The 142,884-nt window shown below is 32.8% G+C and overlaps 16 protein-coding genes across 27 annotated transcripts; 8 read left to right on the forward strand and 8 right to left on the reverse strand.

The window, feature by feature from the left end:
* The first annotated feature begins 208 nt into the window (after positions 1–208).
* LOC130826108 (bZIP transcription factor 17-like) lies at positions 209–3,827 on the forward strand. Its single transcript, XM_057691647.1, has 2 exons — positions 209–2,016; positions 3,068–3,827. Exons 1-2 carry the CDS (start codon positions 330–332, stop codon positions 3,514–3,516), a joined length of 2,136 nt encoding a protein of 711 aa, XP_057547630.1. The 5' UTR covers positions 209–329; the 3' UTR covers positions 3,517–3,827.
* Positions 3,828–3,980: 153 nt separating this feature from the next.
* On the reverse strand, positions 3,981–5,891 carry LOC130826109 (pentatricopeptide repeat-containing protein At1g09220, mitochondrial). The gene has a single exon (XM_057691648.1). It carries the CDS (start codon positions 5,689–5,691, stop codon positions 4,210–4,212), a length of 1,482 nt encoding a protein of 493 aa, XP_057547631.1. The 5' UTR covers positions 5,692–5,891; the 3' UTR covers positions 3,981–4,209.
* An 8,150-nt stretch (positions 5,892–14,041) lies between these two features.
* Positions 14,042–17,962, forward strand: LOC130826110 (WAT1-related protein At5g07050-like). The gene is made up of 7 exons (XM_057691649.1): positions 14,042–14,365; positions 15,009–15,071; positions 15,169–15,285; positions 15,826–16,081; positions 16,302–16,460; positions 16,585–16,736; positions 17,252–17,962. The coding sequence occupies exons 1-7, from the start codon at positions 14,163–14,165 to the stop codon at positions 17,547–17,549; spliced, it is 1,248 nt and encodes a 415-aa protein (XP_057547632.1). The 5' UTR covers positions 14,042–14,162; the 3' UTR covers positions 17,550–17,962.
* On the reverse strand, positions 16,616–22,713 carry LOC130826112 (uncharacterized). 3 transcript variants are annotated; one of them, XM_057691652.1, is made up of 4 exons: positions 22,136–22,698; positions 19,648–19,877; positions 18,620–18,898; positions 16,616–16,754 (listed from the first exon to the last, which is right to left on the reverse strand). In XM_057691652.1, exons 1-3 carry the CDS (start codon positions 22,521–22,523, stop codon positions 18,620–18,622), a joined length of 897 nt encoding a protein of 298 aa, XP_057547635.1. In that variant the 5' UTR covers positions 22,524–22,698; the 3' UTR covers positions 16,616–16,754. The 3 variants fall into 3 exon arrangements, with proteins under 3 accessions (XP_057547635.1, XP_057547636.1, XP_057547634.1); XM_057691653.1 differs by lacking the exon at positions 16,616–16,754 and adding an exon at positions 17,712–17,838 and having other exon boundaries at positions 22,136–22,699; XM_057691651.1 differs by lacking the exon at positions 16,616–16,754 and having other exon boundaries at positions 18,370–18,898; positions 22,136–22,713.
* A 922-nt stretch (positions 22,714–23,635) lies between these two features.
* On the reverse strand, positions 23,636–25,503 carry LOC130826111 (lichenase-like). The gene is made up of 2 exons (XM_057691650.1): positions 25,407–25,503; positions 23,636–24,953 (listed from the first exon to the last, which is right to left on the reverse strand). Exons 1-2 carry the CDS (start codon positions 25,459–25,461, stop codon positions 24,013–24,015), a joined length of 996 nt encoding a protein of 331 aa, XP_057547633.1. The 5' UTR covers positions 25,462–25,503; the 3' UTR covers positions 23,636–24,012.
* Positions 25,504–26,993: 1,490 nt separating this feature from the next.
* Positions 26,994–41,530, reverse strand: LOC130826114 (DNA repair protein recA homolog 2, mitochondrial). 2 transcript variants are annotated; one of them, XM_057691654.1, is made up of 8 exons: positions 41,320–41,530; positions 38,445–38,508; positions 31,366–31,673; positions 31,076–31,163; positions 29,253–29,425; positions 28,924–29,070; positions 28,407–28,541; positions 26,994–27,714 (listed from the first exon to the last, which is right to left on the reverse strand). In XM_057691654.1, the coding sequence occupies exons 1-8, from the start codon at positions 41,413–41,415 to the stop codon at positions 27,412–27,414; spliced, it is 1,314 nt and encodes a 437-aa protein (XP_057547637.1). In that variant the 5' UTR covers positions 41,416–41,530; the 3' UTR covers positions 26,994–27,411. The 2 variants fall into 2 exon arrangements, with proteins under 2 accessions (XP_057547637.1, XP_057547638.1); XM_057691655.1 differs by having other exon boundaries at positions 38,440–38,508; positions 41,320–41,404.
* A 5,905-nt stretch (positions 41,531–47,435) lies between these two features.
* LOC130825903 (uncharacterized) lies at positions 47,436–47,977 on the forward strand. The gene is made up of 2 exons (XM_057691363.1): positions 47,436–47,735; positions 47,816–47,977. The coding sequence occupies exons 1-2, from the start codon at positions 47,475–47,477 to the stop codon at positions 47,975–47,977; spliced, it is 423 nt and encodes a 140-aa protein (XP_057547346.1). The 5' UTR covers positions 47,436–47,474.
* Positions 47,978–51,632: 3,655 nt separating this feature from the next.
* LOC130826115 (protein FATTY ACID EXPORT 1, chloroplastic-like) lies at positions 51,633–56,734 on the forward strand. The gene is made up of 6 exons (XM_057691657.1): positions 51,633–51,880; positions 53,012–53,258; positions 53,620–53,787; positions 55,881–55,927; positions 56,011–56,051; positions 56,127–56,734. The coding sequence occupies exons 1-6, from the start codon at positions 51,779–51,781 to the stop codon at positions 56,218–56,220; spliced, it is 699 nt and encodes a 232-aa protein (XP_057547640.1). The 5' UTR covers positions 51,633–51,778; the 3' UTR covers positions 56,221–56,734.
* Positions 56,735–68,941: 12,207 nt separating this feature from the next.
* Positions 68,942–85,784, reverse strand: LOC130826117 (uncharacterized). Of its 9 annotated transcripts, none has more exons than XR_009047019.1 (5): positions 85,617–85,784; positions 82,005–82,064; positions 80,080–80,520; positions 73,384–73,500; positions 68,942–70,699 (listed from the first exon to the last, which is right to left on the reverse strand). XR_009047019.1 is itself a non-coding variant. In XM_057691659.1 (3 exons), the coding sequence occupies exons 2-3, from the start codon at positions 82,033–82,035 to the stop codon at positions 80,138–80,140; spliced, it is 414 nt and encodes a 137-aa protein (XP_057547642.1). In that variant the 5' UTR covers positions 82,036–82,064; positions 85,617–85,782; the 3' UTR covers positions 80,079–80,137. The 9 variants fall into 9 exon arrangements, 2 of the variants coding, with proteins under 2 accessions (XP_057547642.1, XP_057547643.1); XR_009047018.1 differs by lacking the exon at positions 73,384–73,500 and adding an exon at positions 74,713–74,851 and having other exon boundaries at positions 85,617–85,783; XR_009047016.1 differs by lacking the exon at positions 73,384–73,500 and having other exon boundaries at positions 68,955–69,508; positions 70,534–70,699; positions 80,085–80,520.
* On the forward strand, positions 76,858–79,881 carry LOC130826116 (cytokinin dehydrogenase 1-like). The gene is made up of 5 exons (XM_057691658.1): positions 76,858–78,235; positions 78,393–78,520; positions 78,604–78,861; positions 78,958–79,220; positions 79,342–79,881. Exons 1-5 carry the CDS (start codon positions 77,581–77,583, stop codon positions 79,661–79,663), a joined length of 1,626 nt encoding a protein of 541 aa, XP_057547641.1. The 5' UTR covers positions 76,858–77,580; the 3' UTR covers positions 79,664–79,881.
* Positions 85,785–87,592: 1,808 nt separating the features above from the next.
* On the forward strand, positions 87,593–93,812 carry LOC130826118 (eukaryotic translation initiation factor 3 subunit E-like). The gene is made up of 8 exons (XM_057691661.1): positions 87,593–87,954; positions 88,053–88,207; positions 90,839–91,066; positions 91,165–91,286; positions 91,583–91,802; positions 92,664–92,806; positions 93,135–93,272; positions 93,384–93,812. Exons 1-8 carry the CDS (start codon positions 87,747–87,749, stop codon positions 93,481–93,483), a joined length of 1,314 nt encoding a protein of 437 aa, XP_057547644.1. The 5' UTR covers positions 87,593–87,746; the 3' UTR covers positions 93,484–93,812.
* Positions 93,813–95,803: 1,991 nt separating this feature from the next.
* Positions 95,804–99,917, forward strand: LOC130826120 (calcium-binding protein CBP-like). Its single transcript, XM_057691664.1, has 5 exons — positions 95,804–96,285; positions 96,803–96,849; positions 98,392–98,576; positions 99,452–99,470; positions 99,648–99,917. Exons 1-5 carry the CDS (start codon positions 95,844–95,846, stop codon positions 99,744–99,746), a joined length of 792 nt encoding a protein of 263 aa, XP_057547647.1. The 5' UTR covers positions 95,804–95,843; the 3' UTR covers positions 99,747–99,917.
* A 124-nt stretch (positions 99,918–100,041) lies between these two features.
* LOC130826119 (xylan glycosyltransferase MUCI21-like) lies at positions 100,042–103,767 on the reverse strand. The gene is made up of 3 exons (XM_057691663.1): positions 103,264–103,767; positions 102,269–102,328; positions 100,042–101,608 (listed from the first exon to the last, which is right to left on the reverse strand). The coding sequence occupies exons 1-3, from the start codon at positions 103,493–103,495 to the stop codon at positions 100,419–100,421; spliced, it is 1,482 nt and encodes a 493-aa protein (XP_057547646.1). The 5' UTR covers positions 103,496–103,767; the 3' UTR covers positions 100,042–100,418.
* Positions 103,768–106,518: 2,751 nt separating this feature from the next.
* LOC130826121 (calcium-binding protein CBP-like) lies at positions 106,519–110,598 on the reverse strand. The gene is made up of 5 exons (XM_057691665.1): positions 109,992–110,598; positions 108,450–108,496; positions 108,162–108,337; positions 108,029–108,047; positions 106,519–106,743 (listed from the first exon to the last, which is right to left on the reverse strand). Exons 1-5 carry the CDS (start codon positions 110,464–110,466, stop codon positions 106,639–106,641), a joined length of 822 nt encoding a protein of 273 aa, XP_057547648.1. The 5' UTR covers positions 110,467–110,598; the 3' UTR covers positions 106,519–106,638.
* Positions 110,599–124,446: 13,848 nt separating this feature from the next.
* LOC130826122 (phosphomannomutase) lies at positions 124,447–130,757 on the forward strand. Its single transcript, XM_057691666.1, has 12 exons — positions 124,447–124,729; positions 126,055–126,139; positions 126,349–126,393; positions 126,499–126,565; positions 127,127–127,203; positions 127,796–127,831; positions 128,112–128,167; positions 128,246–128,345; positions 128,449–128,544; positions 128,772–128,861; positions 130,009–130,060; positions 130,502–130,757. The coding sequence occupies exons 2-12, from the start codon at positions 126,074–126,076 to the stop codon at positions 130,561–130,563; spliced, it is 747 nt and encodes a 248-aa protein (XP_057547649.1). The 5' UTR covers positions 124,447–124,729; positions 126,055–126,073; the 3' UTR covers positions 130,564–130,757.
* Positions 130,758–136,435: 5,678 nt separating this feature from the next.
* On the reverse strand, positions 136,436–140,395 carry LOC130826123 (BTB/POZ domain and ankyrin repeat-containing protein NOOT1-like). Its single transcript, XM_057691667.1, has 2 exons — positions 139,732–140,395; positions 136,436–137,563 (listed from the first exon to the last, which is right to left on the reverse strand). Exons 1-2 carry the CDS (start codon positions 140,206–140,208, stop codon positions 136,538–136,540), a joined length of 1,503 nt encoding a protein of 500 aa, XP_057547650.1. The 5' UTR covers positions 140,209–140,395; the 3' UTR covers positions 136,436–136,537.
* Positions 140,396–142,884: the final 2,489 nt, after the last annotated feature.

Consider the following 142,884-nt stretch of genomic DNA (forward strand, 5'->3'; position numbering starts at 1 on the left):
CATTTATTTTTTTTTTAAATAAAATATTCTAATATGAATAAAAATATAGAATTTGAGAATTGAGACAAAGAAAATCGTACATTATTTTTCTATGTGAAAACGTTTTAAAAAAATTATAACAATTTTATGGAGACAGATAATATAGAGTGCTCCAAATGTGTGGGAGTGAGTAACTGAAGCGCGTAGAAGAATAGGACAAGTATATAACAAACAACCATCCACTTGTCTCACATTTTCTTATTCTTCGTTATAAACCTCTTTATTAAAACCACTAATATTTTTTTATACTTTTTTCCCCTCAAGCTCAACAACTCTCATCAAATTCATCAATGGCGGAAAACCCGATTTCATTCGACCCGACCCATCATCCATTTCCGCTTCCCACACCTCCTATCGACGATGCAAATTTCTTCTCTACTGATTTCTTGCCCTTCAATGGCGAAGATTATCCCTTTGACGTTGACGTTGACGTTGACGTGGACTCTGACTTTAATCTCGATGATCTCACATTCGTCGATGGTTTTCTGTTGGATCATCCATCTTTAGAAAATTCTAATTCGGGTCTTTATGATGGTTCGGAGATTCGCCATTCCGGTGAATTTGATGGTAATCATAACCCTAACCCTAACCGTAGCCCTAGGGTTTATGAATGTTCGTCGCCTGAGGCTAATCAAGGTGCAATTTCATCCGAGGAGTCTAATTATGGGGCAAAATTGAGTTGTCCTTCACCGGATTCTGGTAATTCAGGAGTTTCTCAGAATTTTCGTGGTGATTCAGGTAATTCTAGTGATCGTGACGTTTCTTCGAATTCATTTGCTTTTGGTACTAATGCTAAATTATCTCAGATTAAAGTGGAAGATATAGTTGGAAAGAGTAATGATAGTAATAATAAAAGTAACTGTTTGATTTCTAAGAGGAAGAAAGAACATGAACATGAAAATGAACAAACTGAAGATGGTAGAATTAATAAGTTTAGGAAATCATCATCGTCAGTGGTGGAAAATGGTAGTATCGATGCAGGTAGTAACGATAATGATGATAAGAGGAAAGCTAGGTTAATGAGGAATAGGGAAAGTGCACAGCTTTCTAGGCAGAGGAAAAAACAGTATGTTGAAGAACTTGAGGATAAGGTTAGATCAATGAATTCGATGCTTACGGAATTGAATGGGAAGATTTCTTATATAATGGCGGAAAATGCGAGTTTGAGACAGCAATTGGCTGGTGGTGGTGGGGTCCCGACCCCTCCACCACCTCCCGGGATGTATCCTATGGCTCCGATGCCATATCCATGGATGCCTTATGCGCCTTATATGGTTAAGCCGCAAGGATCTCATGTTCCGTTGGTTCCTATACCTAGGTTGACTAAACCACAGCAGCCTGCCCCGGCTCCTAAGGTTAATAGAAAATCAGAAGGTAAGAAGGGTGAAGGGAAGACGAAGAAGGTTGCGAGTGTTAGCTTTTTAGGGTTGTTGTTTTTCATGTTGCTCTTTGGAGGGCTTGTGCCATTGGTTAATGTTAAGTATGGTGGGGTTGGAAATGGGTTTGATCATGTGCAAAAAGGGGGTGTGTTTATGGTTGATAAGCATGAGGAGGTTTCAGAGGGTAGAGTTAGTAGTAGTCATGGGAGAATACTTCAGCAGTCGAATAGCTCAGATTGTTATGGAATAAATGGGAATTCGAGCGAGCAGCTGGTAGCATCATTGTATGTTCCAAGGAACGATAAATTGGTGAAGATTGATGGGAACTTGATCATTCATTCGGTTCTTGCTAGTGAGAAAGCTATGGCGTCTCGTACAGCTGAGGAAAATAAGCCTAGTGAAGAAACAAGCTTGGCTATTCATGGTGGTTATCCACCTTATCCTACTCCTGGACCTGGGAGCGATAAATGGAGACACCCTCATCTAGATAGAAATCAAAATGGAAGGCAAAGGGCTCTTGGCGCAGGTTCTTCTAATGAGTTTTCACCAGCTGGATCTGATGGCAAGCTTCAACAATGGTTCCGTGAGGGACTTGCAGGTAATGAGATCAAATTTATGTTTTTAAAATTTTGTTCTGCAATTTATTTGTTCTGGATGAATCTGCTAAGATGAGATCAAATTTGTGTTTTTAAGGTTTGGTAAATGTCAATTCTGATCTTCTGAAATCCAAGAGCCCATCTCCTGGAAAAATAGAAAATATACGCCTTTATTATGTGTATGGGTCACTGAAAAGAATTTGTTCAGTTTAGTCTATAGCATATTTTGTCTGTTTTAGCCTTTGCAGGAGTTCCCCCTGTAACACACCGGCCAAGACCCAACCCAAGACTGGATAGTAAACACACAATAATGGACAATTCGAGTCTGCTCAATGACTCCCAAAAGACAATTCCTTATTATTCAAATATTCAAAAGCTATCTAAACATTTCAAGGCTGGCTCTATATATATAGCCTTAGCCCAACGGCAAATACTAAAAATAACAACTATTGTTACTAACAAAACCGAAAGACCAACTAATAGTAAAATGTCGATAATGCCGTTGGACCCTTTGACCCAATTCATCACACCCCCACCTTTGATCGACAATTTATGTCAGTGGTGATTGATGTTGTGATATTTTTGAACATGAGTATTTTATGTGCATACTTATGTAGACGCCCTGGTTTAGTTGCTAGCCACTTTCTCCTTTATGTGGGATGCCATTATTCGATGTAAGCATAGGCGATTGTTTTTTAGTTCTGTCTCAATAGCAGTCTCTAGTGGTGTTCTGTTGATGGGTGCAAGCTAGAGTCTTTTATATAGTCTTTGTGAACGGCAGGAAGCTTCTTGTCCAATCGTAGTAAAGAGTACGACTACTAATCAATGCATTGTATGCAATGCAACCCAGTAAAGCTGGTGGTCCTATACGCTCCGAGTAGCAGGGCTTCATAGGCTGTGTATCATGTTTCATAGTGCATCATCTATAGCATTACATTTTTCCTTGGTTTTATATGCACAAATTTGAAAGATCAACTCCATCAAGTCTTATTAGTTTCTGCCTCGTCTTATATGATGCTAACAAAGCTGCTGTCACATTTTACCCGTACGCAGGGCCTATGTTGAGTTCTGGCATGTGCACTGAAGTCTTCCAATTTAACGCCTCGCCCACCCCTGGAGCAATAGTTCCAGCTACATTCGTTGCTAATATCGCGTCGGAGCACCTTAAGAACTCTACTCGCACTAATAAAACCAGGAACAGAAGGATTCTCCATGATCATGTTATTCCTCTTGATGCCCATAAGCTAAACGCTTCTGAAGAGCATGTGGCGCACGGAGAGAATGCTGGACTTCAGGGAAACAAATCCAGTTCGTCAATGGTTGTGTCTGTTCTTGTTGATCCCAGGGAAGCTGGTGCTGGCGATGGTGATGGAGAAGGTGTGATTAGATCAAAGACCATGTCTCGGATCTTTGTTGTGGTTCTCATCGACAGCGTCAAGTACGTGACGTACTCATGTATGCTTCCATTCATGAGTTCGAGCAATCATGTGGTGACAACTTGAGCATGTTTGTCGATATAATAAGACCAGTGATAGAACTGACATAATCCATCTCCTCCACAGTTTTGTACAGTACCAATAGTTATGACCTTCTAAACTCTGTAGACTCTTAATTAGCTGGTCTTCCTGTTGCTAAGAAACCTCTGTAAAACGGGTTTTTTTATCTTCATGTTGAGATCTTGGTTACATGGTGTGCTAACATGTATCGTTTGGCCTACCTTGACGTTGAGAATGTTGTGTAGTTGGACAGAATGGGATCTAATGGCTAATCGAGGTTTTGGCCTTTTGCAATGTAAAAGTTTTATTCCTTGTGATTTCTGTAGTAATATTTTTAGCACATTTATATTGATCTTTTAAATTTATGAGGAACCCACCAGCTTAGTATGCGATAAACCTTGGGGCCTATCATTGCGCATTCGCTTGTTTAGCGCTTAGCTTCCACATCCGTGAATCAAATCGTTTACGTATCAATGATCATCGTACTGACAATTCTACGCGAAGGCAAGTTTCGCCGTTTACCTATCGTAAGACGATTTAAATATCATTTACTCTTTGGTGCCTCAAAGAGATGCCAAAATTTACATTTAGGCATGCTTTGCTGCCATGTTGATAACTACGGCACAACAAACTGCAACTGTACGTTAAAATGAACTCACCATCATACCAATATATCCCGCTCATAAAAGCTAAGAAACCTTAAACTGAACTATGGCCCGGACTTTTCAGAACTTGCAGTCTATCCATCAATGCTCGTATATTCTCTGCTTCATCGAACTTTTCTCGACCAGTCAATATATTCGACATCAAAACATAGTCTCCTCCATATTCCCGTTCCATCTCCTGTATCTTACTTGATACACGCTCAGCAATCTCGATATCGCCATGGAAGTTGCAAGCACCCAAGAGTGTTCTCCATATTATGACATTACTAATCTTATTAGGAATTCGGCAAGCAATTTCTTCTGCTTCTTTTAATTTGCCTGCTCTTCCCAACATATCAATCACAGATCCATAATGTTTTACATCTAATTCAATAAACCCACAATCCATGATCTTTCGGAAAAGTTGTAGCCCTTCTTCTACCAATCCACCGTGACTGTAAGCACTCAGAACACTCAAGAAAGTAACTCGGTTCGGACTAATGCCTGAATTCTCCATTCTTTCGAGGAACTCTCCGGCTTCTTTTGCCATGCCATGCATAGCAAAACCAGTGATAATCGATGTCCAAGACACAACATTTCTTCTGCTCGCAAACATCTCAAATATCTTCAATGCACTACTTATGCACCCACATTTAGCATAAGTATCAATAAGACAGTTTGTGAACTGACCACCATTTGAACTATACCCACATTTTTCCCCAAAGGCATGAATTGATTGACAAGTTTTTAGATCTCCAAGTTCAGAAATAGCAGTAGAAAGGGCTAAAAGAGTTACTTCAGTAGGCATAATGCCTCCAACTATCATCATCTCCTGAAACAATGAAAGAGCTCCAACATAATCCTTCGTTCGGGTAAACCCATTGATCATACCAGTCCAAGAAACAATATTCTTTCTAGGCATTTCCCTAAACAAAGCAAGAGCAGCCTCAAGGTGTCCCCATTTAACTAACCCAGTAATCATCACATTCCAAGTAACCAAATTTCTCTCAGGCATTCCATCAAACACCTTATATGCATCACTCAACAACCCAAAATCTATATAAATATTCAACAAAGAAGTTTGCACATAAACATGAGACTCAAAACCCAATTTGACAACAAGACCGTGGAATTGAAAACCCATAAATTGATTACTCAAATTAGCGCATGATTTTATTAAAAAAGAGTAAGTGAAACTATCAAAGTAAGAGCACAATGTGGTTGAGTTCTGGGCTTGTTTGTAAAGAGAAAAAGCTTCTAATGGGAATTCCCCAATTGTATAACATCTCAAAAGGGTATTGAACAGAAATATGATATGGGATTTCGACAAATTATTCAATAAACCATTGGTTGTTAATTGAGAATGGATTTGCTTGGTAATAATGCGAGATGAAGGAAAATTGTTTAGAAGAGAAAGAAATTGGTTATGGTTATGATTTTCAAAAGAATGGTTATATGATGAAAAAGAAGCAATGAATTTGGAGAATAATGAAATCTGGGAAGAACAGTTGAAGCAATGTCTTTGTAACCACCGCATGTATTGGAGATTGGAAAATGTATGCTACAATCTTCAAGATTTTTGAAATTTTGTTCACTACTCGCCATGGGCAATTTTCATGGAAGAGAGGGAGTATATCATTTTTTGTGTCTAAGCACAAATTCAATATTAATATATGGGGTTTAATCAATAATCATTGTTGACTACGCAAAATCGAGACTAAATTCATTTGCGGTCGTTTCAATTGGTAACATATTTGTCAAAACATTTGAATAGAATAATAATTTTTCAAATTCTAGCGTTCTTTCTCTTATAAATCTGAATATATAAACTTTGACTACTCAAATAACCTAAAACTTTAAAAATTAATGGCTTGAAGTCCTAAACTCTTAATATTAATAAATATAAAATTAGAAAAAATTAATGCTCAAACTTGAGACTTGAGAATAATATGCAATTAACAACCAACAACAATAATAGTATGAACATACAAAAAGCCTATCCTCAAACAATAATACTTATCAATAATATGTTGTTCAACAATTACATCAATAATTAAAAGTTTAAAACAGGAAGAAATTAATGATTTTTCTTTCCATCATGTTTATCTACTTTATATCATTAGTATTTTGAATACACTAATTAGTCACAAAAAATTTTACAATTTTAAATATAGAATAAATCACTTTATTTTTTTTAAATTTGCTCATTTTAACTTATTTTATGCGAGAGTTTTTTAAGTTAAATGAAGTAAACTTTATAGATGTATGAAGCAAACTCTATAGATGTAACAAGGAAAATGGACATTCATCATGATGTTCTATACACTATTGCTCACAATATCATGGGGTCTAATCCATCTATATGCATAGCTATATTTGGTAGTATCACATTTATAATAGGAAATGACACCAATCAAATAACTTGCCTCCTTGTCCCCCCTTTTAAGATCTTAGAATGTGGTTATTGGCCCCTAAAGTAATGGAGATCATTAGGAGATCTTATAATAAGGGCAAGTTCATAATCTCTAAGTCTAGGGATATAGTACTAAATCTCTTTTATCAGAGCAAAGTTAGCAAGTAGATCATATACTCCGATCCATGTCATCGTAGGACATTACATTGGATCCTTACCACTTGTTGATTATTGATATTCTATGGTGCGGCTGATAATATTAAGGTAATTTATATAGAAAATCAATCTGATAAAATTATGATTATGTTTGTCGTATTCTAATTATTTTATTTATTTTTTCTTCTCCGATTTCATTCTTATCCATTATCAGTTGGAATATTGCAATAAGCGGTAATTTAAAATTATTTTCCAACAATTGTTGGAAAGAAGCTCTAAAGTGGATTCATTATAAGCACATGTTGAAGGATACATGTTCACAAAAATCACCTCAAAAAGTCTGCTTACTAATGTCTTACATAATTAATTGGATGTCTTTCTCTAAATCTATTTTCTCCTTATTTTTGATTAGTCAAAGATAGTATTTTTTTTGTCAAACAATATATTCCGGAGAAAATCAAATTATTATCGTTAAAGTGAAAAAAAAATTTTAATCATCAAACAAACTCATATAATTGTTGGCAATTATGTTAGGAACACTAATAATAATATTGACTAAAGGGTTTAATTTGTTGTAGTCCATAGAACAAAAATCAATTAAATTGTTATTAGTTGCTTTTTTGTTGCCATAACTTGATGAAGCTATAGTTATGAAATGTCTAATGTACGTCCACTTTGTAAAACTTGTCATGTAACTTTGCTTTCTCAATCTCTTTAAAATCATGAGCTTTTCATGATAGAGAATGAAAGCAAATTTTATGCCACAAATATATTAAATATTTAACTGATTATAATTCAAGTTGTTATTGTTTGATTAAATAACGAAATACTCGCTCCACACCAATATAAATGTCCTATTTGCTTCGGCACAGATATTAAGAATGGTGTGGGGTCCATTAAAAAGGTGGTAGTTGGGTAAGTAGTGAAGGGTAATTAGTGAAGGGTAACTAGTGAAGGGTAGTTGGGTAAGTAAGGTATATGAGGGTATATTCGTAATTACTTGTGTGAACTAAGAATATTTAGGTAAAAAAAGATTGACAAAAATAGAAATGTGACAATTGATATGGTTTTGCCAAATAAGAAAATGTGAGAATTATATTGGTGTGGAGGGATTATAATCTTTTATTGATCAAGAAAGGATATCTAAGATACACAAGAATCTTATGCGTATTGTGTATTTATTCAACAATAATTCTATTTAGAAATTAGGGTATGTTAGGATCTTGATTCTTCGGTATAATTTAGTCGACAATAAGATGCAAAAGTATCTTAGAGTCAGCAACTCAGTATCCCGCACAACGACACAAGTCACGACCGGAAGAAAATGGTAGGGGCAAATTAGACCCGTGCCCCCTTCATTGAGTGGAAAAAAATGGGGACACTCCAAATATTTCCAAAGAATAAGTTCCTGCAAAATATCACTTCAAAATTAGAATTCATCCAATGGAATCCTTATACTATTATGGTCCAACATCATCTGAACTTTTTCAGCTTGACCAAAATATTTGGGATTGGAAGAACAAACTCCATTCGTCCATTTCTTCCTTTATATTTTGTAAAGCCAAAAAGCAAAGAAGTGCACGAGTAAAGAGTAAAAAGTGTACCTCATCTTTACCCCAAGTGATTGATTATGCATTAAAAAAAATTTGCGAATTAGTATAGAGTAGACCACAGCGGAGAATTCAGAAAACTAGTATAAAATGATATGAATATTTATCTCTACAATCTACATGAATACTAAATCAATCTAGTTTTCATTTTTTTGTGTTATATAATGCACAATTCAATATTAATAAGGGTTTTAATCAGATTTTGAGTCGAATATTAAAGGGGGCCAAATTTATTATGTAAATAAAAAAACAAGGGGGTTGTAGTTCAACTCATAACCTCTTGTTAAACAATTATATTCTTAACTACTAAATCACATTCTTTTATCGTAAACTATACACAATATTTTAGTTTTATACAAAAAATTTTCAAGAAAACTGGGTGCCTTCCGACTCGTAAGAAGATTTGTCTTTGGTTTTAATCAGCTATTAAGTAAGTAATGACACGTATAATAATAATTAGACAGACTCAAACCTAAATTTTGATTTACTTAGGGTGATGCATGCATGATAATACTCCAGGAATAGTGTTGAGTAAGCAATGATAGCATGAAGCAACAATTAGTGATATGCAACTCTGATTGGATTATGTTTTGTCGTCATTTTTATCAATAAATCAAAAGCTTTTGTTTTCAAATAGGACCTAAAGTGATGAGTTAGTGTGTTTTTAGTGTAAACAAATTGTAGTTAGTGCCTAATGAAAACATCATTTGCATGACATTATCTGTGTATAAGTAACTCTTATCTAAACTTTTACTTATATGTTCGTAAAAACAAATATATTGCATGATTTTGATGCAATTTTGATAGTGGTAGTAAATATCATCTGATCTGTAATTTTACTAAAATAAGATAAGAAAAGCGTTCGTATATATGAATAAATGATCTATTTAAATTACAATAGTCCATTATAATTCACAACGGTGAATCCGAGAAAACTAATACTCCACATGCTTAGCTAAAAACCCACGTTTATATGTGTGGTGAACCAATTTGACTAATATTAGTAGAGTATTTAATCAAATGACCCCTGTTATGGCTTACGCAAACCCAAGCTATGACCTTGACAAGTTCAAATCTTAATGTTAAAAGTATATAATATATCTTGGTCCTCAACCATCAGCTTAAGTTTTTGGTTGAGTTGGTTTCTTGACATGATATCAGACCCCAATGTGTCACGGGTTCAAATGTCAACTACATCCCATTTAAAGTGGAATTAGTGTCATGTTTGAAAAGGGCTTGTGCTGTATCCACGCTTCCAGCCCAATAAACTCTTGTGTGAAGGAACGTGTTAGTATATATAATACTATTTTGCGCCTTAACTTAACCATGCATCAGCATAACAGAATTATAAAGTTTGGATTGTATTGAGGATGGACACAGGAGCACACTCTAAGTGATAAGAAAAAAGAAATGGTTTTTTAAGATAAAGTAATAAAATAGTAGGTAAATGATTGTTAGAAAAAGTTTCAATTATACAAGTCTTAGATTGATGAATCTTTGACCAAAAGCTTTAAGGATGAGATCAATGTCGCTAAATGAGCTTTTTCATCTTAGCTAGAGACCTCAATAATGGAGAACGATTTAGGTTCCAGCGTAAATATGAAAACTACTGAACTTCTAATAAAGATTACTTTCTGGGTTCAGAAAATGACCATTGGGAGTTTTTGTGTTAGATATTTTTTTTTTTTAAGTTTTAACAATAGTTGGAGTCCAAGTTTCATATTCCTATAGGAAGACGATTTAATAAATTATTTATATTTTTTAAGGAAATTTTAATTGGTGATCCTAAGTTTTTGGCTTTTTTATAAATATTTGTTTAAATTTACCTGGTGACCTTAAACTTCAAACTTTTCCATCTAGTTAGATAAAATATTAAATTTTTGGTTAAATTAAGTATTTATTTCGATTGACTTTCGGAATATGTGGTCAATTAGGGTGATTACGACGTTTGTTTTTTGAAAAAATATCATTACGTTGGGTAAAAATAGCGTAAAATTAACAAAAACTTCCCTTTTTTCTACCACGTGGAAAAATTGGAAGGTCAAGAGCACCATGTGGATTAAAAAAAAAGATTTGTCTATCACGTGGAAAAGCCAAAAGTTCGGGGTTATCATATGAAATTTCTTTTTTTTTTATGTGAATATAAAGATGATTGTTATGACATAAATTGTTGTATGAATTAGTCTCTTCGAGAGACATACCTCGTACGTAAATTAAATAGCCATTTAATATATATTATAAGAATATAGACTTTTTATTCAAATTCGTCTTACCAACAGACAATATCTAAAAAAAATAGTTGTTTTTATAATGAAGGGTTAGAATAGAGGCGGGAGAGTCAAAATTTATGGTGAGGAGATTAATGTTTAATGATTTTCATATTAACATCACAAAAAAAAAATTTAAGCGGAGAGGGAGCAAAAATTGCAAGGAGTTTAGGATATTTAACCAACTCTAGCTATTATGCTACTTGATACTGATCAATATATATTGCCACTCAAAACATAATTTAATTTGTAGACCAGATACACTATATTTTATAATTTTATTATATATAATCAAAAGTTCTATAATTTTTTATTATATATAACTAAAAATAATAACGATTAAATTAGTACATAAATAACATGAAAAAGTAAAATGTAGCAAAATCTCAAAAACAAAGGAATTATAAATTAGGTCAAGATAAACGATAATTAAAACCGACTCCAATCTTTTATAATTAAGGATGTAGAAATAATCAAGTCATTCTTTATAGAAAAGTTTATGAAAAAGAAAACTCATCTTTTAAATAACTTTAATTAACACTAAAAAAAAGTGAAAACCTCAATTTACGTGTTTAATTAGCCATTTATATTTGCCTTTTGGCAATTTATAATCAATCTAGTATCGTTAATCGTTAATTAATCATGCATGAAATATGAATCAAAATCATTCAAGATGAGGTGTATGACTTATTTCGTGTAAAAATTGTTTAATGGGAGTATGAATTATTTATCATGTGATTCTTTATAACTTATAATTTGATGATCTTGAATTTTTTTGTACTATTTGTGTTTAAAAAAAATAAGTAACAAAATACCGTGAGATATTTAGCCGTAAAACATATTTTTAGTTGAATGGATACATTGACATGATTTATTTTTGATATGGGGTAACAGTTATTGTACAATTATAGTTAGATATTTAGCCGTTTAATTACCAATGTAGTTGTTATAATATAGTTTGTTAAGGAAAAATATAGAACAAATTCCATAGTGTTAGATTTTAATTTTGAAATAATATGTTTTAAATACAGCAACATATATACTACTCAAAAATGAATCGATTCAAAACGTGGATTGGACTCAAACTTAAAAGCAGTTGGTTGGATAGGACTGCTACAGTTACTTAAAACGTAGGTATACTTGGTAGGAGAAGGTCGACTTTATCCATGACATAAGCTTGCCAAAAAAAGAGGTGCAATTTGAAACTATGTTTTTTGGACATATTTCTTTATTGCATTTATAATTTCGCATTATTCGGTATGTTCATTAAACAAATTTTTATTAATTATTTTGGATATTCTATTTATTGCTTTCATATGAAATTTTTTTTATTTTTATCACAAATTTTGAACAAAATAACCATATTCTTCTTTATTTTAATATTTTAATAATATTTATGGTCCCCACATATATTTCATTAACTTCATTTTAACTTTTTTATATGCATTATGGTCTCTATATGTTTCCCAATACCTATATAAAAATATTTTTTTTATTATCCACTAACTTTCTTTTAATAATTTTTAATGTTCATTGTTCCCACTTTTCTTTCATCAAACTTATTATTCAATAAAATAACGTATCCATTATCTTAAATATTCTATTTTTTTTAATTTTTGTAAATATTTCCTGTGGGAACCTATTAAGAAACTGAGGAAGTATTTTTTTATATTCATTCTTCTTTATGTCTGCTCTCTGCTGGTGCTCCCAAGTCACAATGGTGTTTTGTTTAATGATTTTATTCATAAATGACATTGCATTTATATTGTTTAATGAGTCTTCAACTATTAAAATATTAAAATCTTCAACATTTAAACAAGAAGCCTCAAAATGATGTGATGTGTTGGTCTTCAATCGCCCCTTTTTTCTCTCCACCATAATCTTTTAACATTATTGTGTTTGTTAACAAATGTTATACTTCTTATTAGGAGATCAAAATACACATTATTTTGAGTTTTCATGGATAAATATCGGAGATTTTAATATTAGTGGTTAACAATTTATTAAAAAAATCCAATGTCATTATGAATAAGGTTATAGGTCCAAACCAACATAAAATTACAAGAGTTATCATAAGAATATAAAATCTTTATCTACAATTTAAAAATTTTAAATCTAGAAAACGATAAGATTTAGTCTATCATCTCAAAAAAAAAAGATATTAGTCCATTCCTTTGAGTTTGTCCTTTTTTTAATGAGTATTCGGTCAAATGAGAGAAAACACCGAGGGATGGTGGGATTAATAAACATTAGTTGGTGGTGATGATATTAGACACAACTAGAGGTGTTCATTTTAACCATCAGATTGATTTTGGGTCAGAAGTTTCATGTCGGTTCAAAATCGAGTCTTGTGTCCAGATTTGTTATTACATCATTCTAAATCCATTTTTAAGTCGATCAAATTAGATTCAATTATAAAATTAAATAAATATCAGATCATCAAATCTATTTTAAACATCTCTAAACATAACTAAAATTTACTAAAAATAAAACCCGTAGAATATTCAATTAGATCCTCAATTGGGCCTTCTTTCATTTAAGTGGTGAGAGGGGGAGAATCTTACGAATTTGGTTCATTATTTTTTTAAAAAAAAATTAGTACTTTCTTTTTTACTCGTACTAAACACATTTTTACGCACTCTGATGAGTTTCTCGAATCATTATATCAAGAATTATACAAAATTAAAATTACAAAAGTTTGATATTAAAGACAAATAAACATCATTATAAACTCATGACCTAATAACTACAAGAAAATCATATGTGCTAAAATGGAGAGAGCTTGACAAATAGTTTTTTTTCATTGACTTTTAGCTTTTAGATTTTTTATTGGTCAAACAACTAAAATAGTATTGGATAAATAGCTGAAAAGCTAGTGTTTATACCAAAACCAAAAAGCTATTTATAGTAGCTTTTTTCAATGGCTTTTGGATCTGATATACTTTTCTCTAATAAACAGTTAATAATAAATAAATTTACTAAATATTTTCTCAAAACTAATTTAAACAACTAGTTTATCAACCAATACTTTTAATAGTCAAACTAACCAATAACTTCAACTAATAGCCATTTTCACCCTATCTGTCAAATTATAAATGATGTTTCTTATTGAAGCATACTTGTATTCAATATTTATATTTTTATACGAAATAATTTCAAAAGAGTTTTTATATTAAATCTTTTACAAAATCATCATACACTTGTATTATTAATAATCATCTTATATAATAACAATTTTGATTCCACAATATCACCATTTTAAAGGCAGATTTTTTTTAAAAAAATAGTGTTATTTTTAACGTAAGTTGGGCCACTTTATGGTAATGAAATACTTGTATGATGTAACTACACTATGTCACTATATACAATAGTCTTACAATAAGTGCAAAAGCTTAAGTGGCGACATATTTTCCTATATATACCATGCCATTTTCCATCTTCTTCCTTAAGAAAACACAATTTTTTGTACTAAATTCTAGTGTGTTTTTTTTTTTTTTTTTTCAAAAATAGATACTCTTATACATTTATCCTACAAAACTAAGACAAAAAGAACAAGAAGAAAATGGAGAATAAAGGAATAGAAAGCAATAGTTTGTTAGAGAAAAGCAAGCCATACATAGCTATGATTTGCTTACAATTTGGGTATGCTGGGATGAACATTGTCACTAAGGTTTCCCTCAATGGTGGAATGAGCCACTATGTCCTTGTCGTTTATCGCCACACCTTCGCAACTCTAGTCATTGCTCCTTTTGCCCTTCTTGAGAGGTAAACAATCACGATTTTGCTCTATCGTCTCTCCCTCTTTACGCTTTTGTTATTGATAATGAGATTTTCTCTTATATCATGTCATTATCGATAACTAATCTTCAAATCAATGATTTTCTTTTCAGCAACCTTCCTCTTGAGAAGTATTCAATTACGATTTTCCTTTATACTCTCTCAGTTCAAATGATTTTAAAACCAATAATTAGATTTTCTCATATAATATGTCACTATCGATAACAAATTCATAACGACAAAGATAGAAGATATCTACTTTTGTTCCTTGGTTTCTTATTCCCTTCTTAGGAGGTATACAACCAAGATTTTGCTCTATACTCTTTATGATTTTGTTACCGAAAATGATCTTTTCTCACTATCGAAAACAAATTCATAACGATAGAGATAATAAATCTCGACTTTCTAAAAAAAATCTTCAAATCAATGATTTTTTTTTGGTTCCTTATCCCTTCTTGAAAGGTATACAACCAAGATTATTCTCTATACTCTATGATTTTGTTAACGAAAATGAGATTTTCTCTTATAACTATCGATAGCAAATTCATAACGATCATAATGATATAGATAATAGAACTCAACTTTTGTGTACGCTACAACAAATCTTCAAATTAATGGTTTGTTTATGCAGGGGAATTAGGCCAAAGATGACATTTCCAATATTCTTACAAATTTTTGTGTTGGGTCTTCTTGGGTAAATTTCTCATCATTAAATATTAATTTAGTTGATTTAAACCATGAATTTTTTTTAATATATGTCTAATTTTTTGTATTTTTTATTTCAATTATAGACCAGTAATTGAGAACAATTTATACTATATGGGATTGAAATACACATCTACAACCTTCTCATGTGCCATGAGCAACATGCTTCCTGCCATGATATTCATCATAGCCTTCATATGCAGGTATTAAGTGTGATCATTCCATAAAAAACTAGTTTAATTTATAGTAAGGCTTTAAATATAATTAATAGACCTACTTTAATTAGCTATAACTTTTAATTAGATATTCTCCTCATCATTTATTTTATTGGTTAAATAAAGTACTCCTACTAACTATAAGTATATGCAATAAGATCTAATTGTAACAAAATCTCAAGTTGGTGAATTTAATTCATATACTATTCGATTAAATTTACTATATTTTTGCTATATTTTTGCGATAAAATATTTTTACATGAAAATAAAATATTGCAAACTCGATAGAACAAAAGGAGCTGGTATTGCGAAGGATGTTAATAAACTACTCTCTCCGTTCATTTTCGTTTGTCCACTTTACTTTTTGAACGCATTTCAAAACAAATTTTGAATTTCAATATCTCTAAGTACGCATCATAAAAGAATTGCAAACAACATATACTAAGGAACTTTACATGGTGACGGATCTAATTTAAAGTTACTAATTAAGTTGTGTTTTTATGATGCAATGAAAATGGCTATAATTAGGACGGAGAAGGTGGACTTGAAAAGGCTGAGATGCATAGCCAATGTGGTGGGAACTATAATAACAATTGTTGGTGCTATGTTGATGACATTGTACAGAGGTCATGTCATCTACTTGTTTCGGTCTGCTCATATTCGTCCTCCTCATATCTCTACAGCGATTGCTGGAGTTGCACCCGCTGTAAATAGAGACTGGATTATGGGTTCTATTCTTCTGGTTTTAGCTACCTTGGCTTGGGCTGCTTTTTTCATTCTTCGGGTATTTTTTCTTTTTACAGTTTAAGATAAAATTCAAATATTAGTTTGGCAAAAATATTATGGATTGTTTATGCAAATTAACCTTTTGTTTTACAATTATAAAGGTTAATTTGAGACTGTAATTTCCAATAATAATTGGTCCATTCATATTTTAAAGAATTATTTTTGACAAACTTTATTTAATTAAATATTAAATATTATTGGGATTTGTTTGAATGTAGGCAATAACATTGAGGAAATACAAAGCACAACTTTCACTAGCAACATTAGTATGCTTTTTGGGTACCTTGCAATCAATTGTTGTCACCTTTGTTATGGAGCACAATCCCTCTGCATGGACTATTGGTTGGGACATGAATCTTCTAGCTGCTGCTTATGCTGTAACTACTTTCTATCCTTATTTCATTTTTTTTTATTTCCAAAAAATGACTTACTATTAAAAAAATATAAATAATATTGAGCAATATTTTAAACGAATTTTTTATGAATTTTGGAATATTACAGGGCGTAATAACATCTGGAATTGCATATTACGTACAAGGTGTGGTCATGGAGAAAAAAGGAGCCGTTTTTGTCACTGCCTTTAGCCCTTTTATGATGATCATTGTGGCTTTTATGGGTTCTTATATCCTCGCGGAGAAGATTTATGCCGGAGGGTAATACACTTCTCTTCCCTACGGAAAAAATGACCAACGAATATTTAAAGGTTTAGTAAAAAGAGTAATGAATGATTTATATCTTGAAATATAAAAACGATTTCTTATATACAATTATTAATTAGTTATGACATGGTTAAAATAGATCATGATTGTGTGAATAGTTTGTACATAACATAACTCTCATACCTAAGATATTCACATTTCTTATTTAAAAAACTCGTGTAATATAATATATACTAGTTTATTATTTTAATAGTTCAACCATCAATTTAAAAAGATTAAGTGATTATATTACATATACAAATAAAATAGGACATATGCTGAAATTAGTCATGGCACTACCTACCAGGCTACCCTAAAGTTGTGTATACTTTAACCGAAAGTACCTTTAATACTTTGTGATCTTCAATAGTCCATTTGTATGTATATTCTTTGTAACAATATGTAATTATTAATTACATAAATCCCTAACTTTATATTATGTTTCTATATTGATTTTTAATCAATTGCAGTGTTCTCGGGGCTGTATTGATAGTGATAGGATTATATACTGTACTATGGGGCAAGTACAAGGAGTACAAGGAAATTGAAGCTCAAGAGATAATTCCTGAAACCATCAAGTGTGTTGAAAACGCGAATTTTAAAACGAGAATGAGTACCATCTTGGAGGACTTTGACTTAGACGATGTCGAATGGCAAAGAAATGTTGGACCTAGCCACACACTTCCTACCATGATCATAAGCTCTCCGATGTCACGACTTCCCATGCTAGCCATGGAAGCACCAAAGAAGACAAGTAACTTAGGGTAATTATTAATAGTAGTAGAATATTCCTTCCGTTTTATTGAGTTTGCTATAAATAGTGATATTTTTTTTGTAATATATGATAATTGGTAGCAAATTCAAACAAACAGACGAAAGTATAAGATCAAGTAAATATAAGATGGTTTCTTGGTAATTTGATCTTACCTTTGATTCCAAGCCACCACCCCTCGGTGTTTGGAGATATTAACATAATTCCAAACTTTTTTCTTTGGCTTTTTTGGTTCCATACTTTGTAATGAGTTGGATTATAATGATTTATTTTTCTTTCATGAATCTGCTAAATAAATGAATGAAAAATCAAGGAAAAAATGAGTATATTTTGCACTTTTGTGGTTTTTCTAATGAGTTCCTAATATGTAATTTTTTTTATCACTAATTATAAATGAATTTTTTGTCAATTATTATCTCTATAAGTTTTTCTTTATAATGAAAAGATGGAAGCAATTCCTGCATGCATCTGGATAAATTAAAGTTACTAAAGCTTAGCTGATTTCTTGGTATGATTCCACTATCTTTATTTTGCTTTAATTACATTGATTGTTGTTTTCTAAAAAGATTTCTAAGAATCAATCGGAATTTGAATTTAAGAATCAAACAGAATCAACATATGTTGGTTTTTAGCAGGAATATGTACTCCACTTTGTTCAGACTTTCTTATAAACATTGCTAGCCAGCTTGGCTTATAATTCATTGACAATTAATTAGGGGTATATAAAAAATAAACAAATCAGCTTGATCTATAATAATAGAAATGCTACATAGTCAAAGGGACAAATTAAAATGGAAAGTACGGTAACTTCTTAGGGAGAGGAGTAAAAATGAGCTATCTTTTCATATATAAATGTTAATCACACTAACAATTGACATCAGATTATAAGTATAACCAAAGGAAGTTTATGCCAAGAGTAACGTATGTTACAACTGAACAAGTGGTTTATATTTCATTTCAAGAACGATATTTTTTCTACAAATTGACTGCTTATAATATTTGTAACCAGTAATTATGAGCCTAGCAAGTAGATAATATAGGAAAGTATTAAATTTTCCAGACGTACCTAGAGGGACGAGAAAATAGGGACACCCGGTAGAGTGGCGCCAGCATCGACAATGAACATGTTTCCAGTTACGTACTCTGACGAGTCAAGAATCAAGTACCGAACTACAGAAGTTAACGCGGGATCAGATGTGCCAAATGTTCTCAGAGGAACGGTTTTCAGGGCGACCTTGTTAAGCCAGTTCTTCTCCATAAGATTTTCAGTGATCTCTGACTTGAACAATCCAGGTGATATTGAATTAACTCGAATCTTATAGACCCCCAATTCCAGAGCCATCATCTGCGACATCACATATTATTAGATAACAGACTCTTGCAGTAACTTCCTCCCAAAACATCAAAGAAAAAAATAAAAATAAAATCGTTTATCAAGTTCCTAGTTCCTACAAATTACAAATGCTGGCTAACTACGGTCGTGTACAAGTAAATTGCTCATGGCACAATGCTGTAAAGTTTCATCGGAAAGGGGTTGCACAATGAAGCAATTGTTTCATTTAAGCTGTGACTGTTTGCCATAGTATGCTTCTACATACAAGTAAATTGTTCTACAAGTGAGGTGTGGAGTAATGGAGCCACTTATTAAAATTAGAGGTCTTTTGATTCCACTTAAAACTCAAAACTTTGATATTTTCCTTTAATTAATTTGAGATATTTGTATATTTTCTTACAAATTTTACTAATAAATCCCACTAAATTTTTTTAATTGCATTTTGACCTTACTAAATATATTTCATAGATCCACCACTGTCCTGCGGTCTAGGCGTTGATTCTTACAGTCACACTGAGGGATTTTCCCTTCAAGTTTCTGATGCATTTGCCATTCAACATAGTAGAAAATCTCATTTCATGTAGTTGAAAGTATAATTTTCTGGGGATATCTCATCCCTATTGTTGTACCTTTTTTGCTCCATTAATATAAATTTTCTCATCAAAGAAAAAGTAGTTGGAATGATAATGGCAAAATAGTAGGAAAGACATTTGTTTAATACTTGGAAAAGTGGCCCATGTTAAATAGCAATAGAGCAATACCTTCGTCAATGTATTTAGGGCAACCTTTGATGCAGTATAAGCTGCAGAGCCAGGCAGATGGCCTCTGTGAAGACCAGCAATTGAAGATATATTGATAATTGATCCTCCAATTTTAGCATCTCGCATGCGAATGCATACTGACTTCGAAACCAACCATGCTCCAGTCAAGTTAGTTTTCATAGTATTATCCCATTCCTCCTCACTAATATCTAAGGCAGACCTCACATTACCTGCAATATGAAAAGAAAATTTGAAGATACGACCTAGTGAAACTGCAAAAGAATTCTTCACATACTCTACATGTTAGAAATGATCATCAAGATCCCAATTTTTTGTATAGATTTTCTCCTTTCGAAAAAATGTAATATAAATTTATTGGCTGGGGGAGGAAGGGAGAAGACCAACTTGTACAACCCCTCAGCACCACCTACGGGCTGCGGCCCTCTAAATGCTTTGCCTTTGGCAATATAGCTCATAAAAGAGAGGAACTAAACATATCCCATGTTTCTAGAAAAGAAGCGGTGATATCTTTTATGTATGGACTATGGACCTGCGGTGTTAATTCATACAGTGGTGGTAATATATACTCATAGTTGTAATAAAAACCTTAAGTGCTTGTGGTAATTTAGCAGGACAGTTCTCTTTTGGAGCAACTAATCAGTGGTGTAGCAGATACTCTTTAAGTCCTAATGTTATAGGAATTAGAGATGGCTGACGCAAACATTTTAGAAACTCTTGACCAACCCCAGAACTAAATGAAAATTTTTAGGTATTTTCATTTAGAAAAAGGTCTTGTTTCGTGTCCAAAAAAACTCCTGAACATCTTGACACATGTGCTCCCTAAGTGCTTTATTTATCTTTGGCTGTATAGATCAGAAACAACCAACAAAAGGATCCAAATAATACAACCCTCTCTCACATACTAAGAAGCTTCAGAAAAACAGGAAGGTCAAAAATAATGACTTCAAAGCGAGGAACTAAAAAACATCAAACGACTTCAATCCAATGTTATTTAGTACAGTTGTGATAGTTTGTGTCTATGGACTATGGACGTGTCATGGCATCTCATATGGTTGCGGTAAAATATACTCATAGTTGTACTAAAACCTCAAGTGGCTGTGGTAACTTAGCAAGATAATTCTCTTTGTGAACAACTAATATAATCACTGCCATAGTGCCATACAATATAATCCTAAGTCCTAATGTTAGAAGAATTGAAGATTAATGCCTTATCACTGAAAATCTGTCGATCAACCTCCAAAACTAGATCAAGTTTCTAGGTATATTCATCCAAAAAGGTTGTTTCATGCCCAAGAAAAGTGTTAAATATCTCAAAACTGGAGAATCATTACTCTAAGAAGAACCTCAAAAACCTTTATCATTGATAAGCCTTCAGCACCAAGAAAATGAAACAAAAAACACCTAATCTCAAACTGTTACCCTTTACTTACTTCTACACTCCTATCAAATTCCTCCCCTCCAAACATTCTTGTTCCTACCCCAAACAAGCATAATATTCCACTAACTTCAACTTACAAAATACACAAATCTGGGCCACTAATAATAAACATATACTTCTCTATTTATATACTCCCTTAGTTTCCTATGGCACCTAAATGAAAGCCAACAACATTGAAATAATGGAATATTGTTGATCCCTAGTGATCTCACGAGTCTTATCCTCTTTCTCAACAAATTTAATCCACAACAAAAAATCACGGCATGATACTTATACTGTTAACAGGAATATGCAACAAGGATAAGTGCATATCAACAAATTTTACTTTTTAATATTTTGTAAGAAAATATATACTCCCTTTGTTCATTTTATTCTTTTTGTTCACTTTTTTTGGCAAATCTCAATGCAAACATAAAATCGAATAATTTGAATTGTGAGCTTTAAAAATATAAAAAAGTTGATATTTCGAAATTATATTTTGAGACAAATCAATCAAGATCTCATATAAATATGTTTTTCATATCGATTGGGGAGAGCTCGTAGTCAAAATTTGACACCAAAATTCAAAAATCTATTAATAAGAACAAAAAAACAAAAAAGAGTATACCACAAAATCTCAAAACATTAATAAATAATCAAATAAAGATAAGATTCTTATATAATTTACCTAGCATATCAGCAAATTTTTATTTAAATATTTTTTAAGTAAACATATATACCACAAAAATCACAAATATTAATAGTCAATCAATCTAAGATAAGATAAACTTTTTAAATAATCTACGTCGCAGATAAAATAAATTCGGAGTATCTTTTTATTTTTTAGAATAAAATACTTCGACCGCAAAAGTTCAAATATAAAAATCAATCAATCAAGGATTAGATAAATTCCTCGCATGAATATACGCTGATGCATCCAAGAAAAGGTCATACATTATAATTTATAGATACAAATAATCAACAATAAAATTCAAATACAAACAATAAAAATCACAAATTATAATAGAGAGAAAAGATAAAGAAGACAACCTCGAATACCAGCATTATTAACAAGAGCATGAATACAACCAAAAACCTCCCAAACTTTCTGAACTGAGGCATCAATAGTTTTTCCATCAGCAGCAACATCCAATTCAACAGCCACTGCTCTCAAATTACCATTACTATCACCATAAGATGAAGATGACAAAGAATTAATATGATCGCAAAGAGATTTAAGGCGATCTTTACGGCGAGCAGCAGCGATGATTTTACAACCGGATTTCGCAAGATCAAGACAAAATTCTCTACCTAAACCTGATGATGCACCTGTTACCATCACAACCTTTCCTTGTAATTCTGGAATCTGGCTCCGCCATTGTTGAGAGCTTGAGTTTTCATTAAGGTTAGGGTTAGGTTGAGGTTGATTTTCCGCCATTTTTTGGGTGTTCGGTGAATCAGGGATTTTGGAATTGTGAATGTTTTAGATAGAAAAATCTGGGGAGTGAATGAACTAAAATTGTTGACTTAAGTCATTAATGCTAAATTGCTTATAACTGTGCTATAGCTTAGAATATTTTTATTCGGTTTACAAACCTACCAACTAAATATATTTATTTATTTAACCTTTTTTCTTACAAGTAGGCTAGAACAAAATCCTCAAAAAAAAAAAAAATCCTCAAAATAAAAAAGGCTAGAATAAAATCCATGATCTTAATACCTAATTCTCACCTAAATAATTATAATCCAAAATTCTCAATTGAGATAATTTTGACTATTTTTATTAGAATGACCCGATGTATATTTAGTGTCTTAAATAATTATTTTTCATATCTTATAATAATCACTTATAATTTTAAAATAATCACTTTCATTTTAAAGTAACCAAAATATGAAATCATCTCATTACATGACGGTTTCATAAAAGACTTGCTTATGAGTACTACTCTTATAATTAGTGAGCATAATAATTTTTACAGCTACTCTTGTGAGAGATTGTCTCTTAAAGAGACGACCTTAAAACAAGAAGCCTACATTTTTATTTTTTCTATAATTTGTATTAACTAGACTATTTTACCCATAATCTAATGTATCTCTTAAAAAGACCGTCTCTCGCAATAATTTATATAATTTTGAAGAGTCAATGGTCAATCGGTAAATATTAATTACTATTTTTCAAAGACCATTGAGGCATTGACTCAAAACATTCAAGCAAAACTTCAGTGAAGTTTCTGGGTACGAAGAGAACAATTTCTTAGAGTTTTCATGCAAATACTCCATCTGTTTATGTTTTATTTATTATTTCTTTAAAAAAATATTTTTATTTATATTACAAATTTTAAATTTAATTAATATTATATATCCTTATTTTAATATTTTAATAATACTTATAGTTCTTGCAATTGACAATAATAATTTCACATGAAAGGAAAGGGTGACTAAAAAACAAACGTTTTTCATGTATCTTTTTCTTCACTTATGTGCACGTTGCGAGATATGAAGGTAAATCTTATGTGCTCCACAATCAAACCATTCTTTTTTTAATATACAATCAATCCATTTTTATTCATCACTTAATAAACAGGGGCAGATTTAGAACAAAATAAAATAATATCGATAATACTTTTTAAAATGTGCTATAGAAGGGTTGAATTCATCCAAATCAATACATTCACATAGCTAAACTTCTACCAACTAACCAGCACATACATTAATATTTCTAGGTATATGATTTTATACATAAGGTGAATGTTGTCAATTGACATCATTAAATATGACCCTGCTAGTAAAAACACTTAGCTAAACTTTTATATATCATTCTAAATTTCCAACAGGGTACATGAAAAACATATTTGCTCTATTTCTCCACAAAAAACAATCAACAAAATATCTACATGTATGTATAGATTTTTTATACACATTTTCAATTAAGAGTTGAATCCTCCAACAAGCTCAAACTTCAATTCTTTGTTAGGTGTAAACAAACCAAAATGTCTCTCAATCTCAGGTGCTTCTTGAACATCCTCATCAAACATGGTAAACAAGTAAGTCTCAATAGGCTTATTAGGCCTTTTTGGACACCCTTTGTTGACATTTTGAATCAAATTAGTTATGTAAGTCTTTTGATTCTCGACACTAGCATCGACTCCACCAGCTGACGGCCAACCAGTTTCTGCGACAATAATATCAAACGATTTATAACCGCCCTTTTCTAAGGCCGAATACATGTCATCCATCAGGCGACATAATAGATTTTCATCGGTTCCCTTAAAGAGTGCTGAGTTGAGTGATAACATGTTGGGGTTAAGGATACGACCATAGTAAGGGTATAAATCGACTAGGATGGGTGAATTGTTGTCCGATAAGAGTTTTAGGATGGGATCGATGAATTCTTGTGTCTCAAACACAAAAGATACATTTGATGGTGGATCATTGTATGGATTCTTAAGGGTTGAGACGTCAAATGAGCTAGTGAGCTTAATGTGGTTCATCCCTTCTTTCGATAGCGCCTTTTGAAAGTTGTTTAAAGTGTCTAAGAGGAAGTAGGATAGACCGTTGTTATCATTGTTCGCAGAAATTGCATCCCCGACAACAAGGTACTTGATTTTGAGATCGGGAAAGTAAGCCTTAATGTTAGTTCGCACCCACGATTCAGCACTTGTAGGATCAAGTGAAAGGGGAATGATTTCAGCATTTGGTACACCAAGCATAACTTCAATGTCTTTTCCCTTAAGGGCTCTCATAGTCTCTTGGTTTGGTTCATAGAGTCGAATTCGAGGAATTTTGTGTTTTTCGATTAGAGCTATAGCTTCTGATGGGGATGCTTCATTCTTTCCAGGTTTGTAGCAAACTCCAACATTGTGAGCCTCTGCAATTTTCAATAAAATAAATAAACACATGAATACTTTTTTCCAAATACAAATTAATACATGTCAAAATGGTTCAAATGGGTCTTTCAAATCGGATTTAAGTTGGGTCATTTGAACTGGGATCATTTTAGGTGATCACCTAGTCGTTTAAATTTTCAAATTGAGTTAGTTTTAATTTCGAATCAAACTTTTTTATGTGCATTGATTTTTATAAGTTTGTGTTCAAGCGTGAGGAATCTAGGTGGGCCTAGGCTATAGCCCGTGTCATTTGACAAAAAAATATTAATAATGAACTGCATCACATATCACATAAGAATCACAATCGAGTTGGTTGAGCATATATTTGACCGATCCTATACTAGTATCCTGCATTCACCACTGTTAATGAGTCGGATAATAGAATTTAAATCATATTTGCTTGGTACTTTATCAATAGCAATAATGAACCTAACCTGATTGTAGCAGATCAAGAACTAAAAGAAGGCCAAGGACAAAGAAAGGACTCATGGTTGTTGATCGCTAATTGTGGGTAGAAAAACTTGTGTTTATTATTCTTTTACCATCAATATGTAATGGCAAAAGATTGGTTGAATTAAATAGACAAAAATTTATCATTAACAGATAACGAATGATCATAATTTGTTGCTATTTTTAGCTATATCAACAGCAAGACACCCATAATCTACCAGAAATAACACCAAAATGTAGGGTTATCATTGATACAGGTCTAAAAAGATCAATACCCGCTCTTCAATTTTATCCAATTTCCATAATCTTTAAACATTAATTCTTCTTTCTGCCAGAATTTTAGGTGATAGATGGAAAATAGTTTTCCTTTTGTTTAAATACGTAATATCCATGTGATGCACAATTCTATAATAAATTTTTTGCAAATTTAATTTAATATAAAGTTTAAAAAATAATTTATCACATTACCATTATATTGTACATCACTTTTTCAATTTGAACGCATTAATGGTAAAATATTTTATTTATATTGTATATAATTGTGAAAATTTACATCATTTGATATATATCAAGACAAATCATTTTAACTTTGATACAATATTGAATATAAGTATATTAATTTCAAAATAAGCAAATAGTTGATACCTAATAATACAACAATATTTTATCATAAATAAAAGGAAATGACATAGTTTTGTAATAGACTATTAATATTAAGGTGCCTTTTTAACATATAACTCAATAAATATTAATATTATTGGAAAAACTAAATATCTCAAAACTTTATGTTCAATAAAATTAAATGCTTTAAATATATAATCAAAAGTACCATTCACCAAAGCTTCAAAAGGATGATTTTACTGGATGGTATCTTTGAATTTTAGTCGTTGAATGTTCAACTTATATATTATTATAGTGGATTACCATCAGGTCAACCTATAAATATAAACAAAACTAAGGTAGAATAGTCAAATTGTTTTCAACTAACCTTTTATATATCGAGAAAATGTAATGAGGTGGATTATTCAAAGGTCAAATTCAATTATTAACAAAATAAGTTGGAAAATGATTATAAATAAATGTAGGACAGGGTCATAGAATTATTAATATGTTTATCATATTATATTAATGTTTGCATTGTAAATCAAAGATAGTAAACATTTATGTATATCTTCCAATGATTTATTTAATAATAAGTGTAGAGCATAATAATAAATGTACCTCTTTCAATAATAATAATTAGTAGAATCAATACTTCATTAAATATACATTAGAATTAAGATTCCAATCAAAATTCCAATTCCAATTACTTTTATATTTAGATTAGTAGGATGACATCATTATCTTATTTTGAAGGGAAAATTTTCTTCTACAAAGTGATACATCATCACTTTTGAAGTATGATACGGTAAGCGACTTTTACTTTAGTAATATATATATATATATATATATATATATATATATATATATATATATATATATATATATATATATATATATATATATATATATATATATATATTCTTTGATTTGATTGTCTCATCATTATTTTTAATTAACTTTGAATGTCATAAGCGAACGGAACTGAACTAAATTGAAAAAATACCACATGGTTGTTACAAACCAAATAGCTATGAGGATACTAAACTACAAATGCTCAAAATGTACAACTCTCAAAAAGGTATTAAAGAAACAAAGGTTTTTTTTTGTTTTGATGATTACAGGGCAGACTAAGAAAAAGGGGGCTAGTTGAGAATCGAGAAAAGAGCTCAACCTAACAGAGCACACCATATACACAAAATTTGTCGACCCCTTTTGTTTCCAGCAAGAAACAGCTTCGATACCGACAGTAGGGATGCTCTTGTACGTACATGTATATGTATACTTGTGGATCCAACTGCCTGCTCCCCGTAGATCTCATCGCAGATGTTAAGCAAAGAAGAGCACGCACATCACAGGATAAAAACCTAGGAGCAGTACTAATAATCACTAATCACGATTCTTTCTCGGTAATCTGTCAAATAACCGGTGTCTCAACTCCTTAAGTAAATTTCCAAAAACTGCCTCATTTTCTTCCAAATATCGTTTAGCAGACTGCTCACTGTTAAAGATTTCACCCTCAATGTAGTAACTGTTTCCTTCCTTTAAAACAAGTCCATGCTCAAGAGCCAATTCTAAGACCTCGGGTTCAAAGTGTAGTCCTTTTCCGAAATCTATTCCCAATTCAGCACTGTTCATTCCTGGTGCTAATTTATTTTTCATCACTTGGACGCAAATCTTGAGTCCAGTTGCCTTCACCACATACAGATAAAAAAGCTCAGCGACAGACGAGGGAAAACTTCTAAACATAAACATAACCACAGACCAAAAATTAATTGCAACATTACACAAGACGAGATCAGAATATAAAAACACTTGTAATTCCATCAACTGAAAGTTATTTATAGTCAAAATGGATGTACAATTTCTATTGTTGCTTGATTTCTTACTTTTATATGAGTCCCTCGATAAGATTCAATGTTGAGCAGAAGTTAGTAACCTACTTCGAATGCATAGTGAAAGATCCAGAAAACACACTTTATCCACGTTCAAAACGAAATGGGTCAAACACTCACTTACAATAGCCTACTCTGAATGTCCTATATCAAAACTTGCGCAGGTAAGCCTAGAAAAGTTTGGTTTTAGCTCCATTACCACAACTCACAAGAGACCACAGTGCATAACATTGATATTGAGAATAATATATGCTATCCCCGCTTAACAATCATTATAACATACAATTCTGAAACTTGAACAAGTTTAAACGTTCTTTTTTGATAGTGAATAATGCAAAATGTACTCCTATTCCCCCTATTTTTTGCCACAATTCCCAAAAAGCCCTCACTTTTGGGTGTGTGTGTGTGGGGAGGGGGGGAGGGAGTAAAAAATGAAGATGCATAAATACAAAGCAACCAAAGAATGAATTCAATGACTAATTATCTAACCTCATCATCCGTTTCCAACAATCCAATTCTTGAAATTCTCAATCGCACAGCTGCATAGAATCCCAAAGCATTCCCGCCAGATGTGGTCTCACCCCTCTTACCAAGGCCTTGACTGGATGTTGGACTGTATCTTACCTGACTTGATGAAGTTGTCCTACAAATTATTGTTTACATATCTACTAAAAGGTATATATCCAAAAGGAAAATACAGCAAGAAAGGGGGCAAGGAGAATACTTGTGCACCTATATCAATTATTTGAATATATGTTGCACCTTTCCCTTAATGGCTTTCTCTCTATCCCCTTTCCCACTTGCATTTCCATGGCCTATAATGGGTCGCTCTCTTTTATTTTTTTCTCTTACATTATTTAATGCTCTCTTCATTTTTCCTAATAATCCACTTCCAAAATTTTTTTAACTCTTACCAATTATTCTTAATCTCCATGCCAAAACACCAACCCTTTTTAAGGTTGGAAGAAAAAAATTGGAAAAGGGAAGAATCACATGAGAATCAAACCTGATTAAGAAATATGATAAGTGTTTTTGATCGACATAATGAGTAGTGAATTCTTCTTAGTGCCTTGGTCATTATTGTAGACAGAACACCAGGTTCACCAGTCCCAATATCACCATCTAGCTCACTCTGGGGAACTAGAGCTGCGACCTGCAAAACCCTAAAATTAGATACAAGTACCATGAGTCCATGATCAGTAAAAAGTTATCCTCTTATCATGAATTGACAAGTTAATAGTGGAATTCCAGAAGCACTACAGAGTTTAAATAGATTACAAAATAAGGATAAACTTGTTCAACTTAAACTACACCAATTAAGAAATTTACACTTACACTATCAACCACAATCACATCTAACGATCCACTTCGGGTTAATTTATCAACTACACTAAGCATGTTCTCAGCTGAATCAGGCCAAGATACAAGCAGGTTTTTCGTATTGATACCCATGGCTTCAGCAAGTTTGGGGTCCAAAGCATTTTCTGCATCAAGATATGCACAATAGCCTGCTAGGGAAAGAGTTTGTAAGAATGGTATTCGTTAGACATCATCAAAAAAAGATATTCTACAAGTTTACATTACATCTACAGACACCAACAACAATAATGTGAGAGCCTTAACCTCAACATATGAGGTCAGCTACATGACCCAAAAGTAAGCGTGAAAAATCATAACAAAACTTGTACCTTTATTGGGTCCTATCTAATATTAATCTACAATTATATAAAATCATTTTGATGATCATCCATATATATCCTCCTTTTCCATTCATTTTAATCTATTGTCACATGCTCCTCCAAATCCAAATTTTTCATATCATTCTTCAATTTTGTTATTTAGGCCATCATTGGCATAGGCATATGGTATGCCCCTTATTTCAAGCTCCTCAAAGTTTCAATCTTCCACTTCAATCTAGTGCATTTTCTAATCTTCTATGTATGGGACCAAATCTACATGAACAGTTTTCTCTTATTTTGCATGTAACCCGCATCTTCAAGATGGAAAAATGTTCATTCATTCATCTCAACTATTCACATCTTCCTAAAATAATCACTTCCAAAAGCCCAATTATGAGTTCCGATTTTTAACAAATATAGTAAGGTTGATCTAATGGCCGTGTAATAAAATTTCAACTTTAGCCTAAGTGCACACCTGGGATACATAATATTACAATATTCTAGTAAAGGAGTGTTGTGATATGTATGTTATTGTGTTAATAAAAACCAACATAAAACATCTTCACATTTTGTGTTATGATATTGTAACACACCGGTCAATACCCGTTACCGAAAATGGATAGTATGGACTCTTCGAGTCTGCCCACTAACTCCCAAAAAGGACACTTCCTTTATTAATCACAATTCCAAAGCTAATGAATTATTACAAGGGTGGCTCTATATATAGCCTAAGCCCCCAAAAGACAATTTAAAGATAATGACTATTCTAATTACAAAATACAAAGACTAATTATGTAAAAAGACGATAATGCCCTTGGACCCGTTGCCCTGAGTCATGACAAACTGCTAAAGTTTAATCCACTGGGCTAACACAGCTCCTTTCACAAAGAATCACGTTAGGTAAGAGATATGACTTTTAATATTCAGTTGTTTTCTTTTAATTATTTCCCAGATCTACTACTGATTCAACTAAACCAAGTGAACTCATAGTAGATCCTCCACAGATCATGTGCATCAAGTCTCACAAGTCACAACACTGTTATTTACTTTTCATTCATCGCAAGATAATGGGTCAAATTAGTTCCCCTTTTGGATCAAGAGTCTTTTTCTGTCACCAAAAAGCCTCACTGCAATTGAAGGGTAAGACTATAAGATCCTATCTGCAGTGGTAGTGTTATGGATCCAAAGTCCAAACACAAACTAGTTGTAAAAGGGCACCTGTTTTAACTCCACAAAATTTCATAGGGTAACCTTTTGGTGGGGGCGAGAGGGGATGCTAATTAGTAACTGCATTTGATATTATTGATTCCAAAAGAAGCTCCAATTAGAACCAACAAAACAAAATAAACATGCCATGCATAAAAATATAGTAGTAGAACATGTGAACAGGTAGTCTTTTTAAATACGGAAGGTAAAATAATAAGCATAAAACTAAATATTTTCATAAGCAAAATAATGGAAAGAATGAAGTTGTTTTACCCCCAAGCTTCTGGGCTTCCTTGATCACATGAAGAGCAAGTGTAGTTTTTCCTGAAGCTTCCTTTCCATAAATCTCGACAATTCTCCCCTACAATAAACAAAATTCTGCTACGGATTTACAGAGGCAAAGGAAAATGTGGCAGAATGAGAAAGAAGTAGTAACACAATGCTCCCCTACAAAACCCCATATTGATTCCACCGACTGATATAGGTATCAGGTATATTGGAGCATCCTATAACATATGTAAAGTAGAAAAATGCTACAATGAAATATCAATTTAACTAAGTACCTTTGGTAAACCTCCTATCTCAAGTGCCAGGTCAAGCTTTAAGGACCCGGTCGATATCACTGAAGCACAACGAGGAACAAAAAAGTTTGACAAAGACAACATGGATTCTTTCCCAAATTCACTTGCAAGTTGTGTTACAGCAACATGCAATGCAGAGTATTTCTCCTTGTCTGCTCCATCGTCAACAAGTTTATCACATTCAATTCCATCATCGACAAGTTTGTCACATTCGATTTCATCATCAACAAGTCTATCACATTTAATTCCACCATCAACAAATTTATCACATTCAATCTCTGATGTATCAACTGCAATCAAGAACTGTAGAAGTTAATATTCATGTGTAATTACAAGAAACCTGTTTTCTTCTACTTTCTAAACTCTCCCATAAGATTAGCATTTTCCCCCACTTAGAACCATTCATTAGCAAGGTACAATCCTAATCTACAGCCTTGTAGAAAAACCTCTCACTAAATCACATAAAAAAGGAAAAAAGTTTGATATCAGTAGTTCTGTACACAGCTCATTTGCGCATAGATTGCGGATCACAGATGGATCAGATACTATTGCAATTTTTAAGTCATGAAATTTGAATTGAGTCCCACATTGGTCAAATATGGGGGCTCGGGGATCTCCCCCCCTCGAGCAAACTTTTCAGGATGGCTCTCCGTACTAATACTTGGTACGCTATGCTTTCTTATGGTTTTGAATTCCATATAGGATAGTTGCTTTTCAATTGAAAATTATGCTAGTTTCCCAGCATGCTTCTTAATTCAAGCATCTCGCACGGCCAAATACCTACAAAGTGTGAAGATGGCTTTTCTTCAACGTAAAACTCAGCTTGTTAATTAAAATGCTTTTCTAACCTAAGGTACAAAGGAAGCGCAAACATTTGAGAGAGATCAAAATGCCACACTCAAAGCTTAATCCATTTTCAATTTAAACTCTAAGTACAAGGCTTGGGAAGGGATGAATTCCTTCTACTTTTGTGAGAGGATATATGTAAATTGGATCCAAATGAAACTACCTGCTGGGAACCAGAGTATTACAGCAGAAGAAGAGAAAGGAAGAATGATTTAGAGAATGTGGATTGCTATTTGCACACAGTGATTGACTATTACAAGACCCTTCTTTCGAGAGGAGGGTGCTCTCCCAGTAACACTATGTGTTTGATAATAAAATTCCCTGCCTTCCCTTCTACCCCATTCTCTTATTATATAACAGATTCATAACAAACTTCCTCAAGTATGCTCTTAACAAAGTATCTGGGTTAACAAACTCTTAACAAACTTTCTTCTAAATTTACTATATTACCCTCTACCCATAACTGTAATGATCTTCCAGGTTAGCAACAGTTGGCAGCTTCAACCATCTTCTAGTGACTTCTTCTTGGGCTTTCTAGCATAAGTGAAACGAATATCTGCTTTGGGCTGGTTCCTTGCAATACCCCCTACCCACAGATTCACCTTGTCCTCAAGGTGGAAATTAGGATATCTGAGGTGGACCTCTTCAAAGGACTCCCAAGTAGCTTCAAAATCTTGCAAACCCTTCCAATGAATCAGCACTTCCATATTAGCTTGAGAATTGCGCACCCCAAGCACAGCCCATGGTTCCACCTCCAACACCAAGTCAGCAGTCAATTGGCTAGGAAGGTTGGTCGGTTGGTGCCCTGCTCCTACGGCCTTCTTGAGCTGGGAAATGTGAAAGACGGAATGAATTTTGGACCCTGGGGGGAGTCGCAATTTATAGGCAACTTGACCAATCCTTTCTAGCACAGGATACGGTCCATAAAACCGAGGTGAAAGTTTCTCATTAACACGCTTTACTAAGGACTGTTGTCGATACGGTTGTAGCTTTATGTAAACCATATCGCCTACCTGAAAAGAACCCTCCCGTCGCTTCTTATTCTCATATTGCTGCATATACACTTGGGCTTGAACCAAATGAAACTTTAATTCATCTAAAATAGCATCACGTTCTTGCAATTGCGTTTCTACTGATGAGACAGTTGTGTGGCCAGCGGAGAATCGAATCAAACGAGGGGGATCCCTGCCATATACGGCCTTGAAGGGGGTGTAATTAGTGGCGGTATGGAAGGAAGTGTTATACCAATATTCAGCCCACGGTAACCAGCGAGCCCATGTATGTGGTTTACGATTCACAAAGCACCTCAAATACGATTCTACGCCTTTATTGACGACCTCAGTTTGGCCATCTGTCTGAGGGTGGTAAGCTGTACTGCGCAGCAGCTGAGTGCCTTGTGATTTGAATAACTCCGACCAAAAGATGCTCAAAAACACCTTGTCCCGATCTGAGAGAATGGAGCCGGGTACTCCATGTAACCTCACCACCTCAGATATGAATTTTTGGGCTACGTTTTGAGCAGTATAAGGATGTTTAAGTGGAATGAAGTGCCCGTACTTGGTCAGCCTATCTACTACCACGAGTATAGTATCCCAACCCAAGGACTTGGGTAATTTCTCAATGAAATCCATAGAAATATCCTCCCAAACCCGTTCAGGAATAGGTAATGGTTGGAGGAGTCCCAAAGGGGACAAGGTGGACAGCTTGTTTTGTTGACAGACATGGCAGTGCTGCACATATTTTGCCACGTCTTTCCTCATCCCAAACCAGAACCATTCCTCGGCCAAGCGCTGGTAGGTTTTGAGGTCACCAGCATGCCCTCCTACCGCAGAATCATGGTACTCTTTGAGTAATTTAGAGGTGAGCTCGCACTGCTTTGGTATTACTATCCTCCCCTTATATTTTAAAACCCCATTTTCCAGAGAGAACCATTTTGGTGTGCCTTCGCCCTTTTGAAACTGAGTTACTAATCGTTGCAATGTGGCGTCCTTTGCGATAAAAGCTTGCACATAATCCCAGCGTAACCCACATGACACTGCCAGAGCGCTATACGTAATCTCAGGGCTGTGTTGACGTGATAGAGCATCGGCCACTTTGTTCGTGGGGCCGGGTTTGTAGTGAATTGCAAAAGTGTACCCCATCAGTTTACTGACCCACCTCTGGTATGCTTGCCCCACCACACTTTGTTTCAAGAGGAACTTAAGACTCCACTGATCAGTGCGAACCACGAAATGTCGGCCCAGCAAGTAATGCCTCCACTTCTCTACTGCAAAGACTATGGCCATAAGTTCTTTTTCATATATAGGTTTACCCCTATTGCGAATGCCCAGAATCTTGCTGTAGTAAGCAATGGGATGCCCAGCTTGTAGTAAAACAGCCCCTAATCCATGCCCGGATACGTCTGTTTCAATCACAAAAGGAAGAGAAAAATTAGGTGCTGCTAAGATAGGAGCATTTACCATAGCCTTTTTAAGAGTGTTAAAGGCTGAAGTGGCGTCATCAGTCCATCCGAAATTTTCCTTGCGCAATTGATCAGTCAAAGGAGACGCTATTTGAGCATACCCCTTGATAAACTTGCGGTAGTACCCTGTCAAGCCAAGGAATCCCCGGAGCTGTTTCAGATTCGAGGGGCAAGGCCAATCCAACATAGCCTGTACCTTGGACGACTCCACTTCCACTCCGGCTGCCGAGATCACATGACCCAGATACTGAGATACGCCACCCTCTCTTTTCCTACTTCACATTTCTTGAAGTTAGCAAAGAGCTGATGGTCTGAAAGAACCTGTAGAACTTGGGCTAAGTGTCCCTTGTGTGTCTCAATACAGGGGCTGTATACCAGTATATCATCAAAGAACACGAGTACGAATTTTACGTAGGAACGGCTTGAATACGTCATTCATAAGAGATTGAAATGTGGCCGGAGCGTTGGTTAGCCCAAAGGGCATGACCAAGAACTCGTAATGACCCTCATGAGTACGGAAAGCGGTTTTATGAACATCTGCGGCCTTCACACGAATCTGATGGTAGCCAGATTTTAGGTCTAGTTTGGTAAAGATAGCCGATCCTCCCAATTCATCAAGCAACTCATCAATAGCAGGTATGGGAAATTTATCCGAAACTGTTTCCTTGTTTAGGGCCCTGTAATCTACGCAAAACCGCCATGACCCGTCTTTCTTCTTCACCAGTAAAACCGGGCTAGAGTAGGCACTGGTGGAGGGTTGAATCACTCCTGCTCTGAGCATATCCGCCACAAGTTTTTCAATCTCATCCTTTTGTGATTGCGGGTATCTGTATGGTCGAACGCCGACGGGATTAGCTCCACTACGCAACACTATAGCGTGTTCAATACGTCGCTGTGGAGGTATCCCCTCTGGAAGGTGAAACACATGCTTAAACTCCTGTATCAACGATAGGAATTCTTCCGGAATGGTTGGCTCATTTTCCCCTTTACCTTCCAACTGATTCCATTCCAGGAGGTACCCTTGCCTTTCCCTCTGCAAAGTTTTGATCATAGCCTTGAGAGATATTCCAGTTCGTCCCAGATAAGGATCACCTCTTAAGGTCATTACTGTACCTCCCAACTGAAATTTTAGTGTCTGTGTCTTCCAATTTGTTGAAATGGTCCCCAATTTCTCCAACCATTGAATGCCCAGAATTACGTCTGAACTGCCCAAGGGAAGAATCAGAAATTCTTCAACGATTGTGACCCCCTGGAGGTCCAGCACTACACCCTTACACACCCCTTCCCCTTGTACTGTCTCGCCAGTACCTAAGGTCACCCCAAAACTCCTATTTTCTGTTGGATTAAGACCAAGCTGCTGCGCCGCGGCCTTGGAGATAAAATTATGGGTTGCTCCTGGATCAATCATTACTACCACATCTTGCTCATTTATGATACCAGCCAAACGCATTGTTTTTGGGCCGGTTAGTCCCATTACGGAACTCAAGGAAACTTCTGGGGTTAAATTTGAGTTGGGATGGTTCATAATGGTTTCGTTAGCACTTACCTCAGTTGCAGCAAACTCGCCATCTTCCGCCGTCTCGTCCTCCTCCTCCTCCTCCGTGAGTAAGACGCTCAACCCACGGCGCTGGCAACGATGGTTCACCGACCATTTCTCATCACACCGGAAACATAGCCCTTGCTCCCTCTTCTGCTGAAGCTCCTTCTCGGAGAGCCGTCTCATCTCCCCAGAATTTTTGTAAGTGTTGAAGGTATTTTGGTTGGTATGAGGATGGTGGTTGTGGGATTTGGGAATTGTTATCGTTTTTGAAGGGGAAAAGTTTTGAATCTGGGTGGGGGATATTGGGTTTGCACGTGGATTATGGTATGGATTGCGCCACGTGGGTATATTTAAAACCGGTTTGGGCCTTGGGCCTAATCTCCACTTCTCCTCAATTCTCATGGATAGCTCCATGGCCTGATCCAACGTAATCGGGTCTAAGATCCGAACCTCAATCCGGATCTCCTCCTTTAACCCCTTTATATACTGCCCTTTTGCTATCTCCTCTGGAACTCCATCTATCGGGGCCAATAACTCAATGAAGCGACGTTGATACTCAGCCACTGTTCCGTTCTGCTCATGGGCGAGCCACTGCTCGTGCAACGTGCCGGTCGCGGTGGATCGAAAACGCCGGAGGATCAACTTTTTCAGAGCGTCCCACGAAGGCACCGCATGGCGTCGGCGTTCCCATTGATACCACAATAGCGCATCTCCTTCTAGCGCCACAATGGCAGCTTCCAGTTGATCTTCTTCCCCCAACCGGTAAAAATGGAAGAATCGCTCCGCTCTGAGAATCCAGCCATCCGGATTTGTGCCGTCAAACAGAGGTAGGTCAAGTTTTCTCATCTTCCAATTTGACTGACTTCCTGGGTCGCCCCTTTCTCCGCTTCCCACCTGAGATTGAGATGAAAATGGGTTATCCCATGTCGATGGCGACCCGTTCAGCGAGGAGCGTAGGTCTGATCGGATTTTCTCTTGGCCGGCAGCCAACTGATTGTTAAGGTCAGCCTTGAACGCTACCAGTGCCGTAGTTATCTCCTGGGCTACACGTGTGGGCAATTCAGCCACCTCCTGTTCCACGCTGCCCGTGATTCAATCTAGCCATCTACTTCTCCGTATCTTTGGAACGATTCCGCTCTGATACCAATTGCTGGGAACCAGAGTATTACAGCAGAAGAAGAGAAAGGAAGAATGATTTAGAGAATGTGGATTGCTATTTGCACACAGTGATTGACTATTACAAGACCCTTCTTTCGAGAGGAAGGTGCTCTCCCAGTAACACTATGTGTTTGATAATAAAATTCCCTGCCTTCCCTTCTACCCCATTCTCTTATTAAATAACAGATTCATAACAAACTTCCTCAAGTATGCTCTTAACAAAGTATCTGGGCTAACAAACTCTTAACAAACTTTCTTCTAAATTTACTATATTACCCTCTACCCATAACTGTAATGATCTTCCAGGTTAGCAACAGTTGGCAGCTTCAACCATCTTCTAGTGACTTCTTCTTGGGCCTTCTAGCATAAGTAAAACGGATATCTGTTTTGGGCTGGTTCCTTGCACTACCCAACTTTAAATAATGCTATCTAATCCAATACAAATTACTACGCCCAAAACTAAATTTTAACTGCACTTAAATTGGCAAGTCAATTATCAAAGCTTCATTGCAAAGCATATAACAAGACTTAAGGTACACAATGAAATCACCTATAATATATGATACCAAAAAATTAGACAAGTACTCCGTTACTTTTCTACATCTAGAATTGGAGCAAATATGATTAATGTATGAGAAACTCAAAAATGAAAGGAAGAAAAAAAATTAAACTTTGAACTAATATTTATGAAGGACAAGTATCTTACATAGACAACATTTCATTACCTTAATGTCATTATGTGGCTCTCACCTAAGCGTGTGGAGTTGAATATCCAAAACCTTACTCTACTTAAAGAAAAGGTTATCCTTGATTGACCCTTGATGGCAAACATCATATGCAATGTCATAAAAATAAGACGTACACATAACGTAATAGATCATTTAACTAAAGTGCATAATAATTTAAAACCAAAGACCAATAATTCTTTGCCTCCATCGAGAATGGACCACGGACAAGTATCTTAGGCTTTAAAAAAATTTTCTACCAAAATATTCAATATTCTCCCTAGTTTATCAAATAAGACCATCTAAAGGAGGCTAAGACATCGTACCATACCAATTGTAGATAGAAGAAACGTTTGTTGGCCAATGGAATGAGTACATTTACTTGTCTTCCGATGCTGAAAAACAAAGAATATGTATCACATATATAACAACATGCATATATACACTCCTTTTGCATCTATGAGTTTGCAGCATTGATCAAAATCGTGTAGTAAGCTTTTTTTGGTCAATCTTACTAACTATATCATAATGAAATAATAAATAAGAATTGGATCACAAAACATTTGTTAGTTGCAACTTACAAGACAATAAGATGATAAAATGTTAAGGCCCATAATAGTTGACACTAGAAGTGAGAATAAATAGGCAAAATATTAAGCATTGATCTTTAAACAACATAATCAAAATATAAATGTCAAGGACAATAGAGCCAAGGCACAAAATCATTTCTTTCAAACAACTAAAGGCAAAAATTATTCTAGCATCACAAATTACTTTCTTTCAATTACAAAAGAAAAAAAAATTCCAACGCATAAGCACAAAGAGAAAGGTGAAAAGCTTAAGATATCATATTATGAATGAGAGTACAATTATCATTTACATTACCCCATAAATATCATATTATGAATGAAAGAACAATTATCAATTTCCTTGTCCTAATGCAACTACGGACCAAGTAGCTCCAATCTAAATGTTAAGGGTAAGATGTATGTAACCTTACCTATGTAATAATAATAGGTTATTTTCGATCAACCCTTAATTGTGACTTGTAAGATGAAAATAAAAAGGCATATGATTTAATCATTTAAAACATCAATGAGCTTCCTACGTTATCTCACATACTTTGTTTAAGGAAAAAAATGAGTGTCAATCACTAAGCAAATAATTGTTTAAGGAAAAAAATGAGTGTCAATCACTAAGCGAATAATTGTTGGTCTTTTTAAACAAAAAATATTTCTTTTTACTTCAAAACATATACAATGGTAACATAACACAAAAGACCCTTTTGACCAGCATAATTTCCTATTGATTAGATAATGACTAATAAGTGCACACTGTACTAGGGAGTTAGTTCAAGAACTGTTTACATAAAACATCCTCCACAATGCGAGTAAAAGAACCAAGGTTTGAATCGGGTAAGTACTAGGTGTTTACACATAGATATAAAGTAGAAACTTTACAGAATTCAATTGGCAAAGTCTGACTTACAACCTAATACATATGTAAAGGATATGGATCTGATGAACTCTTTCCAACTATGTATTTGATGCACAAAAATATATAGACTTCTCCTTACTAAACCCTACATATTACTAAAAGTAATAACACAAGAAGTCAATAATATTAGATCCTTTCTTTTAATCATTTTCATTTGTTAGAGCAAGTACCATATCCAAAAGCTTGAAGGAGCAACCAAGAAAGAGCAAGAAAGTGCATGGAAGGCTAGTTCTTGGATGAGCAAGCACAACGAGCACATTGTACTTGAAAATTATGCCTAGTAATGTTGATTGTGCTTGGACGAGCAATGCGAGCCAGTTTGTGAGACAAAAAGGGTTTTGCCAAAAATACGGAGATTTTAAAGGGCTTTTAAAAAGGCCAAATTGGAAAGCTAACTTTGAATGTGTAGCCTATAAGAGAAATTCTAGAGAGATAGAAAAGGAGGGTCACCATATGAAGGGGAGTAATCTTCAAGGAAGATTTCTCTATTTTATAGGTTTTTAAGATGGATGGTATGTATGATAAGTTGAGACTTGGAAGAAGCTAGTTGGGTGCCTCAAATTGTGAGGATTAGACAAAAAAAACATTAAGTGAGCTTTTGAGCCCAAAGGAGTTATAGTGATGTTATAGTTTATGTAATTGTTGAATTACAGATTAATTAGATGTTCTGTTGATTGAAGTGTAACTTAATAATGCATAAATTTGTGTGGCTATTGACACTTGTTATTATCCTGTTAGTTGGTTTATTTGTTCCTTCTTGATCAATTTCCCTACTAAATTTCACAAAATTATTTGTCACAACTCAACACTCATAGTCTACATTGAGTAACCAAATTCTAAAACTTCACCATATTATTTGTCACAACTCAACACTCATAGTCTACATTGAGTAACCAAATTCTAAAACTTCACCAGAAACCTCAAACCCTCAACATAAAGATATGCAAGCTATCCAACTTAAATCATCAATTCAACTACATAAACAAAGTTTGCTATTGTCCACTAAAATTGATACATCTCTACAAACAACTTATTCCTTCATTTGACATCAACCTTATCCTCCTTTCTTTCCGTACCCACATCAGCCGTTATCATCCATACCCTTTATATTCATTTTGCATAATCAATGGTAACTCAGAAACCCTCCCAAAACCTCTGTTGCCCAGACTCTTTACTAAACTCCACGTATCTGCGACGCACAGTTGACACTTGAAAATGCGTATTATGACACTTGGATACTTCAACTTTGGTTGGGAATATTGAAATAATTTCATAAAATAGTAAGTCGTACACTTGCACAGGTGTCCAAGTTGGACATGGGTATGAGAGCATAGTCCTAAAACCCAGAGGTCTGGGCATGTGCAAGTTGCCCAATGGCCTCAAATATTAGTTGAATGTTAGTTTACATCACCTTCGAGGCTTTGACTACTCTAGCTACTTGTTTTCAGGCCCCAAAATTATTAAAAAAAAAAAGACAAAATAGAAAGCACATTCTAAAATTAGTGTGTATTTGTGTTCCGTCACCGCAAAAGCCAGTATTTCAACTCAAATTGTGCCCTGAATTAAAACATAATCTAACATGAACAGGAATTACACATTTGAAGAAGAAAAGTATGCTGCAGAATCAAATGAGTTCAATCAACGATATACTACATTACATCAAATTACATTAAATAAAAAGCAACAATAGAGGAAATAGGGTAAAATACCAGTATCGAGGAAGACGAGAGAAATGAGCGGCCATGAATAACGTTGCTGTTGAAGCGAAAAGCACGAAGTAGTTGAAGAGAAGTGCGCACACCCATGCTCCAATTGCAGAATCTAGGGTTTACTCAATTACTCCTGCTGATTTTGAGTTCTTTGGAATGTCAAATTTATCAAAAGGTGGTTTGTCTATTTCTACAACAACCCAAATGAGCGCCAAATTCATGCTCACTTTTAGGAGTTGTAAATAATATAAAAATAAGGATATTATCAATGGTACCCTTGTACTATAGCAAAATAATAATGGTACTCAAGTGTATTTCAATGGTACCCCTAAGTATATATGCTAATTACAACCGTGAAACTATTAATGATTTTTTCGTTAAATGTCCGTTAAATTTTGAATTTAACCTAATCATGGTTAATTTCTTCTTCTTCCCTTTTTCCTTTCCTCTTCCTGCTCTCCTTCCATGGCTGCTTCATCTCAAGCCCGACAATGTAACCGAAGATCTTGTGAGCAGAAATCGACTCGATGATGGCTTATTTAGATTGTAAATTGTGTTAGGAACTTGTATAATATACACTCTTGTGTAATGGCTTTGGGTTTTTCTAATTTGAAGAAATTCTTCTATCAAGTTTGACTAATTTTATTACCTTTTGTTGTTGTTTAATTTTGAAGAACCATGATGCATTTCGTTTGTCAGATTTGAAGAAATTGTTCTTCAATTTATTTGGGTTTTTTTGATTTGAAGAATTTCTTGTTCAATTTATTTTGGTTTTTTTTAATTTGAAGAATTTCTTCTATCAAGTTTGACTAAATTTATTGCCTTCTGTTGTTCTTTAATTTTGCAAATCCGTGAATTTGGGTCTCCATCAACCAAATAGAATACAAACACCCTCAACCTCAAATATACTTTTCCCTCTTTTTAAAGGTAATGTTTAAGCAATTTTGCTCAAAGTTCAGTAAAATTCAAATCCAATTTTCCCAATCTCAGTACTGCAATGACAGAAGCTAAGTGGGGAATATATAACCAAACCCAGATTCTTCTGAGACACACTTAAAAGAGATTTTTTTCAGTAAAATACATACCCTAAATTTTCACCCACCAACCATATACTTTGTATTAATACTCTGGCAAAAATCCCTTTATTATTTGTTCAATTACTCCAACATATAACACCATCTAAACCAGAAATTGCTTGCATATAAAGAAATACCCTGAATGGAAAATCAGCACAATTTGAATTGTTATCTTTGCTATTACTTCAAAAACAAACAAATTGGAATACAGTAGGACCAGTAGTACTTCACCCACCAACCAAATTGTGAAAATCAACTAAATGCAGGATCATTGTCGGGCTTGAGATGAAGCAGCTATAGAAGGAGAGCAGGAAGAGAAAAGGGAAAAGGGAAGAAGAAGAAACTAACCATGGTTAGGTTAAATTCAAAATTTAACGGACATTTAACGGAAAAATCATTAATAGTTTCACGGTTGTAATTAGCATATATTTGTGGGGTACCATTGAAATACGCTGGGGTACCATTGTTATTTTGCTATAGTACAGGGGTACCATTGATAATATCCCTAAAAATAATAATACTTAAATTACGGTTAAATTTATTTATTTTTTTATTTTGAAGAATAAATATCACGGTTCAAAGATGAAATATATTTGATTCTCAACTTTAAAACTTTAAAACTTTAAAAATTATCATTTTAATATAGATTAGATCAGTTAATATAGATGGTCTCACTATAAAATCATCTTTTTTGTGAAAAGTAAAATAAAAATAGTGCAAAAATATTACTTTACTTTAATCATATATATTTTTTTTTGGCTTTAAACATATATTTTTAAGTGCTTAGGATAATCGTAATTCATCATTTTAACTTTTAAGTAAAAAAAAATACTGATGATAACGGTTTTACAATAAATAAAACAAAAGTTAATACAAAGCTTTTGTGGAAAGTTTTCTAAAATTAATTTTATCAATCGCTATATTTTAAGAATTAGAACAATTACGATGTTATTTTAAGGATTATTTAGAAAATGCGATCATGGTAAATGCGGTAATTATGTTGAAAATAATATTACAAATATATAGTATGATAAAAATAATCTTAAAGGTATATATGGTAAAGTTAATATTATTTAAAATTTGGTAGCAATCAAATGTTAGGACCTTATAGAATAAGGAAGATGATTTGTTTTAGAACGTGTACAATGGTACGGAAATGGCATCCAATTATTATGCACATTAGTGATTAGAGTATGGTTTTAAGCATCACTTGTATTGTAATTTGTAAGAGGTCTTGAGTTATAAAGTATATTCAACACTAATTGACATCCATATTCAACCAGTAAAATCGATGTTATATATACAACGCTAAGGGTAGTTGTAGTATATAAGAAAAAAAACATGCATTTTGTAATGTAATTTAACATTGAACTTATTTTGGAAATATAACATTTTTTATTACACTTTATTATTGTATTTCTATTTATCTCTAAAGTAATATAATTACTTAAAACAATAATTATTTTGAGTTCTAATATTAAATTTTCTTATAAAGTTAATATCGATAATAAGTACTAATTGTTAATTATTCGGGTAGGGGTGTAAATACCAGTGCCACATTATTTTCGATTAAAATCATTTTAGTTAAATTCAAATACACTCCATTTAATTAAGTTAATTTTTTACTCTTATTTAAAATTTATGTATTTTTTGCATAAAAACTCTCCATTCTAAGACTATTGTTATATTTTTTTGTCCCTTATACAAATTTTGCTATATTTTTAATTTGAGAGAGATTCATATTATTTTTTCTTTTATTTTATATCAACATATTTAACATCTTTTTAGATAATTTACACTTTTTGAATATTTGTATTATATTTATATGTATTTAAATTTATTAATTAATACCAAAATCAAACAACTTTTTTAGGATTTTTTAATTGTGTTTAACTATAGGGTGCACGCGGTCTGATTTGGTATAGTCTGACACTAAAATTAGACTAAACACAAATTTCTTTTTGGAATTTTTTTTAAGACCAGACCGGACTACACCGTTCTATAAGGTTCTTGTCTAATTTGGTCTACGATTTTTTATTTTTATATTTTTTTTGCAAATCAATATATGTATTTATATAAATATTTTACACCTACAAACAGTAAACATAATAATTTGTAATTTGTTAATTGTATCAACGTCATTGAAGTATAGATTACTACTTAAAAATAATTAAATCTCAAAATATGTAGATAACAACCTTTTTTTCTAAATTATAGTATGATTTGCGATTTTAGACCATAAACAGTAAGTTTTTTGAATGAAAAGACCGTTTAGATAAAACTTAATTGAGCACTAGTTTTACCCAATCCTTATAATTCGCCACCCTTTTCATTTTTTCGCCACCCCCCTAGTAAATTACCATATTGCCCTTGGTTTTTGAAAAAATTACAATTATGCCATTAAAGCTAAAATTTTCTATATAAACCACAATCACACTAAAAATACTCTCACTACAACTAAAAACCAACATACAAAAGCAAAATTTGGGAGCAAAAATTAAGTTCAATCCGGAATTTATCAATCGAGGTAAGTTATTTGTAATTAAATTTAATCACGAAAAAAAAAAATAAAAATTATAGGAGTCGCCCAGATCTGGGCGACTGGACCCCCGGTTCAGTCGCCTAATTTTAGGCGACTGAACCGGGGTCGAGCCGCCCAGATCTGGGCGACTCCTATAATTTTTTTATTTTTTATTTTTTCCGTATGTATTTTATTAATTTTATTATTATTAATTTAATTATTATTATTATTGTATTGTTATTTTTGTTAATATTAAATATATGTTAATGTTATTATTATTAATATTATTATTATTATTGTGATTGTTAATTTTGTATTATTAAATATATGTTAATGTTGTTATTATTAATTTTATTATTTTTATTGTTATTGTTATTTTTATTATTAAATATATGTTTATGTTTTGTATATATAAAAATTTTTGTTTTTTAATTTTTTCCTTATATTTAGGAAAAATATATTTAAAGTTTGAAATTTAAAAAAAAAACCTGATTTTTATTAATAAATTAAGTTATTTGTAATTAAATTTAATTACGAAAAAAAAAAAAAAATTATAGGAGTCGCCCACTATAATTTTTTTTATTTTTTTTTATTTTTTCCGTATGTATTTTATTAATTTTATTATTATTAATTTAATTATTATTATTATTGTATTGTTATTTTTGTTAATATTAAATATATGTTAATGTTATTATTATTAATATTATTATTATTATTGTGATTGTTAATTTTGTATTATTAAATATATGTTAATGTTGTTATTATTAATTTTATTATTATTATTGTTATTGTTATTTTTATTTATTATTAAATATATGTTTATGTTTTGTATATATTTTTTTTAATTAAATGTTAATAATTTTTTGTTTTTTTTTTGTTTTTTTTTTCCATATTTTATTTATGATTATTATGTATTTAGAAATATTATTATTTATAATATTGAATGAAACCGTAAAAAATTGTAGAAAATGGCTGGTAATTAAGGAAAAGGAAAGGGTTTTTTTAGGCAATTGTTGAGAGGTAATAGTTCTAGGCCTACCTTACTCAGAGGGGACCCGCATGAGAGAGGGGTCACGGGTTCTGCTAGGAGGGCTAGGCAGGAAGAGGCGGCCAGACACAGTGAGGCCCAAAGGTCGAGTACGCTGAACCAAGTGCGTACTCATTTTGATGACCAGGCTGATAGCCTCCAGAGTAGTTGGGGGGTTTATAGTGATGATGATAATGATGCTGATGATGTTCAGTTCCAAGGTCCTGAGCCTGCCCCATTGGACTGGACTATAGTTCGTGGCCCCGAAGGCAGATTTGCCCGTGGCGGCCCTAGTTCTTCCGCCGCATCTGAGCGTGCAGGAGGAAGTTTTGTCGATAATGAGCCGCCACGGGGCAGGCCCTCACAGTCCACTAACACAGACTGGTTAGTGACATCACCCCAGCCCGGGGGGCCGACAGATACGCGACTGATCCCTAGCTATGGCGGGCACATAGCTAAACTTATTTATGACGGCTCCGAGCGTACGCCTCCGATTCTGGAGTGCCGTATTAGGAAGAGACCGGTGGAGTCCATCATCGGATTGAAGGATTTGTCCGTTGAGCTAGTCGATTTTCTACCTTCCACTTCCCTCGGTCGACTACCGGTCATTATGCACCAGCACATCGACTCTGCTTTGATATCGGCGTTCGTCGAGAGGTGGCAGCCGGATACGAACACCTTTCACATGCCCTGGGGAGAGATGACGATTATGTTGCACGACGTGCAACGCATATTGGGCATTTCTATTGATGGTTCTCTGCCGGCTGAGCCTTCGGAGGCGGAGTGGGAGGTTGGTATCACCAATCTGGTCGGCGAGCCTCTGTCTGAGCTTCGACGTAAAGGTTCATTCACCAGCGGATGCATAAGCGTTGCTGAACTGATGCGGCTGTGTCATAGGTCGCATGCCTTGGATACCCAGACCACAGCGTACTACATGGCTGTCATCGGCTCTACCTTGTTGGCGGATAAGACCAGGACTGGCATGCGACCTCACCCGATAGTTGTCGTCAACGACGATGAACAGGACGTGGCTTGGGGTGCGGTGACTTTGGCGTTCTTGTACAGGCAGCTCGGAATGGCATCTAGGGCTGGTTGCAAGACCATTGCTGGATGCCTCACATTGCTCCAGACATGGATCTATGAGTACTTCCCCGCTTTCCGCCCTCATCCTCGCCGAGATGATGTGCCAAACACGACTAGGGCGGAGATGTGGACGCCGAAGAAAGTAGGTCGTGAGCTGGACAGGTTGATATCATTCCGCAAGGTTCTGGACTCAATGACAGAGACTCAGGTATTTTACATTACATTTTGTCATGCATGTTGTTTTTTATCTGTAGGAAATTTGTTTTTTAACTTGGCCTGTAAGCAGGTTGAATGGACTCCCTACAATTGTGGAGCTGCTGCGTTGCTGAATGAGCACCCACGCACCACAGTCATCGGGGGTATCACCTGCTTTGATGTTGTGGAGGTGTATTTGCCGGAGCAGGCATTGCGACAGATTGGGTTCGTGCAGTCTATTCCTCCAGCTCCTATGAGACCAGCCAAGGCTCTTCGACCGGCACACGGAACCTACTCCGTGACCTTTCCTTCTTCTGCTGCTGCATTTGTGGAGGCGTGGAGTAGGTTCCCCTACAGTGGCCGCCTTGTTGAGCAGGGACTTCGACGGGCTACTGTTCCTTCAGAGACTGAACCTAATTACGTTGAATGGTTCAGAGTTTGCTCGCACCCGTACATATCCCGAGACGAATTGCTGGCTTCCGGTCCTGGTCCTGGTCAGAGCAGATGTGATTACGTGAGTTTTATTATAAATTTTTTTTCAAGTTTCTTTTATTTAATGATTTAATAACGCACATTGTACTGTTGTGTTTTCAGTTCGCGAAAGAATGGGCCAGTCGATTCTCTCCAGTGGCAAGACTACCTACGCGGCTTGCGGATTTGAACTCCCGTGAACGACATGCGTTAGAAATATACCTTAATGATTGTAGAGAATTATATGATCAATGGCAAACTGATCAAGGGCAAGGCCCTGAATAGTCTGTACTGAAACTATTTTACATTATTTATTGCATTTAATTTCGTCAATGATTGCATTTAATTTACATAAATATACACACTAACCCACATCACACAAATACATGTATATTTGTCTACCAGCATTATAAATTCCTCCTATTAATCAAAGAAATAAATAAATTGTTAACAGCACACACTGTAGTATAATTATGGATTATATACAACTTTTAATGAATGTCGTGTATAAATTCTATGGAGTATCTAAATTTACAGCATCGTCAGCGGTGTTATTTGTTGGTGGGGGTGCCCTGCGTAGATTATTCCACAGCATAATCCTCGTAGTGAAATTTGTGTCAAGATCTTTCGCGAAATTGTCAGCTGCTTGTTTCCAACGTGGGTGGATCGGCGGCAGAGGGGATGAATCGTCGTTCATAAAAAGTTGAACAAAATGATTTCGATTAACCCAAAGTATATGTATTAGTTTATTTACACTTCTCGCGGCCTGTGATTTTCTTAAAGGAAGAATCAAACAGTTGTTTAATGAATCACCGTTAGTAGAACCATAAAAAGCAATGGCAATGTTAAGAAACGTTGCTGCAGAGTAGAAAGCCATCGGTGCATCGAACCAGTGCATGAAAGGAGCAGGTCCATCGGTGTGTGAACCTACTCTGAATATTGACTCGTCTAGTGACTCATGAGATAGATACAAAGTTAGGTATTGCGCTCTGTTCATTTGCATTTCCATACTCATAGCACGTCTTAAAATAGGCCATGCTTCCTCGCCTCCCAGCTCTGTGACGGCAATTGCTCTAAATCCACAGTTACCATCACCTAACACATCAATCCAGTCGAACAAATAAGGAGGAAGCATGAATGGGATGTAATCAGGCCATGTGATCCAATTTTTATTTGTAAATAACATGCACACGGCAATCCATGGGTTTTTAGAAGTACACAACCGCATTTGTTCAATGCAAAATCACCCAGTTCTAACATGCGGTTAAACTCATTCTGGATCTGCTCCAAGGCATAGAGAGACACGTGGCGATATAGAGGTCTAAAGAAATACTGTCGTAGCATTCTTGGTACAGAAGTCATGGATTCCTGTAGCGATTGTCGGATTTTAGCTTGTTGATTTGTCATCTGTGCGTGCGCCCTTTTGAAAAGGGTATCGAATGAGCTATTACCGCTTCCAAGGTAATACTTAAAAGACGAGTGTTGGCTTTCCACTCTGCTGGTAGTATGGTTACCAAAGTGTAAACCATCATTCGTCCACGCACGCACAAATTTCTCTCTAAGTGGAATCCATGTTCCAGTCAAATACCGAATGACCCTTCGGTTCCTAACCGACCACGTACTGACGATCCCTTCCCATCTCTTTTCATATTCCCGGATTGTAGCACTTTCAACCAAGGGGTTCCATCTACTTTTCCTAAATAACTGCCCTTGTTGATTTTTCTTGCCGCCGCACAACTTGTCCACTATGTTCTCAACATCGTTGCCAATATGCCAGGTGCATAAAAAATGACGTACATCTACATTAAACAAAACAGTGAACGTAATTAAGACATATCAATAGATATAACCACAATAATGAACTCAAAAAGCGTTTTTACCTGGGAAGACGTCACGAATAGCTGCAGATAAACCTTCGTCACGATCGGTTACAATGACGCTAGGAGTCTGAGCACTGCCGAAAATATCTCAATATCCCTGCAGCACCCACGAGTACGACACAGCCGCCTCATCTCGCATCAAACAAAACGCAACCAAGAAGTTGTGATTTGTTGGCGTCATTCCGATGACTTCACATAGTGGCCACTTTGATTTGTTCGTTTTGTACGTTGTATCTATCAGCACAACATACGGCCACGTACGTATCATTTGGATTGAAGTAGGATTTGCAATTAAAAGTCTGCTCAAGTGCCCGTCATTATCCAACTCTGTCCAGACCACATAATTATGTTCTGTGGCCATATGAAGACAGTGTTGAAGGGGAGTCCTGCCCTCTATTTCATCTCTCCTTATTGATTGCCTAATATTATATATCTGATTCATACTAGCATAAAAACCAGGAAAATTATCTCTAATAGAATTCATAATAAAGGCCGGTTGCATTCCGGTTGCACTAAGCTGTCGTATGTGCTCCCGAATATCTACATTAATCCTCGCCCTTACATGACCATCTCTGTACACCAAGAACGGGTGGTTATGTTTTCCCTTTTCACCAGGACACACCCTTACCGTCCAAGGTCTTTCTCCTGGTTTACGACTACTTCCTACAATCATAAATTTACACCCACAACTCCTACTTTTAGAACCAGGTCGGGCAGCATTATCTACATTATCTACATCACCCCTAAGTTTACCATAGCGGTGACATCTTAAATAACAACTAACTCTGGAACGTCCTTCTTTCTTTTTATAAGAAGCACGTGTAAATAGAAAACCGATTGTAATTGCTATCGCATCGGCCCAACTATGTAACTCATCTATGGAGATAAATTCCCTATCCGTAACAAAGCGACCGGAGTAGTCTACGTTGTCTCCAAAATTTTCAAACTCCTGCACATTTGAAATGATATAAATTAAGTACATTAATGACTACAATAATAATATTTGGATTAATAATAACAACAACAACAACAACAATAATAATAATAATAATAATAATAATATTTATAATAATAATAATATTAATAAATATATAGATAACGATAAATCAAATTAATAATGACAATAACAATAATAATTTTAATAATAATAAAAACATTACGTTAACAACAAAAATTTAAAAACATTTAAAATAAATAAATAATGACAAGAAAAATAATAACAATAATAATAATAGTTATAACAATAATAAATAAATAAATAATTATAACAATAATAAATAAATAAATAAATAATAGTTATAACAATAATAATAATAACAATAATAATAATAATAATAATAACAACAAATACAACAATAATAATAATAATTATAACAATAATAAATAAATAAATTACGTAAATTAAAATATTAAAAAATTTAAAAAATAAAAATATCAACAATAAAAATTAAAATAATGACAACAACAATAATAATACTAACAATAATTATAATAATAATTTAAAAATACATTAATACGTAAATTTTAAAAAAAAAAAAAAAAAATAGCAGTCGCACAGTTTTGTGCGACTGGACCATGGTTCTGTCGCCCAGATTTGTGCGACTTAACCATGGTTCAGTCGCCCAGATTTGTGCGACTTGTTTTTTTTTTTTTTTTTTTTCTTCGAACGACAATTTTACGTACCGCATCCGACTCATAGTCGCTTTCGTTAGCCATATTCAACCAACTACGCCTTACAACTTCTTTAACACTTTTTAGAGAGATAGTACCAGTTTTTAGTGAGATAGTACCGTGTTTCAATTCGTATTTCAAACGCATCTTAGAGTTCGATATATATAGACAAATCATCCTCATTAAATTCTTAATAGTGTTATTAAGCGTGATTTACATTTATTAAGCGTGATTTACATTTATTAATTATTTTTTAACTCCAATGACATTTTTGTAATTCTTTTAAATTCAAGGGCAATTAAGTAATTTTGGAGGGGTGGCGAAAAAATGAAAAGGGGTGGCGAAAAATAGCAACACCCTAGTTTTAAACTACCGAGCATGTGCCGGCTCAACGACCATGAGCCATTTAGAAACTTCCAATTTGGTCAAACTTATCGTCCCTGTTTGCAAATTCTAATTCCCATTTCTGATTTCATCCTTAGATTCATATTTCATCAGAACATCCTTCGATCTTCATTGAATCAAAGTCGTAAAAATGTCGTCGACAATTTCTCGATTATCATGTTTTTCTTCCATCAGAAGCAATCTCCATTTTCAGCAACGCCGATCGTTTTCGTTTCTTACTCATCGTCCGAAGGTATATTAACTCTCGATTAAAACCTTGATTTTCGCATTATATTGGTTAAACTATTGCATTATGCAGTTCCGTAAACCCTATTATTTCTATATTTTACAAAAAATCGTGATTACTTTATTCGTTGTGGGAACAATGTTATTTATTGAAAATTGATAATCACCACTTGAGAACAATCAACATGATTTGATATGTGAATCTAGAAAATATATGCGGAATTGGAAAAATTGGTATTCATTATGATGTTGATACCAAAATTATATTTAGTATATGTATATGCTACTGGTCACTGGTGTTTGTTTTTCACTAATTAATATGCTATTGATAAGTTAGTCCATATATTTTTCACCTGAAAATATCAATATTCCATATATACTTCATAGCTTGAGTTGCGAAAGATTCAGTAAGACACTGAAGAAAAACATTTGACTGATTGAGATAATCAGTATGCTTTGTTATGAGATTTCAGAAAAATTATAATTGAAAACAAAAAATTTGACACTTATTGTGATTTGTGATAGTGATAATGATGCCAAAATTTATTGAGAAACCCTATATGCTACTGGTGTTCATTTTATTACTAATCAATATGCTATTGACGTTCATAATTCACAAAGGCCGTATTCTTTTTTCACCTTCAAATAATAATATTCTGTATGAATAAGGTCAATTGCGAAAAGAATAACACATCAAAGAAAACATTTTAGAATAAGGGGTCTCAAAATTTGTTTTCTTCATTTTCCGTTATTTGGTTTGACAAGGATATCAAAATGCAAAACTTGCTTACAAAAGTGTTTTTTCATCACTTTGAAAACATTTTCCTCCAAAAATGAAAGGGAACTAATTTTCCTCAACCCATCCATCACCAAAACCTCTATTTCCCTTGAGAGAATTCTATCAAATTAAACAAACAAAAATAAATCATCATTTGCATTTTCCATTAAGGAAAATGTTTTCCACCAAACAGTACACCCCCTAAAAGAATAAGTTTAGGTCACTAAAACAAGTTGGTTGGGCAAAATTAAGGTGAAGCGAATAGGGCTCAACTTCTGATTTTTGTTATCATTGATAATTTGAATAACGTCCAAAATATTTTTTGAAAGAGTACTGATGTTGGATGGTTATTTTTTTTAGTTATCAGTTGTTATGAGTCTTGAAGGACATGATGCTGAAACTTCGAATTCAGGCGCAATGCCTAAGCTAAGCTATGCGGCAGATATATCGAGGTCAAGTGTAGATCCGGTGGAGAAGTTGCATCCAGAGGTAGAGGAGCATGTTAATGGTAACGGAAAGGTTAGTGTCAATGGGCCTCTAGATCCTGCTGTTGGTGATAAGAAGAATACCGCAAAGATTCACGACTTTTGTTTTGGAATTCCTTTTGGTGAGTGTGTTTGGTCTTTTCAAATTGATGCATTTCTGCAATATAGATGTAGATGCAGCATCTCATAGGCTTTGTATGTATTACTCATAAATTTGTTGTAGCATGCGTAGATGCAAGGACAAGTAAATTAAACCCTCTTAAGAGTTGCCAATAATTTGCACATTGGGTATGAATGCTCTTCCTAAATTTATGGTTCAGTGATGCATGTGTTTGTGGGTGTTTATTTTAGATTAATGAGAATTCTAGCTTATAGGATAAATGAATAGGCATGGGTTTTGGTTAATGAACTCAAGAAAACATGGCAGAGTTTATCATTCTTGTTATAAAGCAACATATTGAATAGCAAGTTGATTGTTTACAGGTGGCCTCATTCTCGCCGGTGGACTCTTTGGCTTTATGTTTTCAAGGAACTTGACAACTCTTAGCACGGGTGTTCTGTTTGGGGGCTCCATTCTAGCATTTAGCACAACTAGTTTAAAGGTTTGGAAGCAAGGGAAATCATCGTTCCCGTTCATTATTGGACAAGCAGGTATATTTATTGCACCTGAGATGAACAATGGTGTGTTTCTTGGCTGTGTTATTAGTCCTGTTCTTATATAAAACATTCAATTTTTTAGACTTCATGATTGAAAAATTGTGGTACATCATGCTTCCAGAGTATATCATTGTATAATAAACTAATAATGGCTTCCACTAGCCTTTTTAACACTCTTCCTGAAGCAATGCATGATGAGGGCTATTTACCTTTACATTATGTTCTTTTTACATTTGAATTTAGGATATCTCATGGTTGTGTTTTTGAACTAGTTGATCACGTTTCATCATTGTCATCTTCAATGGATCATAATTACATTTTCATCATTGTCATCTTCAAGTAACATTTTCATTTTAAACTTTAAATTAGTTAACAGTTATCAATCCCTGATTCTCCAGTTTGGTTCAATTATAAAATTACTTTTTCTGAACCTCTGCTGCCCTATATTTCCCAAGTCCAAAATCTTTATATCTCATTGTACTTTTCCTCTTCCAATCACCCACCACATTCGTATCCACTATATTGCTTCTCACCATGGAACTAAATGAGGTTGTTCCATTACATAACGATCAATTTGATAACAGATTTTGAGCTTATCGTTTTGCGAAACCCTATTGTGTACACCGTGATTTAAAATCATGGAGTAACAACCACAATGTAATTTTATCTTAACATATTAGCCATTATTATATGTTTAATATGTATTAAGTTCTAGAGAATCTATTATAAGTTTAATTTAAATAACTGGCTAGGCTTAATCTTTGGTAAGAGATTATTCTGAAGTTCCAAATCTAAAACCTTAATGGCCAAATTCAGTCAACAAGGGTGGAATTTAATTAACCAATCTTGTGATTGGGTCATTGCCTCATTAGTGGTCTGTTGTCCATGTTCGTTGAAACTATATTCCTCTTTTTTTTTTTTTGGTTTTTGAAATATTGCGGTGATCAAGGTGTGCTCTTCAAGCTAAAGCGCAAGTTTTATCAAACGACTATTAGACCAAAGCTACTAGATGGTTCGACATGTTAGGCTTTTAAAAAAAGTCATAGTAGGAAGGAGTAATATGCTTCATTAGATGAGTTGCCATACCTTAAGGGACAAAATTCGAAATTACAGAAAAAGGTTTAGGAGTTGCAAATATTGAAGAAAAAATGAAAGAGAATCACTTAAGATGGTTTAGGCATGTACAAAGATGGAGTATTAGCGAACCAGTCAGGAGATAGAAAGTTGGAGCTTGGGAGACTTAAAAAGGGGTGAGGAAGACCAAAGATGACTTGGAGGACAATATGGAAAAGGATATGAAGGATCAATAGTTACAAATTGAGATTGGAAAATCAGAATGAATGGAGAAGAAGAATCCATGTGGACGACCATTGAAACTGAATATTGCTTCCTGTAGCCGATCCCAATCTTTTGGGATTAAGGTTGTGGCATTGTTGTTATTGTTGTTTGAAATATTGAGGTGAAGTTGATTTTTCTCAAGTTGGTGGTCAATTGTTTGGTGTTGCATAATTTTTGTTCTCGACTCTTGTTTGTGAAGCCATTTCTTAGCCTGAATCAAAATCCAAACAGAGTTCTCTCTCTTTTGCTCCTCCTGCAAATTCTTCATGAAAGCTATCAATAACATAGATATTACCATCTTATTGGTTGAGTTCGTGTGTCTGTGCCGATGTAAACCGGACGGAAAGCTTTTTCTTAATATACCTCATTCATTAAACGAGCTTACCAAATAATATACTATTCATTTCTTTATTATTACTTTTATTGAACTCACATGAAGTATTTTTAAAAATATACTAAAGAATCCTTCTTAAAACAAATGTCTTTTGATAAAAAAAATTCCTTGAAGAGTGTGAATGTGATATGCAGCAATTCATCTCTGCAGAATCTTTTATTTTGAGACCAATTTTTACATTCACAATTTAAAGAGTTTACTTTTTAAATCTAAACGAGTTAAACGAATCATGATGTTCTGTTTCTTCTCTTTCTAACTATGAAATAGAACTTTAAGATTCTGTTTTGATAATTTAATAGTCTTGATAATATTTCAATTTGTGTTTGACTTGTGCATCATTTTCATTGTTGTACAGTTCTTGCAGCAACCTTGTTATATAAGAACTTCCAAACTTACTCACTGGTACGTGAAATTTCTTGTGTCCTTGTTAGGTAGCATTTTGCTGGTGCTTTCTTATTCATATAGAACTTTTCATTCTTTTGCAGACAAAGAAATTGTTTCCAACAGGACTTTATGCTTTAATGAGGTATAAAAGTGTTGTTATCGCCTTTTTCAATGGTTCATTCTGATTTCTCGCTCACTTACATTGTGCGGCTTGCAGTGTCTTCATGTTGCTCTTTTATTCTTACGTGGTGCTTTCTGGAGGAAATCCACCCCCAAAGAAATTGAAATCTGCAGCTGAAGCTGCGTCATGATGACCATTTTAAGGTCAGGTGGTATGTTTTCATTGTGAAATGTGTGTTTTTCTCCTTCCTTATTTTTGCTTGTTAGTATACTTCTGTTTTGACTTGATACGTATAGTATGAGTTTAGTGTAGTTGGAGATCCTGTGGGCCTGTGGCTGGTCATTGTGAGTACAAACTACTTGTATGTACTGAATAATGGAGCCTTTTGATGTGGTAATGTATTGTGATGGTCTGATGGACCAGATTGTATCAGCGTCAAATTTTGTAGTCGCCTCATTGCCGCTTGCTCGTGCTTGGAAGTTGTACTCGGTATAATCCACTCCATTCTTTATATCTCGTCAATTAGTGGGCTGAGTAGTGCAAGTGGGTACTATGTCCATATTCTTGATGGAGCCAACTATCTATAGCTTTTTTGATTTTAAATTGTAGTAGACTATAGTAAAATGATCCTTGTATCATGTGGCTTCTTAATTTTGTGAAGTTATTGATGATGTTTACAATAATCCAAAACAGCCAATTTGTCATTATAAGGGTACGTACGTCCATCCGGCTCCCCAAATCTTCACCACGAATCAATTGTTCTCTTTCAATGCCACTAATGTTTGTTCAAGAGTGATCCTTCCTCCCAATTGAGCAAAGATTGCAATATTGTTATATAGCTTTTGGGAATTGAGGGAGGCCAGAAGCAAAGTTTGCTCCTCACCCGATAATTTTTCATCCGCATTCAACATTTGGCACACAAAGTTGGATGTGTTGGCGTGGTCTTGCATGCTTGTATCATCATCGTTTGTGAATTGATACATCTTAAGCAAAGTTTATTTGTTAAAGACTTGAAATTTCTCCAACATTTACCGAGTTTGTTCTCTTTCTTGTAGTTATACTTAATTTCTGGGGCAATGACAAGTCGGATTGTGCTCTTTGCTCTCTTCTTCACAGAGGCTCACTTTTCCTTCGCCATACTAGTTGATTTTAATTTCTCAAGAGCCTCATTAATACTTTGTTGCACTAAAAAGTCGTTCAATTGAACTTTTCCACACCAAAAAGTTTAATCTCCTATCAAATAGTGGAATCTAAAACTTTTCACCTTCACTTGCCTTCTCCACAAAAATTCTCTATTTCAAATTACTCACCAAGCACAAAAGATCCTCAATCCCGCTCGAATGCTTATTGTTGTGAATACAGACACAAGAAATAGGGAAGAAGATGAAAGAAGTAAACTAACTCAATAAAGCAACACACAGAAGCAAGAACACTAGTGCTTTATGGGTACCCTTCAACCAATCAAAAGATTTTTATTACTTAAAATTAATATTAAGATTACATACATTTAACTCACTCTCTTGAGTTAGTTTGCACTACTATGGACTTTACTCACAAAATAAAAGTACGTGCTCTCTTAAGATTAACAACCAATAAACAAAGTTGCTTGCACTCTTCCAATTCCTTATGACTTCAGAGCCCCCATTACAAGCCCAGTAGATCTAAGAAGTCCAACCTAGAAATCCAGGTTCTTATAGTTTTGCTAGATCGAGCAACATATCCGCTCAATCGAGTGAAACATCAAAATACAGCTTTTGCTTGATCCCTCTCACTTTGTCCACATTTTCTCGTTTCACACTTTTGGCATATGAGATCCTTTGCCAATTCGAGTCATAGCTTGCACTGCCAAGTGCTCAAACACCTTCTTATAATGGATGATTTGGTTTTTGACTCAACAGTAATTTGGTATACACGTGATTATATAATACTTACGTTTGTATTTATATTCAGATTAATTCAATTATAATACTTTATTTGATAAATTTTACTACATTACGCAAATCAATGTCAGAGTTTATTAGTTGTAATACAACTATCTTAATGATGCAAAGAAAGACCAAACTTTTACTTAATAGCTGAAGTGATGGGACCAAATCTTGATGAAGATAAGATAAGATAAAAAGACCAAAGAGATGAATGGAATGATGCAATTAACTTCCCTAACAAACATGAACCAAACTGTCAAGTTGCCACATGGCAGATACTCAGGAAAGTTGCTCATTCAGCCCCCCCTACTAGCCATTACCATAGCCCATAGGAGGAGACTAGATTATTAATTTGCCAAAGAACATGGTTGGGGAAGAAATGACTGACTGCTTCTATATGGTTGGTTCAAATGTTGACAATTTATGCCTTGCACCAACCTATGTCAGCTTTTCTTTATTCTCCCTCCCTCTTTTTAATTTTCGTTTAAAATTAGACATTTCTCCTCTATAAATATAAGGATATTTTATATTGGGGTCTTTTGGCTATAGGCTGTTAGCTGTTGGTTATTGGTTTTTTTTATTAACTTGTTTAACCAGCTGAAAATATTGTTGTTTTTGTTGGCTTTTAAGCTAGCTGTTTATGAAGATGCTTGGTAAATTGAGGTATATGTTGTTGGCTGTTTATTAGAGAAAAAATGGATCAATAAGCCAAAAGCCAAAAAAAAACTAACTAGAGTAGCTTTTTTATTTTGATCTAAAAGCCAGCTTTGCAGCTGGCTCTATTTACCAAACATTTTTTTGGCTGTTTGACCAATCAACAAGCCAAAAGCCAATAAAAAAGCCAATGTAAAAGCCAACTACCGTATTCCATATGGTGACTCTGAGATTTTGACTTTTTCACGTGGTAGACAAATATTTTTTAAAATTCGCGTGGTGACCCTAAGCTTTTGACTTTTCCATTTAATAGGCAAAAGATTAAGATTTTTGTTAAATTAACGTTATTATTAATCATCATGACAACTTTTTTTCATAAAAACAGTTGTCATGATCACCCTTATTGACATACTTTTTGAAAATTTGTTTGAAATGAGTACTTAATTTAATAATGAACTTAGCTTCTTATCAGCTAAAAGGAAAAGTTGAAAGTTCAGGGTCACCATGTGAATTCAAAAAAGATTTGTCAACCACGTGAAAAAGCCGAAAATTCAAGATAAGTGTAAGAGCATCGTCAGTGATGTAGGCTATGGTCAATTAGAGAGCATGGGTTTTGAAGTCAATAGGATGTTAATATTGTTAGCGTCTTAGGGATAACAAATATAAATCACGCAAGATTTTTTGTTCTTTGTATAAGATTTTTTTGTATATTCATTATTTTGATGAAGTCAAAGATTCATAGTTATTTTGGTTTCAAATTATGATGAAATCAAAGATTTATAGTTATTTTTGTTTCAGATTATAATGGATAAATGTAAAAAAAAATATATAAAAATAAGTAGTCCATTTACTAGCACATAGTTGGCCCATGAATCATGTTATTACAACCTTGTGTGGTAAGGATCAAAGTTGTCTGCGCCCTTCTTATGAATGTGGTTACTTTGATTACATTGATTGGATATGTAAAAGTTGCATATTCTATAACAAATAAACAATGCGTTTGTTGGTTAAACAACTAGGTATTGTGTTATTCATCTAATTTGGTTATTATATAAATTATGTCTACTATTTTTTTTATTGAATTAAACATTTGTAGTTATATTTAAGTAGCTCATTTAACCATGTGCATTTTTTATATTTATGTCAAATTATATATAATATTTGCTATTAAGAATAAATCAAAATTAAATTTTCATTGCCAGAACCTTCAAATTTTGCCAAAATTACATAATACTATGGTACTTGAATTTTTAAGAATCCAATCCAAAACACAAAGATAATGAATTATAAGTCAACCATTTACCTAACGATAATAATTAGAATAGTTGTTTAGGTGATAGTTACTAAATGGTATGGTGGTAATGGAATTATTTAGAATCCCTTCCAAAAGACAAAGATTATAAATAAGTTAACCATTTACCAAACAAAGTAATTAGGCCTATATAGTGCACCTAATTTTACTGATTTAACTGAATTTTACTTATTTAAACTAATTGAAATTAATTTGTATTGAATTAACTGAATTTTACTTATTAACTTAATTAAACAGATTTTTAGTTATTAGTTAAAAATTAGTTTTTTACTATTTAAAATTGATTTTTATTGATAAAAATTAATTTTTATTGATTGTAGTTGATTTAAACCGATAAAAATTGATTTTTTTTCGTTGAATACTTGCTTTTTTAGGGTAAACTGAACGAAACCTTGGTGACACAAAAACTTTGGAGAAATTGCATGATAGGTTTTTAACCCATTAACACCACTAATCCCAAGATAATTAAGTCATTAATGGCTAAATTCACTAGTCTAGTCCATGGCCATATGATTGGTCTTTTTTTTTGTTGCATAATGGACATGGTAATGGGATATCATAGAGGAATGATCAATGTTTGGTCGGAATTCCTTCACTTTTTAAATTTCCTTTCTTGTCTTCCACCAAACCAACTAGGAGAATTAGTGATTGTCACTCTTTATACTTGTGTGTAATGGCTTATGACACCCTCTAGGCTCTAATATATGTCTTTTCATCAACTACTATAAATGGGTTATTACCAATCCTTACTTTAGTTATAAAGAGGTAAGTTAATTATAAAGTTTCTAGGGCAAAATTACAGAACATAAAGCCAGTTGTTCAGTCATATTAATATACTTTTATTATTCAAGATATGATGGCAAAGTAGGATATTATCTTATATGGACTTTTCATTTATCTTCTTTAGACGTTTTTTTTCACCTTAATTATGTATAACACATCCAAAAGACATTGATTTTTCATGTATGAAAGTGTTTAAGGTAGAGTGGTCCTTATGGGAAACCGAAAATTTTAGTATTGCGAGCATTAGGCCAGTGAGGCTAAGGGTGTTTGATGGCATGGTATGCACATTGACAAATGTTTTTCATGTTTCAGATATAAAAAAGTGCTTAATATTATTGGGTATCTCGGATAACAATGGTCGTCGTGGTCGAGGACCTTAAGGGGTATAGGAGTGTCATGACGCCACCAAAATATTTAAAAATGTTGAAATTCTGAAGGTGAAAAGAAAAATCAAAAAGTAAAGTAAGAGACTCCACCAAATAAACCTACTAAATCTCTACACATAGGGCAGGTACCATGGCCCTACTATTGTTATAATCCTATCCTGGGTACGATTCTGATCGTGGGTGCACTTTTGACAGGGGTGTACTCTATATGCTTAAATTGTGGTAAGGTTCGAGAAGATTGGGTCACTTTTGTCATTCTTTAAGGATAATAATGGTATTTTGCTATCAATTAATTTTTTTTTTTTGATACTTACATTAAATGGAAACGGTGTAAGTATTATGGAACAGATTGAGGTACTTAGTAGTAATTATGTTTGAAAAACTTTCTCACTGCACTTGGATGTTATATGAAGTATATTCTTAGAACTTTGAATTATATACGAATTTTATCATTTATACAGTAAGTCTCATATCTTTAAAGACTTGATATGATGTATATTATTATAATTTGAATATTAAGTGGACATATAATGAATATGACAGTGAAAACAACTGATATTCATTTTATATTTTTAAGGACAGAAAAATCTGAAAGAGAATGTTCATTAGAATTCATATAGGAAAGGAACACTCCTAACACTGTACATAAATAGAAATGTGTTTCAGAGAATTTTCATTTCGTTTTCAAGTTTATATCCATTATAACTTGAGATAGCTACTCCTAATAATTTATGTATCTATTCTTATTGGAAAATTTTGATTTTTACACTATTTATAAGTGTGTTTTGACCTTCTATATTGAATTATTCTTTAACAAAAATCTAAGTATGTAAAATCTCGTTAGCTTCCCCTTATTATGTTCATAATTTTTACTTATATGTAACTAAAAATATAAATTAATAGCATGTTGTTTTGAGAAATATTGCAAGTTAAAAGAGAACTAAGAACTATTTAATTGTTGGATGCGAAAATAGTAAATATATAATATGAATAGCAATAAACATATATAATTATAGTTTGCACATACTATGTATGCAATAACTTTTTTTTTTTTTTTTGGAGGGTAAGATAGAGATTTTCTATGGATACGAAGAAAGAGAATATAAATCATCTATAGAGGTAATAAGAGTTAAATTCTATTATATTTAAAAGTGAAACGAAAAACCCGCCAGATAATCAATGATTCTTGTATACCAAATGCTAATTCATCGATTTTAAGATGTAACTAATTAGTTCCATGAGAGTTATGCTAATTAAAGAACACAATAAGTGTGGAAATTGGCAAAGAGTAAGTTGCTTTCACTAGGTTATAGCCTTACAAAGTTGGACATAGAAATGGTACAACCCTACACAGATACTTGACAACTCTAAGAAAAAATTTAGCATTATATAATAATTTATAAATCAAGTGCCATGCATTATCAAGGAGAGTATTATGCTGAAGACTGAAGGTGGGTAGCTTAGAAAGTGACCTAACAATAGAGAAAAATCATCACTTAGCTTTAAGCTGATACCAACACATAATCATCTTCCCTTTTCACGAAATTTATCTCACTTTTCTTTTTAGTTTTTTCATCAAATTTGCTATATTTTTATTTTTGATCATGCTTCTTTAATTTTCATCCATATATTTTCTATTTTTCTACAACATATCATTTTATTCATTTTTCTTAATTTTTCGCCAATTTTTATTGGGACAAAATTAAAGGGACCGAAAAAGCATATGAGAGTATGCTATTATTATTATTATTATTATTATTATTATTAGAATAATAGTAGTAGGAGCCTAGTAGGTTTATGTAGTAAGTGGAAAACCTAGGGTTACATGGATGATGTTTATACCCCATGCAATTGGCCGTTAAGTCTGGACGACAAGAAGAGGAATAACAACCACATAATTATATTTTTGTTGCACATCTCAAACCTTGAGACCTGGCATTATGTGTTAGACATTGTTATTTAAATCTTAATTATGATCTACGATTTTACGATTCTGTAATATAAAATTATGCAAGTAATTTAGATGGCAAGTAGGATGATAATATTAGTAGGAAATCAATATATTCCTAGTAGGAATTATATTTTGAATTGTAGGATCGGATTAACATTATTCTACAATTCTACAATCCCACACTTCCATCGAGCAAATTTAACCTCAATTATAATTAGTTCTTACCATTCACCATATTTCACTAATTTCATAATGACGATTAAAAAGTTTTTATTGATATAGAGTTTTGAACTAATAATGGAATTTTTTCTATTTAATTTTTTAAGAATGAAGTTGAAGAAATTCTATGTAATAATTTAAAATTTTTGAAATGAATAATCATGATTTATGTAGCAATGGTTTTTGGTTTTATTCAAGTTCAATTGTACCATCTTACATTTTGATTGTAACGATTCAATCCTACCTTCTAATTGATTCCAAGTAGAATTTCAATCGTGATAACCTTATTTTCTGAGTGTCAGCTTTGATTCATCTTGCTCTTGCCAAGAGAAACTAATGCGAGAAAACTTCATACTACATAGGTAAAATTTACCCTCTTTGCAATTGCACAAGTCTAGAAGACAAGAAGAGAACTACTAACACAAAAATATATTGATTTGACCTTTAATATATGTTTTTTATTCCTAAAGTAAATTAATTTGCTTGTTATAATATATTTTCCATAAATATGTTATTGATTATAATTTGAATATTAATTTAAGACGGAGATTATATTTATTTTTCATATCCTGAAAAATATGCTACTTATTATTAATAAAAACAATTATTTGCTGATTATTGAAAAAACATATTTATCTTCATCATCATCATTATCTTACCCAGTGTATCCCGTTCATACAAAAACTATGGACAGAGTTTGGAGGGGAAGAACGACGGCAACTCATACCCATAAAGGAGAGCGTGGCCAAAGGAGTCCCCCGGCTCGAGAAAGATAAAGAGACGTAACTACACGGGAAAAATAAATTAAATGCTATAAATAAAATAAATAAGTAGAACCAACTAGAAAATAAAAGAAAACAAAAAAACTAATAATAAAAGAAACGAGAGAAGCAAGAGGGCAAGAACATCAAAAGCTAATCTAATAGGACATCAGTAGTCTAAAACATGGATATGGCGCCTCCAACTACCCCTATCCCTAGTCAGGCTCTCAGAGAGGTTTAACTCATGCAAGTCAATTTTTATTTGCTCATCCTAAGTTCTTCTGGGTCTTCCTCAACTCCTCTTATCCTCTATTATAATGCTTTCTACCCTCCTCACAGGGGCGTTGAAAGTCTTTCTATGCACATGTCCAAACTACCTCAATCTATTTTCGTGCATTTTTCCAGAAATAAGGGCTACCCCTAGTTTGTCCCTAAACTCTTGGTTCCTGATTCGATCCATCAATGTATGCCCACACATCCATCTCAGCATACGCATTTCTGTAACTTCCATCTTATGTTCAAAAATTTACTTTACAGGCCAACATTCGGTCCCATATAGCAAAGCAGGTCTGATTGCCGCCCGGTAGAATTTTCCTTTTTGCTTGGAAATTTCCTATCACATAGCACTGCAGTGGCTGCTCGCCACTTGAGCCAACCCGCATGTATACGATGATTTACATCTACGTCAATCTTCCCATCCCTTTGAATGATCGATCCCAAATACTTGTACTTGGTTGTACTTTTAACAACTGCTTTATCAATGGACACCTCTGATGCACCTACCGGTGATGTCCCATTAAAGTCACATCGCAAATACTCAGTCTTCGTACGACTAATGCACAACCCTTTACCTTTTAAAGCTTCCCTCCACTCATCCAATTTATTACTAACCTCCTCTCTAGTTTCTGCTACCAGCACTTTGTCATCAGTGAATAGCATGTACCACGGTACCGTCTCCCAAATAGATTTAGAATCTCTTCCATAATGACTGTAAAAATTAAAGGCTTTAGAGCCGATCCTCGATGTAGTTCAACTTTAACCGAAAAAGGCTCTGTTATCCCCACCGGTGTTTGAATGTTAGTCGAAACTATGTCATACATATCTCGTATAGCCTCAATGTACACCGAAGAAATATCTCTAGCCTTGAGGCTATCTCAGATGACACGTCGTGGTATGCTATCATACGCTTTCTCCAAGTTAATGAACACCATATGCTGATCCTTCTTTCGCTCTCTATATTTCTCCATCAGCCTCCTCAAAACATGAATTGCCTTAATGGTTGACCTTCCTGGCATAAAACCGAATTGGTTCTCTCTAATCACCGTTTCCTGTCTAATTCTCCTCTCTATCACTCTTTCCCACAATTTCATTGTGTGGTTTAGAAGTTTGATACCTTTATAGTTCCCGCATACTTACGCATCGCTTTTGTTTTTAAAAAGAGGTATTAGTGTGCTATTCCTCCATTCTTCTGGCATCTTATGTGTCCTCAAAATAATATTAAAGAGGTTAGTTAGCCAACGAATGTCCTCTTCTCCTAATCCCCTCCACACCTCAATCGGGATGTGGCCCGACTGCCTTTGTTCTTCCCATCTTTTTGAGAGCTTCTTCTTTGGTAATAACACTCGTTGACTCATATTCCAGTGGTTTTTGGACGTCAGAAATTTGATTATCTGCCTCCTTTGGCCTCCTAAACTCATTGAGTAGCTGAGAGAAATACTTGAGCCATCTGGTTTTAATGTCCTCTTGTCTCAGGAGAATGTCGTCCTCCCTCATCCTTGATGTATTTCACTGCCTCTAAGTCTTGCCGTTGCCTGGACCTAGTCCTTGCCAACTTAAAAATCTGATTTTCCCCCTCTTTGGTATCAAGCTTCCGATACAAGTCCTCATAACCACGATTTTTTGCCTCGGTTACCGCTTTCTTTGCCGCTCGCTTTGCTTCTTTATAGCTCACTCTCTTTTCTATCCTATCCTCCTCTTCCGTACATGCTATAAGTACCTTAAATGTCTTGTTTTTATTCTTTATCTTCTTTTCCACCTCATCGTTCCACCACTACGACTCTTTGAACACTTTTGGTTTACCTGACAACACCCCCAAAGTCTCTTTTGTCACTTTTCTAATGGTTTTTGCCATGCTCACCCACATTTCATTGGCATCCTCTGACTGACTTGGGAAGCCCAATAAACTTATCTTGCTCGACAGGGTTGTGACCATATTCCCTTTGAGTCTCCCTCACATGATCTTTCCCCTAGACTCGACCTTCTTCTCTACGATTTTTTTCCTCATCCTGAAAACCAGTACTAAAAGCTTGTGTTGGGTGGGCATCTCTGTACCCAACATCACCTTACAATCCAAGCATGAGGCCCGATCTCCCTTGCGAACTAACAAATGGTCAACTTGGGTTGCATGTCTGCCGCTCTTATATGTGATCAAATACTCATCTTTCTTTCTAAAGATCGAGTTTGCTATAACCAATTCTTTTGCTAGCGCAAACTCCAGCAAATTCTCCCCACTCTCATTCCTTGCCCCCAAACCAAACCCTCCATGTACCGAGTTATAGTTGCCTGCATTTCTACCTATATGTCCGTTAAAATCTCCTCCTAAGAAAACTTTCTCATCTTTCGGGATAGTTCTAATGAGGTATCCTAAGTTATCCCAGAACTCGCACTTTACCTGCTCATCGAGCCCAACTAGGAACCCGTACACACTGATAATGGATATGATCTCTTCCCCACTACTATCCTAAAAAATATTTATCTTATTTACCTTTATATTTTTTTGCCAAATATAGCTGTGATATGTCACTGAGAATAACCATTTTAGGATAAAATATAAAACTTGACTTTTGTTATTCAAAAGATTTATAATTTTATTAAGTTTTACTTTCATTAATATTGTTCACAAAGGATTAGGTTTTGACCGCTATCGTTATTAGTTGTTTTACATATAAAATTGTTAATGACAGTAACAATTTTATCTTATTAGAACAATTGTTAATCTATTATTAGCGGCTGTACATGCATATAGATGAATAGATCAGAGAAACACTAATAACTATTGTTTTCCTTGTTGCATTGAAACATGGTAAGAAAAATGTATAAATTTAATAACTATTGTTTCCAATTTTATTTAAAAATTTAATTAATTTTACCTAAAATCGCCAATATCATTAATAGTTCTCTTAATTAGGTTCAAGAAATTTCACAAATTAATCCTATACTACTAATATTGCGAAACTATGGAGTGGCAAATGGTTTGTTCAGTAGCTTTTTGGTTTTTAATTCACTTCGTCTTGTATGAGGCTATCCCATCATGAGACGAGTCCATATAATCAGCTTATTTCTTTAATTGATTATTTTAAGATCGTAAGTGATCGTTTTTAGGTTATAAGTAGTAATCACCGGAAGACTATAAAAAGTGATTATCTTTAAATTGTAAGTGATTACTTTAAAGTTATAAGTGATCATTTTAAGACAAAAAGTGTATTTTGGGCTAGCCCAATAAAAATAGTCTCATCGTGAGACCGTCTCATTTAAGAATTAGTGTTTTTAATTTATTTGTACAATTAATTTTTCAGCTATTCTTGTGAGGAACCGTCTTCTCAAAAAGACGACCTCAAACATAAAGCCCGCATTCTTATTTTCTTTTTAATTTATATAAATTGGGCTATTTAGTCCATAAATCTAATACGTCTCTCGGAGAGATCGTCTCTCATGAAAATTTGTGTTAATTTTTTTACCGATTATTTCTATAATAGCAGGTTTAAAGTCTTAAACATGTGATTTAAACAACTAACTTATTAATTAACACTTTAGGGTCAGCCTAATGATTATTTCTCAAATAAATGCTATATTTTGACATTTTAAACAAAATAATTTTTTTGAATAGTTAAGCTAGCATATAGCAATGCACCCTGGTATAAAGTTGCAGCAAAGAAAGCTGAAAGGACAAGAACAAGTTTGTCAACCGTTTTTTTTGAGCTTTTTTTTTTGACATTTTGGTTAAGTAGTGCAATCATAAGAATTGTAAGCCACATACCATACAATGATGCAAATAAGTAAATAACCAAGGAGATACTCCTATAATACTCATAGAATGATCCCTAGAGGCTATACGGAGAGGACGTTTCTTTCTTTAGATAAATTGTGGGACAAAATAATTTGCATTTTAGTCATAGTCATGACATCATGACTTAAAACTCATAGAATTTCAAAGTGGGTTAGGGGTCTTTATAGCTTAATGCCTATAGACTCACTTTGAGAAATTTAACATGTAATGTAAAAAATAAATCTAAATTAATTTTAAACATAGATTAAAGTTCAACATAGCGTGCGAGTAACTAGATATGAAAAGCTCACATCGCAATTTGCTTAAATGAGCATGGGATGCGCTCGCTCAAACAAAGAGTGTCAAAAACTTACAATTTTTTTTATTTTTGCATTTACATGTGTAAAAGCTTTGGAGATTCTTATGTGAGTCTCCTTTCACCTCTTGAGTCTTTGAGATTATGAATAAAGGTTTAAAGTATGGAGAATGCATATGAATTTTGTTCGCACTTACTACCTGTGAACTAAGGGTTTGATTTAAAAAAAAAGCTAAAAGAGCTGTTTGCACTTACTAACTGCGAACAAAGTTGTTGGCTTTTTTTGACCAAATATCATGTTCGCAGTTAACAGCTTGATTGATTTTTTTTGACAAGTTTGCCTCTGTTTGCAGTTACTAACTGCGAATAGTACCGAACCTGAACTCTAGACTGGAAGCGCTTACATTTGAAAATAAGTTAAAATATAGCTTAATGTATATATATATATATATATATATATATATATATATATATATATATATATATATATATATATATATATATATAAAATTTTACTTATCCATTTCAAAAATTCCCTTAAATTACTCTTCAAACACTTACGTTGTTTTGTGTTTTGCATTATTTGGGTTTGTGTGTTTGTTAGCTTTGTTTTTCTCCTCTTCTTTACATTTATATTTACAATAACAATTTGTAAATAATAAAAAAAAAATTTCATTGTAATTTCCCATTAGCAATCCTAAATCAAACCTAACAATAAAAATTAAATATTAACACGGTTTACTCTTCCTTCCAATTAGGAATGCTCAAGACGAAGACGGAAGTTCCTCCTTCCATCTAATATATAATATATATCAATTCGGTTAATAATCTCCCCTACAAACATGAATCAATTATTACTATTTTTTTAGTTGTTTTATTCATTTTGAATTAATTTTATTTTTAGACAACGATTAGAAATAAGTAGATGAATATTATACTCAACCCAAAACCTCAGCAATGACGCTTAGGGTTAATAAATTACTTGTATAATAATTACTTACATAAACATCTTTAAAATGAGTAGTCCAAATAGATTCTTGTCTGTGTTCCTTGGTACATCTCCATTCCCTTAACAAAACAGAATGATTGTAGAATCCATCCATGCATCCTAAGAAGGTAATCTTATCTTTTGCATTAATAAAAAAAATATTAAACAAACTTTGTAATTAACAATCAACATTAAACATAATGATAATAAAAAATAAAGACAAAGACTTTAAAAGAGGTACAAATCTTAACCATGGCTTTTGTATAAATTATTACTATTCTTTGTTAAAGTCATTCTCACATGAGAATGAGCTCATAATTATTTATTACTGTTTTCCAACCTCAGACTAAAGTATATGTAGTATTTTTAATGGATTTCATCCATTTGAATATTATGGTATTAAGTCTTATATTTAGTCTTGGTCACAATACTCTTCATAAATAAATAACAAGTGTTGCATACTTGCATGTAGATGCCCTCTTATTAAATAAAATGCATTACGAGACATTTAAAATTAAACAAGTTTCTAAATTATTAATAAGACTTTTGACAAATAAAATTGAGTGTAAAATGAGTCTAACGATACTTTAAAATTAAGAAGAGTCTTGTATAAGCCTAAATAATAAACAAAAATAGATAAAATATACTAAAAATTTGATGCGACAAAGTTTAAAGATTGAAATTTGAGTTGCATGTTGACAAAGGATGGTGTTTGATTAGGAGCAAATCTGAGCTAAACACTCACATTTGAAATGTGTTGTAATTTGACTATTTATTCCTTTATTATCCCTTTGAAATATTATTATTTAACTAAAAAATATAAGAATTTTTTTTTAACAAATAATGCGATACCAGATGGGCATAGGGGTATACGTATTATTATAGAAAGCAAATGGGGTATTAGAATTACCATGGTTTCTCTAATTGTTAGAGGCAACAGCTGTAATGTGGCTTTTCATTTATACTCTTAAGTACATCAAAGAGAAAATAAGTAGTAATAAATAAAAAGGAAAATTGAATTATTTAAATGATATTAAAAAAATGGGACTATAAATGAAATTAAAATAAAGTAATAGATTTATTTTCAAAATAAAAATAATTTAAAATGAAAAGAACAATGGAACAGGAAAGATTAATTAATTAAATTAGAAAAGAAAGCATACAGTTTGGAATCTAGGACTCAAAAGGCAGAATAGGATAGATAGCCTTTTGGCTGAAAGTTCATTTTGTCCTCCATTGTTGCATGAGCACTAGATCCAATCCTCATCATTACTCTTATCAATTTCCATAACCTATTATATGTCAACATTAAAAGTACCATCCTTTTTCCTGCTTCAAAATCAAATTAACCATAATCATGCCATAGACATATTAACCTTATTAATTTAGTGCTAATTATCTTATTAAACATGTAAAAGTTTTAGTGTTTGCTTTTGCCTATGAGAATTTGGTAGGTAAAATGTCTTATCAACTAAGGAAAGTAAACATTTTCAGATTTATCATATGATATCTTTAAAGTAAAAAAAAATATATAATCTTCATATCACATTAAAGTATCTTTGAAAAGAGTATGATCTATCATCTTTTAAACTCTAATCATAATTTTTATGAAAGATATACATTAAGTTACGAAAATTTATAATATTTTTACATTACAATAAATTATTCACAATTGCACAAACAATAAGAATCTAAAGACAAAGATATTCAATGAGAAAAAGTAGAAAAAACTACCTCAACAAGACAAATAAAAGGAAATGTTAAACAACTTTAAGCAACAAACTATGACATGTTTATGATGAATAGACCTTTACTTTCTCTATTATCTACTTATTGCTCTGCCTAAGTTTGCTACAAATGCAAACTCTTTCACTCTTTGCAACCGACTCATCCATCTATGTCTAATTGAACAAGTTAAGCACACTTGCAACATCTAATAATAATTTTTCAAAAAAAGACTTGCTATGAAAAATAAATGTTTCATACTTTCAAGGGCAGTGGAAATATATATTACTTAGGAAAAAGAACTTTTTTTTAATTGGATCCAACTTGAAAGGCCCACCAAACACAAATAGCATTCATCCAACTATGACTACTGATTCACAGTGAAAAAATCTCACTCTTGAGACATTTTTCATACATAGATTAAATAGATCAATTAATATAATTATTACCATATACACTCCTTATTTTAAGGTCGTCTTGCCAAGCAAAGATCTCTCAAAAAACAACTCTTATTTATTAATGTACGTAATAGGAGAACAATTGACCTTGCCAAAGCAACCAAAATTCACTTGTCGAACAACTCCTTTACTCAAATCGGTTGTAATTCATGATAGAAAATACATTCTTTCCAAGTAACCTTTGTAACTCTATGCCACTTTGTCCCTCATAGATTGTATAGGCAATTAATGTAGAGTTTATCAAGTAAATAGACTATCTCACATACTAATTTAGTCTTTTAGGTGAGTTATCTCATTTGTTCTATGACAATAGAATTAGAGTCAACTCAAAATGGTGTTCTGGGTTAAACCATCCATGACCAAAATGTATGCCAACTAATAGATTCATTTTCAACCAATAATGAAACTTTTCCATTCTTTTGTACTCGGCAAATTAAGGATTAGCTAACAAGCTCAATAGCAAACAGGTAAAATATTTAATCACACAAAATGCAAGTTAATCGAGTAACACATAATCTCTACATCACCCAACAGCACATTTCACTGTGACATTACACAATATGCAGTCACTAGAACCGCTTACAATCTAAGAAGGTGTGAAAAAATAATTGGTCCAAACCTCATAAAAAAGTACAATAATGCGATAACGGTCATAATGTCACAAACACGGCACCGACACAATACCTCACAGGCGAACATAAAAATATGAATTATTAACTTAAAATACTCATTTATACTACTAAAGTTTTCTATAACATTATATATATTTAAAACCTTATACATATTTTTAAAAGATTATAATAGCTAAAATGTTTGAATGACTAATAATGATGGTCCCAGGATGATACTTCATGAATTTAAATATCCTAAAATTCGTTATAAAGCAGTTAGAAGAGACTCATTGTTATTCCATGAACAGGCCAAGTCCGGAAACAAGAGCAAAACAAATGTTTACCTCGAAACATTTAAGTTTAGAACCTTAAAACACAGAAGTGATATGCCGAAGGAAAGCGAGGAGCCGAGGTCAACTGATCATAAATTTAATCTATATCAAAACTGAAATGATGGCATTCACATAAAATCACCAACAATGTGTTTACAATTATTTCGGCTAAATGTAAACATACTCAATGTCATAAGATCTTAGCAAACAAAGAACACACATGGGTAGGCCAAGACAAAAACCTAACGTGCATTTTATAACATAATTATGTTTCAACTCACTCAAAATGACTGCTCAAAAATGTGGCTGAGGAGCAAAAGATACAAAACAATACTGATCATGATAAGATAACTCATAGTTAGATAGTAATCCAATTAACGTTAGAGAATGTTTACCCAAAAATAACAATTTATTAGATAACCCGAAATAACTTTTGGGATGACCTATACTCCATAATCTTGTCTTCACCAACCCACACTTTATATCTCCACTCTACTAGCCTAATAATTTATTAAGGTTGGTGCACACTGTTTTAGTAAATTATTTTGACAGTCAAACATAGATAGAACACTCGAATACTTCACATAGGTCGGATATGAGATCTCAAATCGGAACAACACTTAAATGTTCACTTTGGCATAATGGAGGAGGGGGGAAATGTTCCAAAATTCTGGCTTCTAGTAAAAAGAGATTTACCAAGAATACCAACTCAACAAGATGCTCATGTCACTAAATTTTATAGAAGTACTAGGCTAATTAACAAACAGCACAGAGAACGGGCCCCGACTAAAAGATTTAAGGACAAAAAAGATCGATCAAAGCATGCATTTCAAAGAAGGAATTGACAGAGAAAAATCAGAAAAAACACATTTAATGATAATATTGACCTTAATATAAAGGATGCTTGTTTTCCTCAATAAACTGGTGCTTTAAAATCATAGATGCTGATTGTACTTCATAGTGGAAGTGGTCCAAGCTCTTCTTATAATGCACAACCTTGTGAACTTCACGTGACAATGAAGCCAAATTAAATAAGAAAATTGAAGGGCATAATAAATCTCTAGACTCTTATGTGACAATTAGTCCACTAACACATTAAAATAACCAAAATAAAACTCTTGTAAAGTGAAAAATTAAAGAGAGAAAGAAAGGTAATATGATTATTTTGAGGAGCTTTATTTATATTTCACAGGAAAAAAGAATATCTAACCCCGTAAGTACTTAGAATCAACATAACATATAGATGAAAATTTTTTCTTTCACCCTTGTAATAGGGATCTTCACCAACTACATGAAGAATCAATTCCCTCTCCCTCGGTAGGGGATTTTTTGTCCTTACCTCGAAATCCCCTATCGTAAACGGAAAAGTTTAGATGTTGAGGCTAGGGGTTGGCTTGGGAGAGGAATAAAAGGTAATTAAGTCAATTTGAAGATTTTTATTTATATTTGAATAGTACTTAATGTCTAGTTGGTTGGCTAATTGTTAACCAAATAAATATTCTAGCAGAATAAGCTCGTTTTGACATAAAGCCACCAACTTTGCCCTTAAGTACAGTCAACATTCAACTATCAAGAGAGTATAAGACCTTATTCAATACCAAATCCTTGTAAGATGACAATTACTGAATGAATTAGGATACCGGCTAGCCACTTTACATAGACAAGATACACTGCCTATATTCTCCAAGTTTATGATACTATTACATTAAATTCAATGCGTACTATCCAACTAAACATGAACTAAGGTCTTAATCTCAGCACTTCCATCATAAAAATCCTCCAGTATAAACACCATAATTAAATATCATTTCCTAAAAAACAAGGAAACCCCAACTTAAGGCATTCGTTATTATATTACTCCTTTTGTCTTTTAAGAATTTGCCTCATCAAATCTTAAAAAGCTCTCATGAGTTGTTGCTCAACATAGTGTAAAAACAAGTCAATATAGCATCGCATCGAGTGCGTTGTAAAGGTCAACGGGCGTGGGAGGGAGGAATATGTCCTAATGAATTTTAATTTGGTCCTTAGACATTAATGATTTACTTAATAAAATAAATAGCACAATAGAAATACTCATATGTCTCGTAGAATATGCTACATTTTGGGTTTTCTTTGTGAGAACTTTCCACCACAATTTGCAAATTTAAAGAAAAGATGAATAGTAAAAGTATTTATTATTTGATAAAGCTAAATAAGGTGAAAAGAATTGCTAATACCATTAAAAACGTGGCCAACTAGAAGGAGAATCAGATTCTGGTCAATAGAAGGCCCCACAAATCCAACTCTGACCAGCCTTCACGGAGCTCCTTCAGTAGGGGCCAACTCCGTCAATCGCTCTCCGATCAAACTTACAGTCTGTAAAACAGCATCAGTTTCACAAAACAGTGTGCTACTGCAAGTTGCAATGAGACATATTTTTCCACTTTTGGACTCCGATAATGCAGGCATTTTTTTCCCTTATATGGAATTGGGGGAGGGGCAACAAACAGGACTCTCATGTAGGATTTGCATTACCCTAAAAGGGCAAGGCTAAAGTTAGGTAAACTATTAGAATGACATTCTACTGTTCTTATTCACTTTCTTAAATTATACTACTCCCTCTATCCAGAGAAAGAATTACTACATTTAGAAATCGAGTGTTTTCTTAGGGTTGAGGAGGAAAATACTTAGTTGGAACTTGAGAGTTGGGATAAATGTGCGGATAAAATAAAAAAACAAAATAAAAAACAAAATAAATAAATGAATTGAAAATTAAAAAAAGAGTACGGGTCACAATCAGGTCATAATCAAAGACAAAAAAGAGTACGAATTAAAAAGTAAATTGTAGTAAATTTTATGGGATAGATGGAATAACATCTTTTTGTTCCTACCTACCAACCCAAATTCCTTTGATGTAAGAGTCCATCAAAGTCACACTACATGACTACATCCATCCTCTTGAGTTGCGTCATTGACTAGAAAATTGTGAAATCTTTTAAAATTAATGATGCAAATTCAAATAAACAAAAATATTTACGCTAGTAACTCCGGTCTCCATGGTCCATACACCAAATTTTATGCAAAGATATTTCGTTCAGACAAGGTAACTTAAATAGATAACCTATTTTAACAGAAAATTGCACCCCTTACAATCCCACTGATAAGATAAAAATAGAGAAAAAAAAAATGATGACTGGGCAAAGACCAAACAAAGACTTGATAGCTAAAGTAGGTGGGGAATTCCACTTGAAATAAATAAAGAAAGAATTCAATAAAAGTTTTTTTTTTTCCTTTTTTTTCTCATATTTGGTGTGGGGCAGCTCTCATTAGTTCACACTACAGTTATCAACTATTATCAACTAATCTATATTTCTTCCCCCGTGATAAGTGAAAGATCAAAGTTGGGTTAACAGCTTTTGGTTGCTTGTGCTAAATCTAACCATTAATATTCATAAGCAAAGCCAAAACTGCAAATCTTGCTAATTAATTAGTGGTAAGTTTAAATGCTTGTTCACTGTGCAACTATCACACCTAATTAACGTATGTAAATAGAATTGTTTTTGGTTTAAAAATAAGTGCCAAGCTCCCACCATTGTGCCAAAAGTCCAACACGATTACCTCACACATGAAATGCAAAAAAATAACAAACATTATAAAAGGTATTTCTTTAAACCACACCAGTTAACATTTTGGAAATCAGGACACGAGTTCTACTTGCTAAACTCAAATATGATAAACAGGAAGCTCTCAAACCCAAAAAAAAATATAAAACAAAAAACTGAATAAAAGGAAATACTTATTTATAATATATATATATATATATATATATATATATATATATATGAAGAAGTTCCAGTGAGAACCATCCTTATATGAGAACCAATCTGCCTGACAAAAAAGTGTTACTTTTTACTAAAGAGGTGTTACTTTTAGGCAAAAAAGCATTTATTTTTCTTAAAAAAAGATGATACTTTTCGATAAAAAACGTTACTTTTTGAAAAAAATTTAAACACAACTCACAAAAAGGTGTTACTTTATACATAAAAAGGTGTTACTTTTCGAAAAAAAAACGTGTTACTTTGTATTTATATTTTTTTGTGAAAGTAACACTTTTTTGCTAAAAGGTTAAGATTTTTTTAAAAACAAAAGTAACATTTTTTTTGTGCAAAAGTAACACCTTTTCTGTGAAAAAGTAACACATTTTTATCGGAGAAATTGGTTCTCACGGTTCTCATATAAGCTTGGTTCTCACTGAAACTTGACCTATATATATATATATATATATATATATATATATATATATATATATATATATATATATATATATATATATATATATATATATATATATATATATATATATATCATTATCGAAATGTTAGTAAGTGGTTCCCACCTAGGGTGAGGTTTAAAAGGGTTAAATGTACACAACCTTATTTTTGTTGATGATAACACTAATAAAGAGATTATTTCCAATTGACCCTTGATAACAAACATCGTGTGCAACTTCATATAAATAAGAAGTGACATAATTTATTAAGTCATTTTGTAACTATAATCCATGAAAGAACTATAAATCATTGGCCCTATCAAAATTAGAAAGACGTATATATGTATATAAAAAGATTTCTAAAATATGAGAATTATGGGTTGACCTTGTAGTCGAAAACTTTTCCTTTCCACCCTTCTTATGATAAATTTTGATTCTCAAAATGTACAAAAAATTAATTTTCCTCTTCCTCTTACCCATAGAGAATTAGCTTTATCATGAAATTAAAAAACTTAGCATACCCAGCGGCCACACCTAGTTCAGGATTATGGCCTACAAATAATTTGTAATACCATAACAGCAAGCAAAAGTCAATGTCTTAATGAAGTTTCCACCACTAAACAACATAGGTGACCGCATTTGACTCGAGCACAAGAAACTGCCTTTAAATCCCTCCCACACTGCATATCTTCCACACCCTCTTCTTTACCTTTGCTTCACAAAGAAAACCAAGAATTCACCAGCTTTCAGCTCCCTCCCTTTCTTCCTTTCACTCACATAAAACTTCTAAGCTCGTAGACATAAGAATAAATTTGAATATCCCCAGTTACCAATAATGGTGTCATGTAAGCTTTTTAAACAAAGTGCAGAGCTACTTTCAAAAGTTGTCTTGGTTCTCTTGCTGAGCTTAGCTGGCCATAACACCAACCTTTGTTCTTACCATCCTCATGCCACTCCAGATTTCACAAACTTAAGCTCACTTGACCTAATATCATCACTTAAAAAATTGAATCTAAATGGTCACTTTGATTTCGATAATACCATTCGCGTAGCAAATGACTTCGGCAATAGATACCATTTCCTTCCAATGGCTGTATTGTCACCTAAAACAGTCTCTGACATTTCTACGACAATCAAACATGTCTTCAACATGGGCCATAACCCACACCTCACGGTTTCTGCAAGAGGCAATGGCCACTCACTTCAAGGCCAATCACAAAGTCATGGTGGCATAGTCATCAACATGCAATCTCTACACGAACCAAAAATGCATGTTCAAACTGGGGAGCTACCCTATGTCGATGTTTCCGGGGGTGAATTGTGGATAAACATTCTGCATGAGACCCTAAGATACGGATTAGCACCTAAAACGTGGACGGACTACCTTTATTTAACCGTAGGTGGAACCCTGTCAAATGCCGGGATTAGTGGCCAAGCGTTCAGACATGGACCTCAAATAAACAACGTCCACCAGCTGGAAGTTATCACTGGTAAGTTCTCAACACGATTGCTATACGTAACTTCACTAAAAAAAAGTAAATAATAGAATAACAGGTGGCTATTTTTCCAATAGAAGGTTCAAGTATAGCCCAATAAAAACATTCCACGCCCTTTTCGGAAAATTATTTTTTCTTTTTATGAGTGCAGGAAAGGGAGACGTAGTGAGCTGCTCAGAAAAACAGAACGCTGACCTCTTTTACGGTGTTCTTGGGGGACTAGGACAGTTTGGCATCATCACTAGGGCAAGGCTATCTCTAGAACCAGCCCCAAAAATGGCAAGTATCTCATAATTTATAGGCTATATCTATTCAAACATAACATAGCTGTAATCAAAAATACCTTTTTGACAATCTTACAGGTGAAATGGATTAGAGTGCTTTACTCGAATTTCACATTGTTCACCAAGGATCAAGAAAAGCTAATATCAGATAATTCATTTGATTATGTTGAAGGATTTGTCATAAAAAACAGGACAGGTCTTGTTAATAACTGGAGATCTACCTTCAGTCCCAAATATCCTCTTCAGGCTAGTCAATTCAGCTCAGAAGGAAAAACTCTCTACTGCCTCGAAATGGCAAAGTACTTCAATCCCGAGGATGTGAACACCATAAACCGGGTTAGAATCTTTAGCTGCTACTAATTTCTTATGATAATATTTGTATGGAAATGGAAATAATTTTTTGAACCTAAACGTCTTCCATTACAAATGCAGGAAACAGAATTATTATTGTCCAAACTGAACTTCATCCCCCACACAGTTTTCCAGACAGAAGCATCATATGTTGATTTCCTAAATAGAGTTCACCTATCAGAAATAAAGCTCAGAGAAAAAGGACTGTGGGATGTTCCTCATCCCTGGTTAAATCTTATGGTTCCTAAGAGTAAGATATACAGTTTTGCAGCAGAGGTATTTGGTCGAATCCTCACAGATACCAGCAATGGTCCAATCCTCATTTATCCTGTCAACCAGTCTAGGTAACCATACATCTGATACTACTGTTTTGCCCTTGCAGAAAAACTAAAGTGGTTCATGCTTTACTTTTTATTCATTTTTTTGGTGTGAAAACTAACACAGAAACTGTATTATGCTTGACAGATGGAATGGCAGGACATCTTTGGTGACCCCAGCAGAAGATGTTTTCTACCTTGTTGCATTTCTATCATCTGCAATACCATCTTCAACTGGATCAGACGAACTAGAAAACATTTTATCAAAAAATAAACGTATACTAGAATTCTGTGAGATGTTTAAGCTTGGAGTAAAGCAATATCTTCCACATTACAACACTCTGGAGAGATGGCGAGTTCATTTTGGAGATCGATGGGTTGATTTCGCACGAAGAAAACTAAACTATGACCCTCTATCAATCCTGACACCGGGGCAAAAAATTTTCCAGAAAGGAAGATCCATTTCATGATATTGGCCAACAGCAATAAGGGAAAGCCAGTCAGTAAATAATCTATCTACATAGTCTCACAAGGTTTAGCACCTTAGGGCTAGTATCTCCAGGTTCACAAAGTAATTGATGTACATTATTGTTTTTCCTATATACACTTTCATAACAATTTAGACCAAGAAACCCATATTTTTTTGTAAGTTTGAAGTTAAGTGAGGGAAATTCAGTTTTATAAGCTATTAAGAATCTAAGTTAGAAAGATAACTTTACAACACAGAAAACAAGAATTTTTCAAAAGTTGGTGGAGTTTACTGCAAGGGATTCTGAAATGACCCACACAAAAAGACACGCATAAAGATTGCTTTTAATAGTCAAAGTAACGTGAAATAAAGCATATACCATACGAAACAGACACACTGGGTTTTAAACAAACATACCTTACATGTTATAAGTTCATGATGAAAATCTGAAAGATATTCTCTGAAACAATATATTTCATTCTGACACTCTATCTTCCTTCCAGCCAAGGCCTGGTCGACATTGTTCACCCTGGGGCTCTTCATAGTCACGCGCATCAAGCAACGAAGCTTCAAAATCAGTGGAGTCACTTGCAATAGGCAGAAGACTACTTATATCATCTCTAGCACCGAAACCTCCAGCTCTTATCAAATCCTCAGTATTTATAGTAGCCTCCATATTAACCTCTGTTGATGGATCATGAGAATGTCTAGGTGCATCCTGTCGTACAACCTTGCTTACAGATTGGGGATCTGTGACGGAGAATTGAACAGTATGTACGACAGAGAATGAGTCCTGAATACGAACGACATCCTGTTGAGCCTTCTCAGATTCAGCTCCTCCTTTGTTCTGACCAATTTCTGAGATTTATAAAGCTCCTTAAACATAATCAAAATGAAAATGCAAGAACGAGAAAAGAAATATAAGAAAAGCAAAATAAAATTGATCGCAACCAATCACTGAAAGAAAATTTATTTCTTTAGAACATTATAATGCTAGAGTAAGTGAGTAACCACACATGAAGCAAAAGCAAATCACACGAATATCTTTCCTATATTTTTCATGTTGAATAAAGGATGGTGAGCGGTAAGTTTGTGACAACCAGTTAAATAAACCAAGTCACATCTTATCTTAAGATCATAAAAGGCCACATCTTAGGATTTAGGCTTTACATTGTTGATGTTATGTAAATAAAATTGTCAGGCTCCATGCTCCATGCTCAATGCATACAATTTCAGATCAAGCTCCTCTTTCAATATAGAAGGTCATATCTTAACAGATCCATTATGATAGACATGCAACAAATCAACAATCACCAAGCAAATGAAAACTAATTTTAAAAAGTTAAGCAATTTCACAAACCCTGTTAAGCAGTGTGCAGTAAAGTAGAAAAACTATCAAAAAAAAAAGGCACCAACGCTGCTGCCTCCACATCCTAACTACCACTAGTCCGCTATACTGATCACATCGTACAAGCTTAACCCTCCCCCCCCCCCCCCCCCCCAAAAAGAAAAAAACAGAACCAAAACCAGAAGATCTAAAAAATACCACTACTATGATTTCTCATTAAATGAAGTCAAAACATACTGTCCGTACAGGAAATCAAAAAGATTTAAATATGACTATGTGGACTCCTCAGAAAGGGAAGTCATGAACAGTAATAGATATCCAAGACAACAAATGGAAGACACCTAAATCTCATAGAAGATCAACTCTAGATATTGTACTGGTATTGATTTACTAATAGACCGACAACTTTTGGGTGTAGAATAACTCTGAGCCAAGGGAAAAGATCAGAAAAGGTTGCAAACAAAGGAGAAGATCAAAAAAGTTGCACACACAATCCAGTTAATTTTACCAAGTTCAATTCTACAAACTGTCTATTAGCAAAATTAGAAAACTAGCAACCAAAAATAGCTGCTAGATGGCTTGAAAGTAGAAATATTAGATATTAGGAAAACTACAAATAGGTTAAAAATGTTGTGAGTCAATAAAAAAGTTTTCTACTCGATATTTATTGCTAAAAGGTTTCTTGTTTGTATAGCAGCAAAAGTGAAGTCCAGAAGAGAGACAATCTTATATCCTGAATCTAGATTCGACAACTGACAATACTTAAATGAGTTTAAAATGAATTACAAACTAGCCATTATCTTCTAAACACATCATTATTTGAACCAACAGGTTAGATATGCTGAGGGAGAGGCCTGACTTGGGTCTATACATCAATACAGCATCTATAGCATTCCTGACCATGCCTGAATTCAGAAATAAGTAACAAGTTTATAATTTTAGACGAATCTGAAGTTCAAACCATTAACACATTCAAAAAGGCAGAAGCCAATACCAGATGTCATTGCAGCTCCTTTATTTTCCATTGAATTTATACCGGTAGTAGCGTCAGCAGCTGTAAAACAATACACATGAACAGATTAATTCACCAAAGAAGCGAGTTTAAAAATCATCCAATGTCTATGAGATGTACCATAATTGAGCTTCTACCTCTAAGACTGAGGAAACATACGTCAAAAACTTGGAAACATGGAATTCAAAATTCCAGTCAAAGAATACACGAATATGTTAACAAATTCTCTCACACAAATAAGTAAGATAATGATTCGAATTGTACCCTAAGAACAACTTGACATTCTCTCAATGCCACTGACATGACTCCTAGAATCAACATAATGTGAAGGGATCACATATGAAATTTATACTCAACCTCTAGACACAAAAAGGTATTTTTTGTTGTTGAAGCAAGTACCAAAACTCCTAATAATGAAGATGATTTTGAACACATAATCGAGCATGCTTTATCTTGTACTTTGGTGGAAGATATGGATCTATCAAATTGTAGTGTGTTGAGGTTTGGGTCGATAAATGAGGTGAACAATGTGGAGTATATGATATCTATTGGACAAGGTAAGAGCGGCTTTGAACAAGGCATGTAGGAACTTCACTAAGGATGCAAGACCATGTCTTGAACGAGGCAAGGCACGGGAAGAAGGTTGCTCGATAGAGGAAACATGGATGCAGCTATTAGAGAATGCACAAGCTGAGTGCTCGTTCGAATAGAATAAAGGCTTATTCAAGCAAGCCAGACAGCAACAATTAGTGAAATTTCTTACCAAGGCGCTTGTTCGAGCAAGTTAATGGCTCGTTCGAGCAGCTTGCCTTGGATGTCCAACTGTTACTTCTCTTACGTTTTGGGTGCAATGAAGGGTGCATTATTTCTTTGATTTATTGTACTTGAGCTTGTTGTAAGACAGCGAAAGCAATAATCGAAAACACGAAGAAAATAATAAAGATTCAATGCAAACAATAAGAAAAAAGCACACCAAGAATTTACGTGGTTCACTATCAATGGGATAGCTACGTCCACGGGCAACAAGATCAAAAGTTCCACTACAAAACTGCAAGATCACAAAGATGAACCAATGAATTCTCTCTAGAATGGTTCACTTTCCCTCTTGTGTTTCCCATGAAACCCTAACCCTAATTAAGGGGTGTTTATATAGTAAACCCTTTTGGAAGAGAAATTAGGGTAACAAAACCCAAGAATTAACCGTTAAGATTTGGGAAATAACCTACATGCTAAAAAAGCTGAGTTGGCTATCTTTAATGGGGAGAAAACACCAAATCGGCGTTACACACTAGACACAAAACCTAGAGATTAGAACATAAAGTCGAGTTGGCGGTTTCCCATACGCCATGGAAGTCAACTCAGTGTAAGTCTCTGGAAAAACGCACTTCAATCCAGCAATGTAAGTCGACTCGTCTTGAGTCCCTATGCTATGAACTGATAAATTTGACTAAAACTGTAAAATAGAGATGGAAATAGTAAAATGACAAAAAAGGAAATATACTATAAATTGATGATTAAAGGAAGATTACAAAATTAACGAAAGATAGACCAAGCAATTCGAGAAGCTTGAGATCTCCTAAAACGAGTAAAACCCATCCCACAAGTGTATTACAATTTTTATGATACTAATGAGCCTCTAATTCCTCTTATTTATAAGAAAACTACCACTTAAAACTAACTTATTCCCCAAGTTACTTTTAATATTGTAATTACCTAATTACCCCTTTGTAAACAGTTATTCCCAAATATCAAGTGTTGGAGTTTTTGGTGTGACTTTGAGTGCACCAACGTGTATGATGAGGTTGGTGGTGTGTGGATGTGTGTATGTGTGTGTATGATGATGTGGGAGTCATTATAGACTTTCTGATGAGCCGCTCGACCCACACTGTGGCATGCTCGACCGAGCCAGTTGGCTCAGCCACATCAATGAACATTCTGATATGCTGCTCGACTGGAATACAAATCGCTCGACCAAGACCATTTCGCTCGACCGGTCTAGCGAGGGTCCAGAATGCACTTTGTTTTCTTGCGCGATAAGTTTTACGGGAATGTTTTAATGTGGGCCTTTGCCTAATCATTGGTATACGGCTACTACTATAAATAAGAGTCTGATACACTCACTTCAAAGTTGATTCAAACCCATCTTCTTTATCTTCTCCAAGTGTAATACTTCTTTGTAAGAGTTCTTGAGAACTCCATTGTTTCTTCACATAATCAAGCAAGCTAACCACCACCGAGGACGTAGCCCACATTGGGGTAAACCTCGTAAATCTTGTGTCTTTGATTTTGCTTTCTTTCTTATTGTTTCTCATTGCTTATTATTGAAATGTTGTTTACTTGCATTGAACACCCTTGCCATTGGTCTTAGGTGTATTCTAGGGATAAAGATTGAAACTTAATACCCTAGTGTGTTTGTTTTATCATCAAGTCATAGCACCCTATCCCACAAACGCCGACTCGGCATTTGCCTACTAAACTCTCCATCATCTTGATTCATCTATCCATGTTTAGACTCTAGTTTGACTCACCCAAACATTAACAAAGTTAATGTGTGATTATAGTATGTTGTATGCCTTCTATATAAAGAGTTTATGAATTCATAGAATACACAGACAACATTGTGAGTAACAGCTAATACAAAAGAGGGGGGCTAGGGTGAATACCAAAAGAGTTCCTTTTCTTTGCATTAGTATTTTTGATCTCCATTATTTGGGAGATATTTAGCTTGAGAGTTTGTTCTCAAATGGAAGGTTTATTTCATTCTTGTTTGGTTGAATCCAATTGTAAAATAAGCATTTGTTGAGGGGAGGTATCCAAAATACCTCATACATTGTGTGTTCATTCTTCTATAGATATTGTTGTGTTTTTCATCTTGTTTCTCACTTGTTGGAGTCCTCAAATAGCTTTCATTTCATTTGTTTTACCTATAGTTCAAACACCCTATATTTCAAACACCGTACTTCACAATACACATAGTTGACAGTTAAATGATTCATTTACTTTAGTCCTGTGTGAATCAAAACTAAAATTCGAGTGTATTTCTTCAAATTGATTGATTAACCTAAGGAGAATGGGTCAAAAACCAAACACTAATCGAAGCCTAATTATATTTCACACCAAATGTATAGGGAGGAACCGTGGCAAAACTCAACTTAAAAACATCAATTAAAATCAGAAAGATTCCATCATCAGGAACATAGACTCGATACTTTGCCATTAAGTAATCGAAAACATGATCACTGCGTGAAATTTCAAGCAATTCATCCTTCAACTTAAATTCAGCACAATAACATAAACAAAATCCGATCAAGTACCATAATCACTACTCTACCAATTAGCTTATTTATTAAGCTTTAAAATTCTCCATTTCTAACACCAAAACCTATATGAAAAAAAGAAATAACCAACAAAAATTGAAAAACAATGAACAAACAGAAAAATGACCAAATAAGTCCTAACTCGATAACTACAATAAAATTGAAAAATCAACCATCATAAATTGAAAACTAGCAATATATTTGAACAACAGAAAAAGAAATCGACACATATTGATGACAAAAAAAATGAAAGTGAGGAAGAGAGAAAAAAAAGTACCGGAACGTAAGAAGAAGAATTCGCTGGAGCACGGTTGTGAAGACTGGAGAAGGATTGGTTTGTGTTCGTGGGAAAAAAAAAAATCTTTTTATGATTTACCGCCATCCTTTTATATATTACTTAATTCGCTACTCCAGTCTCCAAGTCTAGAATAAGGGAGGTGGCCACGCATTGTATGTATTCAAATTTGAAAGCCCACGCATGAACTCATGGAAGGGTTTAAGAGGCATCCGTTCCGATATTTATTTGATTTTGTATAATTAAATTTGATTTTGATCCTTTTTTGAAAATGAATTTATATATATAAATATAAATAAAATGTGGATATAAAATTTGTTTTGATCTGACTCAAAAAATCTAACATAAATTCGATATAAATTGTTAAACACTCGGCTACTAAAAAAGTCTATGCTATTAGCGAACAGTTAAACACTTTATAAACATTAAATTATGCGTAATGCAAAAAGAGAAAAAATAAGTAATGCATACATGATATACTTTTTAAAACATTTCAAATATTATTACATAGGATTTAGAGAAAATACTTTTTAAATTATAAGATAGGTTGAGGGAAGGAAAATATTAGGTGAAATTTGATCTCAAGACCTTGCCTATAAAAGACGATATTTGCTTCAACTAAAACAAGACTCGATCTTCTATTTAGACAAAATAACTAAATAATATTATAAATCCTGATAAATTACTTTTAAAAATTCCACATTTGAAAGGTTTTATTTTAACAATCTCACCTTTAATTTTTTAAAAATTTTTTTATGAAAAATTTAACCTTGTCCTCAACTTTTTTTAAAAGGCATCTCACATTTTTGCTCGTGGCCATGTGTATGTGCATACTTGAATTGTTGTTACTATAAGCATATTTACGGGACCATTCAATTATAGGAACAACAATTCCAATATGTACATAACCATTAACGTAAGTTAATGTATTACCTACATTAACAAATTTACCACTATCTAAAATCTTTAACTTCACTAAGTCATTAAAGATGTCATTAAAGATGGGCATCTATAAATTTGAATTACATATAGAAAAACATATTAATTAATTTCAATTTTAAAAAACCCTAAAATAGAATAATGAAGACAAAAAAATAAATAAATTTTAAATTTTAAACACAATCAGAAACCATAAACTCAAAGTAAAGCCAAATTAACTCAAATATTATCAGCAATTAGGAGGAATAGTATAATAATTTACCTTGTTTGATGATCATCAATGACGGACGATTATGGAGCTTCAATGGCAATGGAGTTGAATGTTTTAATTTGTGCGTCAAAATGTAATGTTAGACAGAGAAGTAACTACATTGGTTAGTGATTATCTATTTTTAAAATTAATGAGGGAGTTGGGTAATTAAGATGAGTTAATTCTTAACCTTATGGATTTAAGTCAAAAGGAAAAAGGGTAAGTCAAAGATGAAAATCGGATTCAGCACGTCAATTAGTACAATACCAATCACATGGCCCGAACATCGTAAACAATTAATTTTTGGTGGCTGTAATTTACAAAAATAAACTTTAATGTTGTAATTCGCAAAACACACAACATAAAGGTTGTTATTTGCAAATCATCCTTTATAATATTATGTTAGAGCTCGCTTGGATTAAATGTAAATATTTAAGAGTAAAAAAGTCAAATTAATGGAATAAAGGTAAGTAAAGATAGGAATAAAGTAATTGAAATAATCATGAAAGCGTTAGAATGAGAGTAAACTAAAAAAAATAAATAAAAAGAGAGGATGATTTTCATCATTTAAAAGAAAATATTCCTTTTATCGTCACCTAGGGTAAATTAATATCCGATACTAATTATTATTTTATCCATTTTTATTACTTTATAACCAATTTATTCAACTCTTAAACAATTAAATTTCTCTAATTATCTATCCAACTAACTCTATTTTCCAACTTTAATTTTTATTTACCCCAAATATTTACACGGGGTTGTTACATTTTTAATTGCTTGGCTTCAGAATATGAATGAGAGCCGAGGATCACTCAACTTCACACCACTAGAAGGTCCCTTTATTCCGCTATCCTCCCGTCTCCCTCTCTCTCCGCTATTACAGAATTAGAAAACAGTTCGTAAACCCTAATTAGCAATCAACAATGGCGAACTACGATCTTACTCCAAGAATTGCGCCGCATTTAGATCGTCATCTAGTATTCCCTTTACTCGAATTCCTTCAAGAACGTCAATTATACTCAGAGGATCAACTACTCAAAGCCAAAATCGATCTCCTTAACAATACTAATATGGTCGATTATGCCATGGACATCCATAAGAGCCTTTACCATACTGAAGACGTTCCTCAAGGTTTGTCTTATTGTCTTTCACTCACTTAGGGTTTCAGTTGTTGTTATGGTATTGATTTTGTTTTAAATTGAGAATATTTATTGCTGTTTTGAGTTTAGAGATGGTCGATAGGAGAGTTGAAGTCGTTGCGAGATTGAAGGCCTTGGAGGAGTGTGCTGCTCCTTTGGTTGCGTTTCTTCAGAATGAGGAGAAAGTTCAGGAATTGCGACCTGATAAAATTTATAATCTTCAGATGCTTAATGATCGTTATCAGGTTTAAACATTGTAATTTTGTTATGTTGTCTATATCAATTGTTTGTTATGCTGTTTATAGTTTGATTGATTATTTATGGATGGTGCTATTTATCATTGTTATGCTATGAAAATGAATGGGGAAAGGAAATTCATGTGGACCACCACTAGGGTTGGTGTATCGGTTCTTGTTTTTATTGTAGGTGATGCTGTTTTAGCCGCTACTTGTTGCATTAAATGTGTTTATTTTCCTGGTTAGTAACCAAGGGTTCATTCACGTGTTTTGTTTGATTAGGAAAAGATCACGGAAAATTTAGCTTTTATCAACTAAACAATTTTTTTGGTTTCTTTACATTTTATGGGTTTAAGATGTTTGTTAAATTAATTCTGATTAAGTAAAAGTTGGTCGGAGTTGAAATTTTTTGCAAATAATGTATTGCTTTCTACTTCTACTAAGTATCATATTACAATGTCTTGGTGTGATTATCTGTCTTTCGTGATGCCTTTTTGGAGTAATGGTTCACTTAAAAATACTGCATATATGTTTTGGACAATTGTGTTTGTGAGTTATGACTGTTACAAGACGTACAACGTTGGTTGATGAAGTCCTTCTAATTGGGTTTATTGGGGGAATATAGTGCTCCTAGTAGATTCAGCTTTCCGTTATGATATATCACTCCATATGCCTTACTGGATTTGTGAAAATTACAAGATATTTAAAAACCTTTGATTTCTCATTTCTTCATTAGCAGGTTCTTTGCATGTTTGTGGGGAGAAGCCTTATGACATTGTAGTTTTCTCTTTTCTTCAATGCTCTTGAGCATCTTCCTATCTAGCTCTCAGTGCTTTTTGATGGCCTATCCAATGGGTTCTCAGCTCAATTTTTTTCTTTTTGTGAGGACTCAATTTCACCCGGCCTATAAGTGAACTGTTTGTTGGGACAACCTTAAGAATTGTCATGTTCTTGATCATGGTTAAGTTCACGGAAATTTGTCCTAAATAGTTGTTTTCAATTGCAAATATTTAATTGATTTGATTTGTGAAAATTAAAAGATGTTTAAAACCTTTGATTTCTCATTTCTTCATTAGCAGATTCTTTGCATGTTTGTGGGGAGAAGCCTTATGACACTGTAGTTTTCTCTTTGAACCGTCAATTTCTTCAATGCTCTTGAGCATCTTCCTATCTAGCTGTCAGTGCTTTTTGATGGCCGATCCAATGGGTTCTCAGCTCAAAGTTTTTCTTTTTATGAGGACTCAATTTCACCCGGCCTATAAGTGAACTGTTTGTTGGGACAACCTTAAAAATTGTCATGTTCTTGATCATGGTCAAGTTCGCGAAAAATTGTCCTAAATTGTTTTTTGCAATGGCATACATTTAATTAATTTGATTTTTTTGATTTCTATTGGTTTTTTCTCTTTTTTAATTTTTATTTTCTTTGTCTAAATTGGTTATGTAACTCTTTTAATATAATAATCAGAATAAATAGTTAAAGGAATCAGTAGAATGATTTCTTCTGTAACACGATAGTCTAGTGCGTGGAGAGGGAATGTTGTGAGTAAAAAGAGTTGAAGAAAGTATATGCCTATGAGACTTTTGTCTGGTGAAGGTTGCAATGATGGTGGTTTATGTAGTGTTTCTGAAGGGGTTTGTTTGGAACATTAGCGCTATATTTGCGTTGAATTAGCTGTCCATTATCTTATAGCAGTATCACTGTTTTTATTGTGAATCTCAACTTTACTGCCTTTTGAAAGAACTCGGTGAGCACCCTTTTCATGGCACTGAGTTCCGTTGTAGTCAAAGAACAAATGTCAAAACACCTTTGTTTCTCCTTTATGCATCGATGCACCAGCAACTTTGCATGGTTTCAGGGGGAATCCTTTGGATATTGTAGCTTAATCTCTGAATCTGCTATTTCTTCAATGCTCTTTGAGCCTCTGGAATTCTTTTTTTTTTCTCCCCATATATGCAGACTGCTTTTTGTTGGCTGATCCCATGGGTTTTCAGCTTTAAGTTTTTAGATCTAATGAGGACTCAATTTCACCCGTCCTACAAGTGCATTGTTTGTGGGGGCATCCTCGAGAATTTTCATGTTCTGAATTCTTGTCGAATGGCATTAATTTTTGATTAATTTGTATGCTTTTGATTCTTCTTGATCTTTTTCTTTTCTAAATTTTAATTTTTTTCCTCTAAGGTTCTTATGTAACTATTTTTGTATTGCCATCTGCATACAGAAAAAGAGAAGTTATAGAATATTTTCATCAGAAAAAAGTTAATTCACTGCCGTTTAAGTTGCAATGTGTTTATGCCTAGACAGTACAACTTGGCAAAGGTCTATGGTCCTTGTTTAAATCCTGCTTTGACTTGTTTGAATCATTTGCTGAGGATTACCTTTTATCATAATTTGCTGTAGTAAAAATAAGGTCGCGTCGCATCACATTGGCCGCTTTGTAAATGTTATCAAAATAAATGAACCGAGGGATATCTTATGGTTTCAACCAATTTTTAGGCATTACAATAATAGCTTAATGCTTATAACTGAAATTATTATTTTACATAGTATTTGTTTATTTTTGGCAACTATGCATGTGATTTATGTGATATAATTTTGTATTATTTCAGCATATTCTTAGATTTAATGTTGGTTTCAATCAGATTGGTCCAGAGCAGATTGAGGCGCTGTATCAGTTTGCAAAGTTTCAATTTGAATGTGGAAACTATTCTGGAGCAGCTGATTTTCTCTATCAGTACAGAGCCCTTTGCACCAGTAGCGAAAGAAGTCTCAGTGCTTTGTGGGGAAAACTTGCAGCTGAAATTTTAATGCAAAACTGGGACATTGCCCTTGAGGAGCTTAATCGTTTGAAAGAGATAATAGATTCTAAGGCCTGTTTCTTTTTTTTCAATTTTTTATTTGCTTCTTTTGTGGAGGATCAGTTCCCTTTTTTTGTCGTGTGTTAGCTGATGGTCATGAATTGCTGCAGGCTTTCACATCTCCTTTGAATCAAGTGCAGAGTAGAATATGGCTGATGCACTGGAGCTTATTTATCTTCTTTAACCATGACAATGGACGAACACAAATAATTGACCTTTTTAATCAGGATAAGTAAGCCTCTCATAGTTGTCTCCAGTCCTTTCGTTTTTTGAATATAATTCAGTTCCCGTCTTTTCTTGTGCTTTTGGAAGTCCTGCTGCTGACTGATTTCATTCTAGTACATACTCTTGGTATAAGGAGTGTTTTTTTTGTGTTTTATTTATTTTGTTGACTTTTGTATCTGTTAGTAGCTGGCGCTATGGTTCTATGGTACTTATAGGTTTCTTTTGTCATATAGTGACAGTGTTTTTGTATTTATCAGATTCACAAATTTACCCTTTAATCAAAAGAATTAATGTATCTTGCAGGTACCTCAGTGCCATTCAAACAAATGCTCCTCATCTAATGCGTTATCTTGCTACTGCGTTTATTGTTAACAAAAGGAGAAGATCTCAGTTTAAAGATTTTGTTAAGGTGATCCAGCAGGAACAATCTCCTTACAAAGATCCCATCACAGAGTTTTTGTATAGTGTCTATGTTAACTATGACTTCGATGAGGCTCAAAAGAAATTAAGAGAATGTGAAGATGTGAGTATCCTACTCCTTTTGGGCTAAACTTCTTACTCTTTGATACTCCTGTGGGGTTTTTCAATCTTCTATTGCTTCTTCCCCGTGGTTTTGCAAATGTTAGGATAAGATGCAAAAGAAAAATAGTGTGACAATTAATGAATCATACATGATTTTTTTAGCTTATTATGCTTGTGGCCTTTGTCAAATTTTCAATGTCTAAAGTTTCTTTCTTATAAATGCTCAGGAGGTATTTACTTGTCTTCACATGCAACTTAAATATAATAAGATGTTTGGTAAGTCTAGAATAGCATGATAAATATACACTATCTACCATGTTTGTTCTTGAATTCTTGAAGTTTCACAAATATGGAGTGTGGTTATAGTGAATGATTCTTTTCTACTAGTATTGTAATTTAGTTGGAATATCAAAATTGATTGGATGATCATATATTAACTTGGGAGTAAAAATGCTTTGTCTGGAATAGCATGACAAATATACACTTTCAAACGAAAGTTGAAACAAATTAAATAAAAAGTTGGACTAACATAATGGGGCAGAGGCCAGTGAGTGAAATTTTTTCTGATTGTCTTAATCTTACTTTTTTATAGATCAAGTCTTCAGCATTGTTCTTGTTGTGTGAATCTTATCTTAATGGTTTTTCATGAAAGTGCGTGGAAATGTAGAATAGATTATAATCACAAATTGTGTTTTTTGTACACAGTCGATTTATATGGCAATTTCAAAAAAGGGTTTTGAAAGGTTTTAATTTTCAAGCTTCACTTGGATTGTAATTTATAAATCTGGTTGGGACTGCTTATTCTTTTTATTTTGTAGTACTTTTTTACACTTATATTTTTTGCTTTCATTGCCTTTTCCAGGTCATACTAAATGATCCATTCCTTGGAAAACGAGTTGAGGAAGGCAATTATACTATTGTGCCTCTAAGGGACGAGTTCCTTGAAAATGCACGGCTTTTCATTTGTGAAACATATTGCAAGATACATCAACGCATTGACTTGGGGTATGTTTGTGCTTTATGATCTTTTACACTGTTTAAGAGAATATATATATTTTTTGCTTGCGTTGTAATCTATACTCCCTCAAGTACTTTGAATCTTCCTGTGGTGTTCAGAGTTCTATTTATTAAGTCCAAGTGCAAAAATATAAATATTATTGAATACTTCTGCAGCTTGTGTCTCTGGATTTGTTGTGTTCAACATTTAAGTGAAATTATGAATGTTTGTTGGAGAATCAAGTTCAGTTTACATTTTATCGATATAAGATACCTAAATTAATAGTGAAAAACTCTATTTAATCCCTTAGAATTTAAGCTAGTTTTATTTGGTCAGGGTCCTTGCTGAGAAATTGAATTTGAGCTTCGAGGAAGCGGAAAGGTGGATCATGACTCTCATACGCTCTTCTAAGCTCGATGCCAAGATCGACTCTAAGTCAGGCACCATAGTGATGGAGCCCAATTACCCTAATGTGTAAGAATACAATTTCTTGCCAATGACAACCCCTCCCTCTATCCTCTCTCCATTTATTTATTGGACCGTAGTTTTAAAATTTATCCATTTCTTTGGTTGCACGCCTTGCAGGTATGAGCAGCTTATAGACCACACTAAAACATTGTCAGGTCGTACATACAAATTAGTCGGCCAACTTCTTGAGCAAGGACAGGCACAAGCAGCAAGGTAATTGTCAAAGTGGGTACCGCAATGGCCAGTGGGTTATTCTGTGTGGTTAGTTATTTGTCTTTAAGATTGCAGAGTTTATGTAGATCTCCTAAACTTGCTCCGATACCTGGTTGAAATTTTCGAAGAATTGACAATTTTGACGGGAAACATCAACTGTTTTGTTTCTTACTCTTGGTTAATCTAACATGCTTAATAGCTGTTCCGAATTGCAATTTTGTTAATTTTGTGGAATGTACTATGCACCCTCTCGTATAACACTAATTGATAGTTTTAGTTGAAGAAAAATGAACACAATTGAATTGTTCTGAATTCTAAAGCAGTATTGGTGCATTATAAGAATTATTCCACAATATTTTAGAACGTTGGGCTATGTTCATGTTCTGTGAAGTTCAGAAAACTTCATGTATGAAAAATATTAGAGTGGAAGCTACAGATATTTTGGGCCATTAGACCATCTACAATGGTGAGCATTTTTTTCAACAAATGGTTAAAAAAATAAAAGAGTTACTTTTGTGAGAGACCATCTCCTGGTGAGACGAGCTCTAAATAACAAGCTTATATGCTAACAATTTGTATTTTTTGGGCTATTTGACCCATATATAGGGTGCATTTCACATAGAGACTTTCATACAAGAATTTGTGAAAATAAAAAATTTATGGATGTACATATACCTTTGCGACTTTTGCTTTGAGTAGTGGTATAATGATAAGACTTCATCTCTCTTACAACCAAGATAGTACACAAATTTTTATGAGTGACGGTCTTTTTGATAGACCATCTCTAATTGGACCGGCTCATCGTATAAGTTTTAAAATATTGTAGGTAGGAGTTAAGAATAAATAAGTAGACATTTAAGATACTGAATGTAGGCATAAGGATACGGTAAGTAGACATTAAGGATAATATAAGTAGACAATATAAGTAGGTATTAAGATTATGGTAAGTAAGCATTAATTTTTAATAGGTTGGGTTTAAGATACGTCTCTTAAAGAGACAGTCTCTCAAGAGACTAGCTGAAAATAATATGAATAAATTTTAAGGGTAGTTCTTTTAGTGTATTAATGAAGTATTAAATAAAGAGAGATTAAATTGTATAGATGATATAAAAATAGATTTTTTATGGGGTTTATTTTCAAATAAAGAAATGATATAAAATGAGGACCAATCCAAAATAATATTTTTTGATGCAATTTAAGAGATAGAGTATGTCTCAATTATTTTCTTTAATATAATTTATAAACTAAACAAAGTGGTTAAAAAATCTGAATAAGCAAAATCATTGTATAGTAGTATACAATGTTTTTTCATCGTGAACAATCAACTTGCGAAAGTTTTTAATTTATCAGGTATTTTGTTTTCAATTTTGTGTAGGTATAAACATAAAATCCTTAAAAGAGCCAAAATCTCCCCTTTTAATTAAAACATAGTTCAAATAAAAACCCGCAACGAATTAGAAATTGAAAATAACTTTTTAACAAAAAAGTCGTTATTGTGTGAATTGTTGTTATTCTTTGTCCATTTGAATTTGTTACACTTTAGAATTGAGATAGTTATAAGTACTAAGTAAAATAAATTATAAAAAACAAAGGGAGATGGTGGTAATTTTCGAACAAGCATGCATGAAATTAAAGGTCTAATATTCCAGATGAGGATAAGTCTGAAACAGATGAGAAAATGCCATATATAGAAGATGCTACACCTTTTTATCATGATAAAAACAAACAGAATCCACTATATAGGGACGATTTTAAAAAATAAACGAATCTTGCAAAAAAAAATGTGCTCACTATAATATGTAGATGCTAATCGATAAAGTACATATGATATATTATCAAATTTAATTTATATAAATATCTTTTATATGAAAAGGCGTTAAAGTATATGAGTATAATATAATTCTATATATTATAAGTTTTAATTAACAACTTATATTTTTCGTTGATAACCCCAACTCTTTTATTAAAAGCATAAGTAGAATATATGTGTTGAACTAATAGCGAATAAATTTTCTTCCACTGTTCGATTCACACATCTTTCAAGACGATCTAATGATATTCTCCTTCTCACCTCTCCTCTCTTATCTGTAGGATATTCTTCTTACCCTTTTTTTTAAAAAAAAAATAGAGTATAAATTGTCAATTCAAACATCAACTAGCTAGTATGGCAAAGCTTCCACTTCTTTTATTCCTCTTTATAATTATATTTATAATTAATAAAAAGAAAGAATCAACTAAAGCATTTTACAAATAAAAAAGTGTACCCATAAAATTCCAAACTTTTTATGCTATAAAATGCTTGTAAATTGCTTATATTATGCATCATAATTCACAAAAAAATTTAAATATATACCAAAAAAAAAAATGCAAGCATACCGTCAAGACTATTGTGATGATGGATCACAAAAACAAATGTATCAATCATCATCCCAATCATACCATTCATCTGGAGGTATGCACCATTCCGGCTCGGCCATGCTGCATTCTGGCCCGGCCGTGCAGCATTCCAGCTCCGCCATGCAGCATGGCAGTGGAATGATGCATAAAAATTCATCGATGAATTCTTATTCATCGTCAATGACTGTGTTTGGGCAGGATGTATTTTGTGACATCATGCCCTCGGCGTTTCCGCCGGGCACTGATGTAAAGATGGTTCAGTGCTACAACCAGATTGATAAGGATGGAAATGGAATCATAGATGATAGGGAGTTACAGGCTGTGTTATCCAACTGCAATCATAGCTTCGGGATGAGGACTGTTCACCTTCTTATGTATGAGTTCACCCACTCTAACAAAAGGATGATTGGTACGTTATCTTTTAATTAATTAATTTTTTACCGATTAACTTTATTCCGACGAAAATAACGACTAAACTAATTTTATTCTGACTAACAAATACAGTCGAAATTCAGTCTGTATACAGCTATACCGGCCAACTAATTCCGACTGTTTGTGTTAGTCGGTGAAAGCGCATTTTTTTAGTGTAATTAATTAATAATCCACTACTTTAGACTACAAATGTAAGTACAATACTTTTTGTATCTCGCACCAGATATTCCACACCACTAAATTATGAAAAAAAATTTAGTCCAACAAAGAGTAGGAATTACTCCTAATAATTAACAACGATATTGAATTGATTATTTATTTTAAATTATGTGTGAATTAATATATATATATATATATATATATATATATATATATATATATATATATATATATATATATATTCAAAGAAATTAATCTAATGAGGGTTAATTATTATGATTATTATTTTAGGAATTATCATTATTATTATTTCTAACATCAAGAATTGTAAACAGGTCCTAAAGAATTTGTCCCACTGATGAAGTGTCTTCAGACCTGGAGGGTAAGTATAAACCTTTTTATTCTACTTTTTATATACCCATTTTTTAAAATTGCATCATTTCACGCACACACTTTGCTATGATTATTAGGAGTATTTTTTTTTTAATTGAATTTGCAATCTTTAAGTAATTAATATCAAATTATTTGAGAAATTTGTAGTAAAATATATGAGACGAAAGATATAATTTAATATAACAAATATATTGGGGGTGTTGACTTGTTTGACCAATTGGACATGTTGGCTGTTTTTATTGGCTTTTAAACTAGTTGAAAAAACTAGTTGTTTGTGGAGATGTTTGATAGATTTGAATATAGGCTGTTGACTGTTTATTAGAGAAAAAATGGGTCAACAAGCTAAAAGCCAACTAAAAAGTTAATTGGAGCAGTTTTTTCATTTTGGCTTAAACGCCAACTTTTCAGCTACTTTAAAAGGCATTTACCAAACACTTTTGTGACTGTTTGACCAACCAAAAGCTAAAAGCCAAAAGCCAACCAAAAAGCTAAGAAATAACCTAAGAACCAAACACCCCCATTAACTATGTGGGTTTGTTGGAATTTATCATAATTTACTAATTTTTGTTTTCCAAATATTAACTTCTATATAATTTTTGTTTTCCAAGAAATTTTGTAAGTAATGAAATAATTATAAATTCTGACGTATCTAAGAGTTTCAAGTATTCAATAGAATCTCAATATATATTCACTTTTCAACAATCATATTGTGCAAAATGATTTCCTTTATTAAGAAGGGAAAAAGAATTCCACCAAAACTAATTTAACTCTTTATTTATAATAAAGTTAATTAATTCATCAACAAAGAAGGAGTAATATTTATTAATGATTATAGTGATGGTCAAAATTTTGTCGTAAAAGTTCTAGAAAGAAAACTCTAAATTAAATTTCTTATATTGTAAATAAAATTTTATTTTATCTAATTGAAGCAACTTATAAGTTATAACTTAACACATGTTCTTATAATTGAATTAAGAATAATTTCTGAAAGTCGATAATCTAAAAAGGTTTCAAAAAAGAAAAATAAAAGAAAACTTCCGAAAATCATGAATTGTAGACTTGTAGTGTTAATTGGCTTAGTCATTAACGATTTTTCTTTTATTATTTTGTGACAAGTGTTTAATTCTCATCACGTACTGTCTAATCGATACAGGTACCAATATACTATTATATTATCAAATACTCTCTTCTATTCACCTTAGGAGTCTTATTTGACTTTTTATGAATTTTAAGGAGAGTCAAAAGTGGGATCCTAAGGGTAGGAAAGAGAGTGGTATTATGGGTTTTTAAATGTAAGGGAGGAAAATTAGTATGGGTAATGGAGGGTATAATTGAAAATACGATAAAGTTACTAAGGGCATAAAAGTCAAAAACTCATACCAAAAATAGAAATGAGACAATTAAGATGACTTGACCATAAAAGAAAATGGGACACATAAGCTGAATAGAAGGGACTAGGGAGTATTATTTATTTGTGTTATGTGAAAAATATAATTATAAATTCTCATGAAAGGTTATATAAGTACTACAGGCAATGTTCCAAAGGTTTGATAGGAACAGGAATGGAAGTATTGATTCATCAGAGCTGGGGCAAGCACTGAGCTGCTTGGGCTATCAGGTTTCTCCTGTTATTATCAATCTGCTTGCTGCTAAGTTCAGCAAATCTGGTCGTAGCCATACTTATAGATGCTCTCTCCAATATGATAGCTTTATTGAGTAAGTCTTCACTCTTTAATTAATATTTTAATTAAAATAAGTGGTAGATGAGTTTCAATTTGTCACGTTTTTGTCGTGTTGGCTTTGATATCAAGTCATAAAACCAATTCAACTAAAAGTTTAACCTTATATATAATTGTAGCATAATGCAAAAATAAGGTCGCATCACCGTATTGTGACTCTTCAGCCATGATGTTTCGGTCATACATGATGCTAAATAAATATTCTACTTGAAATGAGTGATGGATGAATTTTAATCTGTGACCCTTCTGTCATGTTAGCTCTGATACCAAATCATAGAAATTACGTACTCAACCAAAAGTTTTAACTTTATGATTCTTGTCATAGTGCAAAAACAAGTCAGCATCACTATATTACAACTATACTGTAAAGGTTTTTGAGTTATTGCGACCAAAATATAAGACGCATTGACTGCAAAAGTCATCCGTAATTGCCGTAAAATCTATTATGCGTTAGCACGACCATATTTTTGCACTATGATTATAGCTTCAAATAATGTTATATACTCTATTACTTATTGGTCAATATATATTTTTCTTTCATATGGAGTTAATAATTTAGGTTTTATTCCCGTTATCTTATCATTTTTATTTTTACTTATTCTATTTCATTATATTTCTCAATAAAATTCAAATCACTTCATTTCACTAAACAAATTAACTATCTTTATCAAACTGATTAAAAAATATGGTCTTACATAAGATTTTATTTTCCTTTTGATGATTTAAAATAATAAAAATGTAGTAATCAATATTTTTAATTTATACCCTATAGCATTATATTATTTTAATTGGTTTCCATTTTTACTTGGTAACTCATACATTTTTTCTTGTTTTCTATGTCTTATATTACAGGTGCTGCCTCACTGTTAAGGTAATACACTAATACTCTAATAAACTTTATATTGCAAACTAATTCGCTTTTTAAATTTGCAATTCGTTTAATATTAATGATACTAAATGGCCTAAATTTTATCATAATATTTTCTGAATTCGGGAGAAAATTAATAAATCATATGACATCCTAAAAATAAAATTCCATTTTTGGCAGGGTTTGAGTGAGACCTTCTATGCAAAAGCAGAATGTGGAAAAGCAAGTTTCTGCTATGAGGAGTTCCTGCTGAATGTTCTTCCCTTCATCATTGCTTAATTAATAATAATTAAGCATCTACTAATTAATATCATTTCCCTAAAAATTGGCTACTTAAATAATTGGTATTATTTGCCACTATTATGTAATAAATAACACAATTAATAACTCTTGCTATCATCATTTATGTTATGTTTTTGAAGTTATTGAATTATGCATTTATATGTGTGATATATTTATGTGCTTTATTTATAATTTGCAAGCATATAATTATATTCTGTTATGGGACTCTTAAGCTGATTTGGCTATTGGTATAAAATAGTCAAAATAATTGTGAAAATTTTAATATAATTTAATTCAAGACAAGTTTAGATATATGATAAGTTACTATATATTGTCTTTTGTGACTCAAAATCTAAATGAAATTTCTTATAATAATAAAAGTGGGAGGACTAACTGATAATTAGGTAAAAAAAAAATTATATTTTTTTCTTACAGAATTCAATATGATGTATATTTTATGGTGGGACATGGGAAGATCCGTTACTTGATAAGAAGATATATATAAATCATTCAATGATAACAAAAATGATGAGGGAGATGCCATTAACTAATTCCTTAATCTTATGCACCAAGTAGATTTCTAATGTATGATACATAGTAATATGGATTTACAAATCAAATTACTTAAAGAAAAAATGAATTAAGGGTAAGTAATCAAAATTTAAGACCCTAATGTTTGTTTAAATCTTCAAATTGTTCCAAGTAATCCTCATAAACATGAACTAACAACTTCTTAAATCTCTTAAGATCTAAGGTCACTTTTTGATCATCTAAATAAACCTTCTTAGTATACTCCCACCCCTTATTATTCACACTATTTGGATCTCTCAAAACAAGATCATCTTTATCATACTTGCTATACAATGAACTCTCCCTAGGATGAATTTTGTATCCAATGTACTTCAATCCCATTTTTTTCGCGGGTTCACCATAATAAGTCTCGGATGCCCATTCCGTCCCTAGGGGAATAACTTGTATCAAAACGCGCTTAGGCTCAAGGAATAGGAAGTGTGTCATGGCTGCTCCATGAACTCCTACCATAACATCACTAGTACTAATCGCTTTGTATATAGTACCTAATTCTGTTTTTCGATTAGGCTTCAATATTTGTACATCAAACCCGAGTTTGTGACCTAATTTTACCAATGCATGTTCGTTTGTTATAGATCTTGTTCCACCTCGAGACAATAAGACCATTTTTGGGCCTTTTGGTCTTAGTTTGTGACGACTTGTAACACGCTCATTATTTGGTGTATATGCTCGAGTCAAAAGTTCTTGAAACCCTACGATACTTTTAGCTTTGCTCGAGCCACGTTCCATAAGGGATGAATCGATTGTGAGCTCGTCGTGTATCTTTAAACCAACAATCGCTTCTTTAAAGCAATGTGTCTTAGAATTCGAGTCGAAATTTATAGGAGGATAGTTAGAAAGTTGTGCAAGTATTTGAGCATATTTTGTGTGCCACCAAGAATGGTATTCTAGGATGACAAAAATGACTTGTTTGTTGTAATGTTGAGTAGTTATGTATAAAGGGATTATACCATCATTAAATTCATGGTATACATTGCCTGTATAACCTCCTGTTGAGAAGAACACACCAGGAACATCATGAAAAACCTCACATTTGTGATCAAATTTAGATAATGGTTTGGGTTTTGAGATTAGATGTAATTCGTCGATTCGATTCATCACGTTATGCTCCCATTTTCGAGTATAAGGCTTGATTGTTTCCTCTTGATGATCTTGATTAGTTGTTGGGTTGTATAAGAAGATTAATGAGGAGGAAGATTGTGTTCTTATGTCTCCTTTCATGTAACATATGTCTGTTCGGACGTGGGTTCGATCACAATATAATGTTCCTACATGCGAAATTTGAAGTGAATTGGAATTAGTCTTCCGAGAATATAAGTTTGGGTATGCCTAAGTTTGATCCGAGTTGTTTAATTAGAGACCGTATCAATATTGAATTGTGACGTGTAATACTGAAAAATGACAATCGAATGGATTCAATAATTCAGTTTGCATGCAGAGATGAGCTATTATTGCAACGCTTCTATTGTCATGGTGCAAATGATGATAAGCATGCTAAACACACCTAAATTGTTTGAATGGTTTGTCCCACATTAATAAATTAAAAATGATATGCACTTTTTTTAAGTCATCAGAGCCCTTTCTCCTATTGTTATATGATTTTGGAACTCCTTTGCTTATAAAGTATGTGCACCTTGTATTTTCTCAAGCCGAAAGTTCGATTAAAAACTGAATGGTAAATTTGAGAAGAATAGCATTCCTGCCCATCGTCATATGCTGACATTGACGATAAAATCATCCCAATGTAACATAAAAACATAATGCTAAAATTAGACATTTTAAGTTTTTCTTATCTTAATTTCAAATAATTTATATGTAAATGACATTTATAATGAAGACTCAAATAAAAAGCCGTTAAAACGGACCAGTTGCCAATTGGCGAAATGTGGTAAGCACAAGACAAAAAGATGGAACAATAGGAAACTTACCATTAGAAACTGAAGAAGCAATAGGAGAACCAGAATTCTTACACGAAACATTCTCTGCTTCTGATAAATCACCAACAAAATATAGAAAAATAAAATAAGTCATTTCATCATGCATTACAACAATAGAAAACAGAGCTAGTACACAAAAGAAATTACCAGCCTGAAGAAACTCTTGCAAATATCGTACAGAACCCGATAATATATTTTAAAGTCTCAATCAGATTAAGCGACATTTACTTACGGTCTATTTGGTTATTAGTGATACTAAATAATGGTAATGAAAATGATTTATAGCGTAAAATTTCATAAAGTTTTATGTTATTCCTAGGGTAATGAAATTTTAATCACAAAAAAGTTTTTTTATTTACAAATTTTTATTATCACCTAATACCACCCCTCTCAATGATAATGCAATGAAATAAAATTTATGAAAAAAATGAGATGGTTGAAGTTGGACAAGCATGATCATCAAGGTAGCAAGAGATTTTTCAACCAAAATTACACTAATTTTCATTCTCATTACTTCCGTATAATACTACTACCAAACAAACCGTTAAGATATGTGAAGATTGGACACGACCCAACTTAAAAATTAAAATATCCTTTATATGGTGTATTTGGCCTACAACTATTTTAACTATGTTTAATTTTGAGTCAAACTACTTGTTGCATTCTTGTTAGCGTAAATAAATTGATCAAATATTCTAAAATTCGAATACTTTCAGCACCGTAATTAAAAATCTTTTTGTGATACACATAGCTAATAGAGCCACTAGAGAGATTAATGCAAATATTATCACACTAGAATTTAATTTTGCGATAAATAGGTAATCTCTGTACACATATTTAGTTATATATATGACAATAAAATTTTTCTTTTGCCAATTAGCGACAAATATGATCATAAAAAATATGCAAAGAAAACCCAAAAACAAAATAATATGTATATTTTATAACATATTTTGAAATTACCCAAATAATAAATTTGTACTTACGAAGTATGTATGAGACAGAAAATGGAAACCCAAAAATCTGAGACACCCAAATAAAGCTGCAAGACAAAAAACAAAGGCAAAGAAGAGAGAAAAGCTTAGATTTAACTCTCTTAATCAACCTTAAATCTTCCTTCATTATCATCATACTTTGAAACCCTTGATCAACATTTCTGATCATATGATGATGATCTTGATGATCATTATAGTTGCAAAACTTTTGAAGATAAACCATCTTATATACTATAAGAAAATTACAACTTGTATAATTGTATTGTATGATAAGTTGGGTATATATTCTATTTTTACTCCTTTCTACTTATGGAAGCTAAACAGTTCACAGCTGTGAAAGTTTCAAGCGTATGAAATTTGTTCTTACAGAATTATTTCTATTTTTTTTATTGAAAAAGGTTAAGAAAAAAAAGAAATAGAATGGTAAAAGTATGGGAAGAATGCATGGAGTTTTGGTAAGCTTATGATATAAATTTGGTGGGAAAGAATAAAGTGTGAAACTTCAAACAAGATGGTTAAGAGCGTGTTGTATTTTACATACTATATACAATTTTTGTTCTTGGTCAAAATTGGGGAATGAAGAAGAATTCTTTTCTTATGGGCATACATGGCCAATGGGTTAGGTTTAGGATTAGGATTAGGACTACAATTTCATAATAATGTAATTGCGACAATATTTTAGAGAATGTTTGTTTATATACCATTTGTGAGACGGTTTTACTATAAGACGTTTTATACATTGGTTGATAGCCTGAATAACATTTTTTAGCATATGAACTTTTTGGTTTGAAGTCGTTTCATTAAAAGACGGTATATTACAAAAGTAGCTCTTGTTTGTTTGTACAATGGCTAACTATTTGTACAATAATTGTCACACGTATTAAGAAAATGGTTGGAATTACTAAATTGTATGAATATGACTAAAATTGAGAGAAGATTGGGCGAATAAAAAATTAAAGAAAGCGATGGAGATCTTATCCAAAATAGAAATATTGCAAAGTTAGAAAGAAAATTGTGGTGAGATTGAGTGGTTGATTAGAAAGACCGATTCGACTAGTTGATTTTGGACACACAGTGGGAGAAGTTGTTGTAAATTGGTTGATTTATAACAAGAAGCAATTTCAACTAACTGGTTTACCAAAACTTGCATTAGATGGTTTGAACATCCAATATCTGTTTGTACCTAAAGAGAGTAAATTAAAAATTTCCAACGAGCTATTTTGCTAAATACATCCATTATATACTAGTCGTGAAATTAGATTTATTATTTAACTGATATTTGATCATCTCCTATGAAGTAAAGGATTTTTCATTGAAATAAACATGAAACTTTTATTAAATCAAATCAAGGTCAATTATTTTCAACAATTTTAAAAAGTTTATATCGATTTTTTTTGAGCTCAAAAAGTTTCTATTAATTGTTCATAATTTTTTCATAAACCTAAAAATCAAAGTTGAAATATATATATGCTCATCATTCATTAAAACCCATGAAAAATAATTTTGATATAAATTTAAAGAAATAACAATATTAAAATATTTATTCCTTTTAGTTTCAAAACTTAGAGGAATAGTACACTAAAAGTTTAGGATCAATATGAAGACTTTAGTATAGATCCAATGAGTTAAGTTGAAGATAAAGGTTTCCATGCTAATCACATTGGAAACATTCTTCATCCCCTTTTATTTCTCCAATAAAAATAAAAATACAACTAATTGTTGAACATACTTTCCTTCACAAGAGAGATTGTAAGCTATAAGTAACACTACATTTCTTCCTCTCTCTTCCTTTTTTACAACTTTTTAGAAGCTCTTCCTTTAACAACTTAACAAGGATCAATAACCCCTTTGCTTGTAACCTAGGGAAAGAGCGCTAATATAGCTTAATTTTTATTGGAGGTAATATTCCATCAATATTAGGTGTGTTTGAAACATGATTTTTATTTAAATTTTGATTTTTATCTTATTAATTGATCAAACAGCTAAACATATGTTTAGTAAATAATTTTTTAGTTAAATGGAAATTTGATTTTTATGTTAAAAAGTAAAAGAAAATTCATGTATCTTTTCTATTGACTTTTGATTTTTAGGCTAATTTTTTTCTTAATAAACAACTAATAGCTAAAAAATACAATTTTTATTAAACGTCTTCATGATAGCTGACTCATACGACTGGCTTAACAACTAGAGAAAAATCTAATGATACAATAATACAAGCTAGTCAAATAAGTTAATTAAATCAGCTAACAGCCAACAACTAATTGTCAAGCACTATTATATTTTGGTATTGCTAGTAGATTTAGAGTTTTAGCCAACCCACCTTTATAATCAATATTATTGGTATAAAATTGACTAATTCAAAGTAGAGAAGTAGAATTCTTCACCATATTTACTATATAATTTTCTTTATAACAATATTAGACAATTTTCAATTTTTGTGTGGAATACATTGCATTTGCAAGAAGCTAGCTAACACTTTGATTCAGTTTAACTCCATATTAAAATCTTTTTCAATGGTTATTAATCAGTCAAGAATGTTTCTTTTTTATAATATTAATTAGTGCATATTATATGTTATTATTGTAAAATATAAACTTTATCCATTGAAATTTATAGACACATCACATGTCTCTCATGGAATGCTCCCGCTATAGTTCATTTTTTCCTTATTTCGACTTATTAAATCTTTTAGTTATATTTGCCAATTTGATTTTAGGAGTACTTTCATAATAACATTGTTATATGAAAATATCCCTTTTTATATATGAATATCTATTTCACGAAAACATATATTGTACAATTGGTATTTTTGTAATTTATTGTATTACTATAAACTGAGGAAAGTAAAAATAAAAAAATTTGCATTTGAATATAATAAATCTTTTTGGTCTCCATTTCTTCTCATTTTTAATAAATTTTGCTAATTTTATAATGCAACGAGCAAAATACTAACTACGAGCAATTGATCGTTAATATATTCTATTATACGGATGTATATACAATTATAAAGAACATTATATCGCTATTGTATGAATTAAAAAAAATACGGATACAAAATGAATAAAACTCGATAATTCTTTAAATAAATTAGGACATAACTACAGCTATAGATATATCGACAATAAAAACTATTGAAATATTTTCATATAAAATTGCATATTTTCCTTATTTTATTACTCTGATTAAAAAAATTAAATTTCCAAAGTAACTCAGGTAGCTGCATTACGATTTACGAGCACGTAAATATTGAACAAAGATTTTAGTAATATATAATCAAGAAAACCGAAAGATCCAAGCTTGAAAGCATGAGATTTACATACATCATAATTATACAATCAATTAATAGGAAAGGAACTTGGCTATCCTTTATGCAATTAGAAAGGGTAGAACAGTGAGCATGAATTCCTCATAAGCGAAAGTCGCTGAGCCGCTGTAATTCTTGTCCTTCTCCTTGAACTTCTCGGTTAGACCCTGCGAATCATGATACACTATATGATTTAGCCACCGCATTAAACATTCTCAATTTGCTAACTTACGGCTGAAACAAAACATAATTCGCTCAAATTTGCCTAAGAATTGACCAAAACCGACCACAATTTGCTTTTTTTGATTCGTAATTCGCAGGGAGATTAGTAAATCATGTGACACTGGGCTGAGCTAATAACTGAGCGCCATAGTGTAAAAACGAGACCGCATCACATCGCATCGGCCGCGTTGTAAAGGTTTTTAAAATAAACAAACCGATATTTCCCGCGTTGTAAAGGTGTAAAAAATCCGCCTTTTGGGCCAAATCGAGGGATATTTTATGGTTTCAACCGATATTTCGACGTTACAATATCACTTACGTTACCGCATTAATGTTCCGTTATCGCGCTCGCACATTATTACACTATGGTGAGTGCTATAAGATACCCTTCCGATTCTCAACATTTGAATACTACTTTCCGGTTTTAGTTCAGTTTTGTTTTTAATGTAAACCGAACTTTCAGTTCAAAAAATTTTTATTGCCTTGATGCCACTAGACAGCTCTCACCTAAACAAGGTTTGGACGATCCAATATACAAAACTTTACTAGTGTAAAAACACACAGGGAGTGTCATTTCAAATAAAAAGGCGTGGAAGCTCGAACACACGAAATTATAGCCCAAAAACCATAGTGCTTGCTAAAAACAAAGATCAAAGTACAATGGAGAGATAAGCAGCAAAAAAAGAGCACAGAAATTCATGCAGATAGATTCATTCTGAACATAAATTGACAGTAAATGCATAAAGGCCATAAACTATTGTATGTAGGAAAAGGGAAAATATACTTCCTCGGATTCCAATATACTTGCACTATTTGACTTTCCATACAGTTCAATGTATTAATTCAATAATTAATATCTTTAATTATGTAAAACAAAAAATTATAAAACTTTAATATTAATAATCTTTGCATTATCTTGTAATGTTGCAAGTAATATGGAACGAATCTAGAATACTACTCCTCGTATAAAGTAGGCCAAATATTCACCACAGCATGTGTGCTGAACCAATTAAATTACTATTATTTGTGTTAAATGTTACACAAATCAATATTATCAGGTTTTCATAAGTCAAGTAACCCGGGCAATGACTAGAATCCCCCTGATTATAGTGTATGTCAAGAAACCAACTCAACCAAAAGCTTAAAATGATGGTTAAGGCCCATGATATATACTCTAAAAGTGTAAGATGTAACCATTAGTAAAGAGATAACAGTAAGAACAAAGGTTACCTTCACAGTGAGGCAGCACCTGCAGCACAGGCAAAACACATTTAAAACTGTTAAAAGAATGTATTCATATGAAATCTTTGAAACATTCATAATCCACAACAATCAAACAGCGCATTGAAAACTAGTTACTTACTCGATGAAGTTATCATATTCAATGGCCTTGCTCTTTCCCCCAGTCTTATCAAACTTAGAGACAAGCAAATCCAATATTACAGGAGAAACAGAAAATCCAAGGCCATACAGTGCATCACGCAGCTCTGATACGTCTATCTTGCCACTCCTATCTCTATCATATCGCTCAAATATTTCCTGGAGAGTACCCAACAATGATAATCTTACAATGAATAATGGTTCTCTATAAAATTAGTCAATTATCAATTAATCAGAGCGCATGATTTTATTTGAAGATTTAGCGTTATACCCTCCAGGATTGCAGGCTGTAGAACAGAGCAGTAAATTCCTTGGGACCTACACAGACACATGAAAGTTAAGAGGGAGTAATATATACAACATTCTTTTACCCCAATTCTATTCAGTGGCTTCCACTAAGGCAGAGTTTGAGAGATTAGAGGTACGTAATCTTATCTTTGTTAGTAAACAGAGGTGATTGACGATTGTCCCTTAGTAACAAACACCATTTGAAACTTATATAATTGAAAAATACACATGATTTAATGAGTTATTTATAATGCAACTTTCAAATTTCGTTCAATTTCCCATCTTATTTCATCTTTCTTGTTACAAGGATAAGATTGCACTGTTGTGCAGATCCAAAACCTGTAAACCGTGCCTAGATGGACCTTTACAACGATATTGAGATAATAAAATGTTATTGTTTCCCATCCTAAATCATAAATTCTTTAAGACTAGAACGTTTTATTGTTGTACGAAAGAGATAAACGAAAGGTGATTTTAAAATTCACTGTTTATACACCCAAAATGACTTCCCAAAAGAAACAGGATTGAAGTTCTCCTAATGAGGGGTTGTTAGATAAATGATTATTTGTTATTGGATCTTAGCTTGGGTGGTTCAGTTGACTTATTTAACAACTAACAGCCCATTTGGTTGTTAATGCTAAATACCGGTGATGAAAATAATTTGTAGTTAAATTTTCATAAGATGTATCATCTCATTCAATTGGAACCGAAAAGTTGATAATAAAAAGTTTTTAATTTTCATAACTTTTCATTACCACTTAATACCGTTTTTCCAAATGATAATGCATTGGAATAAATATTGTGAATAAAATGAGATGATGGAAGTATAACAAGCATACATGATCATGAACTTTTCAAGAGATTTTCACAACAAAATTACTCTAAATTTTATTATCATTCTCACCATTTAATACCGACTATCAAACGAATCGTAAATTGTAAATTGAAATGTTCGATAAAAAAGCAATTGAAAAATAGGACAAGACAAGTTTTACGAGTCAAAAGCCACACCACAATTAAAAACAAAATCAGACAAAAAAATTCATTTACCAAACATTGGCCAATATAGACCCAACCTAGAAAGCTACATTATTTCAATTCCATCAAGTCATCTTTGTTCTTTAAGAAGCTACATCATTCAAGTCCATCAAGTTATCCTTGTCATCGACCCTTAATCCAATATATTATCCCAACAATATACGAGTGGGCGTTGACTAATTAAGATCCCCATAAAACCCAAATTTGAGCTCAATCCTAAATTATAATACAACATTTTTTTTTTTGTTTTGCAGGAATTTACAACAATTTTGACATTATATTATAAAAAATCCAATTCAATAACTAGATAATTCCAGACCAAGGAAAAAATAAGTTAAGAAAATCAATCAATATAAGAATCAGAACTAATAAGATCATAAAAATTAAAAATGGAGAATTCAACTCAAACAATCTAAAAATCAGACAAATTAAAGCGTTAAATGAATCTTTAAGAAAAAAAGGAAGAGAAGAGTGATGAGAAACGAACCAATTTTGCGGGAATTTGAGGAAGTAAAGAGATACATAAGAAGATGAACAGTACGAAGACTAAAACTCTGATTATAAGAAGACAAAGCCCTTTGAAGTTCCTTATCATCAATCAAACCACTCCCATCTTGATCCGCTACTTGAAAACACGCTACCACAGTCGGGTCAGTACCCGGTGGAAAAGTCGATGGTAACAACGACGCAAATGGGCTTGAACTTGAAGGATAACCCGACGGCCCATGACCCGGTGCACCATACCCATGTGATTGTGGATGGGGCGGGGCCCCGTATGGTTGTGTGTGGGTATCTTTAGGGGGTTTATCAGGTTTGGAGCCGTGAGAGGGTGGCGCGGCGTAGGGTTGAGCCGTTGGTGGTTGGTGTGACCCGTATGGTTGAGATTGAGATGGTGGTGGAGCGCCGTAAGGTTGACCGTAGCCGTAGCCGGAGCCGGGAGCGTTGTGCGGGTAGCCTGACATTGATTGCGATCCGATATATATTAATTTGCCGTGTAATATTTTCAGAATGGGGGGAACATGAATTTACAAGAGTTTAGTCCTAGTCTCCTAGATGAGACGCGTTATTATAGACTGCAAAAAGTCTATAAACGACAATAAGAATGCCGAGGAAGACTTTACCAATTTAGACCATTTTAATTATATTGGTCCAATGCATATTTATTATTTTTAAAGTGATGACTTTTTATAATTTTAAAGTTATTACTTATAATTTTAAATTGATCAATTAAAATTTTAATGTGATTATTTAGAGAAATAAACTTACTTATATGGACTCGTCTCATGGTGAGACGGTCTCATATAAGATAGGCTGATTTTTATATGAGACCATTTTATGGTGAAAATATTAATTTATACAATAATTTATTGTAACACCCCGATATTTTCCCGACATATTAAATGATTTGCTAGTAATATTATTATTTTTATTATTATTATTCTTTTTAGAAAAATATATTTCTTTATATTATTTATTTTGTTAGTAGATTAAATCATGAGACTTCAACTTTTAAGGCAATTAAAACCATTTTAAGTCCAAACCTTTTTCCTAATCTATCTTTAATTTAAAAAAAAAAAAAAATTAAAGTGGGAAGGTGATTGGATTTGGCCGGCCATATGGAGAATTAAGAAGGATTAGTAACTTTTTAGGAAGATTGAAAGATCAAGGAATTATTGCCTTCCATAAGTATTGCCTTAATTTTCCTTAATTGCCTTATTTACCTAATCTCTTAATTTTCATTACATCTTTTCATTCCAAGCCATTGCAAGTAAGAAAAACACTCCCTAAACCCTCAAATTCCCACGCCTAATCCTCCTTTTGGTTCGTCAATTTTGGTGTTTTGTTCTTGAGCAATTGTGAGTAATTCTTAATCTAGTTTTTATTTTTAAGTTTTAATTTAAATTTCTATGATTTTTATGTGTGTTATTTTATAGTTTATGATTTGTTCATGATTTAAAATTCATGTGTGGAAGTATGATGTTTTTCTATCTAAATTAATGTATGGTTTTTAGGGTTTTGGATATGTTTACATGTGTGTGAAGAATTGTTTGATGAATGATTGAAAAATATATATATATATATATATATATATATATATATATATATATATATATATATATATACATAAAAAAAAAATGGTTGCTCATATAAAAAATGTATGTGGTGATGGAAATTTATTTTTATTTTTTTTATTGATTAAAAGAAGAAATTTATAATGTTGGTAGAGAAATATACATGTATATATGTGATGTGTTTGTGTGTGTACATTTGTGCAAAAAGAATTATTTTTGAGGAAAAAAATATATAATTAATTAAAATTTATTTTTGTATGTGATCATGAAAATTATGTAAATTTTATTGTTTAGATTTAATAGGAAATAAAGCATTGAAATTTATATTTTTGTGATAAAAAAATGAAATCCCGTAGGTTTTGAAAATGGTGAAAAAAATGTGTTTTTGGAGCATTTTTGGCTTTGAAATTAAGTTAAAAATACTTATAATATGTTATAAATTATGAAAATTAGTACCCGGGGGTTTTGTCGCCTTCCGGACGCAACGGTGAAGTCGGATTTTTAATTTGACAGTTTTAAGTTGAGTTTCTGGACAGATTGTATAGGCTGTCCTGTTTTGTGTATTTACCATGTTATAGTATGTGATGGATGTTCATGTTGTGTGTAGTATTCTAGGTATGGAGGTGATTGTATATGTGTGTTATAGATGATTTGAGGAAAATGTGTATGTGTGCTTATTTCCCGAATACGATTGAACCTGTAGGAAGTCGATTCGTGACCGGGAATTGATTAAGACGCTTGCGAGTTGGTTATTTTGCTTAAGGTCTACACGCAGTGTGGTTCGCATTAGTCCGATGTATCATATAATAATGGTATACAAAAGTAAAGCATGGATATATAGTACGGATAATGTTATCTTTCGAATCAATAATTTTTTTATACATTGTTTGATAAGCAGAGGTAGTATGACCTCACTAACTTTAAAGTGGACGTAGTATGACGTCAATTGGTGGAAATGAATTACTCGCGGTTTATGAGGGCATTATGAGCCACCGCGGGGGTATGCATACTTAACCATAGGCACCGAAGTAAGGCGAGTGTCTATGGTAGAGACTTGCTTAGGGGTTAGCTCCCCCTAATGTATTGTCTCACTTATGGAGTTTGGAGTGTACCGGCAGTATGGCCGGATAGTACAGCAGTATGGCTGACTAACCTTTACATGAAAATAGTTATTCTTAATAAGCATGATCGAAGCGTAAGGTTCTGTGAATTGTCAGTTAATTAATTAAATCTTTCTCTTGTGTTATTATTTATTTGGTATGCGACGTTTGCTGACGTGTACTTTTGGTCTTAACGACCCTGCGATGATGTTGTTACCTATCTGGGCAATGACTAGCAGTAAGTTAAGTTGCAGGTCTAGGGAGTGAGGATTGTCCCTTGAAGAAATAAATTATTAGGGTAGAGAAGTCTTAATAAGAATTTCAAAATTTAGTTTAAAGAACATTTGGTTTTTATGAGGCGACTTTCGTTCTCAAGTTGTAATAAGTAGATTTAACTTTTCGTTCTTATCCGCTGCTAAGAATTTCTTATTATCTAGTAGTTCTTAATAACGCTAATAGAACTCGATCCGCACGTTTTCCTTAACTTCAAAACCGTTTTAAACTGTTTTCTAACATTCCGGTTTGACTCGAATTATAGTTGTCTCGTTTTTAAAAGGTCATTTTCTCTTTTCGTACGACCCGAGTTATTCCGAGATGTTACAACTGGTATCAGAGCGGGAGTTTTATTTAGTGTTATTTATCTGTACTGATAGACTAACGTAGGAAAAAAAAAAAAATTTGACGAGAGTAAAAAGGGGTAGACATTAAGGGGATATGATGTGTTGTGCTTGGTGTCTTTAAGTATGATGTCATGGATAACTTTGATGTGTGCATGATAGGATTTTTGTGTTTATATCTCTGATGCTCTTAATTATTTATCTTTGTCTTATCTCAGAAATTAATTGTCTTGTTTTCTTTCTTTGTGAGTCAGGAAGTTCGATTATTACTTTCTTTCATGGATAAAGGAAAAAGACCGGCCGAAGAGGGAATTAATACCCGAGAGGAACCCTGGAGAGCTTTAGTTAATGCCCCAGCTTGGGCAAAAATAGATGCTCTGGGAATTTGGGATAGAAAAGAGGGGGAAAGTGATTTGGATTACACCCGACGAATGGAAATGATCTACAAAAAGTCCAAACTAGTGTATGAAAGAATAATGGAGGAGGAGATGATTGCACTGAAAGAGAGGAGTGACCAGTTTCACCTAGAGATTGACAGAAGGGTAAGAGCAGTGCAAACTGAGGGTCGGGACGGAGTTGACGTTCCAGAACCTAGTGGGGCAAGGAGAGATAATAATGAGGAGGATGTTCCCGTAGTAAACCCAAACTCAGTGCCATTTATAATCTTCGATGAGCTGGATTTCGAGAGGGATCCCGAGGAGGATCCAGAAGAGGACCCGGAGGAGGACCCCGATGAGGACCCAGAAGAGGAATTTGAGGAGGATTTCGAAGGAAATTCTGATGAGGAGCAGGGAGAATTCATGGAGGAGGATTCTTTAGGAGTGGTAGAAGAGCCTGATGAGGATAACTTAGGGGATGGATATAATGCTGATGAGGAGGGGGAACTAGCTGATAGAGATGGAATGTTGAGTGATAATGATAGCGGGGTAATTATTCTAGGGGGTTGGCCGGTGAGGCGAGAGGATCTCATGAGTGAGGAAGAGAGTGAAATCATGATGTGGGAGGAGGAACCACCTGAGCCAATAATTGTAGAGCTTTCTGATTCCGTAGCGCGACTTACTATGAGTGATTCCTTATCTGTAGGAACCCCTTCTGATTCCGATAGCGCGTCTAGCGATGACTCTGATGATGCTGATTTTGACCCTGATCAATACATGGAGGATCGGGACCGTATGGATGCGTCGCCTTTATTTGCCTGATTGTTTTTATTTTATTTGATTATGCATGTGTACGAGTTCGTATGTCTAGTCCCTTAGTAGAATAATTGTGAACAATTTTGTTGGTTAAATGATTTGGTTGTTTATCTCGGACTTTTGTAGTATTTGAACAATGATTATGTGGGAATCTAGACCCAATTATTTCTTTTAGATTGGAATTATATGGTATTATTGTTTTGAATTTGAATTTTGTTTTTTAAAGTCTAAACATTAGTAAGTAGAATCGATTCAGTATTGTATTTATGGAAAAAAAAAAATTGATTTGATTATAGACTCATTGTTCAACCCTTTTTCCTTTGGGGCTACTACCTTGTTTATTTTAGAACTATAACAGAATGAGTTTTTCTCCTTAACCACGAACGCTGTAGTAATGTATTTACATACCTTGTTTAACATAATGCAGTATACCTGCCATCATGCCACCCTTTTTGAAAAGGTCCGTGCCAAGAGGAAACTCTGATCGCGTGCTTCGAAACCTAGTTAAGGCCCTAGCTGGTGCAAGGAATCCGAGACCGAAATCCTTGGAGGAAAAGGCTTCGTCAATTAGTAAGAGAATAGCCCAGAGTAAACCCTCGACTTATAGTGGAAAAGGTGAACCTTCTATGTTGGAAAACTGGCTGAGAGAATTTGACAAGCTTTTTAGTGTGGTGAGATGTCCTGCTGAGCTCATGGTTGACCAAGCCGCGTTTTTCCTAGTGGAAGACGCTGACTATTGGTGGACACATAGTAAGATGAGGTTGATAACCGAAAACGACGGTGAATTAAGCTGGGAAGGTTTTAAGGGGGCGTTAAGGGACCAATTTTATCCGCCTCATGTTAGGAAGGACAAATCAAATGAGTTTGCTAGGTTCGAAATGGGAAACCTAACGGTAGATGAATATTATCAGAAATTTATGGAATACTTGAAGTTTTGCCCTGATGATGTCCCAACTGAGGGAAAGAAAATACAGCGTTTTGAGTTAGGTCTATCATATGAGATCCAAAAACACATTGAGACTGATAGATATGATACGTTAGACCAGCTATACAAGAGAGCTGCGCAGATTGGAAATGTTATCAGGAAGGAAAAAGAGAAGTTGGGCCATAGCGGAGAGAAGAGAAAAGAACCCGTGTTTCAGAATGATACGAATGCGAGTAATCAAGTCCAAAATCAATTTAAGAAGCACAAACCGTTTGGAGGCTTTCAGGAGAAAGGTTTCCATTCTGGTCAAAACAGCAAGAATGGGGGAAATTCGAGACTAGAGGCTAGAATGCAGAAGCCTTTGTATGATCGTAATGGGAAGGAAAGAATCTTCAACTGTAGAAGATGTCAAAAGAATCACCCTGGAAGGGACTGCCGGGGTGCGTTAGTGGACTGTTCTTACTGTGGTAAGCCGGGCCATAAAATGTACGAGTGTTATACTCGCATAGGACAACAAGAGTTGCAAGGGGGAAATCATAGAGGTTTCCAACAACAAAGAATCACTAACGGACGGAGTAGTAATGAAGTTGGTAGGGGGAATCATAATGGTGGAAGTTTTGGCCGAAACTTAGGAAGTGCCTCAAACCCAAGGTTTTCGGGAAATAACTCCGGTGTTCAGCAACGACCGGGAAATGCTAGAAACGAGACTTTCTTTTCAAGCCAACGTGGTGATCAAGGAGGTGTTGCTACTTCTACCCAGAACGACGGCAGGCTTTCGGCAGTTAACTCGAGGGAGGCAGCGCAGGCGTCGGATGTGGTCATAGGTACGTTCTGTATTAATACAAAATCCGTTAAAGTACTTTTTGATTCTGGTGCATCGTACTCGTTTGTTTCAAAGTATAGAGTTAAGGATTTAGAATTGGAGAACCCCGAGGAAACATCTTTTTCAGTCTCTACTCCTTCTGGGGAGACTTTTCAATGTAATACGTTGTTTCGTGAAGTGCCGGTTAAGATAGGGAAAGTGAAATTTCCAAGTAATTTATTTTCTCTAGAAATGGATGATTTAAATGTAATACTTGGGATGGATTGGCTAAGTAGATACAAAGCGACAATAGATTGTGAAGAACAGTCAGTGACCTTAAGTGGACCTAGGGGGGAGAAGGTTAAATATAGGAGTCTTCCTAAAGGACCGAGGATAAAAATCGTATCATCAATGAAGGTCAGGAAGTTAATCAAGCAAGGGCAACCGTGGTTTCTGTGTAGTATCAGTAAAGTAGGGGAGCGGGAGTTGCAGCTTGAGAACATTCCAGTGGTATGTGATTTTAGGGATGTTTTTCCAGAAGAACTTCCTGGTATGCCGCCAAGAAGGGACGTGGACTTCTCGATTGATTTAATCCCTGGGACAGGGCCAATTTCAAAAGCTCCTTACCGAATGGCCCCAAAGGAGATGGAAGAATTGAAAGTTCAATTAGAGGAGTTGTTAGAGAAGGGTTATATAAGACCTAGTGTGTCGCCTTGGGGAGCCCCAGTGTTGTTTGTAAGGAAAAAGGACGGAACGATGCGTCTCTGTATTGATTACAGAGAACTTAATAAGGTCACTGTTAAGAATAAGTACCCGTTACCACGGATCGATGATCTTTTTGATCAGTTGCAAGGGGCAGGAGTCTTTTCCAAGATTGATCTGCGGTCAGGGTATCATCAGTTACGTATCAAGGAGGAGGATATTAGTAAATCAGCTTTTAGAACCAGATACGGACATTTCGAATTTACCGTGATGCCTTTTGGGTTGACCAACGCACCCGCAGCATTTATGGGGTTGATGAATCGGGTTTTTAACGCGTACCTCGATAAGTGTGTGGTGGTGTTCATTGATGATATTTTGGTATATTCCAAGAACCAAGAAGAACATCGAGAGCATTTAAGGATAGTCTTGCACATTTTGCGAGAGAATCAGTTGTATGCTAAGTTTTCGAAGTGTGAATTTTGGTTAGAGCAAGTGGCTTTTCTGGGTCACATTGTTTCTAAGGAAGGAATTTCCGTTGATCCAGCAAAAGTAGCAGCTGTTCGAGATTGGTCTACACCTCGGAATGTTACAGATATCCGGAGTTTCTTGGGATTAGCAGGATACTATCGTCGTTTTGTGAAGGACTTTTCTCGCATCGCTCGTCCACTGACAGCATTGATGAAGAAGGAAAAGAAGTTCGAATGGACTGAGGAGTGTGAGAAGGCATTTCAGTTATTGAAGGAAAAGTTAACTACAGCCCCTGTGTTGACCTTACCTGATCCATCCTTGGAATACTCTGTCTACAGTGACGCTTCCAAACATGGATTAGGTTGTGTTTTAATGCAAGATAGAAAGGTGGTGGCGTATGCTTCACGTCAACTAAGGACTCATGAGGTGAATTATCCAACACATGACTTGGAGTTAGCGGCTGTGGTTTTCGCATTGAAAATCTGGCGACATTATCTTTATGGTGTTAAATGCAAGGTCTTTACGGATCATAAAAGCTTGCAATTTTTGTTCACTCAATCCGAGTTGAATTTGCGCCAACGACGTTGGTTAGAACTTATCAGTGATTATGATTTGGAGATTTCCTATCACGAAGGCCGTGCGAATGTAGTCGCTGATGCTTTGAGTAGAAAATCGAGGCATTCAGTCTCAGCGTTAATAACCTCTGAGGAGTTGTGTAAGGAGTTTGGGGAAATGAACTTGGAGATAATCCAAGAAGGGGAATTGGAAGCCAAGTTGAGTGCCTTGTCTATTCAACCTACCTTTTTCGAAGAGATTATGGCTAAGCAACTGGAAGACCCAAAGTTCATAAAACTTCGGGAGCAGATCAGTGAAGGGAAAGCTGAAGGTTTTACAATTCATGAGGACGGTAGTCTTCGTTTTAAAGGACGGTGGTGTGTGCCGGATGGGTGTGACTCCTTGAAGGAAAAATTATTGAACGAAGCTCATTATTCTAGATACTCGGTTCATCCTGGTGGGGATAAGATGTATCAAGATTTAAAATGCATGTTTTGGTGGTCTGGTATGAAAAAGAATATTGCTGATTTTGTTTCCAAGTGTTTAACGTGTCAAAAGGTTAAGAGTGAACATCGAAGACCAGCTGGGTTACTGCAACCTCTAGAAGTCCCGGTCTGGAAGTGGGATGACATATCTATGGATTTCGTGTTAGGGTTGCCACGAACTAAGGCTGGTAATGATACTCTTTGGGTGATTGTGGATAGGCTTACTAAGTCTGCAAGGTTTATTCCGATGAACTGTAAGTGGGATATGGAACAACTTGCTCGTGCCTATATTAGATACATTGTTCGATATCACGGAATACCTCGTACTATTGTCTCCGATCGTGATACTCGATACTTGTCACATTTTTGGAAGTCATTACAACAGGCTTTGGGAACCACTCTTCTTCATAGTACGTCTTTTCATCCTATGACGGATGGTCAGACTGAACGTGTCAATCAGATACTAGAAGACATGTTGAGAGCAATAGCCATGGAATGGCAAGGTTCATGGGATGAACATTTGGATTTAGTGGAATTCTCTTATAATAACAGTTATCAGGCAACAATTCAAATGGCTCCGTTTGAAGCACTTTATGGTCGTAAGTGCCGTAGTCCTGTATGTTGGGATGATTTTACTGAATCTGTCACCTTAGGACCTGATATGCTTGTGCAAATGACTGAGAAAGTAAAGTTAATTCGCGATAAAATGAAGGCAGCCCAGGATAGACAAAAATCGTACGCCGATCTCCGACGTCGGCCTGATGAGTACGAAGTGGGCGACAAAGTCCTACTCCGTGTGTCTCCGATGAGAGGTGTGGTTCGTTTTGGTGCTCGTGGGAAGTTAAGCCCGCGTTTCATTGGCCCCTATGATATTGTGGAGCGGATTGGGAAGTTAGCTTACCGGTTAGCGTTACCTAATGCGCTGGGTAAAGTTCATGACGTTTTTCATATCTCCCAGTTAAAACGTTATGTTGCGGCTTCTTCGCATGTCTTAGACCCGGAACCGTTAGAACTTGATGAAAGCCTCACCTATGAAGAGCAACCTGTTCAGATTTTAGATAGAAAGGTTCGCAGTACTCGGCGAAAAGATGTTGCAATGGTTAAGGTTCTATGGTCAAATCATCGGTCACAAGAGGCAACTTGGGAAATAGAAGCTTCAATGCGAGAGAAGTATCCGCATCTTTTTCCTCAGGTTAGTAAGTTACGGGGACGTAACTTTTTAAGGGAGGTAGGAAGCGGTAGAATTTTGCGCGCTTTGAGGTTTATTTTGATCTATTTCTTTTGTTGTGTGCTTGTTTTGTCGTTTTTTATGTGTATGATTGTTGTGTGTTTTGTGTTTGATTGTTGTGTGTTTGTGTTTGTACGTTGAGGTTTTGGGGTCAAAACCTTTTTAAGGGGGGTAGTCCGTAACACCCCGATAATTTCCCGATATATTAAATGATTTGCTAGTAATATTATTATTTTTATTATTATTATTCTTTTTAGAAAAATATATTTCTTTATATTATTTATTTTGTTAGTAGATTAAATCATGAGACTTCAACTTTTAAGGCAATTAAAACCATTTTAAGTCCAAACATTTTTCCTAATCTATCTTTAATTTAAAAAAAAAAAAAAAAATTAAAGTGGGAAGGTGATTGGATTTGGCCGGCCATATGGAGAATTAAGAAGGATTAGTAACTTTTTAGGAAGATTGAAAGATCAAGGAATTATTGCCTTCCATAAGTATTGCCTTAATTTTCCTTAATTGCCTTATTTACCTAATCTCTTAATTTTCATTACATCTTTTCATTCCAAGCCATTGCAAGTAAGAAAAACACTCCCTAAACCCTCAAATTCCCACGCCTAATCCTCCTTTTGGTTCATCAATTTTGGTGTTTTGTTCTTGAGCAATTGTGAGTAATTCTTAATCTAGTTTTTATTTTTAAGTTTTAATTTAAATTTCTATGATTTTTATGTGTGTTATTTTATAGTTTATGATTTGTTCATGATTTAAAATTCATGTGTGGAAGTATGATGTTTTTCTATCTAAATTAATGTATGGTTTTTAGGGTTTTGGATATGTTTACATGTGTGTGAAGAATTGTTTGATGAATGATTGAAAAATATATATATATATATATATATATATATATATATATATATATATATATATATATATATATATATATATATATATATATATATATACATAAAAAAAAAATGGTTGCTCATATAAAAAATGTATGTGGTGATGGAAATTTATTTTTATTTTTTTTATTGATTAAAAGAAGAAATTTATAATGTTGGTAGAGAAATATACATGTATATATGTGATGTGTTTGTGTGTGTACATTTGTGCAAAAAGAATTATTTTTGAGGAAAAAAATATATAATTAATTAAAATTTATTTTTGTATGTGATCATGAAAATTATGTAAATTTTATTGTTTAGATTTAATAGGAATAAAGGATTGAAATTTATATTTTTGTGATAAAAAAATGAAATCCCGTAGGTTTTGAAAATGGTGAAAAAAATGTGTTTTTGGAGCATTTTTGGCTTTGAAATTAAGTTAAAAATACTAATAATATGTTATAAATTATGAAAATTGGTACTCGGGGGTTTTGACGCCTTCCGGACGCAACGGTGAAGTCGGATTTTTAATTTGACAGTTTTAAGTTGAGTTTCTGGACAGATTGTATAGGCTGTCCTGTTTTGTGTATTTACCATGTTATAGTATGTGATGGATGTTCATGTTGTGTGTAGTATTCTAGGTATGGATGTGATTGTATATGTGTGTTATAGATGATTTGAGGAAAATGTGTATGTGTGCTTATTTCCCGAATACGATTGAACCTGTAGGAAGTCGATTCGTGACCGGGAATTGATTAAGACGCTTGCGAGTTGGTTATTTTGCTTAAGGTCTACACGCAGTGTGGTTCGCATTAGTCCGATGTATCATATAATAATGGTATACAAAAGTAAAGCATGGATATATAGTACGGATAATGTTATCTTTCGAATCAATAATTTTTTTATACATTGTTTGATAAGCAGAGGTAGTATGACCTCACTAACTTTAAAGTGGACGTAGTATGACGTCAATTGGTGGAAATGAATTACTCGCGGTTTATGAGGGCATTATGAGCCACCGCGGGGGTATGCATACTTAACCATAGGCACCGAAGTAAGGCGAGTGTCTATGGTAGAGACTTGCTTAGGGGTTAGCTCCCCCTAATGTATTGTCTCACTTATGGAGTTTGGAGTGTACCGGCAGTATGGCCGGATAGTACAGCAGTATGGCTGACTAACCTTTACATGAAAATAGTTATTCTTAATAAGCATGATCGAAGCGTAAGGTTCTGTGAATTGTCAGTTAATTAATTAAATCTTTCTCTTGTGTTATTATTTATTTGGTATGCGACGTTTGCTGACGTGTACTTTTGGTCTTAACGACCCTGCGATGATGTTGTTACCTATCTGGGCAATGACTAGCAGTAAGTTAAGTTGCAGGTCTAGGGAGTGAGGATTGTCCCTTGAAGAAATAAATTATTAGGGAGTTTAAAGAACATTTGGTTTTTATGAGGCGACTTTCGTTCTCAAGTTGTAATAAGTAGATTTAACTTTTCGTTCTTATCCGCTGCTAAGAATTTCTTATTATCTAGTAGTTCTTAATAACGCTAATAGAACTCGATCCGCACGTTTTCCTTAACTTCAAAACCGTTTTAAACTGTTTTCTAACATTCCGGTTTGACTCGGATTATAGTTGTCTCGTTTTTAAAAGGTCATTTTCTCTTTTCGTACGACCCGAGTTATTCCGAGATGTTACAACATTCAATAAAAATTATTGTTTTAATACTTAAAAGTAGAGGCGTAGCAAGCAATTTTGACTCTCTGTTTAATTTTTTTATAAATTTCTAAAAATGGAGCCTTTTATACTTAAAAAGAAAATTTTTCTTAAACTAAAATAAAATTTAATATAATTTTATTTTAGGAAAAATTGTTCGAAATAATCTCATTTATTGTCCATTTGCTTTGAATAATCCCTATTATTGATTATTTTAAAATAATTCAACATTTGTATATTATTTGCTAATAGCACACTTTTTCATATTTTAACCGCCTACTGTAGGTACCTAGTAGCTGTGATACACGGACACGGCACTGAACAGGCGTGTCGCGTGTCGGACACGGACACGCGAAAATCCATGTCCGACACGCGAAATGAAGTTTCCAATATTTTAATATTTTTCCGGACACGCGGACACGGCAAGAGTCGAGGGCACTTTTTTTTTAAAAAAATAATAATAAAATAAAAAAATTGAATTTCAGAATAGTCACTCACTGATACACGAATTCCCACTCCCAGTTTCCCTTCCCTCTCAATTCCCTCTCCTGTTCTCCTCTCACTCCTCTCAACTCTCTTTCACTCTAACCCTAAAAACTCTCCCCAACTCTTCCTCCACTTTCACTGTCGCCGCCGCACTCCCGCACCACGCCACCGCCGCCGGCTGCTCTTCCTGTCCTCCATCAGACCATCACAGACGAACACTGCCGCACTCTCTTTTGATTTTATTTAACGTATTTTCACTCTTGTTAGAATATATAACATATCCTGAGGCCTCAACCATCAGCTTAAGCTTTTGGTTGAGTTGGTTCCTTAACATGGTATCAGAAGCCAACGTGAGAGGTCACGGGTTCGAATCTCAACCACCCCACATTTAAAGTAGAATATTCAGCGCCTATGCGCATCTATACTAGCCCAATGGGGTCTCGTGTGAGGGGGCGTGTTAGAGTATATAACATATCCTGGGGCCTCAACCATCAGCTTAAGCTTTTGGTTGAGTTGGTTCCTTGACAACTCTTTATCCTAAATCCTAATATTAATCTTGTTCTAATCTTTAATTTTAGTGTTAATCTTAAATTCTTAATCTTAATTTCTTGTGAATTCAAATTTGTTAATGTTGAAATTGGGTTTAAAAAACCTGGAATTGGGTTTTAAAAACCTGGAATTGGGTTTAAGAATTCCATTTGTGAATTCAAATTGTTTCTAAGCTATTGAAAATGTTGAAATTTTAGTAATAATTTTGTTAGAATGTTGTTTCTTGATTTTTTTTTGTTTATGTTGTTTGAGTGATTGAAAATTTGTTAATGTGTTTGTAATTTGAATTTTGAAAAGTTGAAATGTTGTTCTTGATTTTTTTGTATATCCTCTTTGAATATTTGTTAATTGTTATTTGTTAATGTGTTTGTAATTTAAATTTTGAAAAGTTGAAATGTTGTTCTTGATTTTTTTGTATATCCTCTTTAATTGTGGTTGTTTGAATTTGAAGAGTTCAATCATGTCTAGTAGTGGGGCTAGTGGCTCTGATTCATGCAATGTTAGTGGTGATGCTACAAATAAAGAGGGTGATTTCGGTTCTTAGCCTTTGTGGAAATATGTTGTTAAAGGGGACAAAATGAGTGGGGGTGGAGATAATTATACTTGACAATGTAATTTTTTCAAACAAATAAAGAGTGGTTCATATACTAGAATTAAAGTGTTTATTTACAAATATCAAATGAAAGATTATAAAATTATCTTTAATTTGATATATTTATTATATTACCATTTTCGTGTCCCCGTGTCCGCCATTTTTAAGTTGGCGTTTTTCCGTACCCGTGTCGTGTCCGTGTCCGTGTCCGTGTCTGTGTCCGTGTCCATTTTAATGCAACCTAGCCTATTAGTCGTTACACTCACTTCTTCTTCCCGCTTATGCTTTTTCATTGGTCTTACCCTACTCCTCTTTGGTGGTATATACCTATAATAGCCGGTTAAAATGTGAAAAAGTGTGCTGTCAGCAAATAATATACAAAAGTTGAACTATTTAAAAATAATCCATAGTAGAGATTATTTACAGCAGATGAACAATAGATGAAATTATTCTGGACAATTTTTTTCCTAAAAAAATAAATTATTTTTTAATTATTGTTTAAAGAATAAAAAAACAAAATTGTAGTATAAAAGTGTGAATATATACATATCTGATATACTAAATGAAAAAATTATGCGGTATTGAGATTTTGGACAAAATATCTAGAATTTAAACGGCCATTTCCAATCACCATTTCCAAGACCCAGTTGTAGTAGTGTAACAAAACCAACTACTACTCTACTATACTGATCCTGGTCTTGCACAAATCTTCAATCACACTCATTCTTCTCATTTTCTCCTTTGCTTCTATTCATATCCTTTACCATTTCTCATTCTTATTGACTCTACTTCTTTAGATCTGTTCAACCATTATCTTTTCTCTGCTCCATCTTCAGATCTCTTCTTTTACCAGGTATGAAATTTTAGTCTTATGATTTGTTCATTCATTCTGATTTTGAATGTTTGTTATGATGGGTTTTCCATAATTTTATGAATATTTTAATTTTGATTGAGTTAAGGAAGTTTGAATCAATCCAGTTAAATGGGTACCCAATACCCATGATGTAATTTTGATGAAAATTTGTTGAATATTTGTATTTGGGTAAATTTATTACTTATTACTCCATCATTTAGTTCTTTGAATGTGATTGATGTTGTTAGTTATGTTATAAAATTTGTGTGTAATGTTGAAAAAATACAACTGATTTTGGGTACTAAGTATTTTTGATATAATTGATTGATTTTGATTTGCTTTATAGAAGTATAATTATGGAGATATATGATATTTAAAGAAATGCTTATTCAATTTAGAACACTGAAGCATTGAAACAAAGTTTAAACGGAATTTTATAGTTCTTTGATTGATTTGGAATCAGGAATGTAATTGGTCAGTGTTTATAAAACCTAAAGCTATCTTGCAATTTCTATTGCTATTTTTAGGGGATGTTTGCTAGAACTAATTGAGTAGTGAAAATGTGAGAGAAGGAGGATGATGGACTAACATGAACCTCAACAATGCTAAAGCATAGTCGTAAAAAACTTGGGATCTGACTACATGAACCAATAGATCTGTGCTAATGGTTGTCCATGTAAAATCTCTTGTCCTAAACTTGTAAATGCAAGTGAAATGAGTTATGGAGAAAGTGAAAAATGATAATGATTAATGAATGATATAAACCTCTGAAGTCTGATCTGATACTTCTACTTCACAAAATTGATGAAATATTTTTCATATAAGTCGTGATAGAACTTTTTGAGAGAAGTGTTGCATTCTTTTTGGTAGGCCATAGGATGTATGTAGGACATTACCTACAGTTGAATTCTCATTAAGTTTTCTTGGTCGTCATAACTCATTATTCATACTCCATATGCCCTTAAATAAGCTAAGAAAGAGGCATTTATACCTATGATATGAGTGTAGCGATTCGATCTACGAAAATGATCTCTTAGTTTCCACTAGGAAGCTATACTGATGTCTTAGATCACTAGTAACTAGATATGTCAGGTTAGCTGGTTTTTGCTCCCGGGTAAACCTTGGGTGATCTTGAATTCGATCCGGGAATCTTATTTGTAGCATTATTATATAGCCTCGGGAAGTTTGTTTGCTGTTATAAGGTACGCTATACAAGTGCGTTGATGCTTGACCTTGATTTTTGTCGATAGAAGTTTCTTACGATAATTTAATTAATAGCAACTTATGACGGTTGAAGCTCATTGCTTGAAATTTCTCTGATATAGACCAACTGCATTGCTCGAAATGGCTGCTAACCCTGCTATAATTGCATTGTTTGATGTTGATGGAACACTTACAGCTCCTAGAAAGGTTAGTTATTTCCTGCTATATCCTTATACAGTCCAATCAATGGATTTGTTAAATTAGTTTGCAGATTTTTCGTACTTTTTATGTGACTGAGTTGTTTGCTGTAAACAAGATAATTTTTTTTAATCAGATTTTGAATTAAATGCTTTGGACTTGGAATTTGTGTTTAACACTTTTTGATTAAGTTGCCTAATTTGACTTTTCCGTGATAGGGAGTAACTTCGGAGATGTTAGAATATATGAAAGAATTACGAAAGGTACATCCTTAACTGTTCGCTTTCTTAACATTGTATTTCAATAATAATAAAAAGAATAATTGAAAACTTTAATGGGTATAATCTTAAATTCATGTATTTTTACAGGTTGTTGCTGTTGGTGTTGTTGGAGGATCTGACCTAATTAAGATATCAGAGCAACTTGGAAAATCAGGTTAGCTTCACCAATCCTTCTTTTTTTCTATAAACTTTCTATTTTTAGGCATCTACAATGGTTGCTCCAATGTGACAAAATTTTAAATTTTACATTTTTGTTTGTTTAAGGGTCGTAAAATTTGAAATGAGTACATAAGGAAGGGACGGGAAAGAGAAAACATTGAAAATAATAGGCATGTGCAACGAAGTATGAAACAAGCAAGTACGAAAGTTGAAAGGTTAGAACCACGGGGATTTCGTAACAGAAGAGGGAGAACAGCGAGGAAGACTATGAGCGATTTAGGTCAAGAGGTCTATATAGAAGAGATAGGAATGTATGGAGGATGTGAATTTATGTGAACAGTGCCTAGGATTATATCTTAATTCTATTTTATCCAACCCCTTTTGATGGGATTTAGGATTTTGCATTGTTGTTGTTAAGTACTAGTAAGTTGAGCATTTTAATTCTTTTGTATTTATGACCCTTTTATCTTAATTCTATTTTTCAACCAATGCATTTAGAAATATTGCTTTAACCTTAGTTCTTCTGAACGCCATCATTTTTGTTTTATTTTCACAGTTATTAATGACTATGATTACGTTTTTGCGGAGAATGGACTTGTGGCTTATAAAGGTGGTGTGGAGATTGGTATCATGGTAAGTATCAAAACTCGTAGTGTTTTTGATGAAATTCAAATGGCTTTAAGACTAATTTTAACATTTTCAATGCTTAATACTTTGGTTTATAAAAGAGTTTGTGAAAAACATTCCCTGTTGAAAAAATAATCTACCTTTGATAGCTTTCTTCTGAACACAAATGTTCCGTATTGAAGTCTTGAGTTTATGAACCTAAATTAGTCTATTCATAGTCATGTATGTACCTGGATAAGATTCATTAGTGTGTACTTTGGTATTGGATGTTAGAGACAATCAAAAACTCTCATCCTTTATAATTTTCTTTTGGGACATGGATCGACTTTTATACCATTAGCCTTGTGTTTTGCTTTACCTCCTAACCAATCGAGCTTAGGTGATATGATTCCGATGAAAAAATTTCATGACAGAACTCCATCAAAAAGAAGCCTACCCGACATTTCCTGCATAATTGTCCTCAAATCCAATCAAACAAGAATAGAAAATGAATTTTTATATGATAAAAGATCTTCATGACATTTATGATTCCTATTATATGTATATGATATGATTTTTTTAGTAATTGTCCTGTCTAAATGGGTTTATAATGTTGCAGAGCCTGAAACAGCATCTTGGAGAAGAAAAGCTCAAGGTAAGAATTTATGAACTTCCAAATTCATTGTACAATGGTATACGTGCGGACATGCGGCCATATGAGGTTTCTAGCTGAGGACATGTTTAAATTGTATATGTTTGATGGAAAATGGGGCGAGTTTCTAAAACCCCTTGATATCATGTGAAGAACATCATAACTCTTCAAGATGGGGTTTAATTTGAGAAAATATAGTTGGTTGGACATATCTTAGCCCTTTATTATTTATGTATGGCCACTTCCCTTGCCAATTTAGTGAATTTGCAAAATCTGGTTTCAGGAGTTTATCAATTTTACGCTCAAGTACATCGCAGATATAGATATTCCTATAAAAAGGTATGGGATTAGTCGCTTGAATCATCGTATGTCGATTATGTCTTTATGTTCACTAAATTCACCCATCAATTACTGCAGGGGAACATTCATTGAGTTTCGAAATGGAATGCTTAATGTTTCACCAATTGGTAGAAATTGTAGCCAAGAAGAAAGAGATGACTTTGAAAAGTATGATAAGGTTTGTAACTACATACGTTAAATTTTCGGTCATTCTTTCTCTCATATTTGAGGTCATGCAACTTTATAGATTTTGAGTATGATAATTACAACTACTTATACAGGTCCATAAAATACGTTCAACCATGGTGAATGTGTTGCGCGAGAAATTTGGTCACTATAATTTGACATTTTCAATAGGAGGACAAATAAGCTTTGATGTAAGTGATACTCGACCATTTATGTGGTGAAAGTAATTAGTGAATATAAATTCCTCGAGCTATTGTTGTGAGAGACCATCTCTCGGTAAGACGACCTCAAAACAAGGAGCCCATATGCTAATAATTGAATTCGTTGGACTATTCACCTCATATACGAGGAATGTCTCACGGTGAGACTGTCTCACAAAAATTTGTAAAATTCCTATCTAAGCCTTTGCATTTTACAGGTATTTCCAAAAGGTTGGGATAAGACATATTGCTTGCGGTACCTTCAGGATTTCACCGAGATTCACTTTTTTGGTGACAAAACCTTTGAGGTGAGGTGTTCACTTTTTAATTTTTTTAGTTTCTTGATTTTAAATGCATCTATTTTGTTTCTCTGACAAAATAAATCGTATCTCCTGTCTAATCTTGTTTCATACAATGTCAAATTTTTACTCTGGTATCATTTGATTGTGTTGTTTGCGCTGTTTAATCATTTACTAGTAGTATAAGGTTCTGGTAATGGATCTACATCGAGTTTAAAGTCTTTGAATCATGGGTGGAAGACACTATTTTTCTGTTTCAATCCTACCTCGTTCAGGAGTTGGTGCTTCTTTAGAATCATAGATATTATGTTGGTGTTAGCGTACTGTATGTTGCTTGTTATCATCCTATCATGCTAATTGAAGGTAGATTCACTGTTAAGAGGTACTATAACACTGCCTGTGAAAGCATATTCTCGATCTTCACTCACCCTATAACCCAATGAAGACTATTCTTTTTCCGTTAATATGCCTGAGATAATCCCTTGATCTTACCTTGATACCTTCTCTCATCTTTGTGTTATAAGAATGATAGATGATGAGATTGAGTATTGCTTATAGATATAGATCGTTGGATCGTAGGATCGTTGACTCGTGTTATGATCCTACTACCCTACCTACGATCGGTATCGTTAGCTTATTTTTGAATCGTAGGAATATAGAATCGTAAATCAGGATCGGGATTCTAATAACTATGGGTTAGAGTTTGAATCAATCACTAGTTTGTGAATACATTTTTTAAAATTCAAGGATAAGGACAATCCTCTACATGCAAGAGGGATAGGGTGAATTGATCTTTCTGTACGGTGAAATGAGATTCCAACCGATGACCTTTTGTAATGTTGACATCTGATACCATGTCATGAAACTAACTCAACCAAAAGCTTAAGTTTATGGTTGAAGACCACAAGATCTATTATATATTATGATGTGCATCTTCGATCTCTATATTCTCTGTACGCCTAAACCATACCAAATGAGACCTTTCATCTACTGACTTCTCTTGCTTTCGACCAAATTAGAGAGAATAGGACATGTGTGCTGATAATTTCGTTCCATTTCGTTCCATTTCATCCCAAAGAGTAGTTGTTTTGGTAGTTCTTTTTGTAATATGCCAATTTACTTCCTTCCATAACTGGGTTTTGGCTTTTGTTTGCAGGGTGGAAATGATCATGAAATTTTTGTGTCGGAAAGGACTATAGGGCATACTGGTGAGCTATTCATTTGTTTTTTGTTATTTGTCATTCTGTCCTACAGTGTATTTGGTAAATGACTTTTTTTGTATTTTTTGGTTAACTTTTAGCTTTTGGCTATTTAGTTGGTCAAACATTAAAAGTGTTTGATAAATGATATTTACAAAACAAAACCAAAAAAACAAACCAACCATGAGCAACCATGAACCAACAACATAGTATTACTAAACATCTCTATAATTGCTTAAACAACTAACTTAAATAGTAGGCTTATCAGCTAGAAAATCATTCAACACTTCCTTCTGATCAAACCAGCCAACAACTATTTGCAAACAAACCCCCATTTTTGTTGATAGTCCGTCCTCAATATGTTTTTACCCGAATTCTTCCACGCTCATACAATCGATAATCCACAAGAAGTGTTCGTGTCAACTGAATGTATGTTTTTTCATTTCTCAGTGACCAGTCCAGAGGATACAAGGAAGCAATGCACAGAAATTTTCCTTACCAAGAATGACTGAGACATTTTCTGATCAATCTACATGATTTGTTCACACAAATTCTTGAAGAACATCTAAACTATAATTTATGGAAGTATTCAATATGATATTAATGTATCATTTTTACTCTAAAAACTAAGTGATTCATATGTACCCAAATGAAATAATAAGGATTAAGGATGAACAATTTCCTGGTGAGTGGGTTGGGTTGATAAGATATTGTTTCCTGTCCTTTTAATTTTGCTATACTAAATTTTAAATAGTCAACAATTTTATTGGAAAATTTTTTTATTAAGACCATCTTATTATGAAATGCCTTAATATGAGCTAGCCTAATATTTAGTTAAAAAGATTAAAAAAAATTTTCATTTACTTAATTTTTTTAATAAAAACATTAATTGGATTGCTTGTATGGACTCGTTTCATGATGAATCGATCTCATACAAAACGTACTGGTTATATTATTTAAACCTATGAACATGATACATATGATACATATGTTTGAAAAACGGATAATTTAACACTCCTATAATAATTTTCTTTTTTAGCAATGAGATATTTTTTTTATTACCTTAGTTATGGAGTTGACACGTCACAACCTTATTGAAAAAAACACATTCTTTTATTAGCAATGAGATTTCTTGCCCATAATTAATGTATTAAGCAATATTTAGATATTTCTATAATATTATGAGTCTTTGCATTAAACTAAACTTAAGGGTATAGGGTCATGTTCCAAACAATTTTTATCAATATCAGTAATTATATTTCATTATTATATTGTGGAATTAAGAATACCGACATCATATAAGCGGACATAATCTAATTTTCTAGGTTATTTCCAAATATGGAAAGGTCGTTAGGTAGTTGGGCCAAACCTAACATGTGATTATACCGGCCCTTACTCGCTATTTACAAACTCTTTAATTTAAAACCACTTCATATATATATATATATATATATATATATATATATATATATATATATAGAAATCAAAACAATATTTTTAAATAAGAAGGATAAAATATATTGTACACTTTTAATGTCAATAAAATAAAAAACTAAAAATGTTTGAAATAACTTATATTGCAAAGGCTACTAAATAAGTATTGGTAAATATGTAAAAATATAAATTTATAAATTGTGAATAAGATGGATATCTCATGTGGGTTTAAAAGATAAGTGAAAGTGAATAATTTTATAAAGGAGATTAAAAGAATTATACATTCATTATAAAAAAAAAATACATAAAATAAATGAAACAACCTAATTCACACAAAAATGATAATTATTGATACATAATCTTATTATAATCAAGAATTGGTAAATAGAATCTAGTCGTAAAGTGAGGAGGGTGTCATGTGGGAACATATAAAACACTTACAAAACATAATTATTAATCTAATATCTTAAGCACTAATAACTTGTTTGGTCTGACACATGAAATAATATACTCTCTCGGTCCCTCCTATTCACTCCCATTTACTTTTGAAACACTATTCATCTATCACTCTTAAATTACATTTTATTATTAATCTACAAGTTAAAACATAGTCATGTGAGATCTTATTTGATTTGTTTTGATGTAAAGATTATTAATATCAAGTTTTTATAATTTTTAATTATACATAACTCGATATATTAAGGATTGAATAAATACATTGGATAGAGTGTATAACTTAAATGGGACACTTAAGATGAATAGGAGGGAATACATTTCTAATACCTTGAAAGCTATTTACTTTGTCGAAATCTTAGAATTTCCTTTTCTTGTATGTTTAGTTCAAATTCTCACTCCTTAATTAGTAATTAGTTAAAAATCCAACACTTTGTGAAAAATTAAATTTTTATATTATGTATGCCTTAAATATATACTAGTAAGTGACGAATTTAAATATAAGCTATTATGTTAATTGAGTTTAAAAAGTCCAAGTCAAAATTAATAACGAAATTAATGTTGTATAACTGAAAATTAGAGACAATCAAACGATGTCTAATGTTCCATTAAACCTTTATGTTTATTTATAAATATTTAATTGATTTGTAATAATACTTTTTTCCTATCACTATCAATATGGTAACCACATCATGTAATTAATTAATATATTAATCAACATATTAATTAATAAATTTAATTGATGACTTTTTTCTTTTAGAGACAACGAAAGGTGTAGATATGCTTGATTCAATTGAAACATATAAAATAAATATATGCATTTTCTGTGATTATATAATATAATAATAATATAAGATCAAGCAGCTCACCATGTCAAAACATACATAAATGATGTTGCGAAAAATTCTTTAAAATATGGAAGTGTCCCACTTTGAATTTTTACTCCATTAAACGACGTGGAGAAGTATCAATCTTGTATTAAAACATTTAATAATAATAACATTTATAAGCTAAGGTCTAAATAATCTAATTAATATATATATATATATATATATATATATATATATATATATATATATATATATATATATATATATATTATCTCATTGAATATACTATATATTATCCAAAAAAAAAAACTCTAACATAGATGTAAATGTTTCAAACTCTATAAAACAAAGATTAAGATGGATATTGATTTTTGTCTGTAATCAACGCTTTTTTACTCAAAATATATTGGTTTGTTTAGCAAATGACTAAAAACTGATTACTGATAAATGATTTAAGATGTCAAACTATCACCTGGTTTTATCAATTGGCTTGACCAACTAATTTTTGAACACGGTGCTAGGAGCAACTTCTTCAAAAGTTGATTATTGATAACAAAAAGTTGTTTTAAGAAACTAATTTACCAAACACTAGTATAAGATGGTTCGATACTCAATTATCTATTCGTGTTAACCAAAAATTGTCCAAATAGCTATTTTGCTGCCAAACACCTTGTTATAAAGTTGTTCTGTAGAATAACTTTTTAGGCAATTTTAGCTTATTTTTTCTAAATAGAGTTTCGTAAATTAGTTTGTTAAAATCACTTATTGTTATAAATAAATTATTTTTAAATTAGCTGCTCTTAATAATCGAATCAGTCACCACAATTCATTACCAGCTACCAGCTTACAAAAGTAACTGAACACTTATATATTTTATAGGCATGAGCTAAATCATATACAACAAATCAAAAAGCCACATAAAAGATAAGTTTCAAAAGGTTTCCATTCTCCAACATGACTAAATAATGAACAACAAAGACAAGTTTACGTACTCGGGCATTGAGTTGCCTACTAAACTACTCACATTTTTCGTACAAATCATATGTTCTAAACCTTATTTATAACACGACAACAAAGCATCATTCGTATGCTACTCATTTTGTTCTTGTGCATTTTCCCAACTTTTTTGTTAAGCTATCATAGTCTATAGATTAAGAATTTAGGTCATTTCGACTTTAATTATATTTTAATTTTATTGACACGATACAAACTTATGAAGATTTAATCGTAACAAAAAGTTAAGGATTTGATTGCATTTAAGCGTCACTAACTAAACCATAACTTGAATTATTTTGTTTTGACTATGTTTAACAAACAACTATTGTTAAGAGTTGGCTCAATAAAGTTCTATGTTGATTAGATCCATAGAAATATTATTTAATTTGACAGCTATTTATTTCAGCTGCTATTAATATGTTTTGTAAACATTTGTTGTTGGACTTGAACATTATATTAGCCGTTGTTGTTTATAAACTGCTTAATCAACCAAACAGCCAAAAGTCAAAAGCTAAAATAACTAAAGTAAGTAAAGCAATTGAATTTGGTCAAACGGAAAGAATGCCTATGATAGTAGGCAATTGGCTCTAGCAAGATGGGCTGGGGGAAGTTATACCATCTTTAAGTTACTGTATAAGCAGCTTTCCCAACATTACTATTTACTGTAAACACAGAAAACTCTACCTTCAATTATTCCTATTGTCATTTTTTAAAGGACCCAGATAAACTTTTTTTTTTTATTGGAAACTTTACGAATAACAAATTCAACTGTTTACATATATTTTGCTATATTTTTTTTTTTCTATGTTTTATGTTAGTTTGCTATATTTTATTTGAAAATGGTCTTTATTACTTTTTATATTATCGTTCATTCATATTTTTGCTCATTTGTAACATCATACACAAAATTCAATTTTTTGTCTTATATACACTACAATATAATTTTTTTTAGTAGGATATATTTAGCGATATATAATTTAGATGTTATTATTTTAAATTGCTAATAGTATATATAGTGGATTTAGTGACATTTATTAGACTCTTTATCAATATAATAAAAAATCATACTTCCTCCGTTACATAATACCCGCTACATTTTCTATTTTTGGCAATTTCATATTACTTGCTACATTTCCGTTTTTAGTAATAAAACAATCATTTAAAGTTCTACCTACCCCTATTTTTATCCTACTCTATACTCTATACTCTATAATAAAATACTATACTATACTCTATAAAGTAACCTAACAACCTATTTTTCCTTTTTCGTTTTCAATTAACAATAATAAAATACTATACTCTATAAAGTAAACAATCAGCTACAGTGTAGGTTAATCACTTTTCTTAATTCGCGTGGCCAAGCAAATGTAGCGACTAAAATGGAACAGAGGAAGTACTAAAGCTTTTGGCGATATAAGATTTAGTGACATTTCTCATAAATGCAATTATAGACTACAGTGACATTTATTGGAACTAATCATTTAGTGAAATATGTATCAGTACTGTTTTTAGACATATATAAACAGTTTTAGTATAAATTTCTGAATGAATGGAACAGTTTTAGTTTATAATAATATACATTAACATATGTTGATGATAGTACTATTTAGTAATTAACAAATACTCCTAACATAAAATAGGTACTCCGCTAATATAAAATTAAAATATAGGTTGTGTAGTAATTAATAACATAGGGAGGATCAAAAAAACTTCATCAAGGACTTGAGAGAATATAATAGGTACTCCTAACATAAAATATAGGTTATGGTGAGACCTAAAGCTAGGGTTTTTAAATATAGGTAGCCCTAAACATGTGCAAAGGCCTCAGCCCATCTTTGTAGTCGTTTTTTTTATTAACTCAAAAAATGAAAACAAATTAGTGGATAAGGTAATAAAAAATTTAGTAAAAAAAGTAATTAAAAATAGAAAAAAATCAAAATTAAAACCAGAATTTACTAATATTTAAAAAATGGAAATTATCACATTAATGAAATTTAATAGGAAGAAAATGAGTTGCATTTTGATACCAAATAGATTTTAACATGAATTTTAATGAATTTATATATATTTTTAAAATTTTGCATGATATACACATATTTATATATTTTATTTGGATAAGGAAAGAACAAATTTTTTATGGGAAGAAAATATGAGTGAGCAAAAATTAAAGAAGAAAAGCATACAATGAATAGGGTATGAAACTGATTGCAACGTTACAATATATATATATATATATATATATATATATATATATATATATATATATAACAGTTGATAATAATAATAAATGCTCAAAATATTTCTTAATTAACGAAAATATAAGTCAATTTCAAATAGAAGCAAGAAAATATATTGAGCACATTATTTATATCTTTTACTTTATTTTACATTTTAAATTATAAAACATATCCTCCCTAGCTCCAATCCTAATTAAATGGAATGTAATATTTTGTATCATATTCATTTGTTAACCTTGTCTTAAGGTTTTCTCATATTATAATATAAATAATAATTACTTCCTCACCACGAGTTTGCTATTTGTATTGAAGGATTGACAATGTAGATATCAATAACTAATTAATTGTTAGGTAAATTAAAAAAATTTAAATTATATTAATAATATTTTAAAAATATTTAAATGAGAATAAAAAAAAAGTAGTGAAACCTTTTCAATATAAAGCGAACAAAAATAAAAATCATGATAAATTCTGGAATAAAAGGAGTACATTTTTTTCCGTAAACTAAGAATAAAATCTATTGAAAAGTTATAACTTCAATACTCATGATGATGATGTTGGTGATGGTGATGGTGATGATGATAAATCGATGTCGAATTTCTCTGATTTGTATGATTACCATCCTGATCATGATGATGATGATCTCCCATGGCGGTCGAGCCTACACCTCCTAAATTCAAATAAACCATCCTTGAATCAATACAAAGGTTTCCACTATTACTACTAGTAGTATGTTCTTGATCGCCTCCGATTGGCACGTAAATCGAGGCCAACGAAGCATTATTATTATTATTATTATTATTATTATTATTGTCATTTGCTTCCTCTCTGGAGATTACCATAGCAGCATTTTGCACAAGCTCCAAACAAAGTCGAAGTTTGTTAGGCTCAATATGGGCTAACCCGGGAATCGCTCCTTTAAAGAGAAAATCCGAGGTCAAAGACCTTAGGATATCCAATGGGGTGACATTATCTACGGTTCCTACATTCGGGTCTGCATGGTGATCCAACAAAACCGCAACCATATCCGGGGAAACCATTTCGGCCGCAATATGAAGTGGTGTTTTACCCGTAGGGCCAGCCGGGTAATTAACATCCCCGGCCCCAAGTTCGAGCAAGGCCTTAACTACTTCACGGCTACAATTTTCTACGGCATAGTGTAGGGCGAGCGCCTCATCTAAATTGAGACCCTCGCCCATTACCATGAGTTTTACTAACTCAACATCAGACGAGTCAAGTGCTCGTCTCATCCGACGGATCTTGTGGTCTTCCTGATTGGTCGGGGACGAAAGTCCAAGATCTGGATGGAAGTGGTGGTGGGGAGGGTAGTGCGGTATGAGCGCGCTCCGTCTTGATATTGAGGATTTTAATCGGAGCTCCTCGATTTTGGCAACCACGTCAATAGGGAGGTGTTTGGCTAGTATTTCAGCGGGTAACCCTGATTTTGCTACCAAGTGGGAACAAGTAGTCCATAATTGTTGCATATCTTGCTTCCTTGATGCTATTAATACTTTCATTACATCCTCAATTGATGCCTTCTCCACCATACTTGCCAATTGCTTCTGCAAATTAAAATTCAAATACAAATTAAGTTTTTTTTTTTTTTTTTTGAAAGGAAATACAAATTAAGTTAATTCTCTACAATATAAAACTTTAATTATACAAATATTTAATAAATTACTAATGTTGGTTTAATTGAATTTATTCAAAAATTAAAATTCAAGCTAAGTAACAATTCTCCAAAAAATGATTTTGTAATTTATGATGAGAAAGAAGAATTATGCAAGGAACATACATTATACTAGATTTTGTTTAAGTATTTAGAGTCTGAATTATCGGTTAAGTTTTAGTTTGAAAAGGTCAATATATTAATCCGACCAAATATATCATATATATTTAAGTGGATAATTAAAAGCTCACAAGCAATCTATAATATATACCCGATTAAAAAAACACTCTATTTTGTTAGCTTGTTATACACGGAAAAATATTCATACAAGAATGAAAATATGGCCTATTTGCCCTTTTAATTTTAATACATAACAAAATCAGAAATATAATTGTTCTAAACTCTAATTCTTAGTTGTTTTGAATTTGCTATTAACAAAAGCAAGATGAAGCTTTTGAATTTTTACCGAATGAATAAGTTGAATTTTAAATTCTCCTATGAGAGTTTGTGTAAACATGAGTAGGATTACCACATTAGAGTTTAGACACTTAGATGCCCCAAATGAAGAAAGTTATGTTTTGCAAGAAATCAGTTAAATTTTGTCCCCCAAACTGTGAAAGGAAAAGACCTTGACTGAAATGAAAACCTTTTCAATTATGATCAAATAGTGATTGAAATGTTACAAACAAAAAACGTCCATTAATAATAAATATCAAAAATAAAATTACTCTATATAAATAAATAGGAAAATTATCAATAGTGTCTTTTAAGTTTTTGCACTTTATCAACGATATTTATAAGTTTTTTTTTATTTTCAATGGTACCCTCTCGTTATTGAGTATTTTACGACCGTAACCTTTTCTAATTTTTTCCGTTCAAAATAGTCCAAAACCATTAAGTTTTTTTTTAATGTTTTAAATTGAAAAATAAATAAATAAAAAGTTTACGATTTTATACAATTTTGGACGGAAAAAATTAGAAAAGATTATAATTGTAAAACACTCTATAACCCGAGGGTAGCATTGATAATCGAAAAAACTTAACGGTATCATTGATATAGTGCAAAAACTTAAGAGTACCCCATTAATAATTTCCCATAAAATTAAAATAAAATTAAAATATAAAAATAATATTAATATAAGTTAGATAAAACAAAATAATAAATAATGCAAATTTAGTGAGATGGAAGAGTAATCATTAATACTTCAATTATATACTAGTAGTAGAAGGTAACCAACTAGGGATCATAAGATCTAATTTGGGTAAGTATATAGAATTTTTGTTCTAGTGATTTTTACCAAAACCAAACTCTTTTTTTCAAAATGAAAGAAACATAAACCATCCAGAAAATATCATATTCTTGTAATATTATTTTTTCATAAGAATTTTTTAAATGGCCAAAAAAAGTTCTTACCTCACCCATCACTTATTCAACCCAATGACACACATATTATAAGATTCAAATGTTAATTAATGATCCTAATTAATAATCAAGATAATTAAGAATAAATGAACTAAATAATAAATTAGTCCAATCCGTTCCCCATTATGATAGAGTTTCAATCCTCTATATTAAAAATGGATCGATTAATGCTCCATTTCTCTTGTGCATACGTACGAAAAAAAAAATTGGCTTAAAATTTTACCAATTACTTTGATCTCTTTATTTATATATATCCTACGAATAAAAAAAATTGGCTTAAAATTAACCAATTTCTTTTATCACTTTATATATATATATATATATATATATATATATATATATATATATATATATATATATAATATAGTTTTTTGTTTTCCGCATGTCTTATATGAGACCGTCTTGCTAATACGGATTTATATAATTTACCTATTTTTCTAATTGATCCCTTACAAATTATAAGCAATCATTTTAATATACTTAATATATATGAATCAGCCTAATAAAAATGGTCTCGCTATAAGATCGTCTCATGTAAAAATTTAAAAATTTGTGTTGTTGTTTTGATTATATGAGCGAGAGATTTAAGAGAAATTATTGAATTTAATTTAATTATGAAAAAAAAATGAATTAAGAACCTGAGTGAGCAAAGCAAGTTGTTCAACACCAAAAGATCTAGCGGCAGATAGTGTATCAAGAGCAAGATCAACGGCTGAGGTACAATGTGTATGCCAACAAGCTCTTTCACCACAATTAGGACGAGGTTCATGTTTTTGAGGAACAATTGAAACTTGTCCACTATACAAAAACTGTACCAACAACATAAACACTTCATACCCCACTGAATTTACCGGTATTACTTGGGTTGGACCCGGCCCATTATCCGCCCGTGGGGATGATACTTGACCCATTATTCTCGGGTCTAGCCCACCGGGTTGATCCGACCGACAGAAAAACTTCCTGAAAAATAAACTACGCGCTGCTAAAATACAACGATGCGCGTGTACTAGACGCCCTTCTACACTGAAGGTTACATCGCTGAAAGCTTGACCGTTGATTAGTAAGTTTAGATAATCCAAAGATAGAGATCTCAATGATTCGTCATCTATGCTCATTTTATTTTTTTAGTTTTATTTTTTGGTTTTTAGGGTTTGGATAAATTTGGCAAAGAATATTATGAGAATTTGAAAGAAAGATAAAGATTAATATATGAAGATAAAAATGGTGTTTAGTTTGAGTTTCATGGTTGAAGAAGAGAATGGAAGAGAAAAGGAAAGAAGATGGGGTTTGTTTGTATGTTTTATTTATTTAATTTAATTTATGTTGATTTTTTTGGAGAGAGAAATGAAGAGAAATCGAAATGCGTCGATGGAATGGTCGGCTGGAAGGAGATAAATAATTATAATAACTTTTTTTATTTATATGGGATAGAGGGAAGCAGTTGGTTTTGGATGAGACGGCCTTATAATAAGACCGTCAATTTGGGTGCACATGTCTTAATCTTACATGTTTTCTTTCGTTTTTTTCATTTTGTGGGCATTTTTTAATTTTAATCTCAAAGGTATCTATTTTGACCTTGAAAATATCAATTTTAACTTAAAGTTAACTTCAAACATCATTAACATAAAAAAATTTCAATTTTGACCTATTTGTGATCAATTTTGACGTTAAACTGATCAATTTCTACCTAAATATGATTCTGTTTGACAATTTGAGAACGAAGTTAATAAAATGGTATTATTTTATCATTCTATGGATGAATTTTAAATAACAAATGAACGGTCAATAACACTATCAATTATAGTGTTAAAACATTGTACAATACAAGTACTTTTATTCAATACAACATGATGGTTCTAATTGAATATAAGAGTACTCATACTCTTTAATCATCGATCAATATAGTGATATTATTCTTTCCTCAACACGTTTATATATATATTTGTAAATAGTACAAATTGAATATGTTAATAGTTAAATTATGATTCATAAATTGACAATTGATGTTTTATAATCTAACTCAATTTTGAACGTATAAGCTTTAATTATCATTTTCAAAATAAATATTTCAAAGTCTCTAAAGATATTGTATAGGTTTTAGTTCAAATTGAATATGTTAATAGTTAAATTATGATATATAATTTGGCAATGATGTTTTATAATCTAATTCAATTTTGAACTTCTAATCTTCAATTATCGTTTTAAAAATAAGTATTCAAATTGTATAGATTTATTGTATAGCATTTAGTTCAAATTTAATAGGTTAATAGTTTTAACACTATTATTGATAGTTTTATTGACCATTCATTTGTTGTTTGAAAAAAATAATTCATACAATGATAGAATAATACAATTTTATATAACTTTGTTCTAAAATTGTGAAACATAACCATATTTAGGTAGAAATTAATCAGTTTAACGTCAAAATTGATCACTTATAGGTTTGAATTGAATTTTTTACTTTAATTGATATATTTAAGTATTACTTTACGTTTAAATTGCTTCCTTTAAGGTCAAAATTGATTAGTGGCCAAGTTTTAGTCTCAATTTGAGATGGTCTCGGCCAAGTTTCGAAAGTTTAATTAGAATAAAATATTATAGGATTTTAATCATAAACTTAAGCTATTATTATTATTATTATTATTATTATTATTATTATTATTATTATTATTATTATGTGACAGTTTTTCTCATTAAAATGTTCAATTCTAATATAATTGAATAATTTATTTTTATTTTCAACAATTACATTTTGCTACCAATATAATTTATTTATCTCAATAATATTATACTACCTCCTATTCAGCATAAGTTTTTCATTTAACTTTTTGACATTATTCATCAATCACTTTTAATTCGTATTTTATTCTTAATTTATAAGAAAACATAATCATTCTAAATATTATTTGATTTGTCTCAATATAAAGATTATTAATATAAATTTATAATTTTTAATTATACAAATAGAAATTTAATGATAGAAATAGTTCATTAGCAAATATGTCCATTTAAATGAAACACTTAAGTTTGATACAAATAAAAATAAACACTTTAGTATAAATTTAGTATTCATAACAAAAGATAATTAAGAGTCTCTCATCTAGAAAAAAAATCTTACGATAAGCAAAATACTACAGACACGTGGTAGGCGTAGGTCTTTAAAAGCTAAAGGGACAAATTACACCAATCTGCTAACACTGGCTTCAAGTGGACAAAAGGGTGAATAGGGTTGGATACTTGGATTAAAAAGACCGTACTTTCTCCGTATCATATTAATTGCAATATTAGGATATATAATATTATTTATTTATTACTTTTAATTTGTTATTAATTTTTAATCTATAAATTAAAACATAGTCAAGTGAGATCTTGTTTGATTCGTCTTGTTGCGAAGATTATTAATATCAAATTTTTATAATTTTTTATTATATATAATTGAAGATATTAAGAAATTGAATTAGTGTCTTAAACTGCATGATAAAGTAAATGTTGCAAGTATTTTGGAAAATAACGTGTTTTTGCCCTTTTCGAATATGGTGAATCCTTCAAATACATGTCAGAAGAAGTAACTAATAGAAGTAATAGACTGGATAATTTTTTTATGTCAAAAAAAAAAATTGTCATTAATAATATAATTTATTCGCAATTTGCTAATAATAAACTGACTTATGGTTTATTTTTGAATAAACACACCTAACCTAAGAGGTTTCTTGTTGAGAATAAACTCACATAATGTTTAATAGGTTATCAAACATGTAACTAAGGGTTCATTCTAAACTGATCGTGAATAG

Source organism: Amaranthus tricolor, chromosome 10 (assembly GCF_026212465.1).
Source record: "Amaranthus tricolor cultivar Red isolate AtriRed21 chromosome 10, ASM2621246v1, whole genome shotgun sequence".
In the NCBI taxonomy this organism is placed as follows: Eukaryota; Viridiplantae; Streptophyta; class Magnoliopsida; order Caryophyllales; family Amaranthaceae; genus Amaranthus; species Amaranthus tricolor.

Excerpts from the sequence above, each read along its gene's own strand:
- LOC130826108 (XM_057691647.1), top strand. The coding sequence starts at position 330 with ATGGCGGAAAACCCGATTTCATTCGACCCGACCCATCATCCATTTCCG. Across the intron at positions 2,017-3,067 it reads GTTCCGTGAGGGACTTGCAG|GGCCTATGTTGAGTTCTGGC; the intron begins GTAATGAGATCA and ends ACCCGTACGCAG.
- LOC130826109 (XM_057691648.1), bottom strand. The coding sequence starts at position 5,691 with ATGCGGTGGTTACAAAGACATTGCTTCAACTGTTCTTCCCAGATTTCA.
- LOC130826110 (XM_057691649.1), top strand. The coding sequence starts at position 14,163 with ATGGAGAATAAAGGAATAGAAAGCAATAGTTTGTTAGAGAAAAGCAAG. Across the intron at positions 14,366-15,008 it reads CCTTTTGCCCTTCTTGAGAG|GGGAATTAGGCCAAAGATGA; the intron begins GTAAACAATCAC and ends TTGTTTATGCAG. Across the intron at positions 16,082-16,301 it reads CTGCTTTTTTCATTCTTCGG|GCAATAACATTGAGGAAATA; the intron begins GTATTTTTTCTT and ends GTTTGAATGTAG.
- LOC130826112 (XM_057691652.1), bottom strand. The coding sequence starts at position 22,523 with ATGGCGGAAAATCAACCTCAACCTAACCCTAACCTTAATGAAAACTCA. Across the intron at positions 19,878-22,135 it reads TAATAATGCTGGTATTCGAG|GTAATGTGAGGTCTGCCTTA; the intron begins GTTGTCTTCTTT and ends TTCATATTGCAG. Across the intron at positions 18,899-19,647 it reads CCCTAAATACATTGACGAAG|ATGATGGCTCTGGAATTGGG; the intron begins GTATTGCTCTAT and ends GTGATGTCGCAG.
- LOC130826111 (XM_057691650.1), bottom strand. The coding sequence starts at position 25,461 with ATGAGTCCTTTCTTTGTCCTTGGCCTTCTTTTAGTTCTTGATCTGCTA. Across the intron at positions 24,954-25,406 it reads TCTTGATCTGCTACAATCAG|AGGCTCACAATGTTGGAGTT; the intron begins GTTAGGTTCATT and ends TGAAAATTGCAG.
- LOC130826114 (XM_057691654.1), bottom strand. The coding sequence starts at position 41,415 with ATGGGTGTGCGCACTTCTCTTCAACTACTTCGTGCTTTTCGCTTCAAC. Across the intron at positions 38,509-41,319 it reads TCTCGTCTTCCTCGATACTG|CATCGGAAGACAAGTAAATG; the intron begins GTATTTTACCCT and ends TTTGTTTTTCAG. Across the intron at positions 29,426-31,075 it reads GGAAGCCCAGAAGCTTGGGG|GCTATTGTGCATATCTTGAT; the intron begins GTAAAACAACTT and ends TTTCCCTAGCAG.
- LOC130825903 (XM_057691363.1), top strand. The coding sequence starts at position 47,475 with ATGAGACCAGCCAAGGCTCTTCGACCGGCACACGGAACCTACTCCGTG. Across the intron at positions 47,736-47,815 it reads GTCAGAGCAGATGTGATTAC|TTCGCGAAAGAATGGGCCAG; the intron begins GTGAGTTTTATT and ends TTGTGTTTTCAG.
- LOC130826115 (XM_057691657.1), top strand. The coding sequence starts at position 51,779 with ATGTCGTCGACAATTTCTCGATTATCATGTTTTTCTTCCATCAGAAGC. Across the intron at positions 53,788-55,880 it reads GTTCATTATTGGACAAGCAG|TTCTTGCAGCAACCTTGTTA; the intron begins GTATATTTATTG and ends ATTGTTGTACAG. Across the intron at positions 55,928-56,010 it reads ACTTCCAAACTTACTCACTG|ACAAAGAAATTGTTTCCAAC; the intron begins GTACGTGAAATT and ends ATTCTTTTGCAG.
- LOC130826116 (XM_057691658.1), top strand. The coding sequence starts at position 77,581 with ATGGTGTCATGTAAGCTTTTTAAACAAAGTGCAGAGCTACTTTCAAAA. Across the intron at positions 78,236-78,392 it reads CCAGCTGGAAGTTATCACTG|GAAAGGGAGACGTAGTGAGC; the intron begins GTAAGTTCTCAA and ends TTATGAGTGCAG. Across the intron at positions 78,521-78,603 it reads TAGAACCAGCCCCAAAAATG|GTGAAATGGATTAGAGTGCT; the intron begins GCAAGTATCTCA and ends ACAATCTTACAG.
- LOC130826117 (XM_057691659.1), bottom strand. The coding sequence starts at position 82,035 with ATGGAAAATAAAGGAGCTGCAATGACATCTG. Across the intron at positions 80,521-82,004 it reads AGGAGCTGCAATGACATCTG|AAATTGGTCAGAACAAAGGA; the intron begins GTATTGGCTTCT and ends TATAAATCTCAG.
- LOC130826118 (XM_057691661.1), top strand. The coding sequence starts at position 87,747 with ATGGCGAACTACGATCTTACTCCAAGAATTGCGCCGCATTTAGATCGT. Across the intron at positions 91,067-91,164 it reads AAGAGATAATAGATTCTAAG|GCTTTCACATCTCCTTTGAA; the intron begins GCCTGTTTCTTT and ends GAATTGCTGCAG. Across the intron at positions 93,273-93,383 it reads GAGCCCAATTACCCTAATGT|GTATGAGCAGCTTATAGACC; the intron begins GTAAGAATACAA and ends CACGCCTTGCAG.
- LOC130826120 (XM_057691664.1), top strand. The coding sequence starts at position 95,844 with ATGCAAGCATACCGTCAAGACTATTGTGATGATGGATCACAAAAACAA. Across the intron at positions 96,286-96,802 it reads CTCTAACAAAAGGATGATTG|GTCCTAAAGAATTTGTCCCA; the intron begins GTACGTTATCTT and ends AATTGTAAACAG. Across the intron at positions 96,850-98,391 it reads AGTGTCTTCAGACCTGGAGG|GCAATGTTCCAAAGGTTTGA; the intron begins GTAAGTATAAAC and ends TAAGTACTACAG.
- LOC130826119 (XM_057691663.1), bottom strand. The coding sequence starts at position 103,495 with ATGGTTTATCTTCAAAAGTTTTGCAACTATAATGATCATCAAGATCAT. Across the intron at positions 102,329-103,263 it reads TTCTGTCTCATACATACTTC|AAGCAGAGAATGTTTCGTGT; the intron begins GTAAGTACAAAT and ends GTGATTTATCAG. Across the intron at positions 101,609-102,268 it reads TGCTTCTTCAGTTTCTAATG|GAACATTATATTGTGATCGA; the intron begins GTAAGTTTCCTA and ends TTTCGCATGTAG.
- LOC130826121 (XM_057691665.1), bottom strand. The coding sequence starts at position 110,466 with ATGTCAGGCTACCCGCACAACGCTCCCGGCTCCGGCTACGGCTACGGT. Across the intron at positions 108,497-109,991 it reads CTCAAATTCCCGCAAAATTG|GTCCCAAGGAATTTACTGCT; the intron begins GTTCGTTTCTCA and ends GTGTCTGTGTAG. Across the intron at positions 108,338-108,449 it reads ACAGCCTGCAATCCTGGAGG|GAAATATTTGAGCGATATGA; the intron begins GTATAACGCTAA and ends GGTACTCTCCAG.
- LOC130826122 (XM_057691666.1), top strand. The coding sequence starts at position 126,074 with ATGGCTGCTAACCCTGCTATAATTGCATTGTTTGATGTTGATGGAACA. Across the intron at positions 126,566-127,126 it reads AGAGCAACTTGGAAAATCAG|TTATTAATGACTATGATTAC; the intron begins GTTAGCTTCACC and ends TTATTTTCACAG. Across the intron at positions 128,545-128,771 it reads GAGGACAAATAAGCTTTGAT|GTATTTCCAAAAGGTTGGGA; the intron begins GTAAGTGATACT and ends TGCATTTTACAG.
- LOC130826123 (XM_057691667.1), bottom strand. The coding sequence starts at position 140,208 with ATGAGCATAGATGACGAATCATTGAGATCTCTATCTTTGGATTATCTA. Across the intron at positions 137,564-139,731 it reads AACTTGCTTTGCTCACTCAG|AAGCAATTGGCAAGTATGGT; the intron begins GTTCTTAATTCA and ends TTTAATTTGCAG.